The 144,179-nt window shown below is 42.3% G+C and overlaps 1 protein-coding gene and 1 long non-coding RNA gene across 5 annotated transcripts; both read right to left on the reverse strand.

The window, feature by feature from the left end:
• Positions 1-13,811: 13,811 nt before the first annotated feature.
• Positions 13,812-118,268, reverse strand: LOC120518461. Of its 4 annotated transcripts, none has more exons than XR_005631237.1 (5): positions 117,976-118,268; positions 26,214-26,287; positions 25,817-25,886; positions 16,215-16,398; positions 13,812-15,903 (listed from the first exon to the last, which is right to left on the reverse strand). It is a non-coding gene; the product is annotated as an uncharacterized LOC120518461 (long non-coding RNA). The 4 variants fall into 4 exon arrangements; XR_005631234.1 differs by having other exon boundaries at positions 26,214-26,318; XR_005631235.1 differs by lacking the exon at positions 25,817-25,886 and having other exon boundaries at positions 26,214-26,318; positions 117,976-118,267.
• On the reverse strand, positions 42,583-44,192 carry dio3a (iodothyronine deiodinase 3a). The gene has a single exon (XM_039741255.1). It carries the CDS (start codon positions 44,175-44,177, stop codon positions 43,176-43,178), a length of 1,002 nt encoding a protein of 333 aa, XP_039597189.1. The 5' UTR covers positions 44,178-44,192; the 3' UTR covers positions 42,583-43,175.
• Positions 118,269-144,179: the final 25,911 nt, after the last annotated feature.

Consider the following 144,179-nt stretch of genomic DNA (forward strand, 5'->3'; position numbering starts at 1 on the left):
TTACAGTGATGTCAGCTTTGTCCAGGTGAGAATAAGCCTTGTGGAACAGAGGGATAACTGCCAAATAACGTGTTACGGTAATGATGTCATACAGCATATTGTGCGAAGGGGCCACTCCTCTGGCGTCTTCAAGACCAGCAATTAACAGTACAAAACAATGTGGTGCAAAACAAGCAAGAAATTAGCAATGGTATAAATAATGTAGATTCACAACAAATCTACTATATAATAATACACTAAAGACATTGTGTCCAGTCCCTGTTACCAGTTTGGCTTTGGTGACTGGATGAAAGAGGAAGTCCACTGTGGGACACATTAGAATAAAGGCCTATGCTGAGAAAATCGTCTTCAAAGATGGCAAGCAGAAAACAAAGTCTGAGAAGTGGGCCTTACAGGAACCCAGTCAAGGGAGACAGCGGCAGTTACCAGATGTTCGCCCATTCAAATACAGCTGAAAGGCATTGAAGGTACAAGAGATAGTGAATACATTTTAATTACTTTATTACCTGTCTTTGACAGGTACCATAGATAGTATAAACATAAATCAGAACATTTCAATGGAAAATTTGCAAACCTTTCTAAAAACATGTTTCCACTTTGTCATTATGGGTTATTGAGTGTAGGTTGATGGGCAATGATGGCAAATTTATTCATTTAAAATTAAATCTACAACACAATAAAGTGAAGGGGTCAGAATACTTTCTCGATTCACTGCAGGTGGGACACAATGACATAGCGCATGCTGTAACTTTCACTTGACCAGCAATGGGCATTAAAACTGTACATAACATGAGAAACAAGCCCACAACTAAAACTACATAAAATGTTGAAACAATTAAAAGAATAATATGAAAATAAAACTGAAGTACAGAAGGCCAAAGCCTGGAATCATAACAGCTAGGCAAAGGAAAACTGGAAGTCTTGGTCAAAGGCAACCATGGTGTGGAAGGAGTTTTCACAGGCATGGTGAACGGATGTGTAAAGTCTTGGCTTATCACTGTGAGTTGACCACACTATGGTGTGAGGCTTTGTTGAAGCTCTAATATGGCTGTTTGGGATTCCCATTTTATACAGAGAGATGCTCAGGCTGTCAGTGTTCAGACTCCATGGTTAGTCTTATCGAAGGCGACTGTTATTACATTGGCAAAAACTGCCCAACCCAGTGTATTAACTGACGTTAGACCAGTGGCCTTAACTTCTCATATCATTAAATCTTTTGAGAAGTTAATTAGGAAACACCTATTTAACAAAACTCCTGCAGTGGGCTGGCGCAGAACACAAAGAATGAGTGTCAATGACTGTTTCTTTGATAGCCTAAGTACATCTGTGGGCACTCCTCAAGGTTGTTGTTTACCTCCTCTTTTGTTTATCCTGTATAAAAATGACTGCAGGAGTTTACACAAGGATAGACACATCCTGCAATTCGCAGACAACTCTGTCATTGTGAGCCGTCTACAAGATAAGGACGACAGCCATGGACCTACTGTCAATGAGTTTATGCAATGGTGTGATCGCTCTAATTTACGACTTAATATTTCTAAGACCAAAGATATGGTTGTAGTTTTCAGATGGTCTCCACCATCCACTGTCTCAGCTTTAATTAAAGGGGAGACAGTGCAAATGATAGAGTAATACAAATACTTAGGAACAATCATTGACAACAAACTAAACTTTGAACTGAACACGGCGCAAATCTGTAAAAAAAAAGGGCAGTCATGACTTTTCTTTCTTAGGAGACTCGACTGTTTTAAAGTGGACAAAACCATAATGAGACTTTTGTATAAGTCCTTTATAGAATCTTGTCACGCACATGTGCTTCGGAGGCAGTCAACAAACCCGTGGGTGAGTAAAAGATCTTGAGACGAAAGGCTACCGAAGGGTACTAACCCCCCTCTCTCTCTTCCTGCATAAACAAAGACGAGAAGTAAATGTTCGTACTGTGGAGCCAAAATGGCTGACTTTTCCTTCCATCCCTCCCGGATGACGTCACGCTCAAGTCGAAGCCATAATGTCACTTCCCCTTCTTAATTTCTTGTAGCCATCTTTAGTTCTGTATAAATACCCCCCTGTTTGTATTGTTATATTGTCTAATGTTTTGGTTGATCCCAATTTTGAGACAAAATTATTTTGACCTGTCCACTGGACATTATATGAGGCGGTTCCCCAAAACTTTGTGCGACTGGCTGTCGTATTTATTTATTCTGCAATCTATTGTCACATTTGCTTTTATCTGTTGGTTTGGCAGCCTCAGCAATAAAAATATAAATCATCTTAACAACATTATAAAAATTTGCAGTAAAATCAGCAGATGTCCATCATTGAAATGTATTGCAAACAGGTTAGAAAGAAAGCCACCTCAATTCTGTCAGACAACAGCCATCCTTTTTGCTCGAAATTCTAGCTGTTGTCATCAGGCTGCAGACTTAGGTTTTCAAAGGTAAAGAGCAACAGGTTTAAGAACTATTTTATTCCTAGAGCTATAAACATTTTAAATTCTGTTACTGGTAGGGATCCTGCTAAATCTTAAATTCTGCGTGATTGTTTTGTGTACCGTTTAAAGTAATTCTTCTTCTTCTTTCTATTGATCTTGAGTGTGTGTTTATGCAATAACATTTGGTGTCAAATGTTATGTGTTTGTTTATCTGTTGAACTTCTCTAACAATGTATCCCATTTTTGTACTTTCCTGCTGCAAACCAATTTCCCTCTGGGATAATAATGTCTACCTATACCTAAACCTAAACCTAAACCTAATTTGGCTGACTAGACAGAGTGACTTCTTTGGAGAGTTAAAACTAACTGTGTGGGGTATTCAGGAGGACCACTTTCTCCCTCTTGCCGTGTCCTCCTTGCTTCACAACAAATAGTTTCTAGAACTGAATATGGTGAGGTTTTCATCCTCTCTGTAAAGTGAAATCTGAATGGGATTTTGAGTTCTGACTGCTGCCACTTTTTTTGCATGTGTGTATGCGTGTGGGCAGAGCGGCAGAGAAATTCAAGCTGGGAGGAAACAAACATTCATCTCCATGAGTAGTGCAGTCATAATTGTGAAAACATACAAAGACGATTGAAACTGTTGTTACCAAGCCACCCCAGATTTACGATGTGTGAGACCGGAAAGCTGCAAATCAAAGCCAAGGGCCACAGAGAGGCTTCACTGAGTTCAGCGTAGCAAGTGGAGGTCAGCTCTAACATGCCTCGTAAAAGTGCCAGAACACAAATTCACATTTCAATAATCCCTTTGTACCAGATGATTTTAATTGTTTGCAACTCCATTTATTTCCGCTGTTTAGAAAAAAAAAAACCAAAACATTGTTTACTGTTCTTTGGAATCCGTTCTTGTAATTGGCTCCTAAGGACCCCAGGGTGGTAAGAACTGGCGCAGAAATGAGCATGCTAAATGGATACTTTAATTAAAAGAGAAAGAGACGCAGAGAAACCTAAAACACTGTGTGTGTGCGTGTGTGTGTGCGTGTGTGTGTGTGTGTGTGCAGAAGGCAAACGCTATCATCACCATTATCTCCTCCTTCCCTGCTCCGTCGCTTTGGCAGCCCCGCTAGGGAGGATTATTAGCTGCAGGTGTGTCCTGCCCAACAGAGCCCGACTGCTCGCGGTTTTCTCCTCAGGAGACCTCACTCTGGAGTTACACCCCCCACCAGCTGGCTGTGTTCTGGCAGGCTGGTCCTTGTTGAAACCTAAAATGACCCCTGAATCCTGGGGTGCTAATGTGCCGCATGTGATCCCTTCACTGACTGAATCCAAGCCTAAAGATGCGGAAGATGACAAAGAGCAATTAATTCCATTTTCTGCACATATAGGTCACGGCGACCTAGTTTTTGCCATCTTGGCAAGGCTGCCAACTGCCTCTCAATGGCCAGTTCATCTCATTTGAAGGTTCTGCTGCTGGGATGGGTGTCATAGTAACTCACCTGGGCACGAGATTTTCTTGAAGAATTTATAGGAGCCCTTCTATTTGTTTCTTGCTTGACCTGTCAGTACATGGAGACACCCTTTTTGTTTCTTCTTTGTTAGACCCTTTGAGGGACATTCTTGTATACAGTACCTATAAAAAGTATTGACCACCTTGGATGTTTTCACATTTTCTTGTGATACGACATTGAATCTCGGGGGACTTCATTTGGCTTTTTTGACACTGATCCACAGAAAAAGACTCTTTAATATCAAACTGAATACAAATCTCTGCAAAGTAGGCCTAAATTAGTTGCAAATAAAAAATGCAAACGCTTAGTAGACGCACCTTTGGCAGCCATGACAGTCTTCAGTCAGGTCTCTTTCTCTCCATCAGCTTTGCACATCTCCACGCTGCCATTTCTTCATTCTTCTTTGCACAATGTCTCTCTCTCTCTCTGTGAGGCTGCATGCTGATCATGAATGAGTAACTTTTATAAAGTCCAGCCATAAATACTCAGATCTGGACTCAGATGTGGTCACTTGAGAACATTCACATTGGTGTTTTTCAGCTGTTCCTATGTAGCTTTGGCTTTATACTTAGGGCTACCATGTGATTTATCAAAATAGAAGCAACACCATACATTTTGTAATCTAGCTGACAAAAAATAGACGTCAGAACTCCAGTTAGGCCTAGGAAAATAAAGTAGACCTGACCCTGAGAATCAGGAGCAGGCTGCAGAGTGAGAGATGTCCCACTGATATTCTCAGCTGCACTCACCACGCTTTCAGGAAAACAGGCCTGAGGCAGTGCAGTCAACAACAACAACATGTACTTCTATAGCACATTTTTATACCGACAATGTGGCTCAAAGTCCTCTACAAGATATCAAATAGAGAGTTACAAGAAAAGAAAAACAAATCAGATTAGATTATAATATTAAAGAAAAAGTAACAAAGAAACAGAAAAAAAATGAATGATTCGATATGATCTTATAAATATCAGCATCCATATATACAGTATATACTATATCATGATGTAAGTCTCCAAAGATGAGTTCCGAGATGAGGCAGGGTGGACAGAAAAATAAAAAACTCCAGTTAGGCTATAGCTAAAACAACAAAATCTGCAGGGGTTCCATGGTCAAAAAGACCACTCAGCCCCTACTGGGCATTTTACCTGACATACTGTAAATGTTCTTAATTCAATCAACTTTGTTTCCAGGCTTCATATGAGAGGATCGTGGACAGCTGAGACACCCACCTTCATTCCATCATCAAAAGGGGGCTGCATGGTGCCTTGATCAGGTAGGTATAGGTGGTGGCACAAATTGCCAACGCAGAAGAATTGGAAAAGACAGCAGAGGGAAGTAGAGATTAGTAAAGACTGTAAGGCCATGAAGAATGTGATCATTCTACAGTATACCAATATAGTCTATTAGGAGCACAGCTAAAATGTAGCTACAAACAAAGGCAAATTAAAATAATGAGTTTTTGGCAGTTTTTTTAAAAATGCTCCACAGTATCAGCCTGGCGAATTTCTGTTGGTAAAATATTCCAGATTTTAGGTGCATAACAGCCTCGCCACTTCTTTTAAGTTTAGCTCTTGAATATAATATAATTATTAGCAGACCACCATTAGAAGGTCTGCGGTTACAACTTGGAGTGTAGGGGGACAGGCATTCCAAAATATAGGAAGGGGCAAGATTATTTAAGGCTTTATAAACCATTAGTAGTATTTTAAAGTTAATTCTAAATGACATGGGTACACAGTGTAATGATGCTAAAACTGGTGAGATGTCCCCAAATTTTCTTTTGCGTTCTGCACTAACTGTAACCGATTGATGTTTTTCTTAGGTAGTCCTGTTAGCAGTACATTACAGTAATCTAGTCAAATTAAAATAAAAACTAATTTTTCAGTATCTTGTAATGTTATAAGAGACCTAACCACACCAGACAGAGATGCAGGTTGTCAATACACTCTCTGTGCTGCCACTACAGAAAACTTTGAAAGTAGAAGGGGAGGTGCAAGTTTCTTGCACATTGCACAGGGTTTACTCCAGGATTTCCCATACTTTGTTTCATTGATTTTACCCCCACAAGTCTTCCAGGGCTTGCTGCAGAGAAGTAAGCTGATAGCCTGATGGTGCCACCACTATGCTTCACAGTGGCAATGGTGTGATTTTAATAATGTGCAGTGATCAGTAACGATTTTAATTTTTATATAACCAGAAACCTCAATTTCCTTCTCATCAGACAATAGAATCTTCTTCTAGCTTACTTGTGAGTCTCCCATGTGCCTTCTGGTAAATTCCAGTCAAGATGTCATATGGCTTTTTCTTTGCTAGTCTCCCATAAAGCTGCAACTGGTGAAGCACTTAAGCAGTAGTTGTTGTTGGCACAGCGTATACAATCATATACACCGTAGCTTGTCACTCTTTGAGAGTTCTCACAGGTATCGCTGTGAACTCTCTAACTTGTAGTATTCTTTCACGATCAATCAGGTTTTATGGACAGCCTGCTCCGAACAGATTTCCTGTTTATGTCATACTCTTTCCAATGGATATTTCATGACTTTGGAGATCGTCTTGTTTCCACTGTCTGGGGTTGCTTGTTGTGTTCTTTTATCTTCTTTGTTTAGGTTAGGCCACCACACTTACTCAACACAAGTTGGCTCTTCCACATACAGGCGCAAGTGAAATGCCAGATAGGTTGTCTCCATTGCTCTCGTTCTGGGACTTGTAAAACCAATTGGCCGCACAAATTTAGGTGTGTCATATTAAAGGAGATGAATGTTTATGCGACCATTTATTGTGTGTTTTATAGCCACATTTAATTTAGACCATTTTGTAGAGATCTATTTTACTGTTGTTTTTCTGTTGATCAGTGTCAAAAAGCCAAATTAAATGCACTGTAATTTAATATCATAGAATGATAAAACATCAAAACTTCCAAGGGGTTGAGGTCTCTTTACAGGAACACTAGGTACAGTATTCTCATTAATTACTTGTGGGAAAGGACAACCCTCCATCTCCCAAAAACTCCTCCCCTACAAGTGAGGGAGGAGCTAACATTTTGAGGGCTGTGTGCACATCATTGTTAACTGCTGAGTGGACCAGCAAGAGTCATCCCGTGTAGAGCGGCCGGTCGTCTGGTGGTGCCTGCCATTACCCAAACTTCACCCTTAGAAGGACGCAGGTTCATAGATGAATTCTTACATTTTTTTCCAGTGGAGCTTTACATGCTTTCATGGTAATTTTTGTTGAATTGAATTAGACACCATGCTAGTTTATTTTTTATTTTATTTTAATTAATATTATTTGGTCATGTTTTTTTTTTACGGATTGTCCATAACAAACACCATGTTCAAGCATAAGGGTGTTCATATGTGCACTTGGCACCAGGACACCCTAGGCCTCAGTTCGATGATCGACTTTGTGGTCGTGTCGTCGGACTTGCGGCCATATGTCTTGGACACTCGGGTGAAGAGAGGGGCGGAGCTGTCAACTGATCACCACGTGAGTTGGCTTCGATGGTGGGGGAAGATGCCGGTCAGGCCTGGTAGGCCCAAACGTGTTGTGAAGGTCTGCTGGGAACGGCTGGCGGAGTCCCCTGTCAGAAGTAGCTTCAATTCCCACCTTCGGCAGAACTTTGACCACGTCCCGAGGGAGGTGGGGGACATTGAGTCCGAATGGACCATGTTCTGTGCCTCTATTGTTGAGGCTGCTGACCGGAGCTGTGGCCGTAAGGTGGTCGGTGCCTGTCGTGGCAGCAATCCCCGAACCTGTTGGTGGACACCGGCAGTGAGGGATGCCGTCAAGCTGAAGAAGGAGTCCTATAGGACCTTTTTGTCCTGTGGGTCTCTGGAGGCAGCTGACAGGTACCGGCAGGCCAAGCGGAATGCGGCTTTGGTGGTTGCTGAGGCAAAAACTCGGGAGTGGGAGGAGTTTGGAGAGGCCATGGAGAACGACTTTCGGACGGCTTCGAGGAGATTCTGGTCCACCATCCGGCGTCTCCGGAGGGGGAAGCAGTGCAGTGTCAACACTGTATATGGTGGCCCAGAGGGGACTGGGCGGCCTCATGGTCTGGAATCCCTACAGATTTTATTTTTTTCTCCAGCTGTCTGGAGTTTTTTTTTTATTTTTTCTGTCCCACCGGCCATTGAACCTTACTCTTATTCTATGTTAATCAATGTTGACTTATTTTGTTTTCTTATTGTGTCTTTTATTTTTCTATTCTTTATTATGTAAAGCGCTTTGAGCTACTGTTTGTATGAAAATGTGCTATATAAATAAATGTTGTTGTTGTTGTTGCTGACCTCGACTCGGGACGTTGTGGGTCAGTGGGGGGAGTACTTTGAAGACCTTCTCAATCCCACTAACATGCCTTCCAATGAGGAAGCAGAGCCTGGGGACTCTGAGGTGGGCTCTCCCATCTCTGGGACTGAGGTCACCGAGGTGGTCAAAAAAACTCCTTAGTCGCAGGGCCCCGGGGGTGGATGAGATACGCCCGGAGTTCCTCAAGGCTCTGGATGTTGTAGGACAGTCTTGGTTGACACTTCTAATGCAACATCGCATGGACATCGGGGACAGTGCCTCTGGATTGGCAGACTGGGGTGGTGTTCTCCCTCTTTAAAAAGGGGGACCGGAGGGTGTGTTCCAACTATAGAGGGATCACACTCCAAAGCCTCCCTGGAAAAGTCTATTCGGGGGTTCTGGAGAGGAGGGTCCGTCGGATAGTCGAACTTCGGATTCAGGAGGAACAGTGTGGTTTTGTCCTGGTCGGAACAGTGGACCAGCTCTTCACCCTTAGCAGAGTCCTGGAGGGTGCATGGGAGTTTGCCCAACCAGTCTACATGTGTTTTGTGGACTTGGAAAAGGCGTTCGACTGTGTCCCTTGGGGAATCCTGTGGAGGATGCTCTGGGAGTATGGGGTACCGGACCCCCTGATAAGAGCTGTTTGGTCCCTGTACAACCGGTGTCAGAGCTTGGTCCGCATTGCCGGCAGTAAGTCGAGCCCGTTTCCAGTGACAGTTGGACTCCGCCAGGGCTGCCCTTTGTCACCGATTCTGTTCATAACTTTTATGGACAGAATTTCTAGGCAGACAGGGTGTTGAAGGGGTCCGGTTTGGTGGACTCAGGATTGGGTCACTGCTTTTTGCAGATGATGTTGTCCTGTTTGCTTCATCAGGCCGTGATCTTCAGCTCTCTCTGAATCGGTTCGCAGCTGAGTGTGAAGTGGCTGGGATGAGAATCAGCACCTCCAAATCCGAGAGCATGGTCCTCAGCCGGAAAAGGGTAGAGTGCCATCTCAGGGTTGGAGGAGAGATCCTGCCCCAAGTGGAGGAGTTCAAGTATCTCGGGGTCTTGTTCACGAGTGAGGGAAGAATGGACCGTGAGATTGACAGGCGGATCAGTGGGGCATCTGCAGTGATGTTGACTCTGCATCGGTCTGTCGTGGTGAAAAAGGAGCTGAGCCGTAAGGCAAGGCTCTCAATTTACCAGTCGATCTACATTCCTACCCTCACCTATGGTCATGAGCTATGGGTAGTGACCGAAAGAACGAGATCTCGAATACAAGCGGCTGAAATGAGTTTCCTCCGCAGGGTGTCTGGGCTTTCCCTTAAAGACAGGGTGAGAAGCTCAGTCATCCGAGAGGAGCTCAGAGTAGAGCCGCTGCTCCTCCGCATAGAGAGGAGTCAGATGAGGTGGCTCGGGCATCTGATCAGGATGCCTCCTGGATGCCTCCCTGGTGAGGTGTTCCGGGCACGTCCAACCGGGAGGAGGCCCCGGGGAAGACCCAGGACATGCTGGAGGGACTATGTATCCCGGCTGGCCTGGGAACGCCTTGGGATTCTCCCAGAAGAGCTGGAAGAAGTGGCCGGGGAGAGGGAAGTCTGGGGCTCTCTGCTCAAGCTGCTGCCCTCGCGACCCGACCCCAGATAAGCGGAAGAGGATGGATGGATGGATGGATATTTGGTCATGTGGCAGGAGCAATACCTTTGTTACAGTTTTCTTGGAGTCATGGCCTGCTGTCTGTGAGTTGTTGGAAGGCTGAAAGGTCAAGAGGAGGCGAGTATGCAGTACAAATAAGAGTGTTTTTTCAGCACTGAAGCCTGGAGTTAGTGTTGAGGGGGGTTCTGGATAATCAGGATGGTCAGAGGTGGAATAATGCTGGGGCACCGAACAAAGGACCACAGGGAAAAGAAACAGCACATTAGCTGTGGCACAGGAAAATGAATCGAAGAAAACAGTATTCAGATTCCATCGGGAACACTTACTTACAGCCAAACCAGCATCCTGCCCAAAGGAATATCTGAAAGGAATATCAATGTCTGCGGCAGAGGCACAGCATTCGGGACAAGGCCTGCAGTGTCCTAATTGGCACATTCAGAGAAGGATAATTATCTTAACTAAATAGCATGAATGCTAATGATGGGTGAGCTTTCCCCATTTTTGAAAGCACCGTAACCTAAAATCCAGGCTGATTTGCATGTGAAAAAGGGGCTCCTCCAAAAGACAATGAACTATCCCCTCTGAACCTGTACCAATATTTGGCACTTTCACAAAAGCCTTGTTTAAGTCAGCCAGCAAATTAACACAACGTTTCTTAATGAGAGGACATGTAGTGTCTCGGTGAAGACGCTAATGAGGCAGAGGACGAGGATCAAGGATGGCAGCTTGAACGCAGTTACCCATGTGTCCCTTTTGTCCAGATCCACGTCACAGAAATGACAGTGACCTTCAAGTACAACAAACAAACAGAGGCGGCAAATGATGCCTTTACTTGTGATGGGCAGAAATTCTGGCAAAGTGACGCTACCGAGACAGCAGTTGACATTGTCAAGCAAGTGTTTGCTGGCTTGCCTTGCCGGTCCTCTGCCAGCAGTTAATGAAGTTTTATGCTTACTGAGAATTAGGCTTCTGTTAGGCTAAGAGGCTGTGGGATTTGTGTGTGTTTCCTCAACCCTGTGAGAGTGCACATTATTCCCATCTGGTCATTGGACTGCCTGAAACCACTAAGTTCCAAGGAAAGACCAGGAAGAAGTAATTACTAAACCAATGCTCTACTGCAAAGGAGCATGGGAATAGGGATGTAGGTGCTATTGCTGTCTATGGGATTGGCAGTAATTCTGCAAAGATTAACTGGATCATCTGTGAAAGCCATGAGGAAGAAGACCTCTTCCTGTCCTGGATGAGTAGTTAGCATAAAAGATGGAGGATTTTGCTGTACTTCCTCACATTCAGAATGGTACCACAGTAGGGAAAATTTACTCAATATATACAGTAGTACTAGGATGTTGTACCGTGTTAGCCATTATGGATGTAGTGAGAAGTCAAGCAAAATGACATCTTTTATTGGCTAACTAAAAAAGATTACAATATGCAAGCTTTCAAGGCAACTCAGGCCCCTTCTTCAGGCAACTCGGAATGCAGAAACTGGAGTTCCCTGTGTTTATAAAGACACCAGACTAGACTTACTCTACACACCCAAATGGTATTGAAAAACTCATCAGAAACTTCAAAGACTCTGTTGGACAGTTAACTTATCCAAAGATCTTGCCTATACATTGTTCTCCTCTCTTGCTAAATGAATCTTAGCCTGGAGTGGTCTGTTCATTTTTTACATCTCCAATGCTGTCTCTGTCCTAGTGACTATATAAACACAGGGATCTCCAGTTTCTGTATTACACGTTTCCTGAAGAAGGGGCCTGAGTTGCCTCGAAAGCTTGCATATTGCAATCATTTTAGTTAGCCAATAAAATGTGTCATTTTGCCTGACTTCTCACTACATCGATAAATACAGACAATGGAGGAATAAGAACGGGGGAAACACATTTACATTACATTTAAATGTGCTCACTTAAGCCAACGCCACATTTTGTGACTTCTAGTTGTATTCTACTGTATATCAGATTTGATGACCACTGTCGCCAATCTCATAGCTGCACCATGTCAGTTCAAATGACTGGCAACCGCTGCCGATCTTCCAGAGCAGTGAAGGTTAAGGTTAAGGTTGTGCTTGCCTCTTTTTCTGACAGCCAATAGAGTGCTGCCTGATGAAGCTGGTGCTGTACAAAGAGCTATGGTGAGTTAAGCTGCAATCTCTGCCCCAGTCTGCCATGATGAGTAAAACATGAGACATCACACAGACAAGTGTTTCTTACAACTACAATACAAGACAACCTATTTTTTTGCATAGTGTACTTCCCTCAGTGCAGGCACAGAGTACTGTGAACAATTCTCTGTTAAAATACAAATAAAGTTTGTCAACTTACCTAATTAACATCATTCTGGACAAAAAATGTCAAACGCCAATCAGACAGCCTTGGTGTCACAATCACCCCTAATCCATTAACACCTGTGTTTGGTGGACTCCCAGATTGACTTAAAATGTGGAAGGACAAAGAAACTGTAATTGCCTTTACTTCACTATTAGCACGTAGACTTATCTCGCTCAACTGGAAGAATCCTCTCCCACCACTGTTACGTCAGTGGGTAACTGATGTTATATGCTACTAGGGGGTTTCCCCCTGCTCGCTTCACTCACCAGCCACTTCACGTCTCTGCCGCTCGTGTTGTGTCACCCCAAGGAGATGCAGTCATTCCTCCGAAACCCCCTCTTAAATGGTAATACAATGGGAAACAAATAGTTTTTTTTTACCTTTAATAGTTTGCTGCTGCTGCTGTGTCACGTGATCTGCATCTCGCACAGTGCTTTGAACATTTAAAAGCTGGTACAGCAGCTGTCCTACTCTTTATCTTTTGTTTCCAGCCCCAGGCATGGTTAAATGTCTTTGCACAAATTCTCGTCTTGAGGGACATGAGTTCTTGATATTTTTTTAGGTTCTAATTTTAAAACAGAATAGGAATCTGAAAATCTAACAACATCAAATTAACGTTCAATAAATTCTGAAAAGAATGATACCAAACATATATATGTAGGTTTTAAAATAAGCCAGATTTAAAATGTGACATAAAAATGTCACAGTTTCACTTTTAGGCTTATGATTTTATATATATAGACATTTGAAATTGGAAAAAAATCTAATTCCCTTTTAGAGGACCTGTTCGAAATGTAAAAACCTGGCAGGATCTAATCAATAACATTTTAGAATAAGCATTTGTATTGGGGGAGAAAGACTTGTTTCCCTCTTTACTGGTCCAAAACACACACGTTCCTTAAATCCTCGTCGCTGCATTATATGCATTGAACATCAGAATGAGCATTCATTGGTTGTCTGCTCTCATGCACACAGAGCCCACCTCTGTGAATAAAGATTTTATCGGAGCGAGTTGCAGATTACTTGGATTGAGTCACTGACCATGTCACAGTATGCAACTGGCTTCACAAGAGTGCACCACCAACTGCCTCTGACTCACTAAGATTGTGTAAATTGTGAACGGGACCCGGACACAGACAGACGGACATCGTAGTTCGCCCAACACACGTTTATTATTTACAATATTTACAGTAAATGTAATTTCCCCAAAGTCCAGGCCTCACAGTCACCAAATGCCTCTTCGTCTGGCCGCCTCCAGTCCTCTCTCCAGCGCCGTCCTTCTTCCACCCGACTTCCGCTCTCGAATGAAGGGAGGCGGCCCTTTTATCACACCCCGGATGGGCTCCAGCTGCTTCCCGGCATTCCTCCGCAGACACACCCCAGTGTGGCGGAAGTGCCGGCTGCGCACCCGGAAGCCCTCCGGGTGTCCCCTGACTTCTGCCCCCCAGTACTCCCTGGTGTGGTGGAAGTACTGGGGTCCAGGGTTCCCAAGGCATTGGGGCATCCCCTGGCGGTGGCCACGGACCCCTACAGGGCTTCCAAGCCCCTTACCCGAGGCCACCAACAAAACCAAGGCGGTCGCCCCCTCGTGGTCGGGAGGAGGCACCAGCCCTCCTCCGATCCTTTCGGGCTCCACCCCCAGCCGCCCGTGACAAAATGAAGGCTACAACTGAAAATTGCTGGGAAAGTCACCTTATGTGACATAGCCTTTAGTAGCCTTTTTATTTTACAAAATCAAGTGTTACAAGTCAATGATACAGACTTGATCATCATGAGTAAAGAACGCTAAACCAAACAGAACTACACATGACTAGTTAATTTATGCTTAGCTACTATGAACTTGCATCAAAGCCACTATCAATTAGACAGATATTCGCAGGACTAGAGAGTCTTCAGAATCTTCTTAAACACAGTGAGGGAGTCAGCATTTCGGATGGAGGTAGGCAGCTCATTCCACCATGTAAAGATGCTGGGTTGAGATTTGATGCCACGCGAGGTGGTATCATCAAACGCCGTTCATTAGCAGATCTGAGTGGATGAGAAGAAGCACAGGGCCCCATGAATGCCTCCATATACTGTACATTGGTGGTGACCAAATAACTACTCTGTAGACAAGCATGAAGAATCTGAAAATGTGTGCTGCTTCAGGAAGCCAGTGTAGTGACCAGAAATGAAGAATAACATGAGCTCATATCAGTTGGTTGAACACAAGACATGTCTACATTTTGAATTATCTGCAGTCATTTGGAAAGGCATGCAGGTACCCCTACTGGTAAAGAGTCCAGAAGTGACAAGACCAATGCCCAGACTGGAGGTTATGCTTCATACTCTGTCAGATACTGCCTGATCTGTGGATGCTACACAGCGTGAATCTAAAAAACTGTTGAAATATGGTCATTAAAGGATAGGTGGTCAATGACCATCACACCAAGGTTGTGTACTGACTTGGCAGGTGTTAGTGTTAATGAACTGTCCTTTAAAGAAACAGTATATTGAATAGACTGGCTGGGATAACAGGCAGTATCATCATTGCCAAGCTGAGCTACAGATGGTATTCCTTCATCTCAGTTGAGAGTCAGTGACACATATAGAGATTCTAGTTTAGACTCTTTGGCCCTCTGGAGAGAACAACAGGCACAGCTGTGTACTATTGGGATAGCACTGACATGAGAATCCATAGGAGTGGATGACAGAGCCTAGTGAGGTTGTGTACAAAGAAAAGAGGAGAGGACCCAGAACTGACCCTTGGAGCACCTGATGCAAGTTTAACATGTATTCTCCTCAGGACACATGGTAGAATCTGCTTGAGAGCTAGGATTCAAACTACTTGAGATTAGACCCAGTGATGCCAAGGTTGGAGCGTGTGCCAACGAAGTTCTGATATTCAACTGTGCCCAAAACAGTAGAAAACTCAAGGTGGGGGTGAGGAAAGATGACACTGCAAGTAGCTCCATTTAGGTGTAGCATGTCAAGAGCAGTCAACACGGACACCTCAGTGGAATGGCCCTTCTTGAAATTGGGCTGGTTAGGATCCATCAATGTATAATGCAGGAAGAAAGAACAGACAAGGTAAAAGGCAGCATGTTCTTAAGTTCTGGATAAAATGGTGAGAAAAGAGACTGGTTTGAGATGGGTCAAGAGTGGGCCTTTTGAGAAGTGGCGTTATTTTAGCCTGTTTCAACATAGTGGGAAAAGTGCCTGTGTGGAATGAGGTGTTGATGATACAGAAAAGAATGAGGGTTAGATAGCTTGTGGGGGATGTGATGGGATAGGGTCAAATGGACAAGTAATTTAGCAACTAGAGACAAGGTTGGAAACATCAAGGGTTGAGAGTGAGGAGAAAGTGGAGACGGTTTGTGCTTTCTTAGGAGGGAACAGAAAAATTAGCAGGGTTGATGAGAACTGACCACTGATGGTAGCCGGCGTTTTGTGAAAATTGTTCATAAAATCATCAGCAGTCAAGGAGGTTGGAGGTGGAAGTGATAGAGGGTTGAGAAGAGAGGATAAAGCAAAGAACAAGCTATGAGTATCAGTTATTGTGATAATCCCGTTCTGGAAGAAACAGCATTGATAGTGGCAGAAGGGAAGGAGGATAAAAGAGATTCATACTTATCTAGATTAGCATTTCCCTTCAGGTGTCCCAACTAGATTGGTGTGTAGACTGTGTAAAGCTTTGGAGAGCCATGTGCAAGAGGGTCTTTTGTTTGCAGCCCTGGAAAAAAAAGGACAGAGATTGTCAAAGAATGAGCACCTATTGAGTACAGCATGTCAGTGGCAGCATCAGTATCAAGTGAAGAGAAGTGGTAAGAAAGAGACAGGACAGGGGAGACTAGGAAAGAGAAATGGGTGGGAGAGAGGGAGCAGAGGAGATGCCAAGAAGGACACAACAGGAGGAATACCAGTGGGAGAAGATGGAAGAAGGAGAGATAACTGAATGAAAAAAATAGTCTGATTTGTGTAGTGGGCTAACAGTTGTGTTTGTGGGGGTGCAGTTCCATGAGAGAACAAAGCCCAGCAGTTTACCAGCTGTGTGAGTTGTTAGGGTGTGAAGCTATCACTTCTTGAAAGTGGAAAAAAAAGTGATGAAATCTGTAGCAGGTGAAGTGTCTAGGTGTGTTATGGATTTCCATGGATCAGAAGTGGGTTGCCGTCACTTGGGCTGGAGGAGAGCAGCACGACCAACTCATTGAGGAATTCTTTAGCAGAACTGGAAGGCAATAGAGAACAAAAATGTGTATGTTAATAAAAGAGGAGACATATGATTGCATGGTACTTGAAGATAACATTGCTGCACGGATTACCCGGGGGCATGAATTTCCAGTTCTTGGAGACGGGCATACCTATCCCACCATCTCTTCCAGTGTAATGAGAAGTATAAGAAAAGTTGAAGCCAGAGGACGTGCTGTTGACATTGCCAAATTAGCACATAAACACTGATGATGCTCAGGACCCTTCACCCAACACAAAGTCACAGGGAGGTGACCCTCTCATCCACCGGATTAAACTCCAACACGCACACAAAACCAAGGAGCCATGAGTAAGCCCACATCTACTCGATACCTCTCACCCTGGGCAACACCAGAGTAGATAAAAGTCCAGCCTTTCTCTAGGAGTTTGGTTCCAGAGCCCATGTTGTGCATTGAGGTGAGCCCAACTATATCTAGACAGCACTTCCCTACCTCCCACACAAGCTCAGGTTCATAATCCGCTACAGATGTCACATTTAATGTCCCTAGTGTCCGCTTCAGCATTATCAGTCTGCCAAAAAACTGGCGGGACCCTGGTTTCCCTTTTCCAGACGTTGTTACTGAGTCCTTGATAAAACTTTCCATAAGGGTTAGTCTGCTCCCTTTCTTGGACTAGTTTTGCCTTGGGTTATCCTACCAGTAGTGACTGCCCTGGACAACATATTGAGCCTCCTAAGATAATTAGGGGTGGAGCCAAGGAGTGGAGGGTGTCCAGTTTGGTGACCTCAAGATTACACTTCTGCTTTTTGAAGATGAAGTGGTCCTCCTGGCTTCATCTGGTTGTGACCTCAGACTTGCACTGGGGTGGATTGCAGCCCATGGTGAAGCACCAGGGTGAAGATCAGCTCTTCCAAGTCTGAGGTCATGGTTCTCAACCTGTAAAGGGTACATTGCCTGTTTTGTGTTCGGCACGAAGTGATCCTTCGAGAGGAAGAGCTTCAAGTATCTCAGTGAGCTTGCTTCGCAGGGTGTCTGGGCTCAGCGGTAGAGATAGGTGAGGAACTCAGATATTCTGGAGTAGCTCAAAGTAGAGCCGCTGCTCCACAACATCAGAAGGAGTCAGTTGAGGCAGTCTGGGCACCTGATAAGGATGCCTTCCGGATGCCTGCCTGGGGAGGTGTTTCGGGCTTGTCCAACTTGGGATAGACCTTGGGGGAGAGCCAGGACATGCTGGAGAGATTATATCTCTTAGCTGGCCTAGGAATACCTTGGTACCCCCCCAGAGGTGTTGGAGGAGATGGCAGGGAAAAGGGAAGCTCAAACTGTTTCTTCTGCAACCTGGACATTGGATAAGCAGCAGCAAATGGATGGATGGATGGATGAATCTTTTCATTGCTCTGTTAACCAAGACCTCCCAGATCTCTGCTGTTCTTTAAGTTAAACTGCCCCAGAAGACTTGCTTTAAGTCTTCTCCTGTCACAATAGTTAGGTTTAGGCAGTTTGGTCTGTCCAAGAGGAACCTGTAACCTAGTGTCCAGCAGATTCTGAAACATCTTGCCTGACCTCACTGTCTTTCTATCATGTTTAGGCATTCCTGGAATCTGCTGGGTCACTTGCTCTCTAGCATCGTTTCATATTCCTTCACAGTACTCATCTGACAATTTCCTGTGCAGGTGGCCCTTGTCTGTTTAAATAATGCGGCACTTGGCACACATTCTGCTCTATGCTGACATGTGTGGGGTCTCTCCTGTTACCACCGTCTCTCTCTCTCTCGTAGGAGTTTTCATCTGTCTTCTACCTTCTGTTTGTACTCCGCCATTTGGTGACATCTTCCCAGACTCTCCCAATGGTATATACAGCTACTGGCATATTAGGTAAAAAGAGTGAGTGGTAAAAGATGGAGGTAGACTAAGAAAAAAAAGAAAGCTTTTAAAAAGCTCATGCAGTTAGTTATAAGTGGGATTTTGTGACTAAAGGACATTACCCCTGAGTGACAAGCTGTGATGAACAACACGGGTTGTGCTCTGACCTCACCCCCACTTGGTCTCCTGCTGGAGCTGAAGTGGAATGGAAAGCTTACCTGTTTGAGAGCAGTTTCTTTCACAACATTTCTGTTCAGCACAAATTGTGCTCTGTCTGCGTAATGAATGTTCATGAGAAAGCTAGAACCTTGCAAATTTATTTTTAATTACAAAAGCCTGAGTCGAGATGAACGCGGCATGCCAGAATTGCATTTACTGGAGCCAAAACCAACCTAATTAATCACAAGCAAGGTCCCCCCTGAGCTGAATTCTGTTTGAAATGGCTCCCTGATTAATGCCTGTCTTGTCGGAATATTAAGGAATGAGTTAAGATGTCACGGTAGAAAACCCCAGGGCCTTTTCTACTCAAAAAAACGACAAAAAGGCGATTCTACCGGTGGACTCTTCTGTTGAGGACTTCAGTTCAAAGTTTTAATCCCACTACTCCTGTGAAGTGCTGTTAGACACAAGCTATTCAAAAGCTCTACAGCCATCCTGCTGTTTGGCTCATCTAGTGGCTGGGAAAACTGGTTGTGTGCTGGATCATCCAGTCTCACTTGTGGACCATTCTGCTGTTGTGAATTGTTTTTCAAAGGCTGTGATGATTATGAAAGCGTAGAGAACTGCTATCTAAACCCACATGTGTGTAACGCCTGTGGAATCCCCTTTTGAAGAGAAGCCTGCTCCTCCTTGAAGAGCATTTGACTGGGAAAGTCCACCTCTGATTTAAGAAGACTTGTCCCATCTGTGCTTCATCTTTGTCAATCAATCAATCAATTAATCAATCAACCAATGACTCTCTGTTTTATAGGCTTATCAGTTGATAGGGTCATTATTGTCATGTGCACAGACTACAGTGAAATTCTTACTTGCATATGTCAATCAACATGCATTGCCATTCTCTGACACCAATACTGGTGAGTAAGCTACCTCACCTTGAAACTTCCATATTCCTTACCTGACATAGTCAGAAAGTATTCAGACCCCATCACTTTCTGCACGCTCTTTTGTGTTGTAGATTTAATTTTAATGGATACATTTGCCAATTATGCCCATCAGTCTACACTCAATAGCCCAAAATGATAAAGTGTAAACGTGTTTTCAGAAAGGTTAACAACTTTATTGAAAACTGAAATCTCTCATTCATATAAGTATTTAGACCTTTTGCTGTGGCACTTCAAATTGTACTCTTCTGTTTTCTTTATTTCTCCTTGAGATGTTTCTAGAACTTGATTGGAGTCCACCTTTTGGACACTGAATTGATTGGACATTGCTGAGAATGGCACACAGCTGTGTATTGACAGTCTCACTTTTCACATTAATGGCTTTCTGGAGTGCATTCAATGACAAAAATCAAGCCACGAAGTCCAAGGAACTCTGTGATCAAATTCTGGTGAGGCATAAATAAGGGCGATGGGACAAAACCAATTTTAAAGCTTTGAATGTTCCCAGGAATGCCATGTCCACAATAATTGTGAAATGGATGAAGTCTGAAACTACCAGGACCCTTCCTGCCAAACTAAGTAGCCACACAAGCATGGCCTTGGTGAGATTGGTGACCAAGAACCCAATGGTTCTGCTGAGATGGGAGGACATGTCGGAAGGAGAACCATCTCAGTAACACTCTTGAGTAAAAGGCTTATGATGGCCCTCTTGGAAATGGTGAAACAGCATACTCTGCGAGCATGAAGAAAAGATTCTCTGGTCTGACAAGAAAAAAAAAAAACTGAACTCTCTGGGCAGAACTCCAAGCACCATATGTTGTGAAGACCAGACCCTGCTCATTACCTGCCTCATACCATCCTTACAGTGAAACATGATGATGGCAGCATCATGCTGTGGGGGTGCTTCTCAATGGTAGGGACAGAGAAACTGGCCAGAATTCAGGGAGAGAAGAATGTAGACAAACACAGAGAGGTACTTGAAGAAAGCCTGCTTCTGAGAGCACGTGACCCTAGACTATAGCAATGGGTTGCCTTTCAGTACTAAAATGATACAACCAACATACAACTCTATGAACAACACTGGAGAAGATTTAGGACAAGTCTCTGAGGGTCCTTGAGTGGCCCAGCCAATTCTATAGCCTTTGCCCCATAGAACATCTGTGAGGGGAGCTGAAGATGGCAGCTTACAGACTCTTCCCATGCAGTCTAATGGAGCTTGAAAAGATCTGCCAGGAAGAAGGGGATCAACTGCCCAAATCCAGTTGTGCAAATCTTGTGGAAACCCGTATAAGATGACTGGAAGCCGGAATTGCTGCCAAAGGGGGCTCCTGCAAAAGTACTCCGTGAATGAGAGATTTCAGTCTTTGATTTTTAATGAAAATTCTGAAAACGTTTTTGTACTTTGTTATTATTGGATGATGAATGTAGATAGTTTGGCAATAATAGTAAATGTATCCTTTAAAATGAAATGCACAACACAATAAGATATGTAGAAAGCCAAGGGGTCTGAGTACTTTGTGAATCCAATGAATACAGCGTCGTTCATTGAATGCACACGGTGTTTTATATGCCGTAGCTAACATGTTAACATTTTAAAGGCTTTAATGGCCCTCTGGAGGGCATATGTTAGTTGCTCACCTCTGTGTAATGCAATCAAAGCCTTTGTTAAGGTCTTGTTATATGCCACTAAGTGAGTAAAGAGATGCACCATGGGTTACTCCCATTCTAAAGTTTCACTGGAGCTTTCAAGATCATATTAATGTTAATGTTGTTAATGTAACAGTAAATGACTACTGGATGCATCTAGGCCTCTTTATCGAAATTAAAGTACAAGTTTACTGTCACGCGTACTGAAGACTGTGACATTTTTAGTTGCACATCTGACCAACGGACATTCTGAGAAGTTCTGTCTCACCTGTGATCCACTTTGCTTTTGACCTCTTTTGTTGATAACCTTATTACACACACACGCACACCATTTTATGCCATTTTTAGGACATGTTGCTAAAGCACTCTCACACAATACATCTTTTTCTAGGGATTTTTAGTCATAGCCTTAATTTACAGAATCTGAGGCTATATCCACACTACTATGTTTTAATTAAAAAAAAGATGTTCTTAAACAAAAACGACTAAAAACACATATGATGTAGCCATTCACCTACACTGGGCATGCACACATCGGTGATAATAGGAAGAGGAAGCGTCCTCTTCGAAGGGATGGTTATGGTGCTGGTATTATGGATGCCAGGTGTGGGTATTGTGTCCCAGCTGGGAAAGATTGAGGTTCCTTCCTTACCTGGCCAGGAGGTAAGCTGCCCATCACATGAAAATTAAGAAAGGTGAAGAATGCCGTACCTTGGCCAGGAGGGCAGCAGGTGATGCACATGTGAAAGTGAGCATGCTTGTGTCCCGGCTGGGCTGGATGGTATGATGGGACGGAGGTACTCCACTCTAACTATTTGCTCCCCTGGGCATTGGTACCTATTCAGACACCCACAGAGTATGCTGGGAATTGTAGCGTTCCACAGGTGTGTTTGAAGTCGTGTCTGGGGTTTGGGGAGGGTTGCAACACTCCCTAGCAGCCGCACCACTCATGGGGTTTACCACAGAACTATAGCAGTCAGTAAATTATTTGCCTTTTATGGAGTTTTCAACCATACGAAATGTAATTTAGATGCATGCAGGAAGGCAACACATCAAGTGCCATGGAAAGCAGCTCTTCTATGTCTACTATATTGAAACAAGAAGGGTGACCAATTGGGAATGAGACATCATAATGAGTAGGATCCACTCATTGAAGGGCCACACAATAAACACAAATCAAGCGTGATTTTCAAAATTCTACATTTTTTCTCATCCACACTAAAGTTTCCAAAAATATATAATTCTGCAGAGTTTTTTTTTTAATGTCTGCATTTTCAGGGGTTAAAACACCAAGGTAGTGTGGACAACGAAGAAATGGAGACTAATGTCTGTATCTTTAAATTAAAACATAGTAGTGTGGATATAGCCTGGACGTCATGTAGCGTGACTAGTTGTATGAGCAAAGTTTAGTTGCAAAAACAGACACTTGCAAGGAGCCTCTGAGCTGAAACAAATACTTTTATGCAGCTTTCTATCTGCTGCTGTTTAGCTGCTGGACAATTTCCAAGAATCTCTCATTGGCCAGAAATCTTTTTCTTATCATTTTTTTTTATTGAGGATATATAATTGGTAACTAAGAAACTGGACCATCTAGGAAAATGTCATCTGCGTCCTTGCTGATGCTAATTGAATTAAATGAGGACTGCATGAACCCACCCAGGCTGTATAATCCTTTGTATTACTTACATTTGCTGCTATTAGTTTTGATGCAAAATGAATATAATTTTTATGCAAAAGCTTATAGTCAGCATCTCTGTCTGATTGGTACTAGCGCACTGAGAAGCTGGCCTGTCCATATCTTATCTTTCTGCCCTCCCTTAAGAGAATGAGAGGACGGTCCTATTGTTGGTAAAACTAGATTGAAGTAAAGATTTGGAAGTAAAGACATTCCCGGTCAATGAAGCACCCTAACATTCGAGGTCCCTAGGGTTGAACGCGCAGCATACAATATGGACAGTGAGACAGATCAAAACATATTTTTTTGCTTTGTGCCCTCCCTCACCATAACCTATCATCTATGGGGGAGCGGTGAAAGCTTTAGATTCATTAAAAATTTCAAACTATGGTTTACAACAGATCTCATTGTTTTTGGGTCCCCTGATACTGAAAACATCGATATCTCGTTGGTGTGTGTGTGTTTGCATATGTTTCACAGCTTCTAGAGCTAAAACAGCTGGAGAAAAACACCAAACTTGAAACTTAAGCCTGTTATGAGATGACCAAGGGCTGATTAGTTTTTGAGCCAAATCGTGCAAGAGAAAGAGGAACTCTAGAGGAACCCTCAAGTATCGTAATTTTGCAATTAATTTTGAATTCTTCTCGTAAATTGCTATCGTAATTACCTATTTTATGACCAGAAAGATCAGCATCAGAGCAGTAAATAATTACTGAAATGTTATAGAGTAGTTCAGGTAACTTGGTTCGTAGGGTGCAAATCCTACTGACGCTCACGTCCAAATTTTTTCTTAAAGGCACCTCATTCATAGCCAAGTATCACGTTGCATTTGTACTTCCATTTTCACAAAGAAAGCCCCCTGTTCATCCTTACATTTGCATACATTGTAGGCTCTACCGTGTCTATGGACTCACTGAATGCAAGCCACTTCAATTGCGGATTGCTCCTTCCACAAATTGCCACCTTTTAGGTTCTCATTTCCCATTAAATAATAATAATAATAATAATAATAATACATTTTATTTATATAGCGCCTTTCCCATGCTCAAGGCACTTACAGAATATAAGAAAGAATGGCAGGGTCTACAGTATATAGCATTGTACAAACCAAATAAATAAAGAAGATTAAGGCAGTAAATTCAGAGAAAGCCTAACAGACACCATAATTGATGGTCCAGCACACACACACACACAGGTTACATGAACATCTCGACAGAGAGGTAAACTGAGAGAAGGGGAATGAAGTCAAGTAGAGTTAAACACCTTCCTGAACAGATGAGTTTTGAGTTGTTTTTTAAAAGAATTCATGGAGTCAGCTGACCTGATTAATTTCGACAGGTCATTCCAGAGTCTGGACGCTATACAGCTGAAGGCCCTGCTGTCACCCATGGAGTGTAGATTAGTGGGGGGCACAACAAGATTGCCAGAATCGGAGGACCTTAGTGGGCGGGCAGGCACATAGTGATGGATTAGGTCACTGATGTAGTTTAGCGCGAGGTTATTTAAGGCTTTGTAGGTTATTAGTAGGATTTTATATTCGATTCTGTAAGACACGGTGGAGCCAGTGAAGACAGAGCAGGATGGGTGTGATGTGCTCGTTGCTGCTGGTTCGAGTGAGGACTCTTGCAGCCAAGTTTTGAATAAGCTGGAGCTGTGATATAAGATTAGAAGGGGTACCTGCCAGCAGCGAGTTACAATAATCGATGCGGGATGTGATAAAAGCTTGAACAAGTTTTTCAGCATTAGAAAAGGAGAGGAAGGAATGAACACGGGATACATTACGGAGGTGGAGGTATGAAAGTCTGTTAATGTGATTTATGTGGGCAGAATAAGAAAGGGAGGAATCAAAAATGACACCAAGATTCTTTGCAGTAGGGGCAGGTCTGATGAGATCACCGCCAAGATGGACTGGGAAGGAGCTTATTTTATTAAGTTGCATTTTAGTCCCAATTTGCAGGAGTTCAGTTTTGTTGCAGTTTAATTTTAAAGAGTTCTGCTCCGTCCAGGTTTTAATTGTCAGGCAGATGCTCACAGCGTACTTTGTATTCCAAGTCCTGTGAAAACATTGCAAAGCAATTTCAGGTGAGCTTATAAACTTTTGTTTTTTTTAGAATATGAAAATAAATAAAACATTGATAGTTTTCAGATTATCTTATAATCCCTTTTTATTGCATGTACTGAAAAATATGAGTGATTACTAGTGATATTTTCCTGTGATTATACAAATGTGGAGAGAGACAGAGATTCACACCTGGGTGCCAGTGTTCAATGGCATCACCTGTGGTGGTAATAGGGGGTCTTTTTGTAAAAAAAACAAAGAAAAATAGTGCAATGATCTGGCTGGGGATTCCCAGGACCACTTTGGGGTGAACAGCTACTGGACACTGTGTTTTTCTGAAGGAGCAGTGTGTTATGCTAATGAAACATGTCAGTGAAGTTGAGGAAGGTGGAGAGGAGGAGGTGCTGACTGGAAACATGGAAGGAGTAGGAAAGAGAACCATCTGGAGCGAGGAGTGGGCAAAAAAAGAGAGGAGAGATGGGGACTTGTGAAGGGCAGTCAGTGGACAGAGTGGAACAGCCCGAGGAGGAGAAACACAGTGAGTGGAAGCAGCATGTGGGAGTAACACTGAAGAGAGTTGAGAAGGAGTGAAGGAGTGGCGTCCTTCAGGGCCATGACATTGAAGCAGAAGAGGGAGTGTACAGAGAAGTTCAACAGAAAGAAAAGTCGACTTTCACACTCTTAACAGTGCTGGAGGGGGGAAAGCCGTGTGGTAGCAGAAAGTTTAGGGTGTCAGGTGTGCTCCACTCAGTCATAAAGCCTGAATAAAGACTTGCTAGGGATTCTTACTCCCTGAACTCCACTGAGTTGTAAATGTTACAATATCATCCATCACATTTTCTGAACAGAATTTCAGAATTACAACAATATGGTGTTGTCGAGTGGGGGAATGAAACAGTCGAAAAAATGAAATTTTGGAGCACCAGCTGGGTCATCCAATTTAATTCCCTAATCTTATACACAAAGACAGTACACCATGTTGCAGTACCAACAGCAGAGTTCAAAATTCAAAGAAAATAGCCTTGGTAGGCAAACCAGAGCTATTCTTTCAGCAGCTCTCTTGAGTAGGATGAAACTCTGTCCTGCGGTCACCTCAGTCCAACTAGGGCTCTTGACCAGAAGGAGCAGAGTCAGTTGCCCTCATTGGGTCGTCTTCTCATAGCTGTGTAGAGAAAGGAAGATGATGCACTTAGCAACAGCGCCCCCTCTTGTCCCAGGGAGGTATGACATAACTCTGATGAGCCCAGAAGGTACTCCTCTGACCTGCATGCTTGACAAAGGGCATTTACAGTGCAGCAAATTAAGAAACATCAAGGAGGTGCAGGAATGTGACATTTACACTGGGAAAATAACTAAAGATTTTAAAAACACAATGGCAGATGATGTTGGCTCTGGTACTTCTAGTGACAAACAACCATGATGCAATGGTTTTATTTAGTTTTGATTTTATCCACTAACTTGGGCTGCCAGGAAGTGTATGATGACTGACCTTTTTATGGTTATGGTAATGACGTCAGGTCTCACACCCTCTTGGTTGTCCTGCCTAGCGTAAGCCTGGCAACCCTGCATCACAAACAGCAAACAATGGCAGAGTCTGTAATAAAAACAAAATGGTGCCATGGCAGAACTGCATATCAAACATGTTCTAAATCAGTAAACCAATCTGACCATTACATTCCTTAACCTCTAAAAGCCCCAAAATTAAGTATACATTATTTTTTGATTCCAAGTAAAGCTGAAAAATATAAAATACCAGTAATGGCGCACTGCATGATAACATGCAGTGAATCCACTTGACTTGAGCATTTCTAGTTTTCATCCTTTTTTCTCTGTACGTTTAGCATTCGTTTGCTCAGAGGTTCATGCGCTTGCTGCTTCCTGAGCAGCTCTTCTCTTCTCCACCCTAGCGGTCCGCTTCTTCTCTTCTTTCGTTAGCATCTTTTCACGTTAAAACTGATTAAGTTAGCTTTTTTGTTGCAATTACTTAGTACGTTTTTCTTAATTTTTCACTTAAGTGCCACAATCTGCCTCAAGAATGATTAAAGATATGAAGAGATAGGAGAAGTGAAGGCGAGGTTGATTCTACAATAAAATAAAATAAAAATAAAAAGAGGAATAACCTTGGAGGTCAATCATCACCCCGAATGTGGGCAGTAGACATCATGTAGTATATGTGTACTAAATTTCAGGTCAATAGGTCAAACGGTGTGCGAGCTCCAGTTGATTTAAAATCCTGGACAGACAAATGGACAGCCACAGTAGCGTATTATATAAGAAGAAAGTCCAGGTCCTGACAACAGTTGGATAGCTTGTTTTGATGTTTCTTCTTATGAGATGAACCTAAGAGGTTATCTGGCACCTTTGATGTTAGGTGCACATCACAGGTGATCTGATAGATAGATAGATAGATAGATAGATAGATAGATAGATATGAAAGGCACTGTATAATAGATAGATAGATAGATAGATAGATAGATAGATAGATAGATACTTTATTAATCCCAAGGGGAAATTTATAATGACATGATGAAGAATATGGGATAAAAACGATCCTGTTTAAAAAACTAAAATGGGTGTGCACAGGTCCCCACAGTCCCCAGTAAAAATTCTCCTTAGGGTGGTACGACAGCATTGTTCACCACTGGTCACTGTTTAGGTCCTGCTGATGAAGATCATCTGTCTAGTCTGTGAGTTAAACTCCTTAAGCCCAGCTGACAGATTTCCTGGACCCCACCACTTTGTGAGTGGTCCTTACTGTTGAGGCTGTCAGTCCAACTTGTGGTCCGTGCCAGCTGTGGTGTATCCTCTTCTTATTGCCTTACTGTTGTGATGGAGGAGTTCCTTCTCCCTGTGGGGTGCAGTGCTGTTGACAAGTGCTGCCTCGGTTTACATGACATGCTCTACAACTTCAGATAACTGTAGGTTTTTGGCACATAATTCTAAGCATCATATCTGGCACTTAGGAGTTGGAAGACAGAGTGATTGAGAGGTGCGAAACAGATTTAGAATCCTGTCCTCTTTGAATATGGTGAGCAATCTTTGACAATTAGTCTAACATAATTAAGGTAACGTTAAGCTCAGGCTTCACTAGGTGTCTGGGTGAGACGCTGGTATCTGCTTTTCTTCTTTGCATCAAAAGATGCGAAAAATACAAATTTCCTCGAAATAAAAACATAATTCTTTTTTTTTTTTCTGATCTGCCAAGAGGAATTACGTGTGAAGCCCTCACAGGCAGCAAGTTTCCCCTCACTTCATTTTAAGATGGGCTTGGCCCGCTGTTGTGCTGCTTCCTCTCCAGAGGTCTTTAATAAAAAACCTCCCAGGCAGCGCTGCTGTGGCCTCGGGTTGGCCCAAAATGTTCCTCCTGGCACCTTTTCAAAAACTCACAGGCTGACAGGTTTGGCATGAAGATCAAGAAAACGGGACGTCTTCTGGAGCATCGTGTCAAGACCTCCGCTGTTTTGTTAAAAGGGATCTTCAGCTTTCGGAGCTCTTTTACTTTGTGAGGATGTGAAGGGGCGCTAACACCATGATAGCCACCTTAATTTGTCATAATCACAGAAGGATTCCAGGTTCATACAACACGTACGTGTGAGACGGGAAGAGTTCTTTTGTCAGGGATGATCCACATGCTGGCAGGTTGAACAGTGCTCATTTTTCTCCCCTCTCCCTCGCCCTCCTGTATTTAGCTCCTCTCGGGATTTCTGGATTGTGCTACAGTATTGTACATCCATGATAAATGATACAGACTTAATTTTTCCTCTGAGTCACTCGGTCTGCCTTGCTAAATGCCTGGCCTGGAGTTCCTCTTAGTAACACAACCACTTTGCCTACATGCCAGTGGGCCGCCCACCGCCTGCACCGGTCAGCTTGTTGCCAACAGAGAGAATGGAGTGCTGAGCTCACAGAGTTGAGCTTTGATTTCCTTGATGTTCAGCAATAATAAGATTAATATTACAAAACTGCAATTCCCAGAATATCTCATCTTTACCTGCAGTAATGAACCATTAATGACTCACGTCTTACAATAAAACTGTAGGTGAGGTGGGAGCACACTCCTACGAAAAACTGACTCATCGCATGGAGTTCCCAGTTTTAACAATGAGCTGGGGAGACTGTTAAGTGGCATGGACTGCATGGCAGGATGAAGAATCTCCTCATAATTATTGTACAATAAATTAAATGAAAGGTTTTCTTGAGGACACTTTGTGTCTCCTTTACTCCTTGAAGTTTCCATGGCCACACTAGAGAGGTGCCACACTTGGCTGGTGCATTTTGCCTCCTTGTGCCTTAATGTCAATTGTGCATGGAACATCTGAACAGTAATTGGACGAAGTTATCATTTAACACTAAAACACCCAACTGCCTATTTTCCAGATTTGCTTTTCACATTATAGGATTTGGGTAGGGTGCAGTAAGAAGACTGGGGTTCGCATCCCGGGTGTTTCCTGAATGGAGTTTGCATGTTCTGCCCACGCAAAAGAAAGGAACTGCTACTCCTGTCAGGCTTTGGTATAAAGATGGCTTTCTTTGAAAGGACTGCACAATCTAACAGAAGAAAAGGGCTAATCGCTACCCCTGACTGTATGAACCCTAAATGGACGCAGCTTGTTTCATTAACAATCATCAGTCAGTACTAAGTGTCAGGAAAGCAACATTCACATTATTCCAACAGGATTACACTTGTGATGGACTGTCATCCTGCCCAGGTGATGTTCCTGCATTGACCCTTATGATTTCTAGGATAGGTTCGCACTGCTTTGTGACCCTGCCCTGGATAAACAGGTTAGGAAGATGGAAAGTTGTATGGATGGTGGATGGACTGGGGTACAAGCAGGGCTGGTGTCACCATTAAGGTGAATTAGGCATTTGCCTAGGGTGCAGATCATAAGGGTGGTGGGTTGGAGTCCAGCCGCACACGTTATCTACCAAATAGTCGGTTGGCACACTAATAAGCTTGGCCAACCTAACCTAACTCTGACACTGGGCACAAGGCAAAAATCTGGAGCCCATTAGACAGGATGTACCCTTGCTCATTTACACTGGAGCAGTTCAGAGTCATATCTTAACAGTCATATCCTTGGGATGAAGGAGTAAACCAGTGTCCTTGGAGGGAAACCTAAGCAGATACAGCGGTTAACTCCACAGATATAATCACACCTCGATTTCAAAACAAGGTCCACAGAGTGGTGAGACATCAGTTCTAAGCACTAAAAATTCATCACCATCACTGAAACACTGAGCTTGCTAATCAGCCCTTTAGATGAATCTTCCATCTATCCATTTATCTGTATGGGCTTCTGCTGGGTTTTCCTCCTTGAGTCCAAAGACATGCAAGTTAGATGAATCGATGATGATGAATTGGCCTTTGTGTGAGTGTGTGTCCACCATGTTGTTTTGTGTTATAGAAGTGTCCAGGAAAGGCACCTTAACATCTGCGGTTCTTTTTATATTGGTGTACAAGTTAATACTGGAAATGCCTAAACTGTTTGCCTTTTGCATGTACGTCTTTTAAAACATATCTATTCAACATTTACTCAGCACAGATAAGCAGAAGAATATCTCAACAGAGGCCGAGGCTGGCTACTTCAAATCTGACACCTTACCTGGGGCAAGATGTTGCTCCACTCACTCGATGCCACTGCCGAGATTCGTTAACATGACAAATCGTCATCAGATTGCTTCCCTTGAAAGGGCCACACTTCCGAATTTCCCAGCAAAAGAAAGGAACTGCCACTCCTGTCAGACTTTGGTATAAAGATGGCTTTCTTTGAAAGGGCTACACAATCTAACAGAAGCCATTGGCTAATCGCCACCCCTGACTGTACGAACCCTACATGGATGCAACTTGTTTCATTAATAATCATCATTCAATGCTGAGTGTCAAGAAACAAGAGGACAACTTCAGAAAAGCAACACTCACACTATTCCAGTCATTACTTCTGTGTATTTGAAGGAGCAATCATGTGTAATTGTTAGACATGAAAATATTCAACCTAAACGATTCAACAAGGGGGTGGCACAGCAAGTTTCGTATCAGGTGGCTGTAGCTTTGGTTGTTGCAGTCATTGTTGATGCTTGGGAGAGGATGGTTGGTCTATGGGTGGCAAAGTCTGACTGAGTTACTGTCTCTTTGGCAGTTGTTTCTCTCTCTCTCCTTCACCTACTGCTTATTGTAAAATTCTTTGAATATATAGAGTCTTGCCGACTCTCTTATGTAACATATTGAATCATTCAAAAACTTCGGACAACACGATAAGCTCCCACGGTCTGCTTGATTGTTAATTACATTACTTTTGGCAAAACATGAAACATGCTAATCTTAAAGTTTCAAGCCTCCATTTCACATATTCCTGCAGGCATATACACACTGGTCAGTTTATCTAAGCTTAAGCATATACATTCTAATAAACAATTACATTCTTTTAACAAGTTTATACTTGTTTTCCCAGAATTCCTGTCTATGTTTATTTTGCATAAACTCCAGAATTTTATCTAATCCCAAATCTGACAGTCTTGGAAAACTATGAGTATGAATGATCTAATGAGTATAATTTGTACCTGCCTGCCACTTCAATTACAGAACATTTCCCACATGAGCTCAAAGCTCACAAGTTAAGAGCCATTATCTAAATAATTCTAAAATACAAACACACAAATGAAATATTATGTGTCACATTTAGCATACTATAAAATCACAATATTCCAACAGAATTATACCTGTGATGAACCGTCATCCTGTCCAGGTGATGTTCCTGCCTTGACCCTTATGATTTCTAGGATAGGTTCCTACTGCTTTGTGACCCTGCCCAGGATAAACAGGTTAGGAAGATGGATAGATGTATGGATGGGGATGGATGGACTAGGGTACAAGCTTGGCCGGCATTTGCCTAGGGTGCAGATCATACAACCCAGTAGCACAGGTTGGCTACCAAACAGTCGGTAAGTGCACTAATAAGCTTGGCCTTGGAGCAGTTCAGAGTCATATCTTAACAGTCATATCCTTGGAATGAAGGAGTAAGCCAGTGTCCTTGAAGGAAACCCAGGCGGATACAGCGGTCAACTCCACAGATATAATCACACCTCGATTTCAAAACAAGGTCCACAGAGTGGTGAGACATCAGTTCTAAGCACTAAAAATATGTCACCATCACTGAAACACTGAGCTTGCTAATCAGCCCTTGCGCTGAATCTTCCATCTATCCATTTATCTGCTTACGTCAGTGTAGGATCACGTGAAGTTAGAGCCTATCTTGGCAGCAAGTGATGCAATGTAGTAAATAAACCTGGACATGACGCAAGCCTACAGTGATGAGTGATAAGTGAACCCCGCTGAATTCACATCAAGTTCAGTGAAATACAGAAATTTGCGTGAATGTCACTAAACTTTATTTGGCTTTATTTTTGATGCACTTATGAAAGGTCTCAGGTTTCTGCTGACATCTTTGTTCTTTATGGTTCCATTTGGAACGACCATATTCTTTTTTTTGGGCTCTACTCTCATATAGACAGGACTGATACTGTATTTGCATTCCATGGTTTGAAGTTGGAGTTCATTCTTCTCTGTTAGGATGGGAAAACAGGAATGTTTCCTTCAGAGTATTTACTATTTATTCATAGAAAAAAAAAGCAGTCAATAAGCCAAGCACCAACATTATGTGATCATTCATTTATAGTTATAAAGGGAAGTCCGATACAGAAAGAGATGTTGTGTCTCATAAATTATTACTTTATGGGCACAGGTTGACTGCCTGGGGAGGCTGGCTGTAGCTGCGTTTTTCCAAAATTACCAAAGTTCAGCAGCTCTAACTTAAAAAATTGGATTCAACAAAAGCCTGACGTGCCAAAATGATTCCACAGACAAAAATCTTTGTTTTTAAAAGTTTTAGTTAAAATTCAAAGTAAAACAGTTCACAAAAAGAAAATTAAAATAGCAAAAAAAAAAAAGAAAAATTCTTGTTAAGAAAAGTTCTGTTCAAAGCTTAAGTCTTGTTACATTTCAAATCGTTACAAATCTCTTCAAACGTTTCTGAACCATTTCTAGACGACGACATTTCTGAACCATTTCTAAATGATGACAATGTTTTTGAACCATTTCTAGACGACGACATTTCTGAACCACTTCTAGACGATGATGATGTTTGTAAACCATTTCTAGACGACGATGTTTCTGAAATTTCTAGACAGTTAGAAAACTGTATGGCTATCCCATTTCTAAGCTGAAAAGGGGTCTTTTAAGTCCCTGTGTACTGGGACCTGTTCTAAACAACAACTGACTCAATTAACACACTGTATCTTAGTTATAGCAAGAAAGTTCTATCTCTTACTTACTTCTAGGGGGAAAAGACTATACCACTGTCTTTTGACTATGGAAGAAATGTATATTTTATTCAAATTAGGCAAACATTAATATGAGTTTAACTTAAAACTTTTAACTTTCTAAGATTGGCTCTTACACTGGCAATTTTGCACAGTTTCCCCAACCACTGGGTGGCAATAAACGACTCCACTAAGAACATGCCGGGCCACGTTACTTGCAGTGCCTATCATCCCCTATTAGAAGTTTTAATATTTTATTACTGCATAACATTGAATCACAGTCGACTTAATTTGGCTTTTTTGACACTGATCAGCAGAAAAAGATGCTTTACTGTCAAAGTGAAAACATGTCTCTGCAGAGTAGTCTAAATGAACTACAAATATAATTGATCCTATAAAGTAAGTAAGTATTCACTCCCTTTAGGTTAGTATTTAGTAGATGCACCTTTGCAAAAATTACAGCTTTGAGTCCATGAAGACAAGTCTCTGTCTGTCAGCTTTGCACATCACCACACTGCCATTTGTCCCCAATTCTTCTTTGCTAAACTGCTCAAGCTCCATCAGGTGTCATGGAGATCTTGAGTGCATAGCCTTTGTCAAGCCCTGCCACAAATTCTCACTTAGATTGAGATCTGGACTCTGACTCGGCCACCTCAGGACATTCACATTGTTGTCTTATAGCCATTCCTGTATAGCTCTGGCTTGATGTTTGGAGTTGTTGTCTTGCTAGAAAACAAATCTTCTCCCAAGGAAGCAGGTTTCTTGAAGACTGCCTCAAGGTTTTCCTCCAGGATTTCGTTGTATTTTTCTGCATTCATTTTACTTTCTTAATGTTATCCAAGGCAGAGAAGCATCCCCACAGCCTGATGTTGTCAGCACCTTGTTTCATGGTGGGGATGGTGTTTTTTAGATGATGTGCAGTGTTCAAACATAGCACTTAGTCTGATGGCCAAACAGCTGACCATAGAACATTCTTCCAGCTGACTATAGGGTCTCGTGTACCTTTTATCAAACTCTACCTGAGATGTCCTATGCATTTTTTCTCTTTGCTGCTCTCCCATAAAACTATGATTGAAGAAGCACCTGGGCACAGTTGTTTTCTGCACAGTCTCTCTAGTCTGATCAATTGTAACTTGTAACTTCTTCAGAGTTCTCGGAGGTCTCTTGCTGGCCTCCCTCATCTACCTTCTTCTAGCGAGTTCACTCAGTTTTTGTGGACAGCCTGCTGTAGCAGATTTTTATCTATAATTTCTTTATTACCGATTTAACTGAATATTAAGTGACTTGGAGATTTTCTCCATCTTGTGACTTGTGCTGTTCAGTCTCCTTTTCACAAGTTGCAAGTTGTGTTCTTGTGTCTTCATTGTGTAGGTTAGTCCGTCACATTGACTCACCACAAGTTGGCCCTCCCAGATAAGACACGTTTAGACTGCAATCAACTGAAACCCCAGGCAGAAGTCCTCCAGCGAACTAATTCAATGACCTCTAAAGACAATTGGCTGCACCAATGGGTGATGATTTAGGAGCATCAGATTAAAGCGGTGAATACTGGATTTATCCATCCATCCATCCATTTTCTAACCTGCTGAATCCGAATACGGGGTCACGGGGGTCTGCCGGAGCCAATCCCAGCCAACACAGGCAGGAACCAATCCAGGGCAGGGTGCCAACCCACCGCAGGACACACACAAACACACCCACACACCAAGCACACACTAGGGCCAATTTAGAATTGCCAATCCACCTAACCTGCATGTCTTTGGATTGTGGGAGGAAACCGAGCGCCCGGAGGAAACCCACGCAGACACGGGGAGAACATGCAAACTCCACGCAGGGAGGACCCGGGAAGCGAACCCGGACCTCCGAACTGCGAACCCGGACCTCCGAACTGCGAGGCAGCAGCGCTACCACTGCGCCACCGTGCCGCCCCTTATGGGATTTAGTGTTTTATATTTGCAGTCTTTTTAGACAACTTTGCAGAGATCTGTTTTCATTTTGACATTACAGAGTCTATTCTGTCGGTCAAAAATGACAAATTAGGTCAACTGTGATTCAGTGTGGTACAAGAATAAAACATGAAAACTTCCAAGGAGGTGAACACTATTTATAGACACTGTATTACCATTTAGGACCTCAGAGATCTAAGTTGCCAATTCAGTCCAACCACTGACTTGTGACTTCAAAAATCTTAAAATTATGGAATACCCTGATTACAAAGGACACCTTGAATAAAGATGTCAGTCAAATATGTACAGTATTACAATAATAAAAATAGATAGATAGATAGATAGATAGATAGATAGATAGATAGGAATGGCACTATATAATAGACAGATACTGTGGACGCTAGAGGCGCTGTTGCCCCGTTGAAGAAGATTTTAATAATAATATTCTTCAAATAAAGTGCACAAAGCACTGCACAATCCACAATTCTCAACCAACAAATCAATAATAAACACAGTAATCAAAATAACAATCCTCCACTCCCAGCAGCTCGGTCACACACCCTCCCAACTCCGGCTCGGTCTGCTGTGATTTCCCAAAGTCCTTTTAAAGTCCATGACCTGGAAGTATTTCTTCTCTGGGCCAACACCACATCTTTCTTCATCAAGTGTCCCAGAAGTACTGCGGGCTTCCATCCTCGTGACCCCAAAGTACTTCTGGGGTGGCGTAATCGTAAAAATCCCTGGGTTCTTGATGAGCTCCCCCTGGCGGCACCCATGGCACACAACAGGGCTGAAGAGATGGACTCCATGTCCCATGCTGCCCTGCGGGAATCCGAGGAACCATTTCCATCCAGGGGAGCTGCCATCTAGCATCCTGGGGGATGTAGTGCTCTAAAAAGGCTGTCTTCTTTTGTTGAGGGACGTCCCGGCCAGACTAAAATGCCAGCCGTCCATCACAATAGATAGATAGATAGATAGATAGATAGATAGATAGATAGATAGATAGATAGATAGATAGATAGATAGATATGAAAGGCAATATATAAGATAGATAGATAGATAGATAGATAGATAGATAGATAGATAGATAGATAGATAGATAGATAGATAGATAGATAGATAGATAGATAGATAGATAGATAGATAGATAGATAGATAGACTCTAGGTGTCCAATTTATTTTTGTGGGAAAGATATGCGATAATCTGTCCTCTTAAGAAGACATTCATGGTTTCCAAAAGTGTTCCTGCAGAGACCACGGAGGATGTATTTGTCTCTAAAAAATGGATTTGTTTGGATATAAATTCTGTACAGTTCTTGTCTGGTAATTAAAATGGGTTAAGATGCCATCTTTGAGATGAGTATGTGGGGCATAGTGATTTTAGCTCCAAAAGCAAGGAGGCATGGTCAGAAATAACAATTGCATTGTACTTACAAGATTTAATCATAGGCAAGAAGTTGTTATGTACAAAGAAATAATCAATTGTTGAGTAGCAATGATTGGTGAGTAGAAGGAATATGCTCTTGAGGTTGGGTTTAGAAATCCCCAGGGGTCTGATAAGTTGTGGTCAGTTAAAAACTGTGTAATTGTCTTTGCAGTGTTAGATGTCCTTACTCCTGTGACAGGAGACCTATCTAGGTCTGGATTTAAAACACAATTAAAGTTCACAGCCATTGTATTTTTATGAGTGTTCACATTGGGAATGGATGCAAATAAATTTTGCATGAATTCCGTATCATCGACATTAGGTGCATAAAAATTTATTAAAATCACGTTACAGTTAAATAAATTACCCAAGACAATCACATATCTGCCCTCAGGATCAGATGCTACATCTGATACCACAAATGAAACTGTTCTATGTATAAGAATTCCCACTCCTCTAGTTTTCTTTGTAAAGCTAGAATGGAACATTTGGCCAGTCCAGTCTTTTTGCAGCCGGAACTGATCCTTGCTTAGTAAGTGGGTCTCCTGTAAAAATACTATTTTAGTGTTTAGACCTGTTAGGTGAGAGAATACTTTCTTTCTCTTTAATTTGTGATTCAGACCTTTAACATTCCAGCTCACAAAGTTAACTTTCCAGTCTTTGAGACATTGCTCCTGCGCTTTTATTGTCCAATATTGCACTGAAGGCTATTGTTACATTGGCATTTATAATTACAAGGATTAAAAAGATAGATTAGAGACAGCTTGCTCTCTTTCTCTCTCCCCATGGTCCCACACCCCCACACCCCTGTTTTGCCTCCCTATGTGAGGCTGGACCCCAGAGCTCAGACTCCAGATGTGATTCCAGGAGTAGCCCTGGTCTGCATCTTAATCTTAACAGACACTTGATCATTATGGCCGCTTGACCATGCGTTTGAGAAGTGAATAGAATTGCTCTGGTTGGAGGTAGAGGCCATGTTGGTAAAGGAGAGTCTGCAGGTACACAGCAGAGTGATAGTTTGAGCCATTGTAAGTTAAGCATTTGTGCCCATCACCCTGCTGGGTAGACTTTTACCCATTTTAGGTAGACCCAGTGAGGTTATAGAATCAGAATCACATTTAATGGCCAAGTATGCATGCATACTAGCAGTTTGACTCTGGTTTAAGTTACTTTCCAAGTGTGGGTTACGTGATTAACATACACACATCTGTTAATTATACACCCGAGATATAAAAACAAGACAGAGAATGTACAGTAAATACAAATAGGCATACAAAGTGCTGAAATGCATCTTGCCTACTCTCTTTTTGTTCATCAATCTGTTGAGTTTATTGCCAATAAAACACTTTGATTTCTTGTATTTGGACTTGTTTCAGTTTATTTTGGGTTCAGGGATGCTACGAGAGCTCCCCCTCCTGTTCACACAAGACACGGAGTTCATGTCTCCTGGTCATAATAAATGGAAAGCCTCTGAATCCAGTTTTTGCTGGAAATGTTTATTTTTATTCTCTAAAGTTGGTACAGAATTAGAAGTCTCATCTTTACAGTTATGCTCACAATATACTCAGTGGCTGTGGTTTGAAAATACCACCCTTAACTGGCATACAGTGATTGAACTTTAAGAAAGCACACACACACACACACACACACACACACACACACACACACAAAGAAAATGATCTGTGGCATCTGGAGAAGCTGTCTACGCTCTGTTTTGCTCGTCCTTCTCAAATCTTCAGGTAAACAGCCTTACTGTTTATCTCAGAAGCAAATTCTTATCATGCCCACTGATGGACTTTGCCCCTCTGATGACTCATGTTTCTAGTTTCTCTTTGCCCTCCCATTGGCTTTCCTGGTACAAAGGACCCCACCCAAACAAGGCTGTTTACTTGAGCTGTGACAGAACGTCTTGTTTTGCTGGCAGGGCAATGGGCTGCTAAGGCGGTCTTTGGATGCTTACTATGTCAGATGTAAGGACTTAATACTTTGAAATTTGAATTCTACTTGTTCATTCACCCATCCACCCAACAATTTTCTGAACACACTTACAAAAACAAATATGTGAATACAACCATATTGGCGGCTACGTGGGCTAAATGCATTTCTCCATAACTGTAAGAGTATTTGACGTCCACCTTCAAGGTTGTAGGGCTTCCCTGCCTTCCCTTCAGTGGACACTGCATGTAAATCTAAATAAATAATTCTAAACAAATCTAAAATCCTCAAGGAGCACAATTTGCAATTTCCAGATGAATACATTCTGGAACTTAAAGATTCAACAATGGATCACTGAATGAATAAGTGTTATTTAAACCCGACTATAGCAATGGTGGGTAATCCCTGGAAATTCTGCAACACTTTATGCTCTCCCTCTTTTGTATTTCCCATTTATATATATATATATATATATATATATATATATATATATATATATATATATATATATATATATATATATATATATATATATATATATATATATATATATATATAGAATCACACATGCACATTAAAAGATCTTCATGCAGACTCTGCTGAGGTATGCAACAACCTCAGGGACTAGTGGGGGTCTATCTCTAATATTGTCATCTCCTTCTTTGCTCACAGTGCTGAGAAACTGCTCAGTGAGGGCAACTGACTCTGCCCCCCCCCAGTCCACCTCCCATAAAAGTGACTGCTTCCCATTTTGACAAGTGCAACCTGCCAAATGTTTGCCCAAACAAACTGACCTTAAGAAGTCAAATACCCTTTTTGTTGCCTTTTGCAGCCCGAAACCCCTAATGCAAATATGCTGAAGAGTGTGTCTTCTGTTTGTATTAGGTATTAAACAGGACAACTCGGTTGGCACCCCAGATTTTCCTTTTGAACCCTATCATACCTGCACTCAGCCACAATATATATCTATAAATCTTGTCAAGTCTGGGATGCAGAGTTGTATGAGAGACAGGAAGACGAGACCAGGTTTCCAAGGAAAGAATAAATTTATTACTGAGAAGGCAGGAACAGTCTCAAGCCCTTTTTCTTCAGCACACAAGCACACAGGTGAAAACTCTCTTCTCCAGATTAAAAGAACACAAAACCATTTCCATCAAGAAAGTTCAGTGGCTCAGAAGCAGTGGCCAGGGCAGCACAGTGTGGAGGAAAGAGGACAGGAGAGTGAGCAAATGGACAGGTCGGTGCTCAACTTTAAATGTGCTAAACTGCATGTGACAAACAAGTTATGCGATAACCCTGCAAACCTCCAGATGATTCCACAGAGTGCACATGGAGAGTGTGCTTGTTTCTCATAGTGAAATAGTGTCTAGGAAGGAGTTTTCGGAAGGGCAGTTGTGTTATTTTGCCATTGGTTTACTGTTTAACAGAGTGTCAGTGTGCAGCTGCTGTCACAGATGGCAAATCGGTGGCGATACCAATCACAAAATATACATATACATACATACATACATACATACATATATATATATATATATATACACACACACACATACAGTACATTATATATATAGACAGACACGACACCAGAGATACACAACACACACATTTATTTTTCCCTCTCCTCTTCACAACACAGTGCATGAACCACCAGTATAAATTTATCTCACAGTCCTTTCTTTGACACTTTTCTTCTGCTTTTCTTCTGCCACCTTCACTCCTCGAATCGCAAGTTCTATTCTCTGCCTCCCGACTCCGGCTCCTCGACTGGAGTGAGGTGGCCCCTTTTATAATGGACCCGGATGTGCTCCAGGTGCTCTCTGATGGTCTTCTCACAGCACTTCCTAGTGTGGCGCAAGTGCTAGAAAGCACTAAGGGTGTACCTGTTTCCTGGTCCACACATAGACATTTATATATAAGATTGGTTACATTTCTTCTGGGTTTCCAATTTGAGCACAGGCAGATCAAGTGACATGCTCAGGGTCACACAGTGTAAGCAGTGGGATTTGGACCCACAACCTCAAGGTTTGAAGCCCAAAGTCTTAACCACTACAGCACACACACACGTACATACATATGTACAGTATACAGTATATATATATATATATATATATATATATATATATATATATATATATATATATATATATACACACACACACTCCCTTAAAAACCTAGAACTGTGTGTGTGGATGAAAAGAATAACTGCACTAATAATAGAAGTGTCATTTTAATATAAATGACTTTTTCCAGGTGGAGCAGCAGAAGCATTACTTACAATACGAAGACTGGGGTTCATTCATCACATACATTTATTTGCCGATGCCTTTATCCAATGAGACTTGAAACATTTAAAATACAATTGGTTACAATTCTTTTCTTTGACCAGCTGGAGCACAGGCGGGTGAAGTGACTTCTTTGTGGTATTACAGTGTCAGTCATGGGATTTGAACCCCCAACATCAGGGTTTGACATCCAAAGCCTTAACCACTTCACCACACTGCCTGCCAGTGGGTTCATATTCCGTATTCCGCAGGTGCTCCCCAGTGTAGAGTTTGCATGTTCTCCCAGTGTTCATGTGGGTTTAGTCCAGGGGCTTTGGTTTCTGCCCAGATACATTCAGGTTTGATGAATTGGTGTTGCTGCCGTGTGTGTGTCTCAACTTGTGCCCTATGACTGCTGGAACAGACCCCATGACCGTACCCTGAATAAGCAGGTTAGGAGGATTGGCTGGATGACTCTTTGCCCTGTAGTCTCATTTTTGGGGGTCTCCTGGTTTGAAATGTCAGATGCTGTAACAACACTCTTTAAATAATGGTTCGTTAACAGCATGTTAGATGTGGTGTGGTTCCTCCTTGAACAGTTGCTTCACAAAGCACCATTTCATTCTGGGATGGGTTCTTTGCATGCCAGTTGGGTTCTTTGGAATTTGAAAAGGATGCTAATAAATGGAAACAACAGAAAACTTGAATGTATAGCAGGCGACACAGCAGGTTACAACATATCAATAAAACCTGAACTTAACCAGTACTTATTGTATGAAGAGTCATTTTAAAATAAGGAACTCACTAGAATTTCAGAGATCTTCTATCCATGGTTATTCATGGAACTTGTAACAAATCTAAATGAGGATTCTTTTGGGAAGCAAAAGTGGTTCCCCAAAGGCATCACTCTGAAGAGTCATTTTATTTTTAGGAGTGAGTCCATGTGCAGTATAAAGTCACACGCCATATCCTTACCTTGTGAGACTCTGACTGGTGTAATGTTGACTGAAACTCTCTTTAACATTTATTTAATTTGGCACTAAATCGGTTTTCTGCTCTCGATAAATTGAACAAATATTCTAAATTCATACAATATATATAAATTGGCTTCCCCCTGAACAATTCACTTTATAAATTGGCGAAGCTGTGTAAACAGAAACATACTTACTAAATAATTTTCCAAAGTTTCGTACTTTTCACTTCTATTAACAGAGCACTCAACTTGGGCAGCTTTTAATTCCAACATCCTTTAAAGTATGAATCATGTTTTTTCAAGAATATTGGAACTTGAAAGGAAATCCACTGCTTCATTGCTTAATCACTTTCGCTGAACCGAGACAAAGTGCGGTCTCCGCGGAGTTAGCGTTCTTCGAGGTTAGTATTTTAAGACATAAAATAATAAAAAAGGAATGCGTGAATACATGAAGTTCAGTTTCTCGAATTGTGCAACGTGGTGTAGATACAACTCGCTGCCGTCCAACGCTTAATCTGGTTCCTACTGGTTTTATACGATGCGGTTACGTGCACACACAAGAGCAGATGGAAACGATGGGGACCTTTCGGTCACACTTTGAATGTAGAAACTGCGACACTCTCCGGCAGCAGGGACGAGTAAAAAAAAGAGAAAAAGAAGAAGATGAAGAGGTATTTGATTCACTCTGTCGCTGTGCGTAAGATTTGGCTCTGAAAATGAAAGCCACGACTCTGCCAGCCTGTCTGGCACCGACCGGTGCCAAACGGAATGTGACCTCAGACTCGCCCCCGTTCTTTTTTTTTTTTTTGAATGAGACGCGCATCCAGCGAAACAAAACGGAGCGCATCACCTCCAGCCAGCCAGCCAGCGCACCGGCACGCCGGCTTCAGTTACACAGCTCTGGAAAAAAACAGGTGCGCCCGCGAGATCCTGTTACCCACAACCTTAGATGTGTTACACGGGGTGGGGAGGAAGGTGGATGCAAGACAACACTTAACTCGTTTTGACATTTTTATTACAAAAGATTGTGTAAAAAAATGCGTATAATTTACAAAAACAACATTAAATCATTTCATTTCTCATTGATCATTGAGGCAATCATTCATCACTGGCTGTTCCAGTATCCAAGCACATCAGCCCCGGTTTTCTGGCTTCATACCATTTCAAAACCGAACTTCATAACAACACTAGAATAACCAGCGATTGTCAATGCGAAGAATGAAATCCGCGCGCACGCGTGGGAGAAGTGCTGCTGGCGTCAGATTCCCAACTAGCAGGTAAGGAAGTCAAAGACAAGAGAGGCTGCGCCCCTCGGAGCATCATCAGTATAAAAATAATGGCGCACACGTTATCAACTGCATATTTACAAATGTACAAAACAGCAAGTTTTGAAACCGTAGTAAAACGCACGCGCACTGACATCATCATCATTAAGATCATTATATACAAACAGTCAAAAGGCAAAAAAAAAAAGAGTCCGGTCAGAAGTAATACTTGGCCGCAACAGTTAAGTGGTGTTGCACAGTGAACACTTCGGTAGCAGCTTTCTTTAACACTATATAAAAAAGGGACGTTTAGGAACTGTCCAGGATTATACATGGATGACCACGGTGGTCTGTTGGCTCCTCTTGTACTTGTCCAGCCATTCTCGCACCTCGGCGATCTTGTAGCCTTCTGGTCCTTTCCCACCTTGGTAAACCACCTTCTGGTCCTGGAGGATGTACAGCCTCTGAAAATAGGCTCCATAAGCAGCGTTCGACGAGTTGTCCATGGTGTCGGCCACCACTTGGCAACCGGGCGCCTCCTGGGTCATTAAGTGGGCGGCTCGCAGGCGATCCTCGAGACAGCGATGTCGGGGGATTTGGTAAGGTGCATCTGTGCTAAGCCAACCGTCCGAAGGGTGTGCCTCCTCGATGTAGACCAGCAGCGAGTCTGCGATGTCCGAGTACTCACCGACCAGCCGCTGAAACGCCTGGAGGCGAGCCATGAACGGGGGTCAGGTGCAGCTGCCGAAGTTGAGGATCAGGGGTCTGCACTCCCGTGCATAATCTAACAGGCGTCCCTTCTGCTGCTGGTCGAGCTGCACCACCTCGGGATTGGGGGCCCGACTGCCCAGGTGCGCCTCCTTGAAGTAGTCCAGCTTTTGGCCATGCCATACAGCCTTGAGGGACTCCCAGGTGAACATGCGGTTAGAGTCGGAGACGCAAAGAGGGGGGTCGTCGGGACTGCCCTCCCGCTCTCGCATCTTCTGCAGCATCTTCTTTCGAATGCAGAGGAAATCCAGCAGCCAGAGCATGAGTGCGGCGAGCAGAAAACGGGGCAGGAGAAGCAGGCAGGCGAGGGCGGCTTTGAGTGCGCCGGCGGGCGGGGGCATGGCGGACAAGGCTCCGTTCGGTTCCCGATTCAGGCCGGCCAGGCTTCTCGTGGGCTCTGACACTCTCGGCTTAACTTCTCTTTTTATAGGCCGAGCCGAGGATTTGAATGAAAAGCACCCCGCCTCCCCGGCGAGCCGCCTCCTCACATGGTGAGGATTACCTTGAGTCAACTCTCCGTGCGCGGCGAGGATGACGGGCGCTCGCTGCACTGCGCGCATACTCGTTAACCAGAGGCGCACGAGCATAAAGACCCGGAGAGAGAGAGAGAGAGTGAGAGAGTGAGAGTGTGTGTGTGAGAGAGAAGCCGGCGATCCGATCGCAGGTTCCGAAGCTCTCAGGTGCACGAGTGGAAAAAAGGCATTTGGGCACATCGACGAAATATACGGCGCAAACTCGTTATGAGGAGCGCACCAGAGAGAGAGCCGTTGGTGATCGGGGACACACCGGAGTGTAAGCTGTCAGGTGCACACGAGTCTCCGTCATTTGGATAGACAGAGAGACACGCGCTTACAGCCAGAGGTCTATTTAAAGAACAGAACGAAACCCAGAGTGTGATACTTGCCACCTCGTCTTGGAATAGGCTATTCAAATCCACACCGGCTTTTTCGGAGTAGAGAAAATGCTAGAGCAGAAAGATGAACACGCATACACACTCGATGATTTTTGTGTGTTTAACATCGCGTTCGTGTTTCTCTCGTATGAATTGTTACTGTTTGGGTGCTGTTACTACAAAGGTCCAGGGTCCTGGATTCTGATCCCCCGCCATGTCACTTTGTGCAGTCTTACTAAAAATTTCCAGTGTGTTTCTCTCCAGCAGCTTCGGTTTTCCTCACACATAGGTTGGTAGGTTAGATTGTAACCCCAAATTGCCTCCATGCGCGGGTGTGTGCTGGTTTTGGGCCTCTGGCGTCCCGTGCAGACCTGTACCCCTTGCCTTGAAGACTGTCTTGCAGTGACTCGTAACTTTGGATTTTTAAATCATTATTATTTTTTAAATAATATTGGTCCTTTTTCAGTTTATTGGTGTAAGTTCTCTATAGAATAATAGACTGCTTTAAAGTAGGTAGCACGAATATACGCATTCGGGACTGGCTTTGCTGCACTACATACTGTGAACACACACACAAGAAAAGCACAAAGCAAGTCCAGCAGGACGCACTCCGTCCGAGAGATTCAAGCAGTCCTAACTTGAAGACATTCAACCTGAATTTGAAGCAGGATGGACACCCTCGCGGGACACCAACTCGCACCAGCATTACAGGAGTGCAGGCAGACAAAAATCCGGTTATCTCATGAGGTACATCCGCGCGCGCATAACGGTACTTCACGAGCAGGCTGAAAAGACACATCCAGACCCAACTCTATTTGACTCTAACGCGGAGGGAAACTTAATTGTTATGTTAAAGCCAAGGCAAACAGACACCTGTCCACGCATATGGCTAACAGAATAGTACACACATAATGACACGCCGCCACACTCCGACGTTCACAATCGAACACGCAGACACGCGCAGCACTACGCAACTTTTGCTCCTTGCTGAGCACTGAAAGAAGAACACCTCCTTCGAGGAATCGCGATTCTTCATGAAGCTTCCTGATTCGCTCAGTGGTGAAGGCAAGCGCGAAGACGGTACCAGTATGTCAGAGGCATCCTCCCTATACATTACACGAAATCCAAGAAGCGTGTCAGGAGCTCCATGGGTGTTAAAAATAATCACATACAGGACACGGTTCAGTCAAGGGCGCAGTTTTACTCGACTCCTTAGCTTATGTGTTTCTCATGTTCCAATCATATTGTGTTTAAATCGACCGTGTCAGTCGTGCCGTTTTGTTCTATATAGTATATATGTAAATCGCCTCATATAATGGTGTTAATTATATAGGTCGTGACATAAAATAAATGTCAGTTGTCCACGACTCTACACCGAAAATATGTTAAAGAAGAGGACTGGCTGGACGATTGACTGATAAATATGTAGCAATGTATTTGTGCTCTGCTTACATTTAAAAATCCATCTCGAATAATACAATTATTTAAACAAAAGTTTTGCATTTTTGGTGGTAGCTACCTTTCTTGTGTTGAAAACAGTCTTACGCTTCCTTTATTGTTGTTTTTACTCATTACGTTTGTGTAAATTGGGAAATCATGTAATAGTAGAAGGATAAAAATATACCTTGTGTTCTAGCCAGAATTGGGAAATGTCCTCTGACAGTAATGGGAACCGATTCAAATTATACGCGATGTTTTTGTTTTCTGTGTGTGGTAAGCTACCTAAATTCTATCAAGGGAGGAGGCTACTGCGAACGAAATTACCGCACAAATAAACACCGAGGGGATCACCCTGACGCGATGGCCCCGCTAGGCGGCGCTCTGACCGCAGGACCTGTCACTATGCACGCTGAAAAAAAGCGGATGTCGCACACCACGAAACTCAATAAATAAAAACTTGTCACACTTTGCCTCCTCGGATTCCGTTTCAAAACCAAACAGTAGGTTACTAATCTGCTTAACCCATTCGGTTTTGTGTTCAGTAAAGTTCCAATTTTGCGCCAGGTCATGTGTATTCTTTATTAATGTGCACGCTCTCGGTGGAAGAATTAGAACACGTGGACTAAGTCGAAAGCGCATAGAATTGGGAGTTCAAATATGTGAGTAACAGCAGGAGGGCGTCTTATCAATAAATAAAAAATAACGGTGCATATGGATTCGGAGTTCACCCTTCGCACAAGAGTCGTTTATTTTTCTTTGACGCTAAATATAGACGCAGTGTGGGATGTCTAAGAATTGAGGCACCGTATTAGGAATGATGATAACAACAAAAATAATAATAGTAATAATAATCAGTGGTTAGCGCTACTCCCTTTTTATTCTTTGCGTGGGTTTTTCGAAATGTTTTTTTTTTTCTTTCTTTTTTTTCCTTCTATATAAATGGACTGTTGTTTCGTTCAGGACCAATTCTGCTTCCTGTTGCACACCCCAGTCTTGTAAGATAAGCCTAGGACCACCGTCACCACAAAGTGGCCTCAAAAATGGATCGATGGATGAACGAATGACTGAATACATTAATAATAATAATAATAATAATTTGGATTGTTCCTGCCTTGCGCCATATCCATTCGGGGATAAGCTCAGGACAAAGCGGTTTTGGAAGATGGATACAATTATTATTATTAATAATAACAACAGCAATAATGGTAATAATAATGTTTGTCGCGGCGGAGTGTGTTTGTATGTGCGTGTGTGTTCACCTTGCGATGCAGCTGCAGTTCTGTCCAGGTTTTGTTCCTGTTTTACACCATATGCATTCCGGGATAGGCTCCAGCCTCCCGCGACATTGCTTAGGACAAAGCGGCTTTAGCAGATTAATACTAGTATTACTACTACTAATAATAAGCTATAGTATGAGTATGTTTGTGCGTGCTTGTGTTCACCTTGCCGTTCTGTCCAGGGATTGTTCCTGCTTGGCACCATACGCGTTCTGGGATAGGGTCCTGTCCCAATCGTGACTCTCCTTCGGACAAAACAGTTTTGGAAGATGGATGGATAATAATAATAATAATAATAATAATATAATAATAATAATAATAATAATAATAATAATAACGTTTGCCGCGGCTGGTAGCGTGCTCTTCCACGATATTCTGCACCCTCTCCCTCCGCTTTTCTTTCCTCCCACACTGCACTTATTAGTGTACGAGTTCAACGGGCGACTTTAAATCGGTCAGGTTAAAGGATACCTTCAAGATCAGGGTAGGTTTCGGACCCCAGCAATTGTTTCTTGAAACAAAAATCGTTTCAGCAAATCGTCACACGTTTGTTTTGTTAGGATTTTGCCCCCCGTTTCCTGATTCCGACGTGAAACACGTCATCGAGCGTTTCTGTTATTGCTGGGACTTCTCAATGTGCCTTCTCATTGCGAGATCGAAGTTCCCGAATAGGTCACTGCCTCGCTGGTCGCTATAAATCACGTCCATGTTTTCCTTTTGTGTTCCGATTGGCTGACGTGGAGCTGCCAAGACAAAACGTTACTCAAGTCACGTCACCAGCAGCTTCCAGCCATCGTTAACTGCCAAACAGTTCATTTCGCATTTATTACAAGAAAGCAATGCTCGTTAATTCCCATAAAAGAGAAAGTTTTTTTTTTCGTTAACAAACAATCCTGCTTAAGACGCCAAACAAAGAAGAAAAAAAAAAAAAAACCCAAACCAAAACAAAACAAACTCTGCCTAAGTAAAACCATCTTCAGACTTGAAAGATGAACAAAAACAATGGCCATGTCAGAGTGCCGCTTTACAGTGACCGATGAGGACATACAAGGGCACCGCTGGCACACCTGCACTCAGGGACTGCTTTCACATTTTAAGTGATTTTTATTTGTATTGGAATATCATTTTATTCACGCTTTTGAGCAGGAACGTGCGTATTATACATGAAATAACAGGTATAAAATACAAGCGATCACTGAAATTAAAATTCGATTACGAATAAAGGATTATTTTATTAACCTTGGTCTACTTTTTCCTTTGTTTTACACACACACACTTTGCGATATAATAATGTCTAACACATACTGTACATAAACGAACATATGGTACATTCATCCTTCTGTTTTTCTGTATTTGGTATGTACATGGTCTTCGCCTGTATATGCCTTTAATCAAGACGATTATAACTGATGTGCTTAATTCTATACGGATTTTAATGTCGGACTATCCATTTACTATACAAATAGTATCGACATCCGCCTCCCACGCGCTGCAATCTGTCCCCAGAGAAACGCACTAAAAGTAAATTATAGAGCAAGAATCATAGTATTTAATTTAAATTTCGACAAAAACATTTTCAAAAATGGTCTTGAAACACGAGTTTCATATGAGTCAGTGCGATTGCGCCATCTAAACATCGTTTTCGATTTATGTGGAAAGAAGTTTATTGCCCGGAATTCTCGTCTGCTGCCGAACGAATGAACCCCGCCGACATTGCCCTTGCCCAATACACTGTTGCGCGGCCGGTTGAATAACAGCAGATCGAAAGGTTTGATGCAAGAATCCATTGGAAGGTGAACAGATTAGTTGGCTTTCATCGGACCGGGTGGTCTCCAGTATTGCGCCCTCAAGCGCACGCCCCCTGTCAGCCCCCGTACTTGCGAGACATAAAACGAACTTGAGTGCGGCTGTACGTCGGTTAGTCGAGAAACGCACCAGCGTTTAGAAAATCCTTAAACTACCCGGATTCTTAAACAAGCAAGTCTATTTCCATTAGCGGGATATGAAAATAATAGGATACTTCTTCCACAAAACCCTAACCTTAGGCACTAATGTTAACTCCAAAATTAATTAATGTTTCTGGACTCGAAAACGATATAATTAATGAAAAGCTTTGTTTGCTACACTGCTGCTTTCTGCTACGAACAGAAAAGTTCTAATGGTGTCCTAATAGTCGATGTTACAAACACCACTCCGATCCTAAAAAAAATCCATCAATCAACGAAACGTTCCGACGTCGATAATGGCGGACGAGTTTCTCGTTTCTGACTTACAGTCAGACTGACTCGTGGAAGACGTGCGACAGACGAGGCACCTAACTCCGAGCTCGCGTTTCCATAACAACCAGTCGAGGGTCCTACTTGTAACCACTCGTGGCGTCCCTCTGGGTTCTGCAGGCACCTTTAGAAAGTGCTGTCACGACGGGCTAGGCGAAGCGGAGCAGAACTGAATTAAACGACTTTCAAAATGGATGGATGGCAGTAATGTTTAAACCGGAGCGAGTCACTGCGCTGCTTGACTTGTTGGTCATTGTGGCAATCCGGATGTCATGACTTACGAAACAAAGAAACACAATTACTTCAGCTCCTTGATTTTTTTTTATCGTTCAAAAGTATACAAGCCAATTGCGCCTATTGAAAGATTTCTTGTGGATGTGTTCAATATCATGTGAGTATGAGGAATCAGCGGAATGGTTTTCTGAAAAACACAAGAAATACAACAATCGGGCTGAGTATATTTTATACTTTTTAAATGGTGTGGCCTCGTAGATGTAGAGTTTTTGGGTCGCACACCCACCACTGTCTAATTAGAGTTGGCACAGGCACGAGTGCGCTTCAAGTGTCCTTGTTTTTTTTTTTTTAACTGGCGACTATTAAACTGAGCCTGTGTGATCGGGCCCTTCGTGGGCTCATTCCGATTTTGACTTCAGCCCCCCAAGGGCCCAAATGCACCGGAGATCCCTTACGTCGATTTTCACGGAGCGCTAAGCTCGCCGAAAGGACGCTGGGAGCGGAACGAGGGGTTCTGCAGTGACCTGAAATGAACTGCACTGCAGAATTTCAAATGAATTAATTAGAGCCATCAAAGACAGACATGACAATGTGTAATTATGGATGGGAATAATAGGAGCTCAGACAGAATTATTTACACCCACACCCTCCTTTGACTCTTAATCAGAGTTTGTCCAGAAAAGCCGTGCTTCCCAAGTCCTTACTGTACTAGACCCCCAAGTCCTGTTTTATCGTTTTCAGATGCATACACAGTCAATGCTATTAGGAAAACGCGCTAAGTAACTGAAACCTCTTCTCTTTTATTATTTTCGGGTGGTACAAAACTAACACAGCTGCCTGACACCTCCAGGGGCCTGGGTTCAATTATACCCTAGCGTTCCATCCAGTGCTGCTAAGACAAGCTTTTGATCCCTGTAATTAACAATACAGATTCAGAAAATATGTTAATGTTTGTATTTCCAAATATTATTCTACTAGCTGCTAGAATAAATTTAAAATCAGCGTTCCTCCTATGCCCCTTGTCGGTATCCTGGTGGGTCTCAAGCTCTGTTGCCCTATGTGTACCCTACCTTTTGAAGCGTCTTGCTCACCTCCAGTACACTTTTTGACTACCACCAATAGTAGAGAGGCCCCCATTGCCCACTGTGTAAACATGTGAATCTGAAAGCGACTCGTTATTAATTAGCAACCCAACATCAATCAATGTTATTTGCTTTGTTGTCATTGAAAATCTTTATTTGACTCCTTTTTTTGTTTAAAAAGATAAATGTTAGGAATTTAACTTTGCACCCCGAATGCATTCTGTCATATTTCACCCAACTGAGCAACTAAAGCCAAACTGACCAATCAGACCAAAGCGAAACTAACCAATCAGATTTCTCGGAGGGACTGGACACACACATACAGAGAGTGGTGTTTTATCATACAGTAGAACTGTAATTCTGTAACCAGCTTAATCCAGACCAGGCTTGTGGAAGAGGTGGATGGGGTGTTGCAGCCTATCCTAGCTAGCACTGGATGCAAAGCAGGAACAAATCCTGGACAGGACACAGTCCATTGCAGGGCAAACATACACACACACACACACACAAACACACACACCAAGGCTAATTTACCTAACCTGTATGTCTTTGGACAGCAGGAGGAAACCCACACAGACACGGGGAGAACATGCAAACTTTACTCTGGGAGGAGCCGGGACACAAACCCTTGTTTCTTTACTGCGATGCAGCAGCACTACCACTGTGCCACCGTGCTGCCCTATAGTAGATATGTATTTCAAAAAACTGTTGTGATGCTACTTAAAGATATTTTACCAAAAACAACTGAGTTACCAAAAGTTACAAACTGGAAAAGTTATGGAAGGCAGTGTTTTAAGAGCATGTAGATGAAGTGTGTTTTGCCCTTCATTCAGAAGGTGCCCATTAGGTTAAGTGGGGACTTTTAAACTGGCGTCCTTTGAGTATGTGGGGTTCTGCTCCTGTATGTGCCCTGTGATCATCTGTCACTCCGTCCAGGGCTGGTTCCTAGCTTGGCCCCGATTCTGCCAGGATAAGCTGTAATGGAGGAATGGATGAATATTCAAACTAAAAGGAGTGGGAACTCGAGGCACGGGGTGCAAGTGGGTACAAGATTGGCACAAACATATGAAGCAAAGGGTTATTGTGAGAGGAACCTTATCAGAACTGGGTGATGGTAAAAGTGGTGTCCCTCAGGGGTCAGAGCTGGGGCTGCTGCTCTTTTGAATGATCTGGACGGGAGTATAATCAATAAGATGTTTTTTTTTTTTTTACCGTGTCCTGTTCGGCTGTGAAGCAATCAGAATTGATGTCTGAATGCTGCCGACTAGCCTGACAGTTTTTCTCTCAGGTGGAGCGTTACAGCTTCTGCTGACGTCACGCCTGATACCAAAACTTTATTAAAAATATTTTCAGATGTTTTAAGATTCGAACCGGACACGGAGACAAAAGTGAAAGAAAAGAAGAGAGAAAGGAAGAGATGGAGGTAAAGGGGGAGGGGGGGTTTCGTATAGAATAAACAATAAATGAACCAGAATCCGCTTCTAGACCTGCAGAAAGAGAGGGGTTGGAACCACAAGACAAAAACATTGCTGCATCAGCTACATGAAGATATATAAAAGTAAAAATGTTTGCTGACAATCATACAGTAATTATTACTAAGGCATTTAGGGCCACCACAACCTTAGATCATGTGCTGAAGATGTCCAAGTCATACTTATGAAATCACCATGTGAGCACCTGTGTGCGTACGCACGCTTGTATGTGTAAGGTTTCTCTATAGGAGCATCCAATAGTGAGTGTGAAGGGCCACAGACCTGCCCCCAAAACGTGCGGAAGATGGAGGGAGTTCCAAGCCCAGAGATCCAGAGGTCACCCCAGAGCGCGGAGACCCCAGGGAGGCCGTCACCAGAGAAGCCCCAACCCCCCCTTGAGAGGCGCAGAGGATCACCCCGGGGGGCCACAACCAGCAGCCGGCAGAGTCCCGGAGATATCAACGGCAAGCCCTCAGGCCCGCCTGCAGCCGCTCACCCCCGAGTCGGCCGGGCCCGGAACCCAGCAGCCCGGGACCCAAGGGCACCCACCCCGCCGAGGACCCAACAGAGCCCAGGGAACCAGATCCCACCAGGCAGCCACCGGGAGCGACCAGACAGATGCTTAAGGCAGGGGGAGGGTAGGCAAAGATGTTGTAGTATTGCCAGATGTCCCAGGAGAGGGGAGGAGTCCAAAACCCCACCTGACATATACAGTCACACACAAACACAGTCATACACTCCCTCCCTCATGCTCTCACATACACATACAACCCAAGACTTACAAGGATGTACGCCAGACACCCATTCACACTCCCCATACACACCCTACTAACTCTGGTGCTGCCGTACCTGAGGTACAACCATTCCCGGACGCCAGAGCTAGCCCCGTTCTGCAGGGGTAATAGTGAGCAGGCACCCCCGTCCAACGCAGAGCAAAGCAACCCACCACTCCAGACCACAGGCAGACGGCCAGCTCCCACTCCTAGCCTCCAGCCCCGGGCAGCTAACTGAGAACAGAGGTGTAATAAGACCTCTAGTCTCCCTCCGCCTGCTCTAATGTAACGTTGATGTGTGTTGATAAGGTGCATTTTGTAGTTGGGGGGGCGCGGGCAGTGCCAGCACCATGTGGCCTACACCAGCTGATGCCAACACACAGCCCCACTTCCCCCAAAACTCTCCGTGACTAGGTGCAGTTTAAAATTTGAAGTGGGCACCGGCACTCGGAGTGAGGCTGAAATTTCCCCCCACCGGATGCCGTTGAGTGTGCCCACTCCCAAGGCCCTAAGTGTGCATTTGTGTGGAATGTTGTTTGTGGAAGTGTTTAATGTGCAAATAAAATTGGGGGGTAGGCTGCCACAGGACTGCGGAAATGGGATCCATACCCGCACCCCCTGACTTACCCACACCCCAAGGCCCTATGTGCATGTTTGTGTGATGATGTGAAGGAGCAGGAAGAGGGAAATGTCTGAGGATGGAGAAGAACGGCTGAGGGGCCTGAGCCCTCCAGGGAGCCAGCTCCCCTACTGGCCCCAATAGGCACCTCGGTTCCCAAAATCCACCCGGGGCACGGAGGCCCCAGCCCATCTAGCCATGGCCCGAAGCAGCAGCATCACAGAGCCCCACGGAGTCTGAGGCCACCAACCCACACCACCCCAGCAGAATAATCAATAAGATGGTTAAATGTGCAGGTGATACCAAATTAGGTGGAAGAGCAGATAATGAAGAATCAGACAAATTGTTACGAAGGAACTTGGACCGCATACAGACTTGTGGCAGATTCATTCTTAGTGAGTAAACGTAAGGTATTTCTCACAGGAAAAAGAAAAGTTAGATTTGAATACACCATAGGGGGTCAGAAACGTGAGCTTACCCCTTATGAGAAGGACCTAGATATGTAGATACATTTCTTGATGCTCCCAAGCATATCATCAGTGGTGTTACTTGGAATCATTGTTTGTTTCGGGGTCTTTCAACATCAAACACCTTCACCCAGGTGACTCAGCCATGGTTGATCATGCCATGGCTTGTGCTCAGGTGCCATTTCAAGGCCCTTTCTGCTGCCTCCATGATGTTCTTGATGGCTCTTTTCCTCCTCTGTCTGGTCATGCCCAGTGTACTGAAGGCCCCATAGAATGATTGCCTTGCAAAGCCTCTGCACCCAACTTGATGGGCATACACCTTACATTTCAGTCCTGTTTACAGCAGTCCAGCACTATGTGAAGCAATGTGCTGTGGAAATTCCAGTTGTTCTCTATGGAAAGCTTCAAGTCATGAGCAGTTGCCAGGACTCCCACAGACTTGTTTCTTCCTAGTGGCTCCTTTCCAGCCTTTACGAAGTTGCATATGTTTATCTGTGTGGTTAGACGTGTTCATTGTCTTCTCTTAATTTCCACACAGGTAGCTTCTACCATTGGTTTCGTTATCTGATTGTGGTGCCAGTTATACCAGTTTTGCCCTAGAGCCTTTGGCAGCAGCTCAAGATGTGCTCTAATGTCTCTTTGCCTGGGCATTGTCGATAAACTGGAGACTCCACTTTGCCGAACCTAAAAAGATTAGATAGACTGAGCCAAATGGACTGGAAAAGACATCATACAGTGCCTGCACCAGGAACTTCACGCAGGCTCCACCATCCATAAATCAGACCATGTCACCTTTTGGTCCACAACCTGCTCCTCCCTTGTCCAGGCCACTTGCTGTTTCATACCGATGGCTCTGCAGGACCTCTCTTCCCCCACTGCAGCTCTTACTTCCTCCTGCACCATCCTGCGCCTCTTTTTTCCTTTTGCTGCGTCATACCAGGGAGGTGCAATCATTCCAATGCCAGTCCTCCCGCATGCCACTGATCCCCCCCACGAAAATATGACATGACCTAATCTCTGCACACAACATGGACTCCTCGGCTTTTTACTTCCTCCCAGATATTGTGGACACATTGCTATCTTCATCCAGACAGTGTTCAGAAGTGATCAAGAAAGCTAACAGGATGTCAGGTTATATACCAAAATGTATGGAGTACAAGTGAAGGGAGGTTATGCATAAGCTAAACAATATGGTCATATTTTTGAGGACTCCCGACCATCATACAAATATGAGCTTGTTGAACATCACTTTCCAAACCATGGACTTTAATATGGGGTTGATCTCCCCACCCCATTACCTTCGCAATAATAACAGCCTCCACTCTTCTGGAAAGGCTTTCCACAAGATTTTGGAGTGTGTCTGTGGGAATTTGTGCCCATTCAGCCAAAACAGCATTTGTGAGGTTAGATACAGATGTTGGACGAGAAGATATGTCTCACAGTCAGTGCTCCAGTTCATCCTTAAAGGGGTTAGGATCAGGGTTCTGTGTAGTTCTCTGGTGACTTTATGGACCTGGCTTTGTCCACAGGAGTCTAGTCATATTGGACCAGAAAAGGGCCTTCAACAAACTGGAAGCACACAACTGTCTAAAATGACTTTGTATGCCATAACATTAACAGGACCCTTCACTGTAAACAAAAGGCCCAGCCCAAACCCCGTAAAACTGCCTCAGACCATTATCCTGGCTCCAACTTTACAGTAGGCACTATGCATTCCAGAAGGCAGTGTTCTCTTGGCGTCCACCAAATCCAGGTTGATCTGTCAGACTGCCAGATAGTGAAGTGAGACTCATCACTCCAAAAAAGATGTTTTTACTACTTCAGAGTCCAAAGGTGTGGTGCTTTAAACCATTCCAGCTGACACCTGGCATTGCGCATAGTCATTTTAGGCTTGTGGGAAGCTGCTTGGCCATTTAATGAAGCAACATCAACATAGTTCATGTGTTTATGTTGCTTCCATAGGCAGTGTGAAATTCTCTTGTGAGTGATGCAACAGAGGACAGGTGATTTCTACACACTATGCTATTTGGACCTTGCGGCCCTTCTCTTTGAGTTTCTGTGGTCTACCACTTCATGGCTGAGCAGTTGTTACACCTTGACACTTCCACTTCACAATAATAGCTCATACAGTTGGCCAGAGAAGATCTAGCTGAGTAGACATATCATATACTGACTTGTGGCAATGGGCGGCTTCCTGTGACAGTGACAAGTCTGAAGTCACTGAGCTCTTCTGTATGAACCACTCTACTGCCAGTGTTTGTCAATGGAGACTGCATGGTCATGGGCTTCATTTTATGCATCTGTTAATAATGAAACACCTAAACTCCATAATTTGGAGGGGTTTCCACATACTTTTGGCCATGTGGTGCATATAGCACACTGTTGAGGGGTCACCTGAAGTACTGTGTACAGTTTTGAGTCTCCATATTACTAAAAAGGAGAAGCAGCCTAGAAAAGGCAGTGAGGAGGAGAACGACTTGGCTGATTCCAGGATTGAGAGGTTTGAGCTACAATGGGGAGTTGAAGGAGTTGAACAAGGCTGAAATGTTCAAAATTATAAAAGAATTAATAAGTGGATACCACTTTATAATGAATTCTTCAATAACGATTGGTGTTTATTAATTGAAATATAAAAATGAATAGCAATATGGAGGGACACTTAATGGACTTTTTAGCATGTTATTATTTGGCTATTGCCACAGGAACAGGGCACATGCATGGCAACCTAGTCATAATGATAATGACGGAATCCATACAGTTGTGCTTGAAAGTTTGTGAACCCTTTTGAATTTTCTATATTTCTGCATAAATATGACCTAAAACATCTTCAGATTTTCACTCAAGTCCTAAAAGTAGATAAAGAGAAACCAATTAAACAAATGAGACAAAAATATTATACTTGGTCATTTATTTATTGAGGAAAATGATCGAATATTACATATTTGTGAGTGGCAAAAGTATGTGAACCTTGGCTTTCAGTATCTGATGTGACCCCCTTTGCAACAATAACTGCAACTAAACATTTCCGGTAACTTTTGATCATTCCTGCACACCAGCTTGGAGGAATTTTAGCCCATACCTCTGTACAGAACAGCTTCAACTCTGGGATGTTGGTGGGTTTCCTCACATTAACTGCTCACTTCAGGTCCTTCCACAACATTTCGATTGGATTAAGGTCAGGACTTTGACTTGGCCATTCCAAAACGTTAACTTTATTCTTCTTTAACCATTCTTTGGTAGAACGACTTGTGTGCTTAGGGTCGTTGTCTTTCTGCATGACCCACCTTCTCTTGAGATTCAGTCAATGGACAGATGTCCTGACATTTACCTTTAGAATTCTCTGATATAATTCAGAATTCATTGATCCATCAATGAAGGTAAGCCGTCCTGGCCCAGATGCAGAAAAACAGGCCCAAACCATGATACTACCACCACCATGTTTCACAGATGGGATAAGGTTCTTATGCTGAAATGCAGTGTTTTCCTTTCTCCAAACATCACGCTTTTCATTTAAACCAGAACGTTCTATTTTGGTCTCATCTGTCCACAAAACATTCTTCCAATAGCCTTCTGGTTCGTCCACGTGATCTTTAGCAAACTGTAGACGAGCAGCAATATTTTTTTTGGAGAGCAGTCGCTTTCTCCTTGCAACCCTGCCAAACACACCATTGTTGTTCAGTGTTCTTCTGATGGTGGACTCATGAACATGAACATTAGCCAATGTGAGAGAGACCTTCAGTTCCTTAGAAGTTACCCTGGGGTCCTTTGTGACCTCGCTGACTATTACACGCCTTGCTCTTGGAGTGATATTTGTTGGTCAACCACTCCTGGGGAGGATAACAATGTTCTTGAATTTCCTCCATTTGTACACAATCTGTCTGTGGATTGGTGGAGTCCAAACTATTCAGAGATGGTTTTGTAACATTTTCCAGCCTGATGAGCATCAACAACTCTTTTTCTGAGGTCCTCATAAATCTCCTTTGTTCGAGCCATGATACACTTCCAGAAACGTGTTGTGAAGAGCAGACTTTGATAGATCCCTGTTCTTTAAATAACACAGGGTGCCCACTCACACCTGATTGTCATCCTATTGATTGAAAACACAAATATGTAATATTCGATCATTTTCCTTAATAAATAAATGACCAAGTATAATATTTTTGTCTCATTTGTTTAATTGGTTTCTCTTTATCTACTTTTAGGACTTGAGTGAAAATCCGATGATGTTTTAGCTCATATTTATGCAGAAATATAGAAAATTCTAAAGGGTCCATAAACTTTCAAGCACCACTGTAGCTGTACACAAGGCAACAGTGACAGCACAAGGCAGGGGTCCTGCCTAGATGTTACAATAGGCCATCACAAAGTTTCCTCTCACTTGGCCAGCCATTGATTCACCAATCAGCCCAACAGTACGTCTTCACTCGTTGGCAGGTGAATGAAATTCTAAGTAAGAAGAACATGCAATCCCACACCAAAGATGCTCTGCCCAAAAAAATCAAATCAAGAGAAAGTACAAACTCCTGCTTGGAGTTTACAGTGCTTGTGTCTGAGCATTAACACCTTCTTCCTTTTTGCCTTATCCTCTTGGTAAGTGGCATGACTTGTGACTCTCACATGTCTCTCATACTTCTCTCTGACACCTATCAAAGATCTCCATGTCCAGATTTTCATTAACTCCCCACGAGGATTCCAGCATGCATTCACCTTGTCTCTTAGGGACTCTTAGAGCTCTGGCCTGATTTGGGGGTCTTGTTAGATGCCAATCTTTAAGATCCTCCCCGAATCACAGACCCCCTCATAATAAATAATACAGGCGACAGGACTCCTCTGTGAATGTCATTCTAGTTTTCCAGACAGTTCTTTTCTCACTTCCTTTGCTCCTCCCTTTTTTTGCACAGTGTGCCCATTACATATTCTCTCTATGTTCACTCCTCTTCCTACATTTGAGACAATTTGTTGCAGGCTCTGTGTGCTGCCTGCCAAGTCTTTTATACATTGTCATCTGAATAGTGCTAACTATTTCAGACACTAAATCAGATTCATCTTGTCCTTGTTGAATCCCCTCCATATCTCGTGTTTTCCTTTCCCATTATCTGCTACATTCACAAAGTTCACGTTGACCAGTCTGTACCCCCCTGGTTCCCCCCGATGCCACCTGCTCCATTTTCTCCCACTCAATCTTATTTAGAATTTGGTAATCCTGTTTTTGTCATCATGTTTTCTCAGGTTCTATGCATAGGGCTTGGAAAGCACAAGTACATTTTTCTAAAACGGGTTAAGGTGGCCCTTCTGCCAAAACAATTTAAATTTCACAAGAATTTTCCATTGCAAATTAATCTCAGCGGTGACTGTAAAAAAAAAAAAAAAAATGCAAGTGCGTCCAAAGAAAATGAGAGAAACTCTGAAAACAACGTGGAGGCACCTGCAAGAAATGGGCATAACTGGCAGCCAGTGCCCTTCCTGAAAAAGGCACATTTCAGAAAATGAGCAGATGACAAAGCTGATTTACGGGTGGGCTTGTCTCTTTGATTCCTCCAAAATATACCAATGACAGAAACGTCACTGGCAGTCACGCTGCCGAGTTTGAGAAACAGCAATGATAAAGACAAGTGAACTGGTAAGAAAAATGATCATCAGATGTGAGCAGCAACAATAAAGGCAGTCTGGAATGATGTTGGCCCAGCATGAGATGAACCACAACATTCTGATGGGTAAGAGCCCAGTCACATCAGCCCAGTGATGACATGTGGAATTTAAAGTCAGAATCCACTGTTGTCATCAGTGGCGTGCAGTGTTCACTGTCACACAAGGACAAGACCAGCTTCATCATGGCCACCATTCTTCTAGGGAAGAAGACCTTCTTCTGACTAGTAGTGGGCTGTTGTGACTATTGTGTCCATCCTTATCTGTCCCCATTTTATCCGTTTCAGGGTTGTAGAAATTGGAGCCTATCCTGGTAGTATTGGATGCAAGGCAGGACACCCTGGATGGAATGCGGGCCCATTGCAGGATTTCAAACTCATGCCAGGGAAATTGATAGTCACCAATCAACATAAGAACGCACAGACAAATGGAGAATACACAGATAGTGAGTGTGCCAGGCTTCATACCAGTCAATCCCTGAACTGCACTCATTAGCATTGTTGTTTCTGCCGCCCAGATTCTTCACAAAATCTTTGAGCCACCATTACTCTAGTATGACCATAGCTTTGCCCCATTATGTGGCAGGCTTCACAGCTTTGACCAATATGAGCCAAATTTCACTGTTCCAAGAGGTATAAGGTATATTTTTTGCTATTGCACTATTCTAAGACAAGCAGCCATGACCACCATTCTAACAATTTAACTTCACACTTTGTGCCTTCACCTTTACACAGTTGTTTGTGCCACTACTTCACAGCTCCTGGTGACCGGATCTGACACTCAAGTCTAGCGTGTCCTTCAAGTGTTTGTCACAGATTTTCTTCCAGCAGTCCATATCATTGCAGTGTACCATTCCGCCCAGTAATGGCATACTCTGCTGACCAGTATGTTGTGGATCTCCTTATTAAGCAAATATGACAGAAGCTGCAAACTACTCATCATTGTTCCCACACACTTCTGATTAATGTGTAACTATTTTTAATATCCTATCTAGTTCAAACACACCCATTGGGCCAGTACTATTACACCATCATGACAGTAGATACATTATGGTTGCCATTGTGCCTTGCCTATATGGTGTCCTCTTTTCCATTCTCCTCTGTCCCTAACAGTCCCACACTCTGGCCACCTCCTTCAGGCTTCTATTCTGACCAGTGTGCTATTTTGAATGAAGGGCCACAGGGCATTTTAGTCAAAACCTGCAAGGACAGGGATCCATTCAGAACGAAGCCTGGCAGTTCATCAGCCTATTGAGGTGTAAGCCCCATTCAACAGGAGACAACATTCACCATCATGCCAGTATGAGTCCATCTACCTCATGTTCACCATTCTCTCCATGCTCTGTGACTGATGTGTGACTATTCTGTTCACTATTCTAATCACTGAAACCAGTCACCTTAGCATTCCACTTGTAGGACAATGGCTTCCCAGTGATTACGATTCAGTACTTTAAGAAGCAGACCACAATCTTCAGTCCACTCTATCCACAATGTCATTCTAACCAATACTGAACTTGTGAACCCAAGCTTATCAGTTACAGCTCACTTGATAAGTGAGAGGCCACACATTTCTGGTCAGCATGAAACAGCATTTACCATGACACTAGTATGCCACTTGCTGTATCATTCTAACACTTCGGGGGCTAAAAGGCAATGTACTCTCTACTGACCACTGTGAGACGTTCCTCTTTCATACCAGCATGAGGTGGGTTTTATGTTTTGTCTTTGCACCAATATGAACCCAAAACACTCTTCTGACCAGTATGAGACATTACTACTTTTACCCAAAGCATCTTGCAAAAGAGGTCAACATAATCAAATAATCACCAGTCTGGGGGCTGTTTTGAAACAAGTGTTATAGGACACGGCTACAGAATTGACCATCACAAGTGAAGAGCTCAAACCCAACAGAACACAAAGCTAGTGACTCTTACTTAGCTACTAAGACCCCTGCATCCAAGTCGTGATTAATTACAAAGATACTAATAGAACAAGAGGGTCTCAGGCGCTTCATAAGCACAGTGAGGGAGTCAGCAGTTTGGATGGAAGTGGGCAGCTAGTTCCTCCACTCTGGTGCTACACATGAAGTGTCTGCACTCACCAGATGCCTTACACCACCAGAACTGAGTAGGATTGAAGGAACTTAGGACCTCCATATAAATACTGTAGGTACTGACTCATTGATTACTCTGTAGGCAACCATCAAGGATTTGAACTTAATGAGTGCTGCCACAGGGAGGCAATGCAGTGACCTGAAAGGACGAATGACAGGAGCTCAACTTGGCTGGTTGAACACAAGACGTGCCACTGCATTTTGAGTCATTTGCTGTGGCTTGGTAGCACATGCAGGTGATTCGGCCAGCCAGTAGTCCAGATGTGACAGGACCAATGCCTAGACTCCAAGTTTTGCTGCATGATCGCTCAGATACTGCCTGAGCTTGCTGATGCAATACAGAGTGAATGTGATTGAGTAGAAAGGGATCGATGAAGGATATCTGGTCATTGATCACCTCTCCAAGGTTGCATACTGACTTGGTTGGTCATAGTGATAATAAGCCTAGCTTTACAGAGATTGGGTGTGGAATATATGGACTGACAAGGAGCTCTGACTTTGCCGGAGTGAAGTAATTACTACATTAGTTTTACACTGGCATCATTATCTCCATTCTGCCCAGGATGAGGTGGGCCACTGTCTTCTCCTTAAAGGGCACTCGGGTCAATTTTCACTTTTTTAACCAGAATCAGACAGTATTCTTTGTCATTGTTTGGGCATTGAGGTTTCCATTCTACCCAGCAAGGTGCATGCCACACTTTCAGTGGTGATAGCAGGACTAGTTAGATTGATACATTACACCAGAGTGAGACCAGCAGCAGCATTATCTTCACCATTCTGAGCAGTAACAGGCAGGTCACACTCACTCCATACAGTCCACTGTGTCATTCTGACCATTACTGAATTTGTGACCCTCATACACTTGCTGTATATATGACAGTACTGATCATGACACAAGTACAATACTGGCTGAATGGCTCCCATGGTTCACCTCACAGGTGGCACAGTGGTAGTGCTGCTGCTTTGCAGTAAGGAGACTGTGGAAGATTGTGGGTTCGCTTCCCAGTTCCTCCCTGTGTGGCTAGCGCTTTGAGCGCTGAGAAAAGCGCTATATAAATGTAATGAATTATTATTTGGAGGTTAAGAGGTGGTCACCCTCTACTGACCGCCATGGGACAATTGTCACCTTTCTGACCAGCATAAGACAACACTAATATGACCACAGCTGCATCCTGGTTTTCATTATGATCAGTAAGAAGTGGACCCTGACTCTTCTCATCAGTATGACTACCACCTATGACCCTGTGCTTAGCAATTCCAGAGTGTCAGAACAAGTCCTGTCCAGGGTGTGACTGGCTACACCAGTCTGTTTAGTATTGAAACTCCTTTCGGATTTCTTCCCAGGAAGTGACCACAAGCCAAAGCCAGAAGCATAAGATGCCTATGTACCTTTCCACCCATCATGAATCCCTTACTGGCTTTAAGTTTCAAGCTCACCAAGCCTAGCCGGACAAAGCCTTGGATTTATTTCTGTTCGAACCATGAGCCTAATGTGACTGAGACCACAGCCTAAAGCCATGATGGAAGCTTTTACTTCGGTCCGAGAAAAATCCCGAAAACCCACAAGAGGAACTGAACACCATCTGTGGCTTTGACAGGAGATTCTGCCCCGGGAGGGAGCTGACGCTTCCTACAAACTGCTGCTGAAATCCTGCTGTTTTAAGAGCAATGCCTCGGCTATCGGAGAAAGGACAAATAAAATCTTTTGAATCCACTTCAAAAACCACAGAAGGGAAGGAACATTCAGTGCCTTCAAGTGCTTGGCTTTCATTCCTAAAGCTCTCCACTTGCAAAGGTTACTCAAGGTCAGCTGCCCGTCTCATTTTTGCCGATCACAATGAAGAAAAACAAAAAATAAAATAAATAAAACAAAATGAAGGGAAGCTAAGGCAACAGCAACCAGAGTGACTTTAAAGATCCAGACAAAGTCAGTGACTTGCAACTCCAGTAAAATCTCCAACAAACAAAAGTAATGACAGACCATTCAGTCCGCGTAAACAGTGGCCAGTGCAAGCAAACATTCATTTCAGTGTGAGGGGGCCTTTATATACTGTATGTATATGCTGTGTTCATTTGTAAGATTAAAGTCACATTCAAATGTACGGTCATCTCTACGTAGTTAAAGAAATTCTTCCTTGTGTAACTCCACAGATTAATGTCAGGAATATCAACAGAAGACAACGGGTGCAATGCCAGTCTTCAACATCAGACGATACACACTGTGCAAAACTAGCTGTCAACTCAAGTGGCTGTTTTACTATTTCATCTCCATCGAGGGGCACAATTGAGACCCAAGTGTGGCTTTCATGTGATTATGTCCGATTAAAGGAAATACCCTAAGAGGGGACTCTTTTCAGAAGACAAGGAGATCATAGGAATTACATTGCAGGCGGCAAAAATACATGAAAATAGCTACCTAAGTCTGATACACTACCATAGTTTGGACCCATCCAGATTACTGTTCCCCTAATGGGAGCTACTGAGGGTCATTCACCTACTGCTACCGTGATGAGGGTGGACAGCGTTAGTATCTCAATGAGTTATGTGGCATGGACTGAGGGACTTTGCAGTGGATGAGCTCACAGTTCACCTCTGTGTGTGCTGCTCTGATAGACCAATGAGCCACGTCTTTCATTCTGAAACAAAGCAGGTCACATTAGGGTTTAATCCAGGTGTTTAAAATTCTCCAAGGTATCAATATAATGACAAGAATTTTTCCAGCTAATTTTTTAAACACGTACGTAAGGACAAAACAATGGACTGCAATTCTATCGGAGGTTAGTTCTGGCCTTTCACTCAATGCTTCTGGTGTAAACCCCAAGTCTCTAGTGACCTTAAATTGAATTTAGTGGGTTTGACAATGTTATGTTATTTTGTATTATACCTCAGCATAACTAGGAGGAACTATTGGAAAGGCATTAAGCTGAAAGCTTCCATCTGTAATTGAATTTCAATTTTTTTGATAAACAACAAGCAGTATGTTTGGTTGGACTCCCAGCTCCTGGACTGTGTTCCTATCACCCTCAAGGCTATGTACTTTCCCCACTACTATGTTCCCTGTACACCAATGACCGTAGATCTACTGACCCTTCAATTAAACTTATTACGTTTGCTGATGACACCACCAGCGTTGTATTAATTACTAATGGAAATGAAACAACAAACAAAAAGAAGATGACTGACTCATCTTGTGTTTTGGTGCTCCTCAAATAACCTGCTGCTTGATACCACTAAAACAGTGGAAAGGGTCATTAACTTGAACAAACAGCAGTTATAACCTCTTCCTTGAGTAATGAACCCTTCTACAGTCAATATGGTGGAAACACATTTCACATCTCCCTAAAATACTAGAAAAAGTAGTCACCAATCAGCTTCAGTCACACCTTACGAATTACATTTTATTTGAGAAACTCCAGTTTGGTTTCCGCACTAGTCATAGTACAGAAACGGCACTAATGCAAGTTGTAAATGACGTTCTGATATCCTCTGATGAAGGAAACCCCACTTTAATGATGTTGTTAGACTTAAGTGCAGCATTTGACACCATTGACCATTCTATTTTACTGCACAGGCTAGGAAACGATGTTGGGCTTACAGACCCTGTGCTCGTTTGGTGTAGTTCTTATTTATCAAATCAATTCCAATATGTACAGAAATGTGCTGACAGCACTCCATCATTATACACAGAAGTGAGATATGGTGTCCCACGGGGATCAGTACTGGGACCTTTACTGTTTTCACTTTACATGCTTCCACTAGGATTTATCATTAGGAAACATAATGTAAAATTTCACTCGTATGCAGATGACACCCAGTTATACCTTTCATTTAGATCAAATGAAGTTTCTCCGATGTTGTCTTTAATTAGTTGTGTTAGTGAATTAAAGGAGTGGATGGATGAGAACTACTTGTCTTTAAATACAGATAAAACAGAGATGTTAATTGTTGGAGGGAATGACGCTGATCACCGCAATATTCTGTTATCATTTAACTCAGTTGGAATCACCATTAATTTTACTGAATCAGTAAAATTCAGAGTTATCTTTGACTCTAGCATGTCATTTGAAGTGCATATTACAAAGTTGTCCAAATCATGTTTCTTCCATCTTAAAAATGTTTGGGAAATTAAGGTGCTTTCTAAATAAGCAGGATTCTGAGAAATTAATTCATGCATTTATTTCTAGTAGGATTGACTACTGCAATGTGGTGTTCACTGGATGTTCAAACTGTTCTTTATACAGCCTCCAGTTAATCCAAAATGCGGCTGCAAGAATTATTACAAGAACAAGAAAATACAAACGCATAACTCCAGTTCTTAAATCCTTACACTGGCTCCCGGTTAAGTTTAGGGCAGATTTCAAAATCCTCCGTTTAACATATAAAATATTAAATGGCCAAGGTCTGGCTTACTTGTCTGAACTTATCATGACTTACAAACCAGAGCGCACATTAAGATCCCAAGATGCCAGTCTGCTTTTGATTCTAAGGATTAATAACATAACAGTGGGAGGTCGAGGTTTTAACATCTGTGGCAGAGCGACGGGCACTAAGCAAACTCCTGTCAATCATGAAGAATCCACTGCATCCACTTAACAGTGTCATCTCCAGACAGAGGAGTAGCTTCAGAGACAGACTTTTGTCACTGTCCTGCTCCACTGACAGACTGAGGAGATCGTTCCTCCCCCACACTATGCGACTCTTCAATTCCACCCGGGGGAGTAAATGCGAACATTAATTTTATTTTAATTTTTTTCATTTTTATTACTATTTAATTTAATATTGTTTCTTTGTATCAGTATACTGCTGCTGGATTATGTGAATTTCCCCTTGGGATTAATAAAGTATCTATCTATCTATCTATCTATCTAGTTACAGAGCCCCTAAACTGTGGAGTGGTCTGCCTGCTACTATAAGAGATGCCCCTTCGGTCTCAGCTTTTAAATCCCGGCTGAAGACTCACTACGTCAGTTTAGCACACCCTGACTAGAGCTGCTGATTTACTGTACAGACTGCATCTCTGTTGTTAGTCATTAGCACTAAAACATAAGTAATATGATAGTTAGAATTTGTTGCTAACCCTACCTGGAAAGGGGTCTCTCTTTGAACTGCGTTTCCTGAGGTTTCTTCCATTTTTTCCATACAAGGGTTTTTTTGGGAGTTTTTTCTTGTCTTCTTAAGAGAGTCAAGGCTTGGCTGTCAAGAGGCAGGGCTTGTTAAAGTCCATTGTGGCACTTCTTGTGTGATTTTGGGCTATACAAAAATAAATTGCATTGTATTGTATTTGCGGGCAGAACATTAACAAGCACTCTCAGCAAGGACATTAACTCCACTTCCATCAAGAAGAAGGCTCAGCACTGCCTGTATCTTTCATACCAGCTAAAGAAATGAAATATCTCCCAAACCATCCTCCAACTTAGAGGGAAAACTTGGGGGTTGGTGGAAGAATTGGCACTCCAGCCACCAGAAAAACTCTTACATTGCTCCAGTGTGGTGGTGAGGTATCACCCGCTGCACTCTGGTCCCAATCCAGGTGGTTCGTTATGTGGTGGGTGCATCAACACACTATCAGCGCATGCTTCCCACCATCCTACTACAGTTCTGCAAATCTCTAAGTGAAAGCACAATCATATTCTCCATTGCTGTTTGGTTTAGTTCAGCAATGATCAGCTCCAAAAATAAACTACAAGTTGTTGTGAGGTCTGCTGAGAAAGTAATTGGCTGTGCTCTTCCATCTGTTGCAGGCCTGTATGGATTTAGCATCATAAACCAAGTGAAAGGGATCAGCACATCTCAGCCAGGTCATCACTTGCTCCAAAAACTCCCCTCTGGTATACGCTTTAGGCGAGTTAAAAGTAAAATGAACAGACACCTCATACCCAGAGGTATAGCCCTGACAGATCAATAATTTAGCTCGTCCTCCTCGCTCATCTGTGTGCTCCTTCATATGTGAAGGTGCGAGTGTGTGCGAGAGTGCATGTGAGTGTTAGTTTTTGCACATAGATGTGTGTGTATGTGCATACACATTACAAAAGCGCATGCTTCCATTTGCACATCTCCTCATAACTTCATTATTCTGCCACTATTTATAACTTATGTTGTTTAACTTGTTATTTTTGTCATCTTTATGTGATGTTGTGTTCTGTAATAAGCAGCTCCAAAGCTACCAAGTTCAAATCCTGTATATTAGGTTAATAGCGAATGAAAGTGATTCTGACCATTAAAGGATTTAGCAAAGAGGCTCCACCAGGAGTGGAGTTTGCAGTTTTATTTAACTCAACACAGAAAACCTGAAACAACTGAGACACATATAAATGGCTGACAGATTGAGAGCTACGTCTTCAGTTTGTGTTTGGTGGTGTAGGCCTCTTCTTTTATGTTTGGTTAACTCTGATAACAAACAAGACTCCGACCTTCTACTTAGTTACGCAATACCCAAGTGGTTGGTGCTCAGTTTCATGAGATTGAGCAACACGGCTGTGATGCTCTTCAATGCTTTGAGGGTTGTGATGTGTAAACACATGTGTCTCTGGTGGATGAGCCACAGAACCTCCTTCATGATTTGGATGGACTGCAATTGCTTCCTGTGGAGAAGAAATTCTTAGCAAGGTTAAGTTCCGGCCCTCTGAACACACTGTTCATCACTGCTACCCCCTGTGGATTGCTTAGTGAGGTCCTTGGGTCAGTCCTGCCATGTTTGTGTACATCTTCTGGGCAAGAGGTGAGAAGTCAATCAAAGTTAATTACCTAAAAGATACCAGTTACATCTCTCACTCTTTTGTTTTTCATATCCTATTTTCGTAGAAGTTTCTTATTTTTATAGGTGTACAGAATGGTTGTGGCATTATTTTCTGTCCACCCTGGCCATCGGACCTTGCTTATTCTATGTTAATTAATGTTGACTTATGTTTATTTTTTATTGTGTCTTCTATTTTTCTATTCATTTTGAAAAGCACTTTGAGCTACATTTTTTTATATGAAAATGTGCTATATAAATAAATGTTGATTGATTGATTGATGATACTGGGCCTTCTATAATTCAGTTTCATTCATTTTTTTCAAATTTTTAAACTTTTTTTCACATGAGTCACACAACACACTATATCAGGGTTTCCCAACCTCGGTCCTGGGGGCCCACTGCGGCTGCAGGTTTTTGTTCCAACCAGATTCCTAATCAGTGGCAACACCTGATTGCACTGGTCTCATTTAATTAGCTGGTATTATTTTTCTTTTATTCAACAATCAGAAAAGAACAGCAGCATGATTTTTACATGTATAAGACATTTAGAAATATTTCTGCTTTTGCTATATATAGATTTAAAAGCTTAACTCTCATTGCTTTCATTATATTTTGCCTTTTTTCTCTGTGCAGTTATTCCCCTTCGTTGTATCTTATTAATGACAATTAATAATGAGCAGAGCAGACACCCAGGCAAACAACACTGAATAATCAAAGGCTGCAACTACTTTAGCATCAGACCCAATAATTAGTAAATCTCTTATATATATTTCTCTTCTGGTTCGTCCTGCTTCCATCTCAAAACCGGTCCCGCCCACACACAGCCGACACAGCATTTCATGATTCTTATTCGTCCTCTTCCAAACCCTTCCCCACGCTGCCTGCGGCCTCCCATACACCTTGCTATTTTCGTTATACTGCGATGGTTGTTTTCTAAGCCTTTGTTATAAAATGAACGACAGTATCTTCTCTGTCGACGGGTTTTTGTACAATGTCATCTGTATTACGGGATCCGGCAACTGCCTGTTCCTATCAGCGGGTTATTTCTTGACAAACGGTTGACGAAGGCAATGCACTCTCACTACGACATAGGGTAGTAGATTTCGTTGCATCACATTGGGACAGATTTGGAGACGTTCTTCCTGTTGTTCTTTCCAACACAAATCGAGTTATCACAGCAAGTCAGGAGTATTATCAATACATGGCAACATCTGGAGTTTATGGTGATGAAGCTGAAATTCAAGCTCTTTCAAAAATTCTCCATGCTGCCATTGTCATTTACTTCAAACACGATCCCACCATCCCGCCTTGCATTTACAATTCTGGAAATACTCTCTTCATTTACCTTCTGTACTCAGGACAACTGGACAATGACCACTATGAAGCCCTCCTACCGATTCCAATCATGTCTCCACAGCAGCATATAACGTCTGATAACACCAACACATCAATCCTCAGTCATTCTTCTCTTCCACAAAACACTACAGTTTCGTCTCACCAAATCTCTCCACTATATGCTAACACTTCTAACTCTCCAGGATATGGACAGTTGTATGTTTTTGACACAGTGCAAGCTACTGAAGTACGCTTACAAAATAAAGCAAACTCTGCATGCAGCGAAAATTTACTTCTCCAGCTAGATTCCATGCTCAGAACCATGAACCCCTTCGCTAAATTTTTGCCCAGAGGGGACTGGGCGGTCTCATGGTCTGGAATCCCTACAGATTTTATTTTTTCTCCAGCCATCTGGAGTTTTTTTTGTTTTTTTCTGTCCCCCCCTGGCCATTGGACCTTACTCTTATTTGATGATTTATTTTTGGTTTTCTTATTGTGTCTTTTATTTTTCTATTCTTTATTATGTAAAGCACTTTGAGCTACTGTTTGTATGAAAATGTGCTATATAAATAAATGTTGTTGTTGTAAATCATACAAACACATGCATGAAATCGCTCAGTCCAATCCAACAGCATCTGTAAGAATGGTTTTCAAGAAAAACCCTGGGCAGGATTTATGACGATATAATGCCCCAACATGTCACAACGATGTAGCAGCGATTTTCGTAGATGGGGAAACCCCTGCCAAAAGGGACATTTGCATCTATCCCAGAGGCAACTCCTGTAAACAGATTTCCACTCTCAATATGAATTGCGATCCTATGGTTTACCCAGTTTTAGTCCCTTATGGAGGCATTGGCTGGCACAAAGATTTACAACATGTTCCTGATAAAAGAACCGCCAACCGAATCAGGCTTACTCAATGCCAATTTTACGCGTACAGATTATCAATGAGGAATACATTTAGTATTTTGCGCTCCAGCAGCAAACTATTCCAACAGTACGTCGTAGATGCGTATGTTAAAACAGAGGGCGTGTGCCTCAACTATCTCAGATTACATCAACAAGATCTGTGCGTGGAACAATACAAAGGACTATCAGACACACTACAAGCAAAGGCTGAAAATAACAACGTATGTGTAGGCAAAATGATCAAATTACCGTCCACATTTCCCGGAAGTCCAAGATACATGCAACAAAACTATTGTCGTACATGGCTTTTTCTAGGGTTACATCTTTCGACTCATTATCTGTCGTCTCCAGCAAAACACCTATTCACAACTGCGTCTTTCAAGAAGTATTTCTTTCTTCTTGATTTCTGAATTCCTTTTTCACTGTTTTCCGTTCCTATTCTTACACCACCGTATGATAAGGCAGGCGTCGGCTAGTAATGGATTAATTAAACAATTAGAACACCTAGAGAAGTAGAATGAAACTCAAGATGAAAAAAATAGTTAAAAAGAAAAAATACATTATTACCATATATCTATTTGGTACATTTCAATATATATATTTTTTACCAAACTTAGTTTTCTAATTTCTCTATTGTTCCCAAAACACAGAACTTGGGAAATAACAGCTTACTTAATTAGCCCAGGAGTCCAATTAAACACAGAAGCTGGTTGGAACAAAAACCTGCAGCCACAGTGGGTCCCCAGGACCGAGGTTGGGTAACACTGCACTATATTATCAAGTGCCATCTACTATATATATCATAGTGACTTGGTTTGGTGTTTCTGTCTTCAAAAATCAGTTACGTTCATCTCTCACGATATTCTGATTCTCCAAATTGTTTTATAGATCGCCATCTCATGTCTTTCTCTTTCACTTTCCAAATTTTGAGAAGTGACCTTAACAATCCATTGACTTCAGACAAAGACTGGACTCGTTTGGTACTGTGCCACTTTGGAGAATCCTTGGGTACCGCTGGTTTGACTTTGTGTCGAATGAACAGCTACACACGAAGTCCCGAATGAGGTACATTACCTGAATTGTGAGGGAGCGTCAGGCATGGTACTACGGTCATGTGGGGCGATTCCCTGAGGGTGATCAGGCTTGCAGGATCCTGATTGTTGAGGACTTGAGTGGCTGGACCAGGCCAAGGGGTTGCCTGCGTAACACCTGGCTGTGGCAGATTGGTGGTCATTTCCAGAGGGTGGGACTGCACCGCGTGTCTGCCTAAGGTGGTTGATATCCAGGATCCCGAGCTGTTTTGTCATGTAGTAGGTGCGACAACACACTTTACCAGTGCACGCTCCCCAACCTGACTTTAACAATGACATTGTTGGGAGATATGGTGCATTGGGGTGGTGGCCTGGCATGAGATGTCACAACAGTCACTTTCTCACACTATAAGCCCATCTTCATAATGGTAAAGCTGTCAGGTCTTTTCATCTTTTTGGAATTATTTAAGTCTTTTGTCTTTTTAGAATTAATTTTGTGTAGATTTTCAAACACTCCTCCTATTTGTTATAATCCGGGATTTTAATTTTTTTGTAGAATTTCTTGAGTCCTTTTTTGACATTTATAAATTCTTTAGGGTTTGTTTTCCTACTTTTGATATTAGCTTTTTCATAGAAAGCTGGGAAAGGTTATCATTTTTTCATTGTTATTTCATAATGTCATTTTTTCTATTATTTCTTGCACTTAGTGTAAGGGTTTCCATGACAATTCTTTCTGGGAATGTGACATTAACCATTTAAAGGTTGGCAGTTGTATCCCTTAAGTATCCAAGAATGGGGTAAGAAAATAATTGCTGTGTGATTCTATTTTCAACTAAATCTTTCCTGATGTTTGAACTTACTGATGTTTCTACAACCTTTGATTTCTGTCTTGTGTTTTGTAGTTGTCGGCAGATCGGTTAGATTTTTGGTAACAACCTTGGCTCAACTCGTGACTACATCTTATCTTCCAATCCCCTAAATCAAAAACTTCACCGTCTCATTTCAAGTCAGTACAATTTCTGCGTCAATGCTTGCTATTCTACCCTCTTGTTTATTAAGTACTAGCAAAATACCCGCGCTTCACAGCGGAGAAGTAGTGTGTTAAAGAAGTAATGAAAAAGAAAAGGAAACATTTTAAAAATAACGTAACATGATTGTCAACGTAATTGTTTTGTCACTGTTGTAAGTGATGAGTGTTGCTGTCATATATATATATCCATACATATATACATACACACATACATACATACACAAGTACATATATATACATACACACACATATATAAACATATATACATACATATCTACATATACTGTATTTATATATATATATATATATATATATATATATATATATATATATATATATACTGCTCAAAAGAATTAAGGGAACACTTTTTAATCAGAGTACAGCATAAAGTCAATGAAACTTATGGGATATTAATCTGGTCCTCATCTTTTCTGACTGTTTCTTCACTAGTTTTGCATTTGGCTACAGTCAGTGTCACTACTGGTAGCATGAGGCGATACCTGGACCCTACAGAGGTTGCACAGGTAGTCCAACTTCTCCAGGATGGCACATCAATACGTGTCATTGCCAGAAGGTTTGCTGTGTCTCTCTGCACAGTCTCAAGGGCATGGAGGAGATTCTAGGAGACAAGCAGTTACTCTAGGAGAGCTGGAGAGGGCCATAGAAGGTCCATAACCCATCAGCAGGGCCAGTATCTGCTCCTTTGGGCAAGGAGGAACAGGATGAGCACTGCCAGAGCCCTACAAAATGACCTCCAGCAGGCCACTGGTGTGAATGTCTCTGACCAAACAACCAGAAAGACTTCATGAGGATGACCCAATGGCCCCATGTCCTCTAATGGGCCCTGAGCTCACTGCCCAGCAGCATGCAGCTCGATTGGCATTCGCCATAGAATACCAGAATTGGCAGATGCACCACTGGTGCCCTGTGCTTTACAGATGAGAGCAGGTTCACCCTGAGCACGTGACAGAAGTGAAAGGGTCTGGAGAAGCCATGGAGAACATTATGCTGCCTGTAACATCATTCAGCATGAGCAGTTTGGTGGTGGGTTAATGATTGTCTGGGGAGGCATATCCATGGAGGGTCACACAGACCGCTACAGGCTTGACAAAGGCACCTTGGCTGCCATTAGGTATCAGGATGAAATCCTTGGACCCATTGTCAGACCCTATGCTGGTACAGTGGCTCTTGGTGCACGACAATTCCTGGCCTCATGTGGTGAGAGTATGCAGGCAGTTCCTGGAGGATGAAGGAATTGATACCATTGACTGGCAACCACACTTTCCTGACCTAAATCCAATAGAACACCTCTGGGACATTATGTTTTGGTCCATCCAGTGCCACCAGGTTGCACCTCAGACTGTCCAGGAGCTCAGTGATGCCCTGGTCCAGATCTGGGAGGAGATCCCCCACAACACCATCTGTCATCTCATTAGAAGCATGCACCGATGTTGTCAGGCATGTGTACAAGAACACAGGGGCCATACAAAGTGCTGCGTACAATTTTGAGTTGCTGCAATTAAATTTTGGCAAAATGGACTAGCCTGCCACATAATTTTTTGACTCTGATTTTTGGGGCGTCTTTGAATTCAGGGCTCTGTAGGTTGATCATTTTCATTTCCATCAAACGATGTGGCATCCTTTCGTTCCTAACACATTACCCAGTCTATATCAGTATAGATATCCAGGAGGATTTCTTTTTCCCATTGAGATCTGATGTGTTTTCAAAGTGTTCCTTTAATTTTTTGAGCAGTTTTATATATATATATATATATATATATATATATATATATATATATATATATATATATATATATATATATAGATATATACACACTCTTTGGGGTGCGAGTAACTGTTTCTGGTGGTGCCAGAATCCATCAAGGAAGAAAAATGAAAAACATTATTTGTACAAAATCTTAATTTATTTATCCATTCCTAAATAATTAAATGGGCAGGCTATTTCGTATCAGTGCAATACGCTGTTTGCTAAAACGGATGACTCCCGCTCTTACGTACAAGTCTGCGTGGATATTATGAACTATCGTATCTGTTCAAGTTCTATTTAAATTTTAAATAGAAGAAATTTTTATTTAGTCCACAGAAATATCTTTGGTAGGAATGTAAGTTAAATGTAGGCATCATTGCATACATTTTTCTTCACTATAGAAATGTAAAGAGTAAATTCGCCTTACATTCCAACCAAAGATATTTGTGTCGACTAAATAGAACTTGAAAAGATATATTTTTTCGAATGTGATCGCGCAATTCAGATCGAGTTGACGCGCACTACATCAAGCTCGCATGCTATTGTGGTTTCACCTGCATGCCTCAATAAGTCACCCTCCCCTCGCTCTTACTTTTTACCGTTCATCTAATGATTACACTGAGTATGGCTTTACCAAAACAATCATTGATGGTGAATAAAGTATCCATTATTCATAAAGCTTCAATTGGTGATCTGTCTTTCTGCATTAACCGCATATTTTTTCAAAAGTCTCAAACCAAGGGGATGCGAGGGTAAAATGAATCGGGAAGCGCTGATATATATGTATGTGTGCATATATATATGTATGTATATATATATATATTGCAATAGTTTTAACTGTGAAATAATGCAGAATACGCGACACATGTTTTGCCCTAATTTTGGGGTCATCAGGCGTACATACTCAGTGCACCCCCTCTCGAGAATCGAACCTCGGACATCAGTGCTAGAGGCGAAGCCTCTTCCATTGCGCCACGGCGTGTGGTTTGTCTATTTGAGAGTATGTAGATCGGGTTATATATATATATATATATATATATATATATATATATATATATATTTATACTGTATATACTCGCGCTTCGCAGCGGAGAGGTAGTGTGTTAAAGAAGTTATGAAAAAGAAAAGAGAACATTTTAAAAATAACGTAACATGAGTGTCAATACACAGTAATTGTTTTGTGAGTGTTATGAGTGTTGCTGTCATCAAGGATTTGATTATCATTATTTCTTTCAATCAGGTTCGTATTTGTAGGATGTGTTGTGTTCAAGTTACATTCCGTGTTTGTCAATCGTTGTAAAGATAACAGGTTTCATTCATCGATTCGTTTCTTACTGCATCAATAAACAGCTCGTCTTCCTCTTTATCTGAGACGTGACACACTGCATGCACGGGTTTTTTTTTTTACACTGTCTTCCTTTAGCGGGACATTCACTTTTTCCACCGTGTGCTTTGTTTCCGCAGTAGCTGCACTTATGAATATGCTTGTATGTATCAGACGCTTCATATTTTTTTGCTGCCTTCTCAATTGTGCAATTCGTTTTTTGTTCAGCACTCTTTGGCTTTTTGTCTGTGCACTGCGTCAGTTCACGTGAGCTGCTCGGTGTACATGCATCGAAGGTTCCCAGCTGTGCTGGTGCCATCTCGTGCGATGTCCACGGCTGTATTTAATGTTAGCTAAGACCCGGCACTTAAAAGTTTCTCTCGCAGTTTCGCTGAGTTTGTGCCAAACATCACCCTGACCATCTCATCTTCGTCTGCATAAGCACAGTCCTTCACCCGTGAATATTTAGCTGCAGTGTTTCTATTGGATTGCTGCTGACGGACGGCCTTATATGGGCAGGCACTAAATTACGTGGGAGGCGGAGTTACCATCGAGCAGAAGTCTATTATAGTATATGGACGAAAAAATAGGTTCCAGTTATGACCATTACGCGTAGAATTTCTAAATGAAACCTGCCCAACTTTTGTAAGCAAGCTGTAAGGAATGAGCCTGCCAAATTTCAGCCTTCTACCTAACAGGAAGTTGGAGAATTAGTGATGAGTCAGTGAGTGAGTGAGTGAGTGAGTCAGTGAGGGATTTGCCTTTTATTAGTACAGATTATTTTATGTTTTAATGAATATGTGACTTACTATTTGAAAGAAAGTTTTTCTCTGAAATGCTTATTATTTTTTATTATCTTGTTTTTTTTACATGATGGCATTTTGTTTTCCTTTGGATGTCACCATTTTGCACACGGGTCACTCATTGCTTAGGTGTGCCAACTGGAAGTTGTGTCATTTGACATTAGTGAGTCGACATAACTTAAGTTGGCAGTGTTTCGGGCCTCTTTGTCAAAGATTCTGTATAACAAACAAAAGCATCCAAATTTTCCAGGGCTTTTTATTTTTAGAATTTCTGGCTTCTGAAAAGTGCTCCCTCATGCCAACGATTTTTGGTTATTGTTCTGGGCAGTCATGTTTTGGTTTTAGTTTTGACCTTGGCCAGTTATTTGACTTTGATTCCCTCTCCTCTCTCCCAGTGCCTTTTCTAATTTCTCTCAGTCCAATACTGGCAGTCTTGGACTGTAAACTTGAGACCCTGAGATGTTTCATGAGAATAAACTAGTCCGGATGGAAGACAGAGTGCTTGAAAAGCAGGTCAGTGATATGTGGTGCTCAGTTTTAGTCGGGTTCTTGTCAGGATCCTTCATTTCTCAAGCAGACTACAGAGGGCCACATTAAGGCAGGTTCTTATGGGATCAGAAAAAGTCTACAGGATCATCAAACCAGAACTGCATGGTCTTTAACCAACTGCTCCTAACACATTCTTCTGACAGGACAAGAGTAGATTTTTTTATTTCTTTACTTGATGAAAAGCCACTCAGATGGGTGTGGGCTAAATCTGATGCAAGTCATCCTAACTGCTCTTCTTTTTAAATATATAGAAAATAAATAAAAGAATTTAGGTAGACTTTTGATCTCACCTAGCGAAACGGGATATAGCAGTTACCAGATTACTAGATATTGAGGTTGAACAAGGTACATTTAAGTACTCTAAGGGATAGTCTGGCACCCCAACTGGGATGAAGGACAATTCCTGACCTGGACAGGAGGCCATAATGGATGGACAGTATATATGGGGCCATAAACCGTCTGGGATGGTGCTTCATTATTATGGAAGATAGACTTGGGGAGATTGTCACTCAAGAGTAGTTCCTTTCCCAGTACAATAGATGGCAGTGCTCCTGTGCCATGGCCCCATGGGATTTATAGTCCTGAGTGACAACCCTGTCGGGGACCTAGGGTGCTGCCAGGAGGCACTGTGGGGTTTCCAAGTGACCCACAAGTGCTTCTGCCATTTGTTGCTCTAGCACTGGAAGAACTCCCAGGTTCAACAAAAAAGAAGCTGCTTGACCTCATCCAGGTGAGATGGAGTCAGGTGGAAGACTGGCAAGGCTTGCCTGGAGGAGTGCAAGGAGAGGGAAAAGACGAAAGGAGAAGAACGCTTGTGGTTTTGTCTTTTTGTAAGGGTTTTTTTTTTTGTGTGTGTGCAAATAAACCTTTTATTTAAACCAGAAGGTTGTGTCTGGGGTTTGGAGTGCTGCAACACCCCCTACTGGTCACATAAGACACAAATCCAAAGGATAAAAGTTATGGTTGCCCTTTTTAACTGTATTGCAGAAAATTACCAAAATAAGCAGGTGTACAATGGTGCTAAAACAGAGCACAGACTCATAGGCTGAACTGCTTTTTGAATACTTTAAGTAAACGGCCTGGCTTCGTTCGAGACATCCATCCTGAGGCTGGCCTAAGTCCAAAATGAGACACCACCCTCCGGGTGCGTCTTGTCTTTACAAACCCTTGGCTGGAAGGGGTGAGTAAATTGTCCTCATTGGGTGTCTGAGCTGTGGATGGAGAAAGAGATGTTACTCTTAATGACAGCTTCCCTTTGTCCTGGAAAGGCATTGCTTACCTCAGATGAACCTGGAAGGTGACCCTCTGACATGCAAGTGTGACAATATAAAACAAAGGTTTAGGAATATTAACAAAATACGAGGTGCGATCCAAAAGTTCCCGGAATGTATTTGTTCTGCAGCCAGAAGGGTTTGGTTATATCAATCGCCGCTAGATAGCAGTTCAAGTTGTCCTTGAGAGCTGTTATCACACGTTATAACGTCAGCGCAGTTGTTTTTCAAGTCGCAGTTCTCGTTTAAACTTCAGTTGTGTCTGTGAAGGGTTGTTCGTGAAAATGAGTGATTTGAAAGACCCAAAAAAGCTCAACAAGTTCACAGCAACACCAAGTCAATGCTCATTTGCTTCTTTGATGTGAAGGGTGTCATCCACAAGGACAGACGGTGAATGGAGCATTCTACAGGGATGTTTTAAGGCGTTTGTGAAATCGAATTCGCCGAACACGTCCTCAGATATGGGCTGACAAGTCATTTCTTTTGCATCACGACAATGCACCAGTTCACACATCTCTGATTTTTGGCTTCTACAAAGTTTACTGCCATTCCTCACCCTCTGTACTCCCCTGATTTAGCGCCGTCCGATTTTTTTTTATTTCCTAAGATGAAGATGAGGCTCAAGGGATGCAGATTTGAGACGGTGGAGGAGATCCAAGCGGTAACAACCAACGTCTTGAACATACTGACAAAAAACGACTTCCAGAGGTGCTTCGGAAGGTTGGTGTATCAACTCAGCGGGTGACTATTTTGAAGGAACTGTTCACCATTAATTGTTATTTGGTGTGTATGCTTTTAAATAAATGCATTCCAGGAACTTTTGGATTGCACCTTGTAATGTGACTTTTCAAATAATTTTAACTGATGTTGGGTATCAGGAATCTGGCTTCTTTATTTAATAAGGAGTTCTCAAATGAAATTAAAAATAAGTTTGCCAGTCCAGATATTAGCAACATTCTGGATGAGGTTATGAATTTGGCACTCAAGATTGGCAGCTAGTTACAGCTAAAATAGTTAGTGGACCTACGGTTGTATCATGTTCCAAGGTAGTGGAAAAAACAGTCAGTATGAGGGAGTGAAAATATTATGGAATATTTATGATTTTAATGTGGTAACTCTGGGAACACGACTGCCCTTCACCCAAAGTTGCATTGAAAAAGCTCATCCTATATCAGGGTTGGTGGTGGAGGCAACTGGATTTAAAATCTATAGGGTGACTTCCTTACCAAACCAGTTACGATTGGAGCTACTTGGCACTTTTGGTTCAGGGGCAGCAGAAAATTATATAAGCTCTGTGTTATTGCAAATATTAGAGTCTGACAAAGTCCTAGAGTATTGTCTATATGTGGTGGTCCTATTGATTTTGTATCTCTCCCTTAAAACTTTAAACTTGGCTAATGTATTTTGAAAGCCTTACCTTCTTTGTAAATCACAGTCACACCCCTCAGCTGATATTAGGATTCCCTTGGTTCAAAGAACATAACTCTAGTATGAATTGATCGTCAGGTAATTTACAAGCCTGAAGTGCCTCGTGTTTTGAGAATTGCGAATGTCAAATTCAAGCTCCTTCTATTTCATGATTTGTTGCAGACATGTTACCTTTCTGGTATGATAACTTGAGGGATGTCTCTAGCACGCTAATCCAACACTGCACGGCTGATTGTGTAGTTGAGCTGCTCTCATGAGAGGACACTATAAAATATCACGCTCAGAGTCACATGCCATGGAGGAATTTATTCAAGACAACCTTAACAATGGCTTCATTAGACCTTTTCTTTGTACAAAAAGGCGCGTTTTTATGGTCACATGTTGATTATTGGCAACTGAATGATTGTTAACAGAAGTGATCTTCTCCTGTTCATCTCCTCATTATGAAGTATCATCATGCCTTCCACTATGTTTACCAAACTTGACTTACACAGCGTATATAGTTTGATTTGAGTTAAAAGAGGAGACTAATGGAAAACAGCACTCAACACCAACAACGTGCATGAAAAATTTATGGTCATGCTGTATGGATTAGTCAATGCTCCATCCACTTTTCAGCCATTTGTCAATGACATTTTTAGAGACAATCTAGGAATGTAGTTTTTGGTTTACATAGATGACATTTGATTTATTCACCAGATATTACTAGTTATATGATGCCTGTTAGAAAAATGTTGTTATGATTAAGTACCTAAAATTTATTTGTTAAAATTGAGACATGTGAATTCTTCAAGTCGTCTGTTCTATGGTAAGGTTTATCTCATTTCTGGATTAAGTTTTCAATCAAAGTAAACTGTCAGCCATTTTGAAAGGTGTCTGAAATCTTAAAATAGGTGCAACATTTTGAGGGTTTTTCATACTACCACCGTCACTTCATTAAAAATTTTGTTTTATATTTTCTCCCATTAAAATCAAATCAAATAGCCTTTTATTGTCAATTCACTATATGTGCAGAACATACAGGAGAATCGAAATACTGTTTCTCTCTCATCTTCATAGTACAATAAAATATAAAAAAGTATAAAAGTATAACATATAAGATAAATAACATTAGAACTTGTAAAGTAGACCTGTGTACAATGTGCAATACTTATTAGTACAAAAGCCAATTACATTAAAAAATGAAAAGGTGCATCACAGTAATCCCTCCTCGATCGCGGGGGTTGCGTTCCAAACCCCTCCGCGATAGGTGAAAATCCGCGAAGTAGAAACCATATGTTTGTATGGTTATTTTTATATATTTTAAGCCCTTATAAACTCTCCCACACTGTTTATAAATATTCCCTGCACAGTTATACAGCATAAACCCTTTGTATTATCTTAGATATTAGGTAAGATTCATAGAAATGATGAATGTAAACACACTGTTTATAAACAATAAAACCTAAATATTATTTTAAAGATATCAAGTGTCTCCGATATCACATATGTTACAGTCATTACGATAGACAGGCCACCAGCAATAAATACGTACAATGCAAGAAAAATAGTATACAGTAAATGTGTGTACAGTGACACTAAACGTACGTACATGTACTAAGTACTGTAAGTAGAAAATTACTCACCAACAATGACACGATGACTTGTCCGATTATGATGAGTTTAGTTTTACTGCACAACAAAGGAAAGCGTTACAGCTCTTCCAAAGGAGCCACTTCAGGCGACTGTGTAGCACCGCCATTGTTCTTCTTCCAGCAGAATTCAATCCAAATCCCTATCCAGACTACTGCCTTATTACATCCACTTACAACTCATTTTGCACCCTGGTTAAAAGGACACTGCGGCCGCAGATCTTATATTCCTTTCCTACTTTTCAAATAAAAAGAATCATAGCCTCATTGATGCCGTAATGGCGTCCTACAACAGTGTAGCTTTTCCCTTCCTTCAACATATCCAAAACTTTTACCTTTTCGGCACTCGTTAACATCTTCCGTTGGCGCTTGGGTACGGCCCCTGAAGCAGCAGCAGAAGCAGATTGTTTTTGAGCCATAATGAAGGGCTTGACTATGCACCAAGATAAACACAAAAGAGCACAAAAGTTAACTCTTTACACAGCGAAACACGTTGATGCTGATTGAGCGAGACGAGACTTCCTGGTTAACGCCGCGGAATCGAATTTGCCACTCCGTCGCTGAGCCATTCAGCACACAGGAACTTAACTGCGTGCTCTGATTGGTTAGCTTCTCAGCCATCCGCCAATAGCATCCCTTGTATGTGTGGGAGGACGAGAGAAGGGCTTGTGCCTCCTCCACACCGCGAGGGGGCGTCCGTCCTGGTTTTGTTGGGAGCCACGGGTCGAGGGCATGGAAGCCCTACCCTGTAGGGGCCCGTGGATACCGCCAGGCGGCGCCCCGATGCCGGTTTATCCCATGCAGTCGCCGGCCGGGACGCCTTGGAGGACGTGAGGAGGGCTTGTGCCTCCTCCACACCGCGAGGGGGCGTCCGTCCTGGTTCTGTTGGGGACCACGGGTCAAGGGCATGGAAGCCCAGCCCTGTAGGGGCCTGTGGTCACCGCCAGGCGGCGCTCCAATGCCGGTTTATCCCGTACGGTCCGCGGCTGGGGCTGGAGCCCGGCCGGGACGCCTTGGAGGACAAGAGGAGGGCAAGTGCCTCCTCCAGACGTAGTGGGGGCGTCCGTCCTGGTTAGGCAGGGGGCCTCGGGTACAGGGCATGGAAGCCCAGCCCTGTAGGGACCCGTGGCCACTGCCAGGTGGCGCCCCAGGGCCTAATTATCCCGGGAGCCCGGCACTTCCGCCACACCAGGAAGTGCCGGGGGGAAGACTTTGTGTGGCGCCCGGAGAGCCGCCAGGAAAGCAGCCGACACTTCCGCCACGCTGGGGCGTGGCTAAAGAGAAGAGGCCGGAAACACCTGGGGCTCATCCGGGGCATTATTTAAGGGGCCGCCTCCCTCCAGTCATTTGGTGGAAGTCGGGAGGAAGCGGACTGAGCAAGAGGAAGGACTGGAGGCGGCCAGGAAGGCACAAAAGACTGTGGGCCTGGACTTTGGGGAATTCGGTGCGAGAAGGCACTGGGGGTGCACGTGAGCAAAGACTTTGTAAATAGTGTATAATAAACAGTGTGTGGAGCAAAATATGTTGTCCGTCTGTCTGTGCCGGGGCCAGCGTTCACATATGAAATCAACAGGGCAAACCAACTGAGGAAGCATGTACAGGAAGTAAAAAGACCCATTGTCCACAGAACCCGCGAAGCAGCGAAAAATCCGTGTTATATGTTTAGATATGCTTACATATAAAATCCGCGATAGAGTGAAGCCGCAGAAGTCGAAGTGCGATATAGCGAGGGATTACTGTATAGAGTAGCTTATGAGATGTACAAAAAGACAAACAGCAGCAGATGTAATATTGAGTCCTTATATAATACGAGCTGAGGTAGGGTACTTGGTAGATAGTGACTCTTGTTACGGTCCAGGGGCAGGGGGAAGAAGTAGTGGACAGAGTTCAGCATCCTGACAGCTTGGTGGATGAAGCTCTTAGACAGTCTTGTGGACTGGGCCCGGAGGCTCTGGTACCTTTTCCCTGTGGGGGGGAGGCTAAAAAGGGTGAAAAGGGTAGGAGGAGTCACCAGCAATGCTGATGGCTCTACGGGTAAGACGAGTATGGAAAATGTCCTTGAGGGAGGGCAGTGGGGCACCAAAGATCTTACTGGCTGCATCCACTATGCGTTGCACAGACTTCCTACAGGAGGCAGTGCAGCTTCCATACCACACAGAGATGCAGCTGGTGACGATGCTCTTGATTGTGCCCTGGTAGAAACAGCACATGATGGAGGGTTGAACTTGTGCTCTCATCAGTTTGCGTAGAAAGTAGAGCTGGGAATGAGCTTTCTTGGCCAGTGATGTGGTGTTGTCCAACCAGGAGAAGTCCTTGGAGATGTACGTCCCCAGGAACTTGGTGCTACTCACCTTTTCCACAGCTGCACCATTGATGGTTAGTGGGGGCTGGGAGGGGTTAGGGGAGCTTGTTGTGAGTGACCTCTCCTGAAATCAAACACAATCTTTTTGGTCTTTCCCACGTTCAGGAAGAGATTGTTGTCTTTACACCACTGGACCAGTTGGCTCACCTCGTTCCTGTAGTTGGCCTCGTCATTGTTGGTGATGAGGCTGACCACGGTTGTATCGTCCGCAAACTTGACAATGTGATTGGAACTGTAGATTGGTACACAGAGCTCAACGTGATGGTCTTAGAGGTGTTATTGCTGACCTGCACATTTTGTGGCCTCCCTGTAAGAAAGTCCAACACCCAGTTGCAGAGAGAGGTCTTGAGTCCCAACTGGCTGAGTTTTCATATTAGCTGCTGGGGAGTGATTGTGTTGAATGCTGAACTAAAATCTAAGAACAACATTCGCACATAGGAGTTCTTTGAGTCCAGGTGGGTGAGGGCTGGATGGAGAGCAGCAGAAATGGCATCCTCTATGGACCTGTTTGACCTGTATGCAAACTAAAATGGGTCATGGGAGGGGGGAAGAATGGACTTAATGCTCTGCATAACCAACCGCTCAAAGCATTTCATGATGGTGGAAGTCAGTGCTACGGGCCGATAGTCATTATAGCTAGATGGGAGGGGCTTCTTAGGAACAGGAATTATGGTTGTAACTTTAAAACATGTGGGAACAACAGCTTGGTCCAGGGAGATGTTAAAGATGTCAGCAAGGACATCCTTGACCTCCTCAGCACAATCCTTCAAAGCACGACCAGGTATATTGTCTGGTCTGACTGCCTCTCATGGGTTGATCCTCTTTACGCTGGCTGGGGTCAGACATATTGCCTACTCGCCCTTGGGGGAATGGTTTTCTGTGCTGGGGAGCTCTTTTGTGTCTCGAACCTACCAAAGAAGTCATTTAGGCAGTTAAGCAGTGTGATGTCACCTTCACAGGTCTGTGGTGGTTTATAATTTGTGAGGGTTTGGATGCCACACCAGAGAGACTGTGCATCTGTGGTGTTGCTAAAGTGTCCAGATATTTTCTTGCTTTTTTGCTTCCCTTATGCCACGTGACAGGTTGACTGTAGCTGTTGCTAGTCCTGCAGTGTCACTGGCCCTAAAGGCGGTGTGTCACGGATCCTCAGAAGCCTGTGGACCTCTCCTGTCAGCCATGGCTTCTGGTTAGCGTGAACAGTGATACATTACATCATTAATCAAAAAATCTAGTGGACATTTCTGTTGGACACCAGAGGTTGAATATATTATTTAGCTCCAAAATGAAGACATCCTGAGGCATCATTGCAGTTCAAAGTGGAGGCAGATGCCTACACTACAGGGTTGGGGGCAATTTTACCTCAGTGTTTTTTAGATGCGGAAAAATTACATGTTTATGCCTATTTTTCTAAACAATTAAACTATAATGAGCAGAGTTTTTAGCCATAAGATTAGCCTTGGAGGAGTGCCCTCACTGACCTGAGAGGACAGAGTATCCTTTCTTAATTTATACTGATCACAAGAATTTGGTATATTTGAAGACTGCCAATTGGTTAAATTCTTGACAAGCATGAGTGGCCTTATTTTTCAGTTGGTTTGATTTGCTTTTTTCTTATCCATCAGAGAATAAGAAAGGTAAAGTTGATGCCTTTTTTAGGTCGTTTGATCCAGATGAATCCATTTCAGAAATGTAAAATATTTTGCTTCTGGAAACCTCAGTATTTCCTAACTTGTCCAGACAATTTGATGTCAAGACTTGTTTAGTTTTAGTCTACATCGATAATTCTGAAGGGGCACACCAGAAGTGAAAGCTTACTTGCGCCTTGCTATATGTCAGGTCATAGAATTATAAAGGAGTATTTTTGGAATTTCTTCCCAAGGACAACTGGAATAGACGGTAACAATCCTACAGGGTAACCTTGAGAGGACTTAGCCTAACTAAAAGTATCACTGGACGTAATAAAATCACTCACATGCGAGGGACATTCAAAAAGTTTCGGCACTTATTTTTAACTCTATTTATTACGAGTTTCAAAAACAAATGACATCACTTTTCTACATAGTCACCATTCTTTGCGATGCATGTTTCCCAGTCACATGACATTCCCAGACATGACCAATTACTACTCCTCCCAACTAGGGAATCCATTCCTGGGAATTCAGGAATCTCGCATGTCATTCTCGGGAATCCCGGGCTCCCGGGGATGACACAGTGCATGGGCATCTCACATGTGAACGGTTTTAGAACAACCAACACTTATTTTTAATAAGACTACTGCAATATGTTGACACCAATAAAAGACTAACCTTATCTACAAGCAGTTCATGCTGTCATATAAGTACATGTATCTAGTTAGTTGTGGTAATAAGAGCGTAGAAAGCACAACGTGTCCAGCATGAGGTTGTCCAGGTGAAAGCGCACATTCGTGCAGAGTAAGCCAGCCGCTGAGAAAGCACACTCTGCCTCCACTGAAGTAGGCGGCACAGTCACTTGTTCTAAACAACGCCTGCGCTTGCCATTGCTCTGAAACATCACCATTTCAACTTTTACTGATCCATCCAGTTTCTTGTCATCATTCTGTGATGGCAAGTTTCTTGGTACAGATAATGCGGATGCAACAGACTGACGCATTGCAATTTCAAGTTACTGTTCAAAGCTGTTGTCTGACAGACGTCAATGAAGTCCGCCCCGTCCTGGCATTCGTGAGCTGCAGAGTGCAGACTCTTCCGAGTCCACTGTGCTCAGTCTTAGTCGGAGCCGGGAGACTGACTGCTGCTGGTCTGTTGTTGACTGAATTAAGCGGCAACACACTACACTGTGGGCCAAAAAACCGTGCCACTTAATTATTTTTAACTATAACTCTGTTATTTCTTGATCGATTTTTACACATTTACAAGCTATATATGCGAGCTTGGCCGTTCCCAGTTTACTGAGAATTACAGCAGTTTCATTCCTGGGAATGCGAGAATGAAAAATGTCCCGGAATCCCGGGCTCCCGATTACTGGATCCCCTACTCCTAACTTCACCGTTTCCAACGAAAATATGAAAGTGCGGAAACTTTTTGAACGTCCCTTGTACTTCGATACACCCACAAAAAAAGGAATATAGTCACAATTAGAAAGACTGCGCACTTGAATCTATGACCCTCAATGAAGCACCTCTCATGAAACATAGCATCCTGGGTCACCCGCCGAAGTTGCCATAATGTCCTTAACTGTGAGCTGTTGTTTTCGTGACTCTCCACCTGACAGACATGCCATGTTTCTTCATAACGTGCCAGAGGAAGCCCACACCTATAATTATTTGGTCGTGTATGAGTGTCTGTTGCCTTTTGAGCAAATGCCTTTTGTTTAGGAAGCTTGAGCTGTTTGGTTGTTCCCCCTTCTTGGTATGTGCGTTTTGATTGGAGTGTATGACTTTAGGCTGCCAGTCGGTCTGTGCAATGCACTTCACTCTCAGTGCTCTGTGCATGTGTAGCGGTGCTTTTCCTGATCAGAATAACGCCTGCATTATGCATCCCTCAGTGGATGTGTGTGTTTGTGCCAATAATCTTTTGTCTAATGCAATGTGCTTCACTGTCAGTGCCAAATGCACGTGCATTGGTTGAGTTCTCGTTAGGCAGGAGAAGACCCTGAAGCACAATTATGATAGCAAGGACGCCCACACCTCCAGTTCTAGGGTTAAGTTATGCATGTCATGTCATAAGCTCTTAGATAAGATCAAGACTGAGGGTCAAGATTGGGCGGTTTGCGTGACAGGCAGACAACCTTTAGTATTATATGAATATTGATAATAATAAACATAATGCAATAAAAAAGTCTGAATTAGTGTAAGCTGCCTTATTTTGGGATATTCATAAGAAATATAATGATTTACTTCATGAGGTAGAAGTACATAATAAACACGAGCAGTTGTGCCAAATATTTGAAATATTCAAATGTTTAAAGTTTAAATATTCTTGACTGGAATAGAAATTTGTCATCTTTCACCATCTGATAGAAGTCCACGTGGGCTACATCCCTAGTCAAGGATCGGAAATCCAAAAACAACATCATATTCGTATCACTGACCTTGACATAGTTTAAAATGATACCCCATATGCGTATGCTTGAAATTTGTCATTTTTAACTTTTCTGCCAGTGGCTGTTAGAGGGCTGAGACCACCGGTAAAGAAACAAATATCAAAAATATTATCATATTCATGATCAGCAACCTCAAAACAGCATAACATGACACACCACATGCCGATATTCTCCAATTCTCATTTTATCAAAGTTTTAACCCTTCGTATTCCAATAGGGAGTAAACCCCTGGGGTCGGTTGATGTGGGATGCACAACTTCAAGTCCTTCTGATCATTTTTGCTGAAGACACCTGTTGGTTTACTCTTTATCATAATTGTTATTTCCTGCACAAAATATGGTCCAACAATGCCCTACAAATGAAGGGTTTTTGGGACTAGAGGGCCGAAATAGGGGGGAACCCCAAAAAGGTTAATGTCTTGCATAACTAGGCATCAAGGTGATGTCATATGTCGGGGTTTTCTCATACCGGCAAGTCAGAACAAAAAAACTGAACCGATATCAAAACATTAAGTAATCCTTATGAAGACATTAAGATAAAATATGACAAATAATTCAAAAACAGCAAAACCAGCACTAGAACCTGTACATTCAGATTAATATATAATACTTGCTCCCTTATACCGCATATTCATATGGCTCATTATGTCTCTGTGCCTTCTAAGATATTTGTAGGCCAGTTTTGCTGACACTCTGAGCCTCCCTCTCCGGCAGCAAAACTAATCTAAATTGTTAAAAATTAGTGAAAAGTCGGGCAAACACCAGCATACATCGCTTATCTTTGGTGGACAAAAGGGCAGGGTTGTCCTGAAATAACCCATAACTGTATGTTTTCAACCTCACAGTTCAGAAGGGCCGCTCAGTGATGTAACTCGCCACGGATAACATTTCCAACCTGGCAGAGCACACTGGCAACATGCTTTGCACGTACTGCAAATGGCCGTCAGGCTCTTGTTTTCCTCTCTCTCTCTCGTGCTCACTCCCTGGTTTGCTCTGATTTTCACGAGGCTGCCAAACTCCTATTACCTCCAGAGTATATAAAGAATGTCTGGGTATAAGCCCAAAAAAGATTGATATGAGCTTTTGAACTGTTAGGAAAGCCACCAGATAATAATTAGGACACAAAGAACTGCAACAATCCTGCTCTGTGTAGCTTAGTCTTACCCGAGAGCCTTGTAACAAGCTGTCAGGGTCACTCATTCATGTGGAACGACCAGGCCTCTTGCCTTTCATGTGCGAGTTCAGTTCATCAACTGTTCCCCTGCACTTTCTCTTTAGTTTTCTGTTTGTTGGCTGTTTAACTGTAAAACAGTGGTGCACTATGTGAGGGCATCAGCGGGCTAAATTAATGATGTTTACCTCAAAAACTGTAGGGGCGCATAAGCAGTCAACACAGGCATCCTGGAGTTCATCTGCAGGTCCACAAGGCCGTACGGTCATCCACATCTAGGTCTCCATGTGTGCACAAGTTGCCAGTTTCCTTATGTTAGGCCTCATGGGAAACAGGTGCATTAAGCTTCAGGCCACCATAGACATGTTAACAGGCAGCCAGCCAGCCAGCCAGCTCAGGACCTGTAGTGACTCAGAGGTACAGAGCTCCCATCACCTTCAAGTGTAAAGCTCTCCAGTGCCATAAGCGTGCTTAAAAGATTGTGTTGTGAGGAACCACCATCTGGACAGTTTTGATGCTGCTCTGATGCTCTGTTCAATTCTTAGTGAAATCCAAACTTATGGGGTTAGGGTCACTGTGCAAATGGGGCACTTCATTCATTTTGTTGGAATTATAATGCCACACAGGCCAACCAAATTTGCGGTCTTTCAGTGGGACCTGTCTGTGATTACTGTAAGGGGAACAAAAATCTCATGGTGTGAATCAGCGACACAAAATGACAAATGGGGGGTCAAAATACACAAACGGGCAGACCAGAGACCTTGTTTGTTTTTCAAGCATTAAAACAAATAGGAAAATACATATGCAAAAAAAAAACCAGATTTATAATATATTGGAATATGCATGTTTTTACACAATTTACTCTTTACAAAATTACAATCATCTTGTAAATGCGAGTTTGTGAACATGCCTTAAATCCTGCCTGGTTCCAGCCTAAAATAACCACATATGGATCATGCTAATCAAACTCATACATATGCAGTGGTGATGCTACAGACCTTCATTCACTGGTAGTGTAGCCATATGACGCATCTAGTAGTGCAAGGCTCAGGTTCTGGTCTCTAAATAAAAGGCACACAAAGATCCTTTATTTGATGGCCTAAGCGCGGGTGTCAGCAAGAAGTACAAATATGTTGAACAGCAACAAGGTACTGCTGCCGTAAATGCTGTGAGTCCTTGCTGCATCATGCCTGATATAAAATAATAAAAGGTCTGATCTCCGGCGACAAGGCTGATCGCTGGTTACTAGCAGAATGTGTGTGAAACAGCAGGAAGAACAAAGCACATTCACGCTCATCTGTAATTGGAGATGCAGCATTATGCCAGAGTATAGTATAGGCAGTCTCATCTGGGCATCACAGATGACTTAAATGTTGATGGAATGTCACTACTTATGGTTAACAAAAGCTACTTCATTCTCGCTAGATGACCTTGTTGCAATATGAGGGCATTAAAGTGCTCTGAATGTGTTAGGAAAACCAGACTGTGGTGCAAATTGCCTTTTTATATTGGTAACAACATGTTATGTTATATATACACACACCATACGAAAACTGGAAGTAGCACTTTGTCAGTTAAAGTCTTCCAGCACAGTGGGCATGACGGAGTGAAGCTTGGCTGAGATATTCCTGACCTGCCACTGAGAACTGACAACATGTAGTCTTAACATGAAAAAAACAAAAAAATGTTAACTCAGTAAAAATATGCAGCATTGGTCCTCTTAAAATGGAACTAAATTACAATTTATGCATTATATTCATCACTTTTGAGATATAATACATCCATCCATTATCCAACCCGCTATATCCTAACTACGGGGTCACAGGGGTCTGCTGGAGCCAATCCCAGCCAACACAGGGCGCCAGCCCACCGCAGGGTGCACACACACACACTCACACACCAAGCACACACTAGGGACAATTTATAATCGCCAATGCAACTAACCTGCATGTCTTTGGACTGTGGGAGGAAACCGGAGCACCAGGAGGAAACCCATGTAGACACGGGGAGAACATGCAAAATCCACACAGGGAGGACCCGGGAAGCGAACCCAGGTCTCCTAACTGTGAAGCAGCAGCGCTACCCACTGCGCCACCGCGCCGCCTTTGAGATAAATATGTTTGTTAAATCAACGCACATTATAATAACAGCTCAACTCCATGAATTATTATGAATGCAAGTTGTCATTTATCGGATTTGGCTCCATTTCCTTACTTGATCAATGGTGTCATCATTTCCCAATTTCTTTGAAATGCTTGGGTCAGATTTGCCCTATATATATATATATATATATATATATATATATATATATATATATATATATATATATATATATATATATATCTATATCTATACAGTGGTGTGAAAAACTATTTGCCCCCTTCCTGATTTCTTATTCTTTTGCATGTTTGTCACCCAAAATGTTTCTGATCATCAAACACATTTAACCATTAGTCAAATATAACACAAGTAAACACAAAATGCAGTTTTTAAATGATGGTTTTATTATTTAGGAGAAAAAATCCAAACCTACATGGCCCTGTGTGAAAAAGTAATTGCCCCTTGTTAAAAATAACCTAACTGTGGTGTATCACACCTGAGTTCAATTTCCGTTGCCACCCCAGGCCTGATTACTGCCACACCTGTTTCAATCAAGAAATCACTTAAATAGGAGCTGCCTGACACAGAGAAGTAGACCAAAAGCACCTCAAAAGCTAGACATCATGCCAAGATCCAAAGAAATTCAGGAACAAATGAGAACAGAAGTAATTGAGATCTATCAGTCTGGTAAAGGTTATAAAGCCATTTCTAAAGCTTTGGGACTCCAGCGAACCACAGGAGAGCCATTATCCACAAATGGCAAAAACATGGAACAGTGGTGAACCTTCCCAGGAGTGGCCGCCGACCAAAATTACCCCAAGAGCGCAGAGACGACTCATCCGAGAGGTCACAAAGACCCCAGGACAACGTCTAAAGAACTGCAGGCCTCACTTGCCTCAATTAAGGTCAGTGTTCACGACTCCACCATAAGAAAGAGACTGGGCAAAAACGGCCTGCATGGCAGATTTCCAAGACGCAAACCAATCTTAAGCAAAAAGAACTTTAGGGCTCGTCTCAATTTTGCTAAGAAACATCTCAATGATTGCCAAGACTTTTGGGAAAATACCTTGTGGACTGATGAGACAAAAGTTGAACTTTCTGGAAGGCAAATGTCCCGTTACATCTGGCGAAAAGGAACACAGCATTTCAGAAAAAGAACATCATACCAACAGTAAAATATGGTGGTGGCAGTGTGATGGTCTGGGGTTGTTTTGCTGCTTCAGGACCTGGAAGGCTTGCTGTGATAGATGGAACCATGAATTCTACTGTCTACCAAAAAATCCTGAAGGAGAATGCCCGGCCATCTGTTCATCAACTCAAGCTGAAGCGATCTTGGGTGCTGCAACAGGACAATGACCCAAAACACACCAGCAAATCCACCTCGGAATGGCTGAAGAAAAACAAAATGAAGACTTTGGAGTGGCCTAGTCAAAGTCCTGACCTGAATCCAATTGAGATGCTATGGCATGACCTTAAAAAGGCGGTTCATGCTAGAAAACCCTCAAATAAAGCTGAATTACAACAATTCTGCAAAGATGAGTGGGCCAAAATTCCTCCAGAGTGCTGTAAAAGACTCATTGCAAGTTATCGCAAACGCTTGATTGCAGTTATTGCTGCTAAGGGTGGCCCAACTAGTTATTAGGTTCAGGGGGCAATTACTTTTTCACACAGGGTCATGTAGGTTTGGATTTTTTTTTCTCCCTAAATAATAAAAACCATCATTTAAAAACTACATTTTGTGTTTACTTGTGTTATATTTGACTAATGGTTAAATGTGTTTGATGATCAGAAACATTTTGTGTGACAAACATGCAAAAGAATAAGAAATCAGGAAGGGGGCAAATAGTTTTTCATACCACTGTATGTATGTTATGTACATTTCAAGCTACTTTTTATAAATGAGGTATCAGGACCTTACTTATCTGCCATAAAAATAGGCAGACCCCAAACAAGAGACTGGCGCAGGTGATGAGAAAAGCTATACAAAAAAGCATCTGATACAGGTTGGGTAGACTCCACAAACAGAGCAGCACATACAGGTTTAGGAGGCTCAGTGGCGACGGTATGATGCACTGCAGAAAGTGGCTTTAAAAAAGGTGGCAAAATACATTGATGTTGGTGGCTCAGACAACTTTATTGCATAAACTGGAGACTTGAACTTTGGTTTAACAGCTGAAGACTTGGGAGTGACAACCATGGAAGGAATAGTTTTAACGTTTTGGGTATACTTAGCCAATAGGTAGTAAAGGTGTGCTTTACTGATATATGATATATGCAGACTGTATCATAAAATGTAGAGTCCTCGTAGAGATGAATGATTCTAGCAATAAAGGAGGCAGCTCCATAAAGATTTTGCTGCTAAGCATTTCAGAACATATTGATCCTCTGCAGCTTGCCTATCAGATACTTACAAGTGTGGAGGATGCTCTGATCAACCTGCTCCATACAGCCTTCTCCCTCTTGTGCAAAGCCAAGTGGGAGCACCACAGTTAGCATGATGCTTTTTGTTTTTTTTAGCCTGTAACACCATTCTGCCACTAGGGAAAAAGCTCAAGGCTATGCATCTTGATGACCCTGAAGTCTTGTGGATCATGGACTAGCTGGCCAACAGACATGTTTCTGAGACTAAAGGACTGTGTGTCAGAAATGGTGGTGTGTAGCAATGGATCACCTCAGGGAACTGTCCTGTCTCCCTTTCTGTTTACCCTCTACACAACAGACTTCCAGTACAATACCAACACTTGCCACCTGCAGAAATCATAGGCTGCACTAATAATGGCAAAAAGGGAGTGCAATCTATAAAATACACGACCTCACTAGTGTGCTCCAAAATAGGTCTTATTCAAGGTAGCCAGACCCCAAACTCAACAGGCAGACACACAGGCACTGAGGGACATTTTACAGACAAAGCGGTTGATGCAGGTATGGTAGACTCCACACACACACACACACACACACACACACACACACACATACACACAGCAGTGCATACAGGCTGAGGTGGCTCAATTGAGAATGTAGCATACACTGTAGAGGGTGGCTCAAAAATGGTGGCGTCAGGGACCCTAATGATTCTGTTGCACAACCAGAAGACATGGACCTGGGTTTGGCAGCTGCAGCATAGAGGTGGTTGTTGTGGTTTATTTTTAATTTGTTTTTGCTCATTACTGGATTCCATAGCTTTTGATCCATGCATTTTGTTTTAAAGTACCATTTCTGGTTGGTGTTTATTTTTTGACTTGTTTTTACTTTTTTTGCAATTGCATTCTGTTTTTTGTGATCCTGTCAAATATCCTTAATAAATCTTTAAATAGAAAGGAATTTGCTTTGTTTTGTTTGGATCAGAGGATTCACAATCTTCTCTTCTTCATTTTTGCAAACGTTTTGAAACTTTTATTATGCAATAGCCTTAGCTGAAAAGCCTGTTTCTTCAGTTTGGGGATAGGCTGCCTAGGGTTGAGGCCAATCTAGTGAGCAAAGAGCTGAAAAAAGGGCAGGTCTGGCCTTTTGTGTTTGTTTTTGGTGGCCTGCTCCCCTTCTTGCACTTAAAGTGTACAGACTGTACAAGACATGGCACATTACTATATCATTTTCTGCTGTCCAGCTTTGATCCCCAACAGCTATACAAACAAAGTGTCTATTAGGCATGTTCCTTTCATGGACACTACAAGCTGGACCTGCTATATCCAAATGTGAATGACTTTAAATATAAACCTGTGGTTACTATCTGAGCAGCTCTGACCTCGTTCCACCTACTGTACAAGCTTGTTAGTGACAGCTGAAGCAGCTCTCTGTTATCCAAGCCATACGTGTGTTTATGTGTTTGGGAGTGTTGTTGTTTGTTTTTATTCAGTTATTTGGAGCTTCTGGAAAAAAATTAATTATTTCTTGGAGACAAATAAAGTCTATCTATGTATCTATTATATATTGCCTTTCATATCTTTCTATCTATCTATAGGACAGAGGTGACCTTGGGTAGAAGTGTAAAGCCAACTCTAACCAGAGTTGACAGTTAAGACGGAGTGAGGGCTCATTGATTGGAGGACAGGAGATACGAATTAATAAAATAACAGTGGGAGGTCAGCTTTTATTTATAGGGCCACAGAAGTGTGGAATGATGCCCCTTCAGTCTCAGCTTTTAAATCCTGGCTGAAGACTCGCGACTTTAGTCCTGCATACCCTGACTAGAGCTGCTGTTAGCTGTGCATACTGCATTTCTGTTTTGTTAGTCATTTGTGCACAAATATAATTAGCACAAATTTTTTAAACTATTACTAATCATCCTCTATTCTGTTTCCCTTCTCTGTATGCGGCACTTGGTACCACTGCTGTACTGCCAGGCTGCGCTCCTGGAAAATGATGGAAAAAGTCATCTCAGATAAAGGAGTGTTTGAAACATCAGCCTGGATGGCCAGCACAGACTTCACTATAGAAAACCCAGGAGCAGGTAGGCAGCCAGATGGTCGAGGTCTCCAGGACGGTGACTTTGCTTTTGACTTTCTCTTTTACAATTTAAATCTCCCCATTGTCAACTGGCCATAGTTCATCAGTTAATAAATATGCAGATATTGTTGGTTTCCACTTATACGTAACTAGCTTCTAACTTGTTCTTTGTGCATTTTTAACAAATGTGTACGTGTACCAGTTTTGTATTTAATAATTAGTATAATTTATGATTGTATTTTAATTGAGAATTGTTCACAGTGCTCTGCGCCTGCACTCAGTGAAGAGCGCTATACCAAAAATAAGTTGTATGGTATTGTACTGTATAAGAGCCATATAACACAGACAAAAAGAGATTGGAGGTGGGAACTGCAGGTGCCAGTTTTGTCCTCAGATGGTATTGATCTATCACTCTCATGCAGTGCTTTTCCTATACGTGTTAATTTGTTTTTATTTTTCTTGCACTCTACTGCAGTCCTTTTTATTTTCTCCTTTCCTGCCTTTATGCTGCCGACTTTCTGCTCTTGTATGTTTCACTTTTTGTTCTGTTCTTATGCATCACACCACCTCTTGTCCTTGATAGATTTGTCTTTTTTTGTATTTCCTCTATTGAACATATTGAACAAGTCATGACACTTTACCTACTTTGGCTCCTGCCTCACTTTTTAAATCAGGGATCATTGCAGACCGCTGCTGGATTTTCATTGAGGCCATGTAGCTCCTGAATCCTAGCATTGCTTGCTGCAGATCACTGTGTGGAGCATAGCGTGTGCCAAAGCTGTAAAAGAGTAGTGAAGTGCCAGCAGGACTGGTGCATATACTGCCAGAAGAACAGAACACAGATATAAAATATAAATCATGTTAAGTGACCTATAACTGCCATGTTACAAAGGCACGCATCTAACATTACACAAACATCTTGGAGTATGTTTTGAAGAGCTGAAAGGGAAACTGCCCGCTTGGCCACACTCTGTTTTTAAATAGTGCTGGAGAGGAGAACCCGTTTCCTGTTGGCACAAGAAGGGCTTGTTTGTTAAACTACAAGGCAAGGTCACAAAGCGTACAGCTTACATCTCCATATAATACGTGTATTAACTCTTCACTTTCCTGCAGCGATCAAAAATGAATGCATTCCTCAATAACATGGCTGACTGAGCTTCTCCTCACATCTAAACACATGAATCTTAGGCATGTTTAGTAGCTGACATTAGCGAAATGCACAACAGTTTAACTAAATTCTTCATTCCTGCATACTGTTGATTGTAGTAGTTAAACCAAGTGAAGAAAACACCTCTGGAAAGCGACTTGTATAAAGAATGCAGCTGAAAACTCTACTAGGTGGTGGCATCTGGAGTTTGGTGCTCTATTATGAGCTGGGATGGTTGGGGAAGTCATCCGCCATAAGGAATCAGGTGGTGTGACAGATGTTATATAACACTGCAATGGGTGCCCCTCAGTCCTAACCCTTACCTATAATCCAAACTCTCCATGTTTTCAAATCTGTTGATCACTGACAAATGTTCAGTGCCTGAGGTTCCATAATGCTGGGCACTTCCACATGGCCGTCTGTCTGATGACTTTGAGGACTGGATGTGCTTTGTTTAACTACTCGGGGCAGCACAGTCAGTAAAATATTTTTATAACATTGGACAACCAATCGATCCTTATTTACAATATGGAAACTTTCAAGATGAATGCCATTACAAAGCTTTTCATAAGTAAAATTTACAAAAAATATTTTTTTTGACTAATTTAGATCCTGAATTACCCTGCAAGGCTATGTAGAGAGCATCAATTGTAAAAGGCTTCCCTCACTCATTTTAATTCCTGCTTTCTGTCTTGTGACAGAATAGTCAATGGATGGGACAATACAAACCTTCTATCTATCTATCTATCTATCTATCTTCAGTTCTGGAGCAGCACAGATTCAAGCACAAGACGTCAATATTGAGTGTGCAGTCAAGCAAAATTCATGTAAGCATGTCAGGTGTTTAATATTTGTTATTTTGTTGTCATTGTATACATTTTGACATACGCATAGCTCCTTACATATTGATGATGGCATTGCTGGTTGACAAGTAGCACCCTAGGAAGTGACATTGTTTTGAGCATCTGCAGCAATTCTGAGAACCACGTGTACATGTTGTATGATGAAGGTGCATGTCTGAACTTGGCTTAAAGTCTTAGTTAATGCGTTATGAATATTTATGCTAAATCTGATTTTACCATGTACCTTGACCATGCATTTATTTTGCTCTTTTGTCTTTCTAAGATCTTTGTTTGACGAAGACCAATCCGACTATGAATAACTTTAAAAGACAGCTAAACAGCAAAAAGTAAAAGACCTCAGAAGAGACAATTTCTGATACATAAACATGTAGCATTAGTTAGCTGTGACACAATTCAAACAATAGGAACTGAAAAATGGGGTTGTGTTGCTGGTGACTAACAATAATAATTTAGAGTAGCTAATATTTTATATATTTTACAAACTCAGTGTCCGCAAGGCCTGCAGCATTGTGCAGGACCCCTTACACCCCTCATATGGACTTTTCACACTTCTGCCATCCAAGAGAAGATATTGCAGCATCAAAGCCAAATCTGCCAGGCTTCAGGAGAGTTTTTACCCCCAAGCTGTTAGACTCCTTAACACCAGTCTGCCCCCTGGGACCTTCCACACAGCCTCAACCACCTTTAAAAACAGAACTTTTATACATGAAAACCACTGTCCTGCAAAGATGAGTGTGCATGTAGGAAAGAACTGAAAATCTCATACTGACACTCTTGATATCCTTCTGCTGTGAAACATTCTGACCTGTCATTGTTTACACACGTCTTAAACAACTATTATCATACACTGATAATTTCTGTATTATCTATATCTATTATTTTTTTATTGTATTACATATCTTACACATCAATATTGCTGCTACTTCTTTGTCCTATCGTTGCACAATGTCTTGTCTTGTTTGTGTTTCAATTTTTAATTTTTAAATTTTAATTCTATTTTTAAATTATTATTTGCACATCATGTTGTTACACTGTGGACCCCGAGCTTCGAAATTTCGTCTATCTGTATACTTGTATATGGTTGAGATGACAATAAAGTTCACTTTGACTTGACTAATAACTGAATTAAATCTGGCAAAGGAACAACTCAAGATACAAACCACTGTAGTGGGAGTTCAAGCAGCTCGTCTTTAATAGTCTTACTGTTTCAGAGAGTGAAACTACACTAGTCATACCTAAAGGACCAAAGATTTCACACTCTGAAAGATATTTGAGATGTCCAGAGACTGGCACAGGCTCTGTTAAAAAATGACATTTAAGTTCTGACTGGCAACATTTGGGCTCCAGCCAAGTCTTTTTATATCAAATCGAAAAATATCCTTCATTTACGACTTTCAGACTACTCACTGATAACTGTTAAGGAGAGTGACTGAGGTGGTGCTTTTATTTTCTGTGAAGTGTGCATCAAGAATATCAGACATGTCAATGTCAATGTCAATTTATTTATATAGCACATTTAAAACAACATAGGAATGCTGTGGCCAAAGTGCTTTACAATAATAGAATAAAAGAAAAACATACAATTAACATGAATAAATAAAATAAAATAAATGAACATAAATAAAATAAATAATAAATAGAAGTAATGTTACATAATCACAATGAGCAAACCATAAGTATTACTGAAGGTCACTGAATGCAAGTGAATATAAATGAGTCTTTAATCTCGTTCTGAACAATTCAATTGAAGACGACTCCTTTATGTGACAAGATAAAGAGTTCCACAGGCGAGGAGCAGCAGCTGCAAACGCTCTGTCCCCCTTAGTTTTACACTTAGTACGAGGGACAACAAGAGACAACTGACCAGAAGATCTAAGCACTCTAGATGGCTGGTGTAAAACACACAAATCAGATAAATAGGCAGGAGCAAACCCATGTAAAGATTTAAAAACTACCAACAAGATTTTAAAATCAATTTGAAAACTGACAGGCAGCCAGCGTAAAGAAGCTAAAATTGGAGAAACAGAATCATACTTTCTTGCCCCAACCAGAAAGCGAGTGGCAGCATTCTAGACCAACTGTAACCTATGTATCATCCATCCATCCATTTTCCAACCCGCTGAATCTGAACACAGGATCATGGAGGTCTGCTGGAGCCAATCCCAGCCAACACAGGAACCAATCCCAGGCAGGGTGCCGACCCACTGCAGGACACACACACCAAGCACACACTAGGGCCAATTTACAATCGCCAATCCACCTAACCTGCATGTCTTAGGACTGTGGGAGGAAACCCACGCAGACACGGGGAGAACATGCAAACTCCACGCAGGGAGGACTCGGGAAGCGAACCTGGGTCTCCTAACTGCAAGGCAGCAGCGCTGCCCACCTGCGTATCAGAGATTTGCTAATCCCAGAATACAGCGAGTTGCAATAATCAAGGCGAGAAAAGATAAAAGCATGAGTAGCTTTCTCAAGATCCCTAGAAGATAAAGACATAAAAATGGATGACAAAAACACTATATAATGGATAGATAGATAGATTTTTGCACAAATACCCCATTTATTCAGGGGGACACTTTTGTTCTGACAGGAAAAGAATTGTCAATGAACATTTTATGGCAAAAGATCAGAAAAAAGGACGTAGACCAAAAAACAAAGTGAAGGTCAACACTGGAGGTGAAAACTATGATCGTCAAAAGCGAGGAATGCTTACCAAAAATCAGAGTTAAAAAAATCAAAGATTTTAGTACCAAAAAGTATCAAAGTTGCACAAAGTTTACATAGTCATACAGATGATGTTATCATCACACTGACCCGTGCATTGTGGGATGCATCACCTAAACAACAATTAACACAGAACTTTTAAAATGGCGATGCCTGTTGGTAAAACAAAATGAAAATATTGTTATAATATAATAAAGTCTCCCATTGAAAAACAGACGTCAGAAATAGACTGTATGGGTCAGAAAACCCCAGCAAAGATATATAAATTAGTTTTCAATTTTATGGAGAAAATGTAGTTAAGAATGTCAATCATAACAACCACAGGTTATGTTTTGTTCTGAAATGTGGTTGGTGCCTCCACCTCAGAGAAGGCTGGCTATCTCTGTTAGTAACTAATAAAGAAAAACTAAGCATTATTTGTGTAAGCCTGATGTTGACCAAAATATCCCAAAAGGCAGGTACTGTTAACAATTGTAGCCTGCAGGCAGAACTGATCTCCCAAATCTATGCCCATGCTTGAGGCCTAGTGTTCCCTCTGACTTTAACGGAGGCTTCAGAAAAATCCAGAAAAACCCACAAGAGAAGCACTTACAGTTTACCTTTCCAAAAACACAATAGGAAGAAGGCTATCCTCCAGATATACGTTATGAAGATCTAACCACATAAAACTCAATTTTACAGGGACAGGGCATAGAACATGTAATCATAATAAATAAATTCATATTCAGCATGTAAAACATCTAGAACAAAACATTAAACAACAATTACATGAACCTGGCCAAACAATATTAGAGCGGGACCATCAAGATAACAATTGTCAGCAGCCAAAAAGACAAACAAATGAATCAAAGCCAAATGAAAAAGTAAGAGTTCCTAGAATTAAAGTCTTCAAGGAAAAGCCAACTTTGAGGATATCGGAAGCTGCAGGAGATGATGTCACAATACACCACGTGACCTCCATGTGACAAGACTGGCAAAGGGCACAGCAGCCATAAGTAATGTAGAGATGGCAATGCAAAGATTGTCCCAAAACGGTGTCGATTATCCAAAAAAAAAAAAAAACACAAAATGGTGTCACCAGAATAAAAACATAATATTTCAAAAGTATAAAAAACAAAATGTACACAGAAGGTAGAAAAATTCATATGAGTAGTTCCAGACCCTCATATTACAGCAATGCCAATGATAACAAATGAACAAAACGGAAGCAGCTGAGATGTGATCTGAACTGAATGCATAAAGTAGCAGCAGCTTCGAGAGAATCAGGAGATGATGTTAAGTCAAAACTGTTGTGCCAAGTGTCAGAGCTGAAAAGGCTAATAGTTAAGCAAAGAGTGCTCAGCATGTGTTCCAAGAATTATAGTCAGTAAACAATGTGGTAAAGACTGATAACCAAAAAAATAAAAAAGAAACACGCAAGCAGAGCCAAAATCGTAAATCATGCTCAAAAATCAGGGCAAAAATATTCAAGAATAACCAGGATTTCAAAAACATCAAAGAATTAATGTTAAAGTTTTTTGGGGGTAGATCCAGTCAAGGAAACCCAGAAAGTGGACAATGTGACCTTTATATTTCTGACCCAGACATTTTACATGCAGCATGCTTAACAGCAAAAACCTCTCAAAATGGCAGCACCCATTACAAAAACACAAAATGGTGTGGCAGCAGAATGCTACTTATTTTCAACATTGTTTAAAATCTATCAAGCACCAAAATCAATGTGAACATCAGATTTGTTTGTTTTTAAAACTCAGGAAAGAAAAGCAATATGATTTGGAGGAGGAGGAGGAGGAGGTTTGGAGCAAGTCAGGTAGAATTTATTTAAAAAATCTAAAACAAAAAGGCTGGTTATGATTGTTAATGGCATTATGTTAAAAAATAAAATAAAAAAACTATAATAGTATTAGATTATTTTTGCAATCCTTGGACTATATTTCTTATACATAACCTTTGTTCATAAGGAAACCTATACAGTAGAATGAGCCAAATCCAATATTGACTGCTGCCAAGTTAGAGTTATTTTACAAACAGCAAACAGAACAGCCATCAGTAGAAATTGGAATGTAACGTTCCGTGTTTATTACTTAATTTATTAAATTCTAAACTTGTGAGGCAGACTATAGGTAGATTTATCAGAACTGTAATTGTTCCTTAAATTGGCTTTCACAGCTAATCGAAAAAATAAATTGGACAAAACGACCGAGACCGATCTTGTACTTCTATTATTTATCAATTATGTTAATCTATCATTTTATTTCATTTTTGCAATTACTGTTTTGTTTTATATTGATGGAACTGTGACACAACTTTGGTTAATGGTTTTCTAAGGCACCTCCATTTTGTTTGTCACTTTTTCCTAGGCACTGCCTTCTTGTTAATGGCAATCAGACCACTGCTAGTCACATGTGCACTCAGGTGCTGTGGTCAACTGGACTGCAGTTACTTCAGAGCCCTACATTACGCACCTGCAGCCTCAGCCACGTTGCGGTGGCATTAGTTACTCATCCAACAGTAATCTTTGGCTCCTTTTAGCTCTTGTAATTTGTAGCCATCACAGTTTAGTCTGCATTCCAGTTTAAATTATAGCTTTGAATTTCAGGAATTGATTGCTCTTTATCGATTACGGATTGTGACTTTGTAATTACTGAAGGTTCAGGTTCTCATGGTCTTATTTTTAGTTCCAACTCAATTCGCCCATGTGATAGTTACAGAATCAACTGAACTGTTACTTTACTAATTGAGTTACCTGGTGTTGTCCAGGCTAGAAGGTGCAAAGTTGGAAAGTACCTAAAAATCCCAGAATACCAAACTTTATCGCAGTTACATCTACCCACACCTTCCCCTTCCTCTGTTTTACTCAACGAGTCTATTTAGGGCAGGTGTGAAGTAAAACTAACCTGGAGGATAAATTTGTGGTCTCCAACAACATTCTTCGGACTGAAGAAGCTGCCTGGATGAGCAGTGAAACAGTTCTACTTAACAAGAACGAAGTCCAGTTGCCATGACTCAACTACCAGATAATTTCACCTGGATGACTGAGAATCGTCACAGGCAGATACACTTGTTTTATTCAGCACATACTGTAATGATTGTTAATACTGGAGCACTCTTTCCTGGATTTACCTAGGTATTAATTCCAAATTTCACTATGGATTTAAAGTTAGAAAAAATGATACTGTTTAGACTAAATATGACCAGGGTTGTTATGAGATTTCAGTCAACTGTGGCGTTCCGACCACTTCTTCCTGCCTGGTGATCATAAGAACAGTGAAGACATTTGTTCAACTGTTCTAGTCATCCTTTCTTTGTTTTCAGGTACCATAAGCACCTTTCTTATCTTAAGGCAGGTATGATTTTATATGTTACACTAATCTTACACTAATATAAATATGACAGGGTTTCAGGCAGGTTGAAATGTAAGCGCAATGGCCAGATGATTATGCTAGCAATCCCACATTGCAATAAATAAAGACATTCCAGCTCCACCGAGGGTGGCTTGGGGCCCTGACAAAAGTGAGGGAAATGCTTCAATGAAGAAAAATATAACTGTAAAGAGTGTAAATCAGGCCCCGATTTCTTGATTGAAAGGCAGTCATACAAATTATCAACCCTGCATGATGCTGTTCTTTGTGGACATATAGTGCTATCTCGTTCCCAACGTGATCTGCCCTTGCCACCCACCGGGGACGCATGGCTGAAGGTTAACGTCAGAAACCTGACTTATGGTGAGAAGTACCTGCATGACAAAATTAAAGTCTGTGGCTTGATAAACAAATTTATGCATAAAGAACAGACAAACAAAACACACATTGTAGAGATGATCGGTGGTCAGTTACGAGAAAATAAATTTGCTTTAGCAGAGCTGAGACATTGGCTGGAGGCTGATAGCAATCGTTTCTTTGTTTTGTGATCATGAGGACCTTTCTTCTCTTCCCATGTCAGCTTTAATCCTAATTCAAGAGAAGTAAAATAATCCTAAAATTTAAAGATCTTTCTGCCTTAAATTTCAGTTTTTGACTTTTTTAATGTAATGTTAAGGCAGGTGGGAATGATTTTGAAAGTATTGTACTTAAAGCAGCCTTTTTGGACTCCTCATCTATTGTAGCTACATTCGCTGAGTTTCCAAAACTTCTGCAGCTCCTGCCTTTTCATGGGGTTCAGGCAATGAGTGTGCCTCGTCAAAACGAATGCATTTAACTCTGCATCTTCTTTGTGACAGTTTTAGTAAAAATTCATGTATATATGTTCATACATCAAGCTTGTAGATGTGATTCATGAACAATTAGAAAAGTGCATGCTGTCATTACCCCAATGAAAACAAGGCCAGCCAAACAGTTGTGTTTCTAGCTACCTACAGACTCGCTGGAATCCTATTACTGGAGCCCTGAGCAACGCCCATTACAAGTTAACTTTAGAGGTTAAACAGAATCGTCCATGATCTGTCGTTATGAGAAACTCACATTCCTCACAAATTAAGTGATCACTTGTGTGCATTATACAATTATCATTAAACATTCTACGACCGACTCTTACAACAACTTTCTGTGATGAATATTTCAGACCTGGCACAAACTGGTGAAATTCTAGAATTACTGGCAGCCATGATGATAATGAACCAAAATAAGAATAAAATAAACAGTACAAATAAATTGTATGGCTGAAAAAGGGAAAATTACTATTTCTTTGCTCCAATACAAAAATAAAAAAAAAGTATTTTTTTTAAAAAGTGGAATAGAGGAGCCTCTGCCTCACAGATCCAGTATCCTGTATTCAAATTCAGCATTCTGATGTTGGCTTACAGACAGTCTACAAAATGAACGCTTTAAAATTGTTTTTATGATTGGTTTCTATATTACATAAGCATCAAACGTAATGATTCTTATTATCTTAAAGGATATCAGATAATGAAAATTTGCAATGCCATTCTGCTTGCTTGAACACGGTTCAGTCCTATTCAGTCAGTTTATGAAAAAGGTAACATGCCATCTTTTTATCCTTTTTCATTGGTATTACTTAAAGAACTGTGATCTCACATTTATGTGGCTCTTTTGCTATAGTTATCAACATGTATAATTTACGTGGTCCATTCCATAACAGACTGAAAATTCATTTTCCAGTCTATCTCTGAAGTAATGAGGATAATAATAATAAGAAGAAGAATGAAAGAGATTTGGAGGAACGCTTTTGAAAGGACAATGTGAATTGCCTTTTTATAGTCTATGAGTACCACGGGAGATGGATGGGGGTCCCAGAGGATGATTCCTTATCCAGACGGGGTGCCATGTTAAAAGACAGCATAAGGACAGGCTATCTGACCAGATTGGACCAAGAATCCTTACTTGGCAGGGAGGACTGAGAGAGAAATCACCATTTGGGTACCAATGTCCCCCAATACGCTAGACGGCAGCGTCCCTGGGACTCAAGTTCCCCATCGGACACCTATAGGGTATCATGAGGATTACAGTTCTAGAATGTAGCCCTCTTGGGTTCCGTTGGTGCACCAGCGGGCGCTGCAAGGGGACATGGTCCCTACTTTATGGGTCTCCCATCTGACCCGGAAGTACTCCCTATGGGCCATGTCCTAGCCCTGGAAGTACAAAGAAAAAAGGAATTTTTCTTATCTTGATTAAGTAGTCAAAGTCGGGAGAATGTGGACGAAGTTTGACGAGAGGAGTCTGGAAGAAAGAGGATTGTTATCTGGGCTCTTTACTCTGGTTGTCTTTATTTTATCTGTGAAAATAACATTTGTTAATAAAAAGGGACTATATTTGACCCTGTGACTGGTTTGGGTGTGATTGTGTCTGAGGTTTGGGGCTCAGTGGCGCACCCTACCAATTACAAATCCAACACTTGAAAGGAGGGAAATAAAGTTCTGGATATACAAATAACCTGACTCTGAAAGAAGCGTAAAACCAAGTGAAGTAAAGATGACATAGCCCACCAAATCCTATTCACCTTCGTAATTTATTACTCTGGGTTATACAGTCATGGCCGAAATTATCAGCACCCCTAGAATTTTCCCAGAAAATGCACCATTTCTCCCAGAAAATTGTTGCAATTACAAATGTTTTGGTATACACGTTTATTTCCTTTATGTGCATTGGAACAACACAAAAAACACAGAAAAAAAAGCCAAATCTGACATCATGTCACACAGAACTCCAAAAATGGGCCGGACAAAATTATTGGCACCTTTTCAAAATTGTGGGGTAAATCGTTTTATTTCAAGCATTTGATGCTTGTTTGAACTCACCTGTAGCAAGAAACAGGTGCTGGCAATATAGCAATCACGCCTGAAGCCAGTTAAAATGGAGAAAAGTTGATTCAACCTATTTGGTTCCACACCCTTTGGAAAAAATAACTGAAATCAAGCGCTTCCTATAACCATCAACAAGCTTGTCACACCTCTCAACTGGAATTTCCGACCACTCTTATTTTGCAAACTGCTCAAGGTCTCTCAGATTTGAAGGGCGCCTTCTCCCAACAGCAATTTTGAGATCTCTCCATAAGTGTTCAATCGTATTTAGATCCGGACTCATTGCTGGCCACTTCAGAACTCTCCAGCGCTTTGTCTTCAACCATTTCTGGGTGCTTTTAGAGGTATGTTTGGAGTCATTGTCGTGCTGGAACACCCATGACCTCTTATGCAGACCCAGCTTTCTGACACTGGGCCCTAAATTGCGCCCCAATATCTTTTTGTAGTCTTCAGATTTCATGAGGCCTCCAGTGCCAGAGGCAGCAAAACATCCCCAAAACATCTGAGAACCTCCACCATGTTTGACTGTAGGTACTGTGTTGTTCTTTTCTTCATAGGCCTCATTCCGTTTTCTGTAAACAGTAGAATGATGAGCTTTACCAAAAAGCTCAACGTTGGTCTCATCTGTCCACAAGACTTTCGTCCAGAAGGATTTTGGCTTCTTCAAATACATTTTGGTAAACTCCAGTCTGACTTTATGTTTCTGTGTCAGCAGTGGGGTCCTCCTGGCTCTCCTGCCATAGCGTTTCATTTCGTTCAGATGTCGACAGATAGCTCGAGCTGACACTGTTGCACCCTGAGTCTGCAGAACAGCTTGAATATGTTTTGAAGTTGATTGGGGCTGTTTATCCACCATTCAGACTATCCTCCGTTGCAGTCTTTTATCAATTTTTCTCTTCCGTCCTCATCCAGGGAGATTAGCTACAGTTCCATGTGTTGTGAACTTCTTGATTATGTTGCGCACAGTGGACAAAAGAACATGAAGATCTCTGGAGATGGACTTGTAGCCTTGAGATTGCTGATATTTTTCCACAATTTTTGTTCTTAAGTCCTCAGACAATTCTCTGCTCTTCTTTCTGTTCTCCATGCGTAGTGTGGCGCACTCAGACATAACAGAAAGGCTGAGTCAACTTTTCTCCATTTTAACTGGCTTCAGGCGTGACTGCTATATTGCCAGCACCTGTTTCTTGCCACAGGTGAGTTCAAACGAGCATCATATGCTTGAAATAAAACGATTTACCCACAATTTTAGAAAGCTGCCAATAATTTTGTCCGGCCCATTTTTGGAGTTCTGTGTGACATGATGTCAGATTTGGCTTTTTTCTCTGTTTTTTTGTGTTGTTCCAATGCACATAAAGGAAATAAACGTGTATACCAAAACAATTTTCTGGGAGAAATTATGCATTTTCTGGGAAAATTCCAGGGGTGCCGATAATTTCGGCCATGACTGTACCTATGACCTGCACCGCACCTACAGTGCTTATAAAATGCATTCACCCCCTTTAAAATTTCCACATTTTATTGTAATACAATATTAAACAACAGTGAATTTAACTTGTTTTTTTTGACATTGCCCAACAGAAAAATACTCTGTAATGTTAAACCGGAATCAGATCTCTGCAAAGCGGTTTAAATTAATTACAAATACTAAACAGTAAATAATTGATTGCATAAGCATTCACCCCTTTTATCTGACAACCCCTAAATCGTCACTAGTACAGCCAACTGGCTTTAGAGGTCCCAGAAGGAGTTCAATGGAGGACACCAGTCTGGGGTTTCAGTTGAAATGCACCTTATCTGAAAAGTCTAACTTGTGGTGAGTCAGGCTGATGGCCTAAGACAACACAACGATGACAAAAGAACTCAACAAGGGAATGGAGACAAGAAAATCTCCAGGTTACTAAATAATACTGGAGTCCTGGTAAATTACTCAGAGTATGGCAGAGCTGTGAATCTCTTATTAGAGTATGGGCTGTCCATAAAAACTGAGGGATCAGGCGTGAAGAAGACAAGGGAGGCAGACCATCAAGAGATCTATGAGAACTCTGAAGGAGTGTATAAGCAGTGGATCAGACAGGAGAGACTGTGCTGACAACAACTGTGCCCGGGAGCTTCACCAGTTGCAACTTTATGGGAGAGTGGTAAAGACAAAAACAAAGAGGACATCTCGGGGTGGAGTTTGCCAGAGAACACATTGGAGACCCCAAAGTCAGCTGGAAGAAGGTTCTGTAAGGGTGATGAGACCAAAATGGATTATTTTGATCATCAGCCTACAAGGCATATTTAAACACAGCACATTATCAAAAAACGAACATTCTCACTGTGAATCCTGTGGGTGGCAGCACATGATGTGGGGGTGCTTCTCTGAAACAGGACCTTGTGAGGAAACGCCACCCAATGTAGTAATTTCAAAGTACTGTAGTTTCTTTGCTCCGTTTTTGTTAGTTTGTATGCACCTTCCTTCTACTAAAAGAAAAACTTGTGTTATTTACCTGTTTGTTCCCCGGGTGCACACGTGGAGTGTCCGTGCGTTGTCGGGCTTGGAGTGGACGGGGTGGCGCATGTTTCCGTGTGAAGGGCCCTCGGGTGGGTGCGCGTGCCCGCGGCCCGTCGTTCTTCTGTGTTTGGAAGCTGCGACGCAGCGGAGTGACAGACAAGGCGCGTGGCAGGCGCCGGTCACGTGCATAAGAAAAGGACGTGGTGCAGAGCATAGACATAAATAGATAGACGCCGCATTCACTTTGTTTCCCAGTCGACAGCCTTATTGCGAGAGGCAAAAGTGCCATTTAAACTAATACATGTAGACGTGAAAACCAGGTTTTCTGATGAAAAAACAATAACGTTTAAAACAGTATCGTTTAAATGCAATTATTTATATCCATTTATACACTAATAATGGCAATTATTAAACAATAATAAATGTATTAATTATTATTATTATTATTATTATTATTAAATAATTCCTCCCATATAAATAACATTTCTCGGGCTGCCTTCTTCCATCTCAACTTTTCTAGACTTCGTCCTGTTCTTACGCAGCACAGTACTGAAGTATTGGTTAATGCCCTAGTCACCTCACGTAGCCTATAGATTAATGTAATGCTATTTTATCTGCCATCCCACAAAGACGTATCCATCGCTTACATCTTCTTCAAAATTCTCCTGCCAGGATAATAACCTGCTGCTCTAAATCCACTGAACATATTACACCGATTCTCTCTCAACTTCACTGGCTCCCTGTTAACTACAGAACACAATACTAAGTACCGCTCTGAACATTTAAAGCTCCACCCTACCTCTCCGATCTCCTACAGACTTACACTCCTCTTGCTCACTGAGATCCTGTAATTTGAGAGTATTCAGTCTGACAATATGGTGCAGCCTTTGTTTGTGGAAGACAGACACAACTAAAGACATGAGCATAAAATGATGGCTCTCAATTTCAAACTGTGTTTCCTCAGTGTGCTCCTTGAGAAAAAAACATCATCAAGTCTGAGAAATGTTAACAGCTAACAACAATCTACATAGTTACTGACTAAATACGTTTAGCAAAAACTTTGTTTGGAGGCTCACTTGAGCACATAAATGCATAGCTTTGCTGTCTTAGCCTGGTGTAGCTAAAGTAAAACTTATAAAACGGGATTTTCAAATGGCCAAATATAACCAAAACAATTGTTCAGCCTTACCTATGAAATGTAATCCCCGGCATCAGGTTTAGAGCGTACAGCGGTTTGTACAATCCCAAGCAGAACATGTGTGAGGCATCTTATCCATTACTTCACTTCACGGCAGTGCCACTCGCAATATGGCGGCGACGTTGACGTACGATTCCGCTGGTCACGAGGCGTCTAGTTATTCTGTGTCTATGGTGCGGAGTGTCGGCAACGTAGGCGCGCGCGGCACTGCACGTTTATAGGCGCGTGACCAGGGAGCGCGTCGGGTGTCAGACCCGGGTCAGGTGATGGTTGACCCGGGATAAAAGCAGGTCTTTACGCCAGAAACAGGGCAGTTCAGTTCAATACGAGAGCTGTAGGGTGATGTACCGGCAGGGAAAAGACTCGTATTCTGATTGGCCAGGGCAAGTCAGCTTTAACCCCCGTGTTTTTTGGATTGGTGGAGAAAGCAGGCAAAACAATTTTTTACTGAAGAATTTATTAAAAAGGGGCTTGACCCTTTTTTTTTTTTGGGAGAGTTTTTTTGCTGCTTGCCATGTGTTGAATGCAGTTTTTGGAACATTCTTTTTTTTTTTTTTTGCTTGTTTTTCATCTTATTTCATCATTGCAGTGTTTGTGTACCTTTTTAAATAATTTCTTCATAGATTTTATTCTTCTTCAATGTATTCACCTTTTTAGTTGCTACAACAGCCTCCTTTTTTTTTTGTCCCACTGACTCACGGTTCTGATACTTCATGTCCCTAAGTTCCTTCCAAAGCCATGGATAGGGACTCTGGGGTATGATAGCCCCAGAAGGCTTGTAAGGGTACAGTAAAATAAATGCAACAAAATGTGAGCAAACCCCTGCAGAAAACCTGAACCTTGGGAGAAGATTTGTTTTGCAGTAAGGCAAGCATAAAGCCAAAGCTACCCAGGCATGGCTTCAAAACAACAATGTGAATGTCCAGATCTGAGCTGAATTTTGAGTTTTTGGCTGGACTTGACAAAAGGCTGCTCATCTGAGACCTGAGCACACTGACTTAAAGTTGTCATGGCTGCCAAAGATCCATCTACTAAATACTGACATGAAGGGGGTGAATACTAATGTGTTTGGCATTTGTCATTCATTCAGACCACTTTGCAGAGATCTGTGTTCATTTGGACATGAAAGAGTGTATTTCTGTTGCTCAGTGTTAAAAAAAAGAAAAATCATATCCACTAGTTTTGTTGAACAATAAAATGTGAAAACTTCTAAGGGGGAGAATAATACTTTTTACAGTCACTGTACTTTGAACTCCACGGCCAAGTCGTGTAGACCTCTGCTGCCGGACACTCTGTTTTTCATTCTCTCCAAACGTTCATTGTCACCTTCTCACATAATTGAACGATTTGCGTTCCATTCAGGATTGGGTCAAGAGAGCAAGTGATCTTTGACATGAACTCACTCAATCAAGGGACACGCTTAAACAAACACCCACAGGCACGTTTACTGACCCAGGACCAGTTTAGCGGCCTACCCTGCAAGTGTTTGGTATGTTGGAGGAAATCAGACCACCTAGAAGAAAACAACCTGGACACGAGGAGAAGGAGCAAAGTCCATACAGGCTGTGATTGTAGTGAGATTTAAATGTAAACCCAGCAGGTTTATGTAGCAGGAGGCAGCGGGATAAACCACCACACTCATTTCTGAAGTATTAGGAGTCTTCATTATACAAAGCAATTGTAATTTGTAAGGAAATAAATTAAAGATAGATAAATGTAATCAAATTTTAGCATGGTGGGACAGTGGTTAGTGTTACTGTTCAACCATTACAGGATGCTGGGCTTACAGCACAGCCATCTTTGTGGGGTTTGCCTGTGCTACCTGTATCTGCATGGGTCTCCTCCTCCCATGCATTTCCAGAGAGTTCTTCCACTTTTTTTCTACAAGGATTTTTCTTTGGGAGTTTTTTCTTGTCTTCTTAGAGAGTCAAGGCTGGAGGGCTGTCAAACACAGGGCCTGTTAAAGCCCATTGCCGCCCTCCTTGTGTGAGTTTGAGCTCTGCAAGAAATAAATTGTATCGTATTGTATTTTACATGTGGATCTTCCCGCCACATTGTGAAGAATGACAGATTTTGGTAGATGGCATCCCTAAATTTGCCTTGTGTGACTGTGCCCTGTGGTGAAATGGAAGGCTGTCTCTGCACTACAAATGGATTAAGCAAGTTTAATAAATGGATGTATGAAAATGTGAATTCTGAAATATAGTTAGTGGACCTGTTCTCTGACCCTATGGACCTCTAGCGTTGATTCTGTCCAATTGCTTCCTCTTCTTCCTAAAGTTCTGAATCAATATTTGCAGAAGGTGCCCACCATACCGTAGGTCCAGTGCACACTCCTAGTACCCTCCCGTGCTAGCAGCATGCAGAATGTAATCCCAACACAGTTGATCATCTCTGATAAATCTTTCCCTTTGATGCCCGGGCCCTGAACAAATAAAAAGAGTCCCGATGCCACGTCTGACTGCTCCCTCCCTTGGCTGTGTCACGAAGCCTGATGCCCACAGGCAGCGCAGGCCTTACAAGAGGCTGGTTGAATGAGAGGACTTATTTGAACCCACCGTGACTGGCTTATCGGGATCTCTACCGTTGATTGCAATTTACAAAAACACACAAAATGAAAAATGCGCTTCAAGCGAATCCCCGAGAGAGCTCCTTGTTTTTTCCGTTTCCACTTCTGAAAGTAGAATGAGTCAAAAAGCTGTTTACAAGAATGCTGAAAACAAACCAAGCTGCCCCCCCCACAACAAACAAACCCCCAAACAAAGGCCAACCTCCTGTGCTGAGACAAACCAGCTAATGGCCACTTTGCAGCAGGACTTTCTGGGTGTCAGCTGCAGGGTGAGGAGGGCCCCTCGAGGACTGCATACATCTTTTTTTGCATCCAAACTGTAAAAAGAATAATCTTCTCCCATCTCCATCACTTCGAAATACTGTATGTCAGCAGAGCTGCCTACTCAATGCCTGGGCTGAGTAATGAAATGAGAGACAATGCAGGGAGCAGACCCTATAGCAGTGGACGCAGGGAGGCCCCGGGTGGGCCCAGAATACAAGGCTAAAGCAGAATCACCAGGAGGCCCAGCATCTGTGGCAAATACTAATACTGGAGGCCCTGAGTGGACCTGTCCCCACTATGCTCCCCTAAAAGTGGCACCTAGGAGGCTATGGCAGTGCCAATGTTGGAGACACTGGGGGGCCCTGTCCTCATGTCGCCATATCAAAGAAGGCTCTGGATAGGACTTGTCACTATGGTATGATGCTAAAGTATCAATGTCCTTTCTGAATTAATGTTAAAATGAAATAAAATCAGCACCTCCAAATCTGAGACCATGGAAAGGGGCCAGAAAAGGGTGGAGTGCCCTCTAAGGGTTGGGGGAGAGATCCTGCCCCAAGTGGAGGAGTTCAAGTATCTCAGGGTCTTGTTCACGAGTGATGGAAGAATGGAGCGTGAGATCGACAGGCGGATTGGTGGGGTGTCCGCAGTGATTCGGGCTCTGCATCGGTCTGTCGTGGTGAAAAAGGAGCTGAGCCATAAGGCAAGGCTCTCAATTTACCAGTCGATCTACATTCCTACCCTCACCTATAGTCATGAACTATTGGTAGTGACCGAAAGAACGAGATTGCGAATACAAGCAGCTGAGTTTCCTCCGCAGGGTGTCTTGGCTTTCCCTTAAAGATAAGGTGAGAAGCTCAGTCATCCAGGAGGAGCTCAGAGTAGAGCCTCTGCTCCTCCGCATCGAGAGGAGTCAGATGAGGTGGCACGGGCACCTGATCAGGATGCCTCCTGGATGCCTGCCTGGCAAGGTGTTCTGGGCACGTCCAACTGGGAGGAGGCCCCGGGGAAGACCCAGGACACGCTGGAGGGACTATGTCTCCCAGCTGGCCTGGGAATGCCTCGGGATTCCCCCAGAAGAGCTGGAAGAAGTGGCCAGGGAGAGGGAAGTCTCGGCCTCTCTGCTTAAGCTGTTGCCCCCGCGACCCGACCTTGGATAAGCGGAAGAGGATGGATGGATGGTTAAAATGAACACTGGGGGGCTGAATTCCCATGTCACTGGGTTGGGCTATCCTCATGGTAATCATGATCGCTGTGATGCCGATGAAGACACAGAATGACCTCTCATAATAGTACCATATTAAAAAGAAAGGAACCACAAGGACCTGTTCATATGACATATCGTCAAAAGAGACACTGGAAGTCAAACTTCCCTTTCTTAGTAGCACCACGCGAGTCAGAGGCCTGCCATTAGGATGTTCTGCTTATGTGGATGTGATATAGCAGGTCTGCGGCTCAGAAAGAATGGCCAGTGTTAAAATAAATAATCACGGCTCAAAGAGGGGACGTGGTAGTGTGGCCAGAGCGGTTCTTGGATACGATGTGGTGCGGGCGTTTCCTTGCTTAAGTGCACAAGTGAGGAATCGTCCGTATCCGTGATTGATGCCGGAAGCTGCTGATCGCCGCACCTGTGTCACGTCCCCATTATAAATATTAGAAGCGTGAGTGCGGAGGGGAGAGAAAGAAAACAGAACGGAGGTTAAGGGAGAAGAGAACAGAAAGACACATTAAGCGGAGTTTAATGGACAGAAGGAAGACGGGAGTTGGAGGAAGCCGGCGCTTATCAGGATGAAGCAGGCGGACGGGGGTGGTGTCTCAGGAGGAGGCACGAGGATCACTCCTGCCGAGCAGCCTGGAGGAGGAGTGATTACTGCACTCTGGGATGTCTTCTTGCCGGGGGGAGCCTGGATGGGCAGAGGTGGGAGTGGGAGCATTGTCCGGCAGCTCTCTGCGGAACGCCATGAATCAGGATCGGGGACACAGGCCAGGAATAATGGATGTCTACGCCTGTTGGCGTACGTCTCTCCGTGCTGCAAGGCCAATGAAGAATAAACCAGAGAAACGTCAGTTTGAAGAGGGAAGCACCTGGCAATGAAAGATTCTTAACGCTCCTGGCAGTATTTTAACCTCGGTTTTAAAGGATTTCTCTATTGGATTTTAACCTCCATATTTCACTCTGTTTTTAATGGATATTTTATTTATTGACGTTATTGAACACTGGATTTATTTTGTTTGTTTTTAATAAAAGCACTTCTGCACTTTGCACCTTTCCCCTTGCTTCGTTTGGTCCCCTCATTGTCCAGCTTATCCGGTTACATTATCGACGGTGTTGGGTTCAAGAGGCTCCCGAAAGGGATATGGGAACATGGAGCAAAAATCTGCATCGTTGCAGTCGGCATAAGAGACCTTTCATGATGGAACTGTTTGAAGAGAAACACGACGAGGATGCATTCCCCGCAATCCAGCTCTGAAAAGACAAAGTCCAAGGCCAGGTTCTCATCTCAGCACTGAAATCAAAAGCACTGAAGTCCAAGGTTCGAGAGCACCATGCTTAGCGATGCACCAGGTCAGACCTGTCACTGTAACTAAAGGAAGAAGTGAGAGGACAACACCAGAAAAGAGACTGAAGGGCCCAGTTATCATGTCAGCAAAGGGAGGAACAAAGAGCCTGTCACCATTGCTACTGTGTTTAAATATAGAAAGTGAGAGGGCCTACCCTTATAAGCTAGCTCTTACAGAGTCAACGGAAAGCAGCATTCTGTTGTCAGTGTCAATGTGTTTTAGGAGGCTCAAGATACCTTTTATAATGGCCTTGTGTTAGGGGAGCACCAGGAAGATGTTTCCCCACAACAGGGCTGTCTTACCAGCATCATAGGCCCCCGGGCAAAGTAGAGCACTGGGGACCCTGTTTTGATAGCAAAACACAAACATACATAGGCATCAGAAAAAACATGGGCCCCTGTGCTTGTGGAGCCCCTATGCAACTGCCTAGTGTGTCCATGCGTTAAGATAGGCGTGCCCCGCAATGCATCTTATTAGGCACTTGGGGTCTCAGTTCTCATGACAACACTCATGTTGAGACCACTGAGTTGAGTTTTCATCTCTGTGCCAATATTGGAGTCACTGGAGGGACTTGTCTTTGTGACACTCTCTTTATGGAGACATGGGGGTCTTGTCATGGTCGACACTGCGTTAAGGGAAGTGCTGGGTATTTTCAGTCACCGTAGAGGTCTAGTAGTTTGCTAAAAGTACACAGATATTAAAGCTGCTGTTGGAGATAGTGGAGGGTCACATCTCTATGGAGCTGGGCTTAGAGAAGCACCAACAGAAACTGCTCGACACAAGTAATGCAATAAAGGAGGAACCGGAGAGACCATTGCACATTTTAACTTCAAAACGTCAGGTCAACGGGATACCAGCCCCCACAAAATCATCCTGTCTCTAAAGGAACACTGGGAGACACTGGGTTGGACTTGTCTCCATGTCAGTTTCAGTAGGCAAGGCTCTGTGGAAAGTGTTGTTGTAGTACTTCACTAAAAGAGAGTAGCCTGATTGACCCCTGAAAAGGTGCCAAGAGGCTCAATCCTTATGATGGCAGCAACATCAGTAATACTGTGGGGAACCAGTCACCATAGCAGAGACCATAACCCTGAACTCCATCCATCCATCCATTATCCAACCTGCTATATCCTAACTACAGGGTCACGGGGGTCTGCTAGAGCCAATCCCAGCCAACACAGGGTGCAAGGCAGTAAACAAACCCCGGGCAGGGCGCCAGCCCACCGCAGGGCACGCACACACACACACACCATGCACATACTAGGGACAATTTGGAATCGCCAGTTCACCTAACCTGCATGTCTTTGGACTGTAGGAGGAAACCAGAATACCCGGAGGAAACCCACGCAGACACAGGGAGAACATGCAAACTCGAAGCGAACCCGGGTCTCCTAACTGTGAGGCAGCAGTGCGCCACCATACCGCCCTAACCCTGAGCTCATGCCACTCTATTTAGAGAGACACTAGAGTTCCTGATGGGAAGATGCATACCCCTGGCACTGCTGCCAAGTGTCTTCAGTTTTTCCTAAGGTTCTACAGGGTGATGAATTGCCACTGTCACCACTGTCTGTCCTGCCTGGCAGCAGGTCTTGGCTACTCTGGAAGCTCCATCTGATTGAATTAGTCCCAGCATGATGGCTGTGATGCCGATGACCGCAGTAAGGAGGCTCACCCTCCCCCATCCCACACGGAATTCCAAAAGCACAGAGAGGCTTGTAAATTCCTGTAAGACAGAAGGCTGCCTGCCTCTTGTGACCCCAGTGGGCCAGCCGTGACCCTCACCCTGAAGCGCTTGGGCATGCACACGCTTGCACCACATGCTAGCACACACTGTACCCCTCACCCATGCTGTTTTATTTGCTGATTTCTTTCCCTCGACGCACAGAGTGCCTTCCTAGTACATCAGTTGCACATAACAACCGCTAAGGCTGCCCCCTCCCCCCCCCATTGCTCCCAGTAAAAGATTAACAGCCCCCCACTCCAGCAGCTGCAGCACACGACTCGGTACTTCCTTACCTTTGTTCCCGTCGGCTCGTAACCCTGTTACCTCCTGTAAAGCTGCTCTGGAGTCTTGGCACAGTAGTGGGTTCATGTGAGGACACAGGCAGAGCTGGAAAAACAGAACCCGCCTACCACACGCTCAAGAGAGTTGTCAAAAGAAAAAAAAAAAATGACCAATGTGGCCAGCGGGCACTCAGACACTCACAACAAAAGGCCATGTGAGTACTGGGGACAGTGTGGGTACACTGCTGTCAAAATGTGTGGCTGCTTCAAAACAGCCAAATGACTCCAGCGGGGTGCAGACATAAGCTGATGCTCTCTTGTTTCCCTCGACATGCTGCAATCAAGCAGTGAGGCATACAGTGCCATCTGGTGCCCTATGCAACAGCAATCTCCCACCTGCTGCCCGCTGAGGTACACAACACACAACCTGCTGCCTGCCAACTCAATATCTACCTACTACCAACTGAGACATACAGTGCCACCTGATGTCCAAGGAGACATGGCAGCACTCGCCCGCTGTTTGCTTAGGCAGACAGTGCCACCTGGTGGCAGAAGAGACAAGCAGTGGCTACTCAGTGCTTGCTGAAGCACACAGCTTCACCTGGTGGATACTGAAACATACAGCAGCCACTTTTAGGAGAACTGTTGAATGACACTCAGCGCACCCTTATGTGACAAAGCCCACTGCCCACACACTGTGCCAGCTTACGTGTGCTGCACCATAATCACCACATACGCTGTGTAATGTTACCGTCAGGGTGTGTTCCCTGGCTCATGTCCTTTTCTGTGTCTTATTAACTTTCATATGTTTATGGTATTTACGTAACTGTAATTTGTTTTTCTGTTATTTATTATCTGTGTATGACGTCAAGAGACATGGAGGTGCCTGAAGATTACTGTGAGAGAATGACCGGGAGATGGTATCAAAGCCAGAGACATAAATAAGTCAAACCCTGGAGATCACTAGCTAACCTGGCATCCAGAGGTCAAAGGGCAAGACATCACTCAGAAGTCGTGGTCAAAAATAGGAGTTGTCAGACCTGTGTGAGTAGCGCGTAACTAAAGGGTGACAAAATGAGCAAGACCACCGCTGAATAGAGTAGGACGCTGTCTGTGACTTCTTCTTCCATATTGCTTCCAGGACCAAACCCATCCTCAAGTACTTGACCTCACTTCCTTTGGCTGTTCAACAGAAGTCCTGCTTCTACCTCTCGATTTAAACACTCGCACTGGATTTCAGTACTGGAACTGTGTGCGACATTGGTGCACCAGAGATGGCTTTGAACCTTTGTGACCAATCAGTCCACCGTATCGTTTCTGTTGTTTATTTAACCATCATTTATTTTTCATCATGGGGGCATACCTTTAGGCATCCCTAATCTGTATTTTGTTGGTTTGTTACAGAGACAAGAAGCCAAAATAAGCCTACTGTTTCTGGTGAAGCAAGTAAGGGGTCCATAGCAGTGTTGCCATTCTAACTTTTAGGAAAACAGACTATCCAACAAAATAAACGCAGAAAAACAGACATGTTTAAAAAGGTATACAAGGTGTGATCAAAAAATACAATAAAATACAATTTATTTTTGTATTGCCCAAAATCACACAAGAAGTACTGTAATGGGCTTTAACTGGCACTGCCTCTTCACAGCCCCCCAGCCTTGACTGTCTAAGAAGAGAAGGAAAAACTCCATAAAAACCCTTGTAGGCGAAAAAAATGGAAGAAACCTTGGGAAAGGCAGTTCAAAGAGAGACCCCTTTCCAGGTAGGTTGGGCGTGCAGTGGGTGTCAAAAAACAGGGGGTCAGTACAATACAATTCAATACAATACACAGAACAGAACAAAATACGGTGAATGTTTTAAAAAAGAAACGTTTATTGCAGTAAAAGATTTAAAACTACTAGTCACCCTCAAAATACTCTCCTCCACTTTGAATGCACTAATCCCAACGCTCCTGCCACTTTGTGAAGCAGTTCTGGAAGTTTCCTTTCGAGAGTGTCTTTAGTTGGGCTGCCGTGGCTGCCAGGATGTCTTCAATGGATTGAAATCGTTTGCCTTTCATGGTCATTTTCAATTTAGGGAACAGCCAGAAATCGTACGGTGCCAGATCTGGTGAATAAGGTGGATGCGCACACAGCGTAATATTTTTATTTGACAGGAATTGTCGTACTATAAGGGATGTGTGACAAGGAGCGTTGTCGTGATAAAGAATGAAACTGGTTCAACATTTTCCTCGGTTATTAATGTAGAAGGACGTCCTGATCTTTTCTCATCTTCAACGGAGTCAGATCCATTACGAAATCGATCAAAACACTCATAAACAGTCTTAATTGTCAGTGCAGTGTCACCATAAACCATCTGATGGGTTTTTTGCAATTGGAATCAAAATTTCATGTTAATGCGTTGCTCGATGTCCATTACTAACGACAAACTTGAAAAACACAACAGTGGCTCACAAATGACTGACAATATCAAAGAGGGTGCAACTTGTCACAAACTCGGCTCTAGGATGCCCGAGACCCGGCATTGAATTTTTGATCACACCTCGTACAAGGAATTTTCTAATTAAACACAACAGCAGTACATGTCCACCAAATAAATCTAAGTATCAAAAAAGCTCTATCATATTTCTGATAAGCAGGAAATGTCAAATTCAAGCTTGGGAGCAGAACATTAAACAGGACTCGTCCTCACTCAAACCAACAACTTTAACTTGGTGGTTCTCAAGTGTAGCAGTTGATATTTAATGACATGTGCACTATGTAGGATGTGACGTCAAGGCACATGTCATCAGTCACAATCTCCAAGCTAAGTTGGTTAGGCATAGACTAGTAATTACATTTTAGAGATGCGCAGAGTTAATACGTTTTTGTTAAGATATACGAAACAAAAAATTATTGTAGTTTAAACAAAAACAATGTGGCTGAGGCTTGTGGGTATGAGTGTGTGCTGCTGCAATGCCATGTGGTCCCAGAGCGCTTAATGAGGAAACTGGCTGATTGCACATTCACATGAAATCAGTTCAGCCAACTTCCTTCTCGACATCTCAAGGATCGTTAAGCAAAGCAGCTTCACCCACAGAGTATAAAATACAGTAAAAGAGGGGAGAAGAAAGATCAGAGAAAGGACTGGAGGAAAATCAAGAGAGAATTGGTGGTAAAAACAAGGAGGAAATGTCAGGAGTGTGAGATGGTGTGGTGGACAGGAGAGCATGGCGCCTGGGAGGTGGCCCTATGGTGAGTGAGGGGGACAGTTCTCACGGAGCATCCAGAGAGCAGTAGCAGCTGAAGGGCTTTAAGGGTCATCCCATGGATGCTGAAGAATGGTAGTAGGAACGGAGCCGGGCTTGGACTTGTCAGTGAGTGGCCAACTGAGGTGGCTGGGATGCGAGCCATTTTAATGGATGGCCATGCATGCCGTTGTCTCAAGGAGGAGACCCAGTGGGTGAACGGGGAAGAGAAGGGATAGAAAGGCACTGGGGTTCAAAAGAATAGAAAGATCCCGATTTTACTCCTAGGTTAATTCTTAATTTTAACCCTGGTTTGGACTATTTATTTATTTAATGGTTTGATATTAACCCCCAGTGAATGGCAGTTGTTCTTATTATGGAGTAATGGAGACTTATTTATTTATTTGGAAAACTTTGTACTACACTTTATTAGTTGGACACTGTTTTAAATAAAAAGGACAATGCAAGTTTTTCCACCTTCTCTTGTTGTTTATGTGTCATCATTTCCCTTTTCATCCTGGTCATGACTACTGATGTCCGGGATCACAGAGATAAATGACAACACTGCGGGCAACCAGTGCTTGACACTGTTAGGACCAATTTGGAAAAGAAGAAAACTCTGCAACATAAAACAAAATGTTTATTCATTGAAAGATATCATAGACTGACAAATTTAAAAGGTTCTGAGCCTGACATTACAAACGGGATGGTGAGGTCACAAACGCTAGACAAAGGTGTAATGCAATCAAATCAAATTAAAACGGTAGTAAAGGTCAGCTTTTCCATACTTAATCAAAATTACACGTAGACAACAAAAGTAGAATCTTTTAGCCAAACAATTACAGTATAAAAGAATTGAAATTACATATACAAAATTATTGAGTTTTGTGGGTTGTACCCCAAGACGTGGGCCACCTGACATCATGGCCGAAGGACCACCAAGAGCCTGAGAAGTGGATCCGTCAGTGGTTCATTGTGATTTGCTGTGACAGAAGATTTTTTGAAAAGAGCACACTGTGATTATTTGTTTTTTCTGGTTTTGGATGTCTTGCTTCTTTTGATTTTTGGATTACATTTGAGACTTGTTTGATCTTAGTCAGACGCTTTGCTGCTTGAAAGACTCCACTGATGACCTCATTCCAGTTTCTCAAACTCGAGGATGCTTTACACAATATTTAGAAGGGGAAAACTAAAGTACCAGAAGAAAAAGGGTTATGAAATGTGGTGTCAATTTGATCCTTTTTAGATAAGTAAGACACCCCTACTGATAGGCCAGGTCCCACTCTGTGCTGAGACATGGAGGGCCACTCAGCACCTTGCGAAATTCACTGCACCTTCTCTTCTGAGACATGCGTCATGCAATCTGCTGTCCAAGGACAATTTATTTGTTACTCTTCCCACTGAGCCCACATGCACCTCACACTCCAAAACACACAAGACGCTGCTGATTAGAACAAGCAACACGCACTGAAGCATGGGAAACCTTCTGCCTTCTGGAATATTATGTCAGAGCAGGTTCAAGCATTGCCCACTTTGGCAGGGAATGCGCTTCCATGAAGAAGGACTTAACATGCCTGTGCAGAAGCGTAGAAGTCACGTTTAAGCCAGGCTCCCTCCCCTGGCTTATGTTTCAATTCCTTTTTAATGTTTTTTATGTTCATTTTTGATACTTAAATTATTTTTTAAGTAAATATTTTTATGTATTATTATTATGTATTAATATTATTTTATTTTGTGATTACTTAGTTTCTATTTGTATACTTTTGTTCTACTATGTTTCTTGTATTTTGATTTCTCAAAACGGATGCCACCCATCCATCACAGCTGGGACTGCCCCAGCCCTATAACGGATGCTAGGAATGGAAGTCCAGTGCGGTTCATTTTGATTCTGCTCTGCTGTTTTGGGGTGTTGTTAAGTATTGTGCTCCTTTGTCTTGCTGGATTTTCAGAATTTTTTCTTTTCAATTTCTGGATTTTTATTGGGGCTTGGTTGCCGGGGATCACCTTTTAGGCAAATCCTTTTGCCTCCCTTTTTGATATATTTTTGATTATTTTGATATTTTTGTGATTTTTGTTAATAAACATATTGTTTTCATAAAGATTATTTGTAAACTTGTCTTATCTCCACCTGGAGATTTCATGTACAGGAAGGTCCAGATCTAATTATGCAAATCCACATCGTCTGGATGACGTTGATTTATGTGGGGACGATTCCAGCTTTCGCAGTAGGGGGCGCTAGTGCTCCCTTGAACCCTCAGGTGCCACGCCAAACACCTGGTAAAAGTGCAACAATTATTCTTTTTATTATAATAATAACGTGCACCAAGCACCCTCCACTCCACACTATTCATAAATCAATACACAATCCTCCACTCTCAGATGCGTTGCCCTCCCACCACCCAGCTCAGCTTGCTGTCTGGGAGCTCCCACCATCCTTTTATAGTTCCTGACCCGGAAGTGTTTCTCATCCTTCAGTCCATAATTCCCTATCACTTCCGAGTCAGATAAAAGTCATTTTTTTTTTCACCCCGGAAGTACATCATCCCTTCCGCTCATGTGACTTAGAAGTACTTCCGGGACACAGGGCAAAAAGAAGTCTTTGGCCCTCCCTGCAGCTCCCTCTTGCGGCCCCTGTGGTATCCCACAGGGCTGAGGATAAAAACTACAACGTCCATAAGGCCCTTCTGATCTTCGGAGCACCTCCATACTGCAGGGAGGGCTCCATCTGGCAGCTTGGCAGACATGGCTGGGATAAACTGCTGGGCACAGTTAATGATTCTTCATGTCATCAGTTCGCACACTTCTCGATTGTGTTTGATTTTCTATGCAATAAACTTGATTTTATTGTATAATTTCCGGTATTTTATAATGTTGGTTGTATAAGTTGAATTAGGAAAACTCACGCTATTGGTCCAAGAGATTATGATATGCTAACGCCCACCTGTGAGAGTAACCATGGAGCACACGGCCTTTTTTTCTATGTATTGTGCCTAAGTGACCACACGGTGATACTCGAACAATTCTGAAGCGACGTTTGTAATGTTTAGTGTTTTTTATATCTCACACCTTCATACACCTTTATTGTAAGAGCATTCCTTATCTATGATGGAGCGTTCGATCAGAAGAAATTATTTAGCTGGTTTTAAATTAAGCGTCGTTGAAGTAGTGAAACAAATTGGTAACTGCGCTGCTGCAACAAAATTTGATGCGGCTGAGAAACAGATGCGAGAATGGAGGAGACAAGAGGATAGAAAAAAAAATTTTAAGTGTCGCATTTTTGAATGGGCATATAAGTTGGAGTCTGATTTTATAATTGATTTTTCGGGTTTCAAGACCCGACTTATACGTGAGTAAATACAGTATTCACAATTGTTATACAGTAATCCCTCCTCGATCGCGGGGGTTGCGTTCCAGACCCCCCCGCGATAAGTGAAACCATATGTTTCTATGGTTATTTTTATATATTTTAAGCCCTTATAAACTCTCCCACACTGTTTATAAATATTCCCCGCAGAGTTATACAGCATAATCCCTTTGTATTCTCTTAGATATTAGGTAAGATTCATTGAAATTATGTACTGTATATAAACACACTGTTTATATACAGTAAAACCTAAACATTATTTTAAAGATATTGAGTGTCTCCGATATCACATGTTACAGCCATTACGATAGACAGGCCACCAGCAATAAATACGTACAATGCAACAAAAATAGTATACAGTAAATGTGTGTGTACAATGACACTAAATGCACGTACATGTACTAAGTACTGTAAGTAGAAAATTAATTATGGTTACTCACCAACAATGACACGATGACTTGTCCGATAACAATGAGTTTAATTTTACTGCACAACAAAGGAGAGCGTTACAGCCCTTAAAGGAGCAACTTCAGGCGATTGTGTAGCACTGCCGTTGTTCTTCTTCTGGCAGTCTTCAATCCAAATCCCTAAAGCAGATTCCATCCAGACTACTGCCTTATTACATCCACTTACAACTTGTTTTGCACCCTGGTTAAAAGGACACTGCGGCCGTAGATCTTATATTCCTTTCCTACTTTTTAAATAAAAGAATCGTAGCCTTCAACAAATCCAAAACGTTTACCTTCGGCAATCGTTAACATCTTCCGTTTGCGCTTGGGCACGGCCCCTGAAGCAGTAGCAGATCATTTTGGAGCCGTAATGAAGGGCTTGACTATGCACAAAGATAAACACAAAAGAGCACAACTCTTCACACAGCGAAACACGTTGATGCTGAATGAGCGAGACGAGACTTCCTGGTTAACACTGCATTCAGCAAGCAGGAACTTAACTGCGTGCTCTGATTGGTTAGCTTCTCAGTCAGGGGAACTTAACTGCGTGCTCTGATTGGTTAGTTTCTCAGTCATCCGCCAATAGCGTCCCTTGTATGAAATCAACTGGGCAAACCAACTGAGGAAGCATGTACAGGAAGTAAAAAGACACATTGTCTGCAGAACCTGCGAAGCAGCGAAAAATCTGCGTTATATATTTAGTTATGTTTTCATATAAAATCCGCGATAGAGCAATTTTAAAGTCAAAGCGCGATATAGCGAGGGATTACTGTATATCGTTTATCGGGGTTTGAAGCACAGAAAGTCTGAATCTGAGGTCGTTTGGAGTTGAATGTTTCTTTTAGTTCTACCGTGATGCCATTTTCTTTTTACCCCATCCAAGCATTGTGCTGGCCATTACCATGGAAACTTGTCCGGGAATTCCCCAGGATGCGTTTGTTAATGACGTCAAACAAGTGACGGTTTAAAATTCAGCCCCATTGATTCTGCCATACCTATGCTTGTTAGGAAAACATTACTTTACAACAAACTAAACCTCTTTTTCTGAATTCCTAGTCCCGAATCACCGCTCGTTTTTTGACTGTTTTTTGGAATCTGTCTGATTCCTGGTTTTGACTTTGGACCTCTGTCTCTCTTAGGTAGAATCTAATGGTTCTCAAACTGGTAAGACATACTTCAGGTTTTTTGGGACTTTTGCTGTTGTTTTGAATTTAAAACACTGACATTACTTCTGTGGACTAGGCAGGTGTACAGCCTCGAATTTTCCATGGGTCAGGCTTGTCTTGGGAAGAGATTTGTTTTGTGGACTATTTAGGAGGCCTCACCCCTTTGTTATTTTGTGCAGGCCAAACAATCAGAACCTGAGGATGTAAAGTGTCTGGGTAGTGGATTAGCAGAGTTCAAGGAGATGTTGGCCCGGGAGGTGCTTATTTTCTTTTGTCATGTTGACTGCTTCCTGTTCCCTTTGCCCACACTTTGACCAGTAACTTCTAGGCATGGTTTAACATCAATGTACAAGGCTGAGGAGTTCTTTAGTCCACTTGAGGCAGTTGTATACAGACACAGGAGTGAATAAAGTGAGGTGCAAAATGCAGGGATCGCCTTTTGTTGTCATCCTCTGAAAAGATGTTGTCATACCAAAGAACACTTGGAGAGTGTCAGATATTGTATTTCATCCATCACCTCTTTGGACTGAAGTACGGCCTGAGCTCACAAGGTTAAAAAATCCATCCCACCGACGCGCTGGAGGACTAGAGACACAGGCGGAGCCACTCAGATTACAGAGCCTTGCATTCAGGCCAAAGGTCATGGCTGTTTTGAGATCTGGCTTCAATTAGGGGTACAGGGAGCAGATCCAGGTGAAAGAAGTGCCAGCGTGACGCCCCGTCCCATCCCAGCACCCCCTCAGCAGATCCCAGCCTGTGTCTCATGCCGTCCCAATTAGTGAGGCCTTTTCTGAAGGGAGGCCAAGAAGCACACGCCGCTGAATTATTACTTTCTGGAGTGCAAAGCAGAAATTAGAGCAGAAAATGAACAAACTGTCAAAGAGTCTTTCCTGAAAGAAGAACTGGCAGAGCCCCGCAATTACATCCAAATGCCTCTTACACAAATAATGTTGCCGTTATTCCTCCTCTGGGAGCAGCAAAAGTGACCCTGAAAAGTGGAAAACAAGCAATGGAAAAGAAGTAAATAAATGAGTGAGGAAAAGCTTCAGTAAATCTAAGAATTATAACACGAAGGAAATCAAGTCCTCTCTCTTAAGAAAGAAAGAAAGAAAGAAAGAAAAAAAGAAAGCCTTAGACTTTACACCAAAGGTACTTAACAAATGAATACCTGCCGGTGGTACCAGTTGTTTACTTGAAGAGGGATGAGTAAAGGCGTAGCAGTAATGCCACTGTTCATCTATATCCTTAAGTTGTTCTCTCTTGGGTCAGATGTCAATCCCTGCATTCACAAAACAGGAATCTGCCCAGGATGAGACATCATGATGAGTAGGGTTCACTCATACTGGGCCAACTGGGATTTGTGAATCAACTGTCTTATCATTCTACCCAAGTCCACAACAAGTCAGTGAGAAGGCACTGCAGCAGAGAGTCACACCGGGGTCTAAGTACGTACTATGACGGTGACAGTATTTTCTGTGTTTCGGTTACTCATTTAAGTCTTCTTCTTTAGGCTGCTCCCATTTAGGAGCCACCACAGCGGCTCATCCATCTCTGTCTGACTCTATCTTTTACATCTTTTTCTGCCACACCAACTGCCTTCATGTCGTCCCTCACCACATTCTTTTCCTGGTGCACCCCTCATCTCTTCTCTGCACGTGCCCAAACCATCTCAACCTAGCATCTCTCACTTGGTCACCAAACTGTCGTACCTGTGTTTTCACCCTAACATACTCATTTCTAATCCTATCCACACGTGTTACTCTGAGTAAAAATCGTAGCATCTTCAACTCTGCCACATTCAGCTCTGCCTCCTGTTTTTTTGTCAATGTTACCCTCTCTTTATACCATACAGCATAGCTGGTCTCATTACCATTTTATAGACTTTGCTTTTCACTCTTGCAGGTACTCTTCTTTCACAAATCACTCCTGCCACTCTTCTCCTCACAGTCCACCCTGCCTGCACTCTCTTCTTCACCTCTCTGATGCACTCACTGTCTGTTGCTTTGGACTGTTGAACCCAATTATTTAAATTTGTCCACCTTCACCATCTCTGCTCCTTGCAGTTGCTTCCATCCATCACCTTCCCTCTCATTCACGCACATGTAGTCCATCTTACTCCTACTGACTTTTTTTCCTCTTCTCTCCAGTGTGTAACTCCATTTCTCTAGGTTCATCTCGACCTGCTGTCTACTCTCACTCCAGATCAAAATGTCATCCATGAACATCATAGTCCATGGAGTCTCCTGTCTGACATCATCTGTCAACCTGTCCATCACCACTGCAACGGGAAAGGGCTCAGAGCTGATCGTTGATGTAATCTCACTCTCACCTTGAACCAGGCTGTCATTCCTACCTCACACATCATCCAAGCCACACTGTCTTCATACATTTCCTGCATCACTCTTACATACTTTTCTGCCACTCCCGACTTCCTCATACAGTACCAGAACTCCTCTCTTGGCACCCTGTCATACACTTTCTCTAAGTACACAAACACGCAATTAAATTCCTTCTGACTTTCTCTGTACTTCTCCATCAACATTTTTGAAGCAAGCATCACATCTATAGTGCTCTTTCCTGGCATGAAGCGATATTGCTGTTCAGAGATGGCTACCTCAGTTACTCATTTAAGTACTCCAAATAAAATGGGGAAGTCTCTGTCTCCATCAAATTGATGGTCATATTCCAGAGCTTATCCTCCTTCTGCAGAGTTAACATAATGAATCTGACTGGGCCTGTTTGTGATGCCCAGTGCTCCATGAATTGCAGCGCAATTACACCTTGTAGTTCATGGCCAGATTAAACCAGGGTGATAGACAGAAAGAGACATAGACACTGAAGATGTTGAAAAATACAGTTTATTCCATTCAGAGCCACATAAATCTCAGTCATGTGTTAAGGTATCAACAATCAATAAAACGTTCAAGTGCAATGACACAATCAAAAATACTAAGTGCAAAAACAAGCAAACATATAAAAGAGAAAAGACCAAGCAATCACATTGATTCTCTTCCTTCTTTACTTCCTGAAAGCCTTTCTAGGAAAAGAGATCTCCAAACGAAAATGTATACAAAAAACCACAAAACACACCAGTTTAGCTTAGTGCACAACCCAGGAATCTACCTCCACTTTACAGGGTTTCTAGGAGGTCTCGACACAAGGCCCTTGATGACAAGATTCTGCAAAGACAGAAAGATTTAAAAAAACAACCTAACCCTAACCCTTACCCTAAACCTAACCTACATTTTCTGACAAACAACTCAGTAAACAAAACTCGATCTTCCAAATACATCAAGAACCTAAGAGATTGTGCTCAATTAAGGCCTAATTGTCTGAGGGAGAATGCTAGTGTTAGGGATTCTATTGCTCATCCTCAAAACTGGGCAGTTAAAGAGCAGATTCTTCAAAAACAGAGGGAACTGCTTGAGTGGTCTTCCCAAAGGGGTAAAAAAAACCCTTTAGGGAGCAGATCTTTGACATTTCCTCTGTAAAAGAATACACAAAACAATGTGAAAGGTTTGGGGATCCACCCTGTATATTTGAAATAAGCTTGGTTTAGAATTGGTCTTTAAAGACATGAGCTCAAAACCGAACTGAAGAGAAAACAAAAATGGCTACCATATATACAGGTAAAATTCCGTTATAATGAATATATTAACAACAAAATTTTCATTACAGAGAAGTATTTTAATGGTGCCGACAGTTTCCCCATATGACGCAAGTCTATAGAAATCTCATTACTACGAAGTACATTCAACAGATACTTTCATTATAATGAAGTGCCCAAAAGACCTTGAAATGCCTGAATGAATCATCCAGAGCAGCTAGTTCTGTGGCCGCAGATCAGTTGTGCACAATGATCCCCAAACAGAAACATTGTCATTTTTTTTCTTTCTTCGAACTTTCCTCGTACTGTTTTTTTTTTTGCCATTTTGTTTCCTGCGGTTTTCAGTGATACCTTTTGCTTATTGCTCGTCAACATTTAAAAAACATCCATTGGAATTTAACTCATTGTCACCCTCTTATAGAAACGGCAGACACGAAAAAACGTTAACAGTTCATATTAGAAAAAAAACTTTACATTTTTGCAGCTCTCGATTGTGGCAAAAAAAAGACGTTGCCAGTGAAATCGGAATTTCGCCATCGATGCTATTGACTTTCTTGAAAGACCAAGCAAAAAAAGAAAAAAATCTCAGGTTTCAAACGTATCTGAACTGCTGCTTTTTGAAGACGTCGAAAAAGCAGTTTGTATGTGGTTCAGTGATGCTCGTTCAAGAAACATTCCTATTAATGTGACACTCATTCAAGAAAATGTGAGGTTTGTAAACTCTCTTGGGACCTCCCCCAACTGGATGACATGGCAAAGAGCGTTGCGAAGTCCGATCTCCGTGTCTATGGAAGACTGTTTATCAGTTGTTTACTTGAAGAGGGATGAGTAAAGGCGTAGCAGTAATGCCACTGTTCATCTATATCCTTAAGTTGTTCTCTCTTGGGTCAGATGTCAATCCCTGCATTCACAAAACAGGAATCTGCCCAGGATGAGACATCATGATGAGTAGGGTTCACTCATACTGGGCCAACTGGGATTTGTGAATCAACTGTCTTATCATTCTACCCAAGTCCACAACAAGTCAGTGAGAAGGCACTGCAGCAGAGAGTCACACCGGGGTCTAAGTACGTACTATGACGGTGACAGTATTTTCTGTGTTTCGGTTACTCATTTAAGTCTTCTTCTTTAGGCTGCTCCCATTTAGGAGCCACCACAGCGGCTCATCCATCTCTGTCTGACTCTATCTTTTACATCTTTTTCTGCCACACCAACTGCCTTCATGTCGTCCCTCACCACATTCTTTTCCTGGTGCACCCCTCATCTCTTCTCTGCACGTGCCCAAACCATCTCAACCTAGCATCTCTCACTTGGTCACCAAACTGTCGTACCTGTGTTTTCACCCTAACATACTCATTTCTAATCCTATCCACACGTGTTACTCTGAGTAAAAATCGTAGCATCTTCAACTCTGCCACATTCAGCTCTGCCTCCTGTTTTTTTGTCAATGTTACCCTCTCTTTATACCATACAGCATAGCTGGTCTCATTACCATTTTATAGACTTTGCTTTTCACTCTTGCAGGTACTCTTCTTTCACAAATCACTCCTGCCACTCTTCTCCTCACAGTCCACCCTGCCTGCACTCTCTTCTTCACCTCTCTGATGCACTCACTGTCTGTTGCTTTGGACTGTTGAACCCAATTATTTAAATTTGTCCGCCTTCACCATCTCTGCTCCTTGCAGTTGCTTCCATCCATCACCTTCCCTCTCATTCACGCACATGTAGTCCATCTTACTCCTACTGACTTTTTTTCCTCTTCTCTCCAGTGTGTAACTCCATTTCTCTAGGTTCATCTCGACCTGCTGTCTACTCTCACTCCAGATCAAAATGTCATCCATGAACATCATAGTCCATGGAGTCTCCTGTCTGACATCATCTGTCAACCTGTCCATCACCACTGCAAACGGGAAAGGGCTCAGAGCTGATCGTTGATGTAATCTCACTCTCACCTTGAACCAGGCTGTCATTCCTACCTCACACATCATCCAAGCCACACTGTCTTCATACATTTCCTGCATCACTCTTACATACTTTTCTGCCACTCCCGACTTCCTCATACAGTACCAGAACTCCTCTCTTGGCACCCTGTCATACACTTTCTCTAAGTACACAAACACGCAATTAAATTCCTTCTGACTTTCTCTGTACTTCTCCATCAACATTTTTGAAGCAAGCATCACATCTATAGTGCTCTTTCCTGGCATGAAGCGATATTGCTGTTCAGAGATGGCTACCTCAGTTACTCATTTAAGTACTCCAAATAAAATGGGAAGTCTCTGTCTCCATCAAATTGATGGTCATATTCCAGAGCTTATCCTCCTTCTGCAGAGTTAACATAATGAATCTGACTGGGCCTGTTTGTGATGCCCAGTGCTCCATGAATTGCAGCGCAATTACACCTTGTAGTTCATGGCCAGATTAAACCAGGGTGATAGACAGAAAGAGACATAGACACTGAAGATGTTGAAAAATACAGTTTATTCCATTCAGAGCCACATAAATCTCAGTCATGTGTTAAGGTATCAACAATCAATAAAACGTTCAAGTGCAATGACACAATCAAAAATACTAAGTGCAAAAACAAGCAAACATATAAAAGAGAAAAGACCAAGCAATCACATTGATTCTCTTCCTTCTTTACTTCCTGAAAGCCTTTCTAGGAAAAGAGATCTCCAAACGAAAATGTATACAAAAAACCACAAAACACACCAGTTTAGCTTAGTGCACAACCCAGGAATCTACCTCCACTTTACAGGGTTTCTAGGAGGTCTCGACACAAGGCCCTTGATGACAAGATTCTGCAAAGACAGAAAGATTTAAAAAAACAACCTAACCCTAACCCTTACCCTAAACCTAACCTACATTTTCTGACAAACAACTCAGTAAACAAAACTCGATCTTCCAAATACATCAAGAACCTAAGAGATTGTGCTCAATTAAGGCCTAATTGTCTGAGGGAGAATGCTAGTGTTAGGGATTCTATTGCTCATCCTCAAAACTGGGCAGTTAAAGAGCAGATTCTTCAAAAACAGAGGGAACTGCTTGAGTGGTCTTCCCAAAGGGGTAAAAACCCTTTAGGGAGCAGATCTTTGACATTTCCTCTGTAAAAGAATACACAAAACAATGTGAAAGGTTTGGGGATCCACCCTGTATATTTGAAATAAGCTTGGTTTAGAATTGGTCTTTAAAGACATGAGCTCAAAACCGAACTGAAGAGAAAACAAAAATGGCTACCATATATACAGGTAAAATTCCGTTATAATGAATATATTAACAACAAAATTTTCATTACAGAGAAGTATTTTAATGGTGCCGACAGTTTCCCCATATGACGCAAGTCTATAGAAATCTCATTACTACGAAGTACATTCAACAGATACTTTCATTATAATGAAGTGCCCAAAAGACCTTGAAATGCCTGAATGAATCATCCAGAGCAGCTAGTTCTGTGGCGCAGATCAGTTGTGCACAATGATCCCCAAACAGAAACATTGTCATTTTTTTTCTTTCTTCGAACTTTCCTCGTACTGTTTTTTTTTGCCATTTTTGTTTCCTGCGGTTTTCAGTGATACCTTTTGCTTATTGCTCGTCAACATTTAAAAAACATCCATTGGAATTTAACTCATTGTCACCCTCTTATAGAAACGGCAGACACGAAAAAACGTTAACAGTTCATATTAGAAAAAAAACTTTACATTTTTGCAGCTCTCGATTGTGGCAAAAAAAACGCTGCCAGTGAAATCGGAATTTCGCCATCGATGCTATTGACTTTCTTGAAAGACCAAGCAAAAAAAGAAAAAAATCTCAGGTTTCAAACGTATCTGAACTGCTGCTTTTTGAAGACGTCGAAAAAGCAGTTTGTATGTGGTTCAGTGATGCTCGTTCAAGAAACATTCCTATTAATGTGACACTCATTCAAGAAAATGTGAGGTTTGTAAACTCTCTTGGGACCTCCCCCAACTGGATGACATGGCAAAGAGCGTTGCGAAGTCCGATCTCCGTGTCTATGGAAGACTGTTTATCAGTTGTTTACTTGAAGAGGGATGAGTAAAGGCGTAGCAGTAATGCCACTGTTCATCTATATCCTTAAGTTGTTCTCTCTTGGGTCAGATGTCAATCCCTGCATTCACAAAACAGGAATCTGCCCAGGATGAGACATCATGATGAGTAGGGTTCACTCATACTGGGCCAACTGGGATTTGTGAATCAACTGTCTTATCATTCTACCCAAGTCCACAACAAGTCAGTGAGAAGGCACTGCAGCAGAGAGTCACACCGGGGTCTAAGTACGTACTATGACGGTGACAGTATTTTCTGTGTTTCGGTTACTCATTTAAGTCTTCTTCTTTAGGCTGCTCCCATTTAGGAGCCACCACAGCGGCTCATCCATCTCTGTCTGACTCTATCTTTTACATCTTTTTCTGCCACACCAACTGCCTTCATGTCGTCCCTCACCACATTCTTTTCCTGGTGCACCCCTCATCTCTTCTCTGCACGTGCCCAAACCATCTCAACCTAGCATCTCTCACTTGGTCACCAAACTGTCGTACCTGTGTTTTCACCCTAACATACTCATTTCTAATCCTATCCACACGTGTTACTCTGAGTAAAAATCGTAGCATCTTCAACTCTGCCACATTCAGCTCTGCCTCCTGTTTTTTTGTCAATGTTACCCTCTCTTTATACCATACAGCATAGCTGGTCTCATTACCATTTTATAGACTTTGCTTTTCACTCTTGCAGGTACTCTTCTTTCACAAATCACTCCTGCCACTCTTCTCCTCACAGTCCACCCTGCCTGCACTCTCTTCTTCACCTCTCTGATGCACTCACTGTCTGTTGCTTTGGACTGTTGAACCCAATTATTTAAATTTGTCCGCCTTCACCATCTCTGCTCCTTGCAGTTGCTTCCATCCATCACCTTCCCTCTCATTCACGCACATGTAGTCCATCTTACTCCTACTGACTTTTTTTCCTCTTCTCTCCAGTGTGTAACTCCATTTCTCTAGGTTCATCTCGACCTGCTGTCTACTCTCACTCCAGATCAAAATGTCATCCATGAACATCATAGTCCATGGAGTCTCCTGTCTGACATCATCTGTCAACCTGTCCATCACCACTGCAAACGGGAAAGGGCTCAGAGCTGATCGTTGATGTAATCTCACTCTCACCTTGAACCAGGCTGTCATTCCTACCTCACACATCATCCAAGCCACACTGTCTTCATACATTTCCTGCATCACTCTTACATACTTTTCTGCCACTCCCGACTTCCTCATACAGTACCAGAACTCCTCTCTTGGCACCCTGTCATACACTTTCTCTAAGTACACAAACACGCAATTAAATTCCTTCTGACTTTCTCTGTACTTCTCCATCAACATTTTTGAAGCAAGCATCACATCTATAGTGCTCTTTCCTGGCATGAAGCGATATTGCTGTTCAGAGATGGCTACCTCAGTTACTCATTTAAGTACTCCAAATAAAATGGGGAAGTCTCTGTCTCCATCAAATTGATGGTCATATTCCAGAGCTTATCCTCCTTCTGCAGAGTTAACATAATGAATCTGACTGGGCCTGTTTGTGATGCCCAGTGCTCCATGAATTGCAGCGCAATTACACCTTGTAGTTCATGGCCAGATTAAACCAGGGTGATAGACAGAAAGAGACATAGACACTGAAGATGTTGAAAAATACAGTTTATTCCATTCAGAGCCACATAAATCTCAGTCATGTGTTAAGGTATCAACAATCAATAAAACGTTCAAGTGCAATGACACAATCAAAAATACTAAGTGCAAAAACAAGCAAACATATAAAAGAGAAAAGACCAAGCAATCACATTGATTCTCTTCCTTCTTTACTTCCTGAAAGCCTTTCTAGGAAAAGAGATCTCCAAACGAAAATGTATACAAAAAACCACAAAACACACCAGTTTAGCTTAGTGCACAACCCAGGAATCTACCTCCACTTTACAGGGTTTCTAGGAGGTCTCGACACAAGGCCCTTGATGACAAGATTCTGCAAAGACAGAAAGATTTAAAAAAACAACCTAACCCTAACCCTTACCCTAAACCTAACCTACATTTTCTGACAAACAACTCAGTAAACAAAACTCGATCTTCCAAATACATCAAGAACCTAAGAGATTGTGCTCAATTAAGGCCTAATTGTCTGAGGGAGAATGCTAGTGTTAGGGATTCTATTGCTCATCCTCAAAACTGGGCAGTTAAAGAGCAGATTCTTCAAAAACAGAGGGAACTGCTTGAGTGGTCTTCCCAAAGGGGTAAAAAAAACCCTTTAGGGAGCAGATCTTTGACATTTCCTCTGTAAAAGAATACACAAAACAATGTGAAAGGTTTGGGGATCCACCCTGTATATTTGAAATAAGCTTGGTTTAGAATTGGTCTTTAAAGACATGAGCTCAAAACCGAACTGAAGAGAAAACAAAAATGGCTACCATATATACAGGTAAAATTCCGTTATAATGAATATATTAACAACAAAATTTTCATTACAGAGAAGTATTTTAATGGTGCCGACAGTTTCCCCATATGACGCAAGTCTATAGAAATCTCATTACTACGAAGTACATTCAACAGATACTTTCATTATAATGAAGTGCCCAAAAGACCTTGAAATGCCTGAATGAATCATCCGCAGAGCAGCTAGTTCTGTGGCCGCAGATCAGTTGTGCACAATGATCCCCAAACAGAAACATTGTCATTTTTTTTCTTTCTTCGAACTTTCCTCGTACTGTTTTTTTTTTTTGCCATTTTGTTTCCTGCGGTTTTCAGTGATACCTTTTGCTTATTGCTCGTCAACATTTAAAAAACATCCATTGGAATTTAACTCATTGTCACCCTCTTATAGAAACGGCAGACACGAAAAACGCGTTAACAGTTCATATTAGAAAAACTTTACATTTTGCAGCTCTCGATTGTGGCAAAAAAAGACGTTGCCAGTGAAATCGGAATTTCGCCATCGATGCTATTGACTTTCTTGAAAGACCAAGCAAAAAAAGAAAAAAATCTCAGGTTTCAAACGTATCTGAACTGCTGCTTTTTGAAGACGTCGAAAAAGCAGTTTGTATGTGGTTCAGTGATGCTCGTTCAAGAAACATTCCTATTAATGTGACACTCATTCAAGAAAATGTGAGGTTTGTAAACTCTCTTGGGACCTCCCCCAACTGGATGACATGGCAAAGAGCGTTGCAAGTCCGATCTCCGTGTCTATGGAAGACTGTTTATCAGTTGTTTACTTGAAGAGGGATGAGTAAAGGCGTAGCAGTAATGCCACTGTTCATCTATATCCTTAAGTTGTTCTCTCTTGGGTCAGATGTCAATCCCTGCATTCACAAAACAGGAATCTGCCCAGGATGAGACATCATGATGAGTAGGGTTCACTCATACTGGGCCAACTGGGATTTGTGAATCAACTGTCTTATCATTCTACCCAAGTCCACAACAAGTCAGTGAGAAGGCACTGCAGCAGAGAGTCACACGGGGTCTAAGTACGTACTATGACGGTGACAGTATTTTCTGTGTTTCGGTTACTCATTTAAGTCTTCTTCTTTAGGCTGCTCCCATTTAGGAGCCACCACAGCGGCTCATCCATCTCTGTCTGACTCTATCTTTTACATCTTTTTCTGCCACACCAACTGCCTTCATGTCGTCCCTCACCACATTCTTTTCCTGGTGCACCCCTCATCTCTTCTCTGCACGTGCCCAAACCATCTCAACCTAGCATCTCTCACTTGGTCACCAAACTGTCGTACCTGTGTTTTCACCCTAACATACTCATTTCTAATCCTATCCACACGTGTTACTCTGAGTAAAAATCGTAGCATCTTCAACTCTGCCACATTCAGCTCTGCCTCCTGTTTTTTTGTCAATGTTACCCTCTCTTTATACCATACAGCATAGCTGGTCTCATTACCATTTTATAGACTTTGCTTTTCACTCTTGCAGGTACTCTTCTTTCACAAATCACTCCTGCCACTCTTCTCCTCACAGTCCACCCTGCCTGCACTCTCTTCTTCACCTCTCTGATGCACTCACTGTCTGTTGCTTTGGACTGTTGAACCCAATTATTTAAATTTGTCCGCCTTCACCATCTCTGCTCCTTGCAGTTGCTTCCATCCATCACCTTCCCTCTCATTCACGCACATGTAGTCCATCTTACTCCTACTGACTTTTTTTCCTCTTCTCTCCAGTGTGTAACTCCATTTCTCTAGGTTCATCTCGACCTGCTGTCTACTCTCACTCCAGATCAAAATGTCATCCATGAACATCATAGTCCATGGAGTCTCCTGTCTGACATCATCTGTCAACCTGTCCATCACCACTGCAAACGGGAAAGGGCTCAGAGCTGATCGTTGATGTAATCTCACTCTCACCTTGAACCAGGCTGTCATTCCTACCTCACACATCATCCAAGCCACACTGTCTTCATACATTTCCTGCATCACTCTTACATACTTTTCTGCCACTCCCGACTTCCTCATACAGTACCAGAACTCCTCTCTTGGCACCCTGTCATACACTTTCTCTAAGTACACAAACACGCAATTAAATTCCTTCTGACTTTCTCTGTACTTCTCCATCAACATTTTTGAAGCAAGCATCACATCTATAGTGCTCTTTCCTGGCATGAAGCGATATTGCTGTTCAGAGATGGCTACCTCAGTTACTCATTTAAGTACTCCAAATAAAATGGGGAAGTCTCTGTCTCCATCAAATTGATGGTCATATTCCAGAGCTTATCCTCCTTCTGCAGAGTTAACATAATGAATCTGACTGGGCCTGTTTGTGATGCCCAGTGCTCCATGAATTGCAGCGCAATTACACCTTGTAGTTCATGGCCAGATTAAACCAGGGTGATAGACAGAAAGAGACATAGACACTGAAGATGTTGAAAATACAGTTTATTCCATTCAGAGCCACATAAATCTCAGTCATGTGTTAAGGTATCAACAATCAATAAAACGTTCAAGTGCAATGACACAATCAAAAATACTAAGTGCAAAAACAAGCAAACATATAAAAGAGAAAAGACCAAGCAATCACATTGATTCTCTTCCTTCTTTACTTCCTGAAAGCCTTTCTAGGAAAAGAGATCTCCAAACGAAAATGTATACAAAAAACCACAAAACACACCAGTTTAGCTTAGTGCACAACCCAGGAATCTACCTCCACTTTACAGGGTTTCTAGGAGGTCTCGACACAAGGCCCTTGATGACAAGATTCTGCAAAGACAGAAAGATTTAAAAAAACAACCTAACCCTAACCCTTACCCTAAACCTAACCTACATTTTCTGACAAACAACTCAGTAAACAAAACTCGATCTTCCAAATACATCAAGAACCTAAGAGATTGTGCTCAATTAAGGCCTAATTGTCTGAGGGAGAATGCTAGTGTTAGGGATTCTATTGCTCATCCTCAAAACTGGGCAGTTAAAGAGCAGATTCTTCAAAAACAGAGGGAACTGCTTGAGTGGTCTTCCCAAAGGGGTAAAAACCCTTTAGGGAGCAGATCTTTGACATTTCCTCTGTAAAAGAATACACAAAACAATGTGAAAGGTTTGGGGATCCACCCTGTATATTTGAAATAAGCTTGGTTTAGAATTGGTCTTTAAAGACATGAGCTCAAAACCGAACTGAAGAGAAAACAAAAATGGCTACCATATATACAGGTAAAATTCCGTTATAATGAATATATTAACAACAAAATTTTCATTACAGAGAAGTATTTTAATGGTGCCGACAGTTTCCCCATATGACGCAAGTCTATAGAAATCTCATTACTACGAAGTACATTCAACAGATACTTTCATTATAATGAAGTGCCCAAAAGACCTTGAAATGCCTGAATGAATCATCCAGAGCAGCTAGTTCTGTGGCCGCAGATCAGTTGTGCACAATGATCCCCAAACAGAAACATTGTCATTTTTTTTCTTTCTTCGAACTTTCCTCGTACTGTTTTTTTTTTTTGCCATTTTGTTTCCTGCGGTTTTCAGTGATACCTTTTGCTTATTGCTCGTCAACATTTAAAAAACATCCATTGGAATTTAACTCATTGTCACCCTCTTATAGAAACGGCAGACACGAAAAAACGTTAACAGTTCATATTAGAAAAACTTTACATTTTGCAGCTCGATTGTGGCAAAAAAAGACGTTGCCAGTGAAATCGAATTTCGCCATCGATGCTATTGACTTTCTTGAAAGACCAAGCAAAAAGAAAAAAATCTCAGGTTTCAAACGTATCTGAACTGCTGCTTTTGAAGACGTCGAAAAAGCAGTTTGTATGTGGTTCAGTGATGCTCGTTCAAGAAACATTCCTATTAATGTGACACTCATTCAAGAAAATGTGAGGTTTGTAAACTCTCTTGGGACCTCCCCCAACTGGATGACATGGCAAAGAGCGTTGCGAAGTCCGATCTCCGTGTCTATGGAAGACTGTTTATCAGTTGTTTACTTGAAGAGGGATGAGTAAAGGCGTAGCAGTAATGCCACTGTTCATCTATATCCTTAAGTTGTTCTCTCTTGGGTCAGATGTCAATCCCTGCATTCACAAAACAGGAATCTGCCCAGGATGAGACATCATGATGAGTAGGGTTCACTCATACTGGGCCAACTGGGATTTGTGAATCAACTGTCTTATCATTCTACCCAAGTCCACAACAAGTCAGTGAGAAGGCACTGCAGCAGAGAGTCACACGGGGTCTAAGTACGCGTACTATGACGGTGACAGTATTTTCTGTGTTTCGGTTACTCATTTAAGTCTTCTTCTTTAGGCTGCTCCCATTTAGGAGCCACCACAGCGGCTCATCCATCTCTGTCTGACTCTATCTTTTACATCTTTTTCTGCCACACCAACTGCCTTCATGTCGTCCCTCACCACATTCTTTTCCTGGTGCACCCCTCATCTCTTCTCTGCACGTGCCCAAACCATCTCAACCTAGCATCTCTCACTTGGTCACCAAACTGTCGTACCTGTGTTTTCACCCTAACATACTCATTTCTAATCCTATCCACACGTGTTACTCTGAGTAAAAATCGTAGCATCTTCAACTCTGCCACATTCAGCTCTGCCTCCTGTTTTTTTGTCAATGTTACCCTCTCTTTATACCATACAGCATAGCTGGTCTCATTACCATTTTATAGACTTTGCTTTTCACTCTTGCAGGTACTCTTCTTTCACAAATCACTCCTGCCACTCTTCTCCTCACAGTCCACCCTGCCTGCACTCTCTTCTTCACCTCTCTGATGCACTCACTGTCTGTTGCTTTGGACTGTTGAACCCAATTATTTAAATTTGTCCGCCTTCACCATCTCTGCTCCTTGCAGTTGCTTCCATCCATCACCTTCCCTCTCATTCACGCACATGTAGTCCATCTTACTCCTACTGACTTTTTTTCCTCTTCTCTCCAGTGTGTAACTCCATTTCTCTAGGTTCATCTCGACCTGCTGTCTACTCTCACTCCAGATCAAAATGTCATCCATGAACATCATAGTCCATGGAGTCTCCTGTCTGACATCATCTGTCAACCTGTCCATCACCACTGCAACGGAAAGGGCTCAGAGCTGATCGTTGATGTAATCTCACTCTCACCTTGAACCAGGCTGTCATTCCTACCTCACACATCATCCAAGCCACACTGTCTTCATACATTTCCTGCATCACTCTTACATACTTTTCTGCCACTCCCGACTTCCTCATACAGTACCAGAACTCCTCTCTTGGCACCCTGTCATACACTTTCTCTAAGTACACAAACACGCAATTAAATTCCTTCTGACTTTCTCTGTACTTCTCCATCAACATTTTTGAAGCAAGCATCACATCTATAGTGCTCTTTCCTGGCATGAAGCGATATTGCTGTTCAGAGATGGCTACCTCAGTTACTCATTTAAGTACTCCAAATAAAATGGGGAAGTCTCTGTCTCCATCAAATTGATGGTCATATTCCAGAGCTTATCCTCCTTCTGCAGAGTTAACATAATGAATCTGACTGGGCCTGTTTGTGATGCCCAGTGCTCCATGAATTGCAGCGCAATTACACCTTGTAGTTCATGGCCAGATTAAACCAGGGTGATAGACAGAAAGAGACATAGACACTGAAGATGTTGAAAAATACAGTTTATTCCATTCAGAGCCACATAAATCTCAGTCATGTGTTAAGGTATCAACAATCAATAAAACGTTCAAGTGCAATGACACAATCAAAAATACTAAGTGCAAAAACAAGCAAACATATAAAAGAGAAAAGACCAAGCAATCACATTGATTCTCTTCCTTCTTTACTTCCTGAAAGCCTTTCTAGGAAAAGAGATCTCCAAACGAAAATGTATACAAAAAACCACAAAACACACCAGTTTAGCTTAGTGCACAACCCAGGAATCTACCTCCACTTTACAGGGTTTCTAGGAGGTCTCGACACAAGGCCCTTGATGACAAGATTCTGCAAAGACAGAAAGATTTAAAAAAACAACCTAACCCTAACCCTTACCCTAAACCTAACCTACATTTTCTGACAAACAACTCAGTAAACAAAACTCGATCTTCCAAATACATCAAGAACCTAAGAGATTGTGCTCAATTAAGGCCTAATTGTCTGAGGGAGAATGCTAGTGTTAGGGATTCTATTGCTCATCCTCAAAACTGGGCAGTTAAAGAGCAGATTCTTCAAAAACAGAGGGAACTGCTTGAGTGGTCTTCCCAAAGGGGTAAAAAAAACCCTTTAGGGAGCAGATCTTTGACATTTCCTCTGTAAAAGAATACACAAAACAATGTGAAAGGTTTGGGGATCCACCCTGTATATTTGAAATAAGCTTGGTTTAGAATTGGTCTTTAAAGACATGAGCTCAAAACCGAACTGAAGAGAAAACAAAAATGGCTACCATATATACAGGTAAAATTCCGTTATAATGAATATATTAACAACAAAATTTTCATTACAGAGAAGTATTTTAATGGTGCCGACAGTTTCCCCATATGACGCAAGTCTATAGAAATCTCATTACTACGAAGTACATTCAACAGATACTTTCATTATAATGAAGTGCCCAAAAGACCTTGAAATGCCTGAATGAATCATCCGCAGAGCAGCTAGTTCTGTGGCCGCAGATCAGTTGTGCACAATGATCCCCAAACAGAAACATTGTCATTTTTTTTCTTTCTTCGAACTTTCCTCGTACTGTTTTTTTTTTTTTTTTGCCATTTTTGTTTCCTGCGGTTTTCAGTGATACCTTTTGCTTATTGCTCGTCAACATTTAAAAAACATCCATTGGAATTTAACTCATTGTCACCCTCTTATAGAAACGGCAGACACGAAAAAACGTTAACAGTTCATATTAGAAAAACTTTACATTTTGCAGCTCGATTGTGGCAAAAAAAGACGTTGCCAGTGAAATCGGAATTTCGCCATCGATGCTATTGACTTTCTTGAAAGACCAAGCAAAAAAAGAAAAAAATCTCAGGTTTCAAACGTATCTGAACTGCTGCTTTTTGAAGACGTCGAAAAAGCAGTTTGTATGTGGTTCAGTGATGCTCGTTCAAGAAACATTCCTATTAATGTGACACTCATTCAAGAAAATGTGAGGTTTGTAAACTCTCTTGGGACCTCCCCCAACTGGATGACATGGCAAAGAGCGTTGCGAAGTCCGATCTCCGTGTCTATGGAAGACTGTTTATCAGTTGTTTACTTGAAGAGGGATGAGTAAAGGCGTAGCAGTAATGCCACTGTTCATCTATATCCTTAAGTTGTTCTCTCTTGGGTCAGATGTCAATCCCTGCATTCACAAAACAGGAATCTGCCCAGGATGAGACATCATGATGAGTAGGGTTCACTCATACTGGGCCAACTGGGATTTGTGAATCAACTGTCTTATCATTCTACCCAAGTCCACAACAAGTCAGTGAGAAGGCACTGCAGCAGAGAGTCACACGGGGTCTAAGTACGCATTACTATGACGGTGACAGTATTTTCTGTGTTTCGGTTACTCATTTAAGTCTTCTTCTTTAGGCTGCTCCCATTTAGGAGCCACCACAGCGGCTCATCCATCTCTGTCTGACTCTATCTTTTACATCTTTTTCTGCCACACCAACTGCCTTCATGTCGTCCCTCACCACATTCTTTTCCTGGTGCACCCCTCATCTCTTCTCTGCACGTGCCCAAACCATCTCAACCTAGCATCTCTCACTTGGTCACCAAACTGTCGTACCTGTGTTTTCACCCTAACATACTCATTTCTAATCCTATCCACACGTGTTACTCTGAGTAAAAATCGTAGCATCTTCAACTCTGCCACATTCAGCTCTGCCTCCTGTTTTTTTGTCAATGTTACCCTCTCTTTATACCATACAGCATAGCTGGTCTCATTACCATTTTATAGACTTT

Source organism: Polypterus senegalus, chromosome 18 (genome assembly GCF_016835505.1).
Source record: "Polypterus senegalus isolate Bchr_013 chromosome 18, ASM1683550v1, whole genome shotgun sequence".
In the NCBI taxonomy this organism is placed as follows: Eukaryota; Metazoa; Chordata; class Cladistia; order Polypteriformes; family Polypteridae; genus Polypterus; species Polypterus senegalus.